General features: G+C 38.0%; 3 protein-coding genes across 3 annotated transcripts; 1 reads left to right on the top strand and 2 right to left on the bottom strand.

Moving 5' to 3' along the window:
- Positions 1-9355: 9355 nt before the first annotated feature.
- On the bottom strand, positions 9356-10642 carry Ubtfl1 (upstream binding transcription factor like 1). Its single transcript, XM_075967645.1, has one exon. It carries the CDS (start codon positions 10640-10642, stop codon positions 9356-9358), a length of 1287 nt encoding a protein of 428 aa, XP_075823760.1.
- Positions 10643-22944: 12302 nt separating this feature from the next.
- On the top strand, positions 22945-70043 carry Naalad2 (N-acetylated alpha-linked acidic dipeptidase 2). Its single transcript, XM_075967995.1, has 19 exons — positions 22945-23343; positions 24190-24301; positions 26712-26898; positions 28760-28861; positions 30017-30142; positions 32411-32597; positions 37618-37711; positions 38589-38687; positions 43324-43409; positions 43716-43835; positions 43938-44020; positions 46424-46487; positions 47535-47602; positions 50948-51039; positions 56416-56506; positions 59167-59431; positions 64436-64517; positions 65619-65711; positions 69018-70043. The coding sequence occupies exons 1-19, from the start codon at positions 23262-23264 to the stop codon at positions 69205-69207; spliced, it is 2223 nt and encodes a 740-aa protein (XP_075824110.1). The 5' UTR covers positions 22945-23261; the 3' UTR covers positions 69208-70043.
- Positions 70044-76620: 6577 nt separating this feature from the next.
- On the bottom strand, positions 76621-97850 carry Chordc1 (cysteine and histidine rich domain containing 1). Its single transcript, XM_075966762.1, has 11 exons — positions 97383-97850; positions 93706-93755; positions 90408-90464; positions 89470-89627; positions 87542-87645; positions 86780-86838; positions 81657-81727; positions 80701-80806; positions 78592-78711; positions 78047-78109; positions 76621-77821 (listed from the first exon to the last, which is right to left on the bottom strand). Exons 1-11 carry the CDS (start codon positions 97444-97446, stop codon positions 77675-77677), a joined length of 999 nt encoding a protein of 332 aa, XP_075822877.1. The 5' UTR covers positions 97447-97850; the 3' UTR covers positions 76621-77674.
- Between the last annotated feature and the right edge of the window lie 46329 nt (positions 97851-144179).

A 144179-nucleotide genomic window follows, 5' to 3' on the forward strand; every position in this document is an offset into this window, starting at 1 on the left:
ATTCTTTCAAGGTCTGTGAAGAATTGTGTGGGGATTTTGATGGGGATTTCATTGAATTTGTAGATTGCTTTTGGGACCTTTTAAAGAGGACTAATATGGGTCAGCCGCAGAATGCATGGCTCCAATTTCCACACTTCATGACAGACACAATGTTAGGAATTTGCTCATCAGGCATATTCCTATGACTAGAAAACAATATTTAGGGGGTGAGTTTCTGGCCCGCGGCGCCAACCTGGGACGGGGAGCTCGGGGGATCCTCGGCCCCCGTCCTTCTTGGGCTCTCTGCAGGGCCTCTACTCCCTGGGTGCTGCCTCTTTCTTCCTGGCCCACCCAGCTTCCGTCCAGAGCCCTCCCCACTTCGGCCCACCACCCTCTTTCAGCGCGTGGCATCGCCTAGCCCAGCCTGTCTGGGCGCTGGGTCCGAGTCCTTGGGGTGCCCGGGCGGGCTGCAGTTCCTTTGTTTCTGTGGCCTGCCTGCACCAAGCGGGGTAGGCGCTTTGTTTGCGAGCTGCCCAACCAGCAAGGAGGCCTGATCTCTCGGCGCCAGGAGAGCCAACATTGGGGAGGCCGCGTTGGGTAGGCAAGGAGACCTGATCCGGTAAAAGAAGATCCATAAGGGAGCATTTGGAAGAAGAGATGGGCAGACGCCAAGGCAAGAATTCGCCCAACAAGCTGAAAAGCAACATGAAGCCACCAGAAACCAGCGACCTCACAACGGAAGGACATGAACACCTTAATCAAGAAGGGGAAAAGATTGACTTCATGAAAGTGATTGACGCCCTTAAACAGCATGTAAAAAATGCCCTTATAGAAATGGATGAGAAATATAACAGAAAGTTTGAAGAATTGAATAAATCAGTGAATGATACCCTAGAAAACCAAGGAAAAACAATCAAACAGATAATGGAAACAGTTCAAGACTTGAAAACTGAAATGGAGGCAAAGAAGAAAACACAAACAGAGGGCCGGCTGGACATGGAAAATCTAGGTAAACGAATAGAGACTACGGAAACAAGCATAACCAGCAGAATACAAGAGATAGAAGAAAGAATCTCAGATTCTGAAGATACCATAGAGAAAATAAACACAATGATCAAAGAAAACAGCAAGTCCAACAAACTCTCATCACAAAACATTCAGGAAATATGGGACACAATAAAAAGACCAAACCTAAGAATAATAGGAGTAGAAGAAGGAGAAGAAGTGCAGCTCAATGGTCCAGAAAATATATTTAATAAAATTATAGAAGAAAACTTTGCCAACCTAAAGAAAGATATACCTATGAAGGTGCAAGAAGCATACAGAACACCGAATAGGCTGGATCAAAAAAAAACATCCCCTCGCCATATAATTATCAAAACACAAAGCATACAGGATAAGGAAAAAATATTAAGAGCGGCAAAGGAAAAAGGCCAAATTACTTACAAAGGTAAACCTATCAGACTTACACCTGACTTCTCCATGGAAACCATGAAAGCCAGAAGGTCCTGGATAGATGTACTGCAGAAACTGAGAGACCGTGGATGCAAGCCCAGATTACTATACCCAGCCAAGCTTTCATTCACTATAAATGGAGAAAATAAAATTTTCCAGGATAAAAACAAATTTAAACAATACACAGCCACAAATCCAGCCTTACAGAAAGTAATTGAAGGAAAATCATTAACCAAGGAGTCCAACAATGACCACAATAACTCAGACATCTAGAGACCCTTCATCAACACAAATCAAAGAAGGGAAACACACAAACTCTACAACTAAAAAAAAAATGACCGGAGTTAACAACCACTGGTCATTAATATCACTTAATGTCAATGGACTCAACTCACCTATAAAAAGGCACAGGCTAAGAGATTGGATAAGAAAACAGGATCCAACATTCTGCTGTCTACAAGAAACACACCTCAACCACAAAGACAGGCACCTACTCAGAGTAAAGGGTTGGGAAAAGGCCTATCAAGCAAATGGACCTAAGAAACAAGCAGGTGTGGCCATACTAATCTCTAACAAAGTTGACTTCAAACTTAAATCAATCAGAAGAGATGGAGAGGGGCATTTTATATTCATAACAGGAACAGTCCATCAGGATGAAGTCTCAATCCTGAACATCTATGCCCCTAATATAAAAGCACCCACGTACATAAAAGAAACATTGCTAAAATTCAAGGCAGCCATCAAACCGCACACACTAATAGTAGGAGACTTCAACACTCCTCTCTCACCAATGGACAGGTCAATCAGACAGAAACCTAACAGAGAACTAAGAGAATTAATGGAGGTAATGAAGCAAATGGACTTAACAGACATCTATAGAACATTCCACCCAAATAGGAAAGAATATACCTTCTTCTCTGCAGCTCATGGAACCTTCTCGAAAATCGACCACATAGTCAGTAACAAAGCAAACATCCATAGTTACAAAAAAATATTAGTAACCACCTGTGTCTTATCAGATCACCATGGATTAAAGTTAGAATTCAACAACAATGCTACCCCCGGAAAGCCTATAAAGTAATGGAAACTGAACAGTCAACTACTGAACCATACCTGGATTAAGGAAGAAATAAAGAAAGAAATTAAAATCTTCCTGGAATTCAATGAAAATAAACAACATACTCAAACTTATGGGACACTATGAAAGCAGTCCTAAGAGGAAAGTTCATAGCACTAAGTGCCCACTTAAAGAAAACAGAGAAAGCTCACATTGGAGACTTAACAGCCCACCTGAAAGCTCTAGAAAAAAAAGAAGCAGACTCACCTAGGAGGAGTAGGAGACTGGAAATAATCAAACTGAGGGCTGAAATCAACAAAATAGAAACACAGAGAGCAATCCAAAGAATCAATGAAACAAAAAGCTGGTTCCTGGAGAAAATCAACAAGATTGACAAACCCCTATACAAACTAATCAAACGGCAGAGAGAGAATTTGCAAATTAATAAGATCAGAAATGAAAAGGGGGACATAACCACAGACACAGAGGAAATTCAGAGAATCATTAGATCTTACTACAAAAGCCTATATGCCACAAAACTGGAAAATGTAAAGGAAATGGATACTTTTTTAGATAAATATCATTTACCAAAGTTAAATCAGGACCAGGTGAACAATCTAAATAGACCTGTTAGTCGCGAAGAATTAGAAGAGGTTATCAAAAACCTCCCTACCAAAAAAAGCCCAGGACCAGATGGTTTCAATGCGGAATTCTACCAGAACTTCCAAGAAGACCTAATACCTATACTCCTTAATGTATTCCACAATATAGAAACATAAGAGGCACTGCCAAATTCCTTTTATGAAGCTCAGTTACTCTGATACCAAAACGGCACAAAGACTCAACCAAGAAAGAGAATTATAGACCAGTCTCACTCATGAACATCGATGCAAAAATCCTCAACAAAATACTGGCAAACCGAATCCAAGAACACATTAGAAAAATTATCCATTATGATCAAGTAGGCTTCATCCCAGGGATGCAGGGCTGGTTCAACATACGAAAATCTATCAATGTAATCCATCATATAAATAAACTGAAAGAAAAAAACCATATGATCATCTCATTAGATGCTGAAAAAGCATTTGACAAAATTCAACACCCCTTTATGATAAAGGTCTTGGAGAGATTAGGGATACAAGGGTCATACCTAAATATAATAAAAGCTATATACAGCAAGCCGACAGCTAACATCAAATTAAATGGAGAGAAACTCAAAGCCATCCCATTAAACTCAGGAACATGACAAGGCTGTCCACTCTCGCCATACCTCTTCAATATAGTGCTTGAAGTTCTAGCAATAGCAATAAGACAACATAAGGGGATCAAGGGGATTCGAATTGGAAAGGAAGAAGTTAAACTTTCGTTATTTGCAGATGATATGATAGTGTACATAAGCGACCCCCAAAACTCCACCAAAGAACTTTTACAGCTGATAAACAGCTTTAGTAATGTGGCAGGATACAAGATCAACTCCAAAAAATCAGTCGCCCTCTTATACACAAAGGATATGGAAGCAGAGAGGGAAATCAGAGAAGCTTCACCATTCACGATAGCCACAAACAGCATAAAATATTTTGGGGTAACTCTAACCAAGGAAGTGAAAGATCTATTTGACAAGAACTTTAAGGCATTGAAGAAAGAAACTGAGGAGTATACCAGAAAATGGAAGGACCTCCCTTGCTCTTGGATTGGGAGGATCAACATAGTAAAAATGGCAATTCTACCAAAGGCAATTTATAGATTCAATGCAATCCCCATCAAGGTCCCATCAAAATTCTTCACAGATCTTGAGAGGACAATAATCAACTTTATATGGAAAAACAAAAAACCCAGGATAGCCAAAACAATCCTATACAATAAAGGATTGTCTGGAGGCATTACCATCCCTGACTTCAAACTCTATTACAGAGCTACAGTGATGAAAACAGTGTGGTACTGGCATAAAAACAGAGAAGTCGACCAATGGAATCGTATAGAAGACCTGAATTTTAACCCACAAACCTATGAACACCTCATTTTTGATAAAGGAGGCAAAAGTATACAATGGAAGAAAGAAAGCATCTTCAACAAATGGTGCTGGCATAACTGGACGTCAACCTGTAGAAGAATGAAAATAGACCCATATCTATCACCATGCACAAAACTCAAGTCCAAATGGATTAAAGACCTCACTATCAGTCAGAACACATTGAACCTGATAGAAGAGAAAGTGGGAAGTACCCTACATCAGATGGACACAGGAGATCGCTTCCTATGTGTAACCCCAACAGCTCAGACAGTAAGGGCAACATTGAATAAATGGGACCTACTAAAACTGAGAAGCTTCTGTAAAGCAAAGGACACTGTCACCAAGACAAAAAGGCAACCTACTGACTGGGAGAAGATCTTCACCAACCCCACAACAGACAAAGGTCTGATCTCCAAAATATATAGAGAACTCAGGAAACTAGACTTTAAAATGCTAATTAACCCAATTAAAAAATGGGGCACTGATCTGAACAGAGAATTCTCAGCAGAGGAAGTTCAAATGGCCAAAAGACACGTAAGGTCATGCTCAACCTCCTTAGCGATCAGGGAAATGCAAATCAAAACAACTTTGAGATATCATCTTACACCTGTCAGAATGGCTAAAATAAAAAACTCCAATGATAGCCTTTGCTGGAGAGGCTGTGGAAGAAGGGGTACCCTCATCCATTGTTGGTGGGAATGCAATCTTGTGCAACCACTTTGGAAATCAGTATTTCGGTTTCTCAGGAAATTTGGGATCAACCTACCCCTGGACCCAACAATACCACTCCTGGGAATATACCCAAGAGATGCCCTATCATATGACAAGAGCATTTGTTCAACTATGTTCATAGCAGTATTATTTGTAATAGCCAGAACCTGGAAACAACCTAGATGCCCTTCAATGGAAGAATGGATGAAGAAAGTGTGGAATATCTACACATTAGAGTACTATGCTGCGGTAAAAAACAATGACTTCTCGAATTTTGCATGCAAATGGATGGAAATAGAAAACACTATCCTGAGTGAGGTAACCCAGACCCAAAAAGATGAATATGGGATGTACTCACTCATAATTGGTTTCTAGCCATAAATAAGGGACACGGAGCCTACAATTGGTGATCCTAAAGAAGCTAAGTAAGAAGGTGAACCAAAGGAAAAACATATAGTTATCCTCTTGGCTATGGGAAGTAGACAAAGTCGACGGGGAGAAAATTGAGATCTTGGGGGTGGGGTGGGATGGGGGTAAGGGGAGATGGGGAGAGAAAAGAGAGAAGGGGAGGAAGGGGGGAACTTGGAGAAAAAGGAGGATTGGGATAAAGGAAGGTTGGATAGGGGAGCACGGAAGCACAATTCTTAGTTAAGGGAGCCACCTTAGGGTTGGCAAGAGATTTGAACCTAGAGTGGCTCCCACGTGCCCAAGCCGAGGTCCCCAGTTAATTCCTTGGGCAGCTGGGGATAGGGAACCTGAAATCACCCTAGCCTATAGCAATACTGACGAATATCCGAATATCTTGCATATCATCATAGAACCTTCATCTGGTGATGGATGGAGATAGAGACAGAGACCCACACTGGAGCACTGGACTGAGCTCCCAAGGTCCCAATGAGGAGCAGAAGGAGGGAGAACAAGAGCAAAGAAGTAGGGACCACGAGGGATGCACCCACCCACTGAGACAGTGGAGCTGATCTATTGGGAGCTCACCAAGGCCAGCTGGACTGTGACTGAAAAAGCATGGGATAAAACTGGACTCTTTGAACATGGCGAACAATGAGAGCTGATGAGACGCCAAGGACAATGACAAGGGGTTTTGATCCTACGTAATGTGCTGGCTTTGTGGAAGCCTACCCAGTTTGGATGTTCACCTTCCTAGATATGGACGGAGTGGGGAGGACCTAGGACTTACCACAGGGCAGGGAACCCTGACTGCTCTTTGGACTAGAGAGGGAGGGGGAAAGGAGTGGGGGGAGGGGGAGAAGGGTGGGAGGAGGGGGAGAAGGATGGGAGGAGGGGGAGGGAAATGGGAGGCTGGGAGGAGGTGGAAACTTGTTTTTTTTTTCTCATTTTCTCAATAAAAAAAAAAAGAAAAAGAAAACAATATTTAAGTCCTAAGGAGGGGAAAGTGATCACCAAGGACATGCCATCTCTTACTAAACTGAAAGTCTCATGTCTTTGACTGCTCTCCAGCTAGGTTACAGTAGTGAAGTCCTATACTTAGGTTCCCTGAGAGGCAAGCATATAGAAAGAGGGACCATGACTAGGTAGTAAAGATGGCAAGCTTCCAAGAAAGCTAGCTTGCTCCTCCTCAGACAAAAAATGGCACCTTGAAACAATCCTGGTGGACTTTTCTGCTTCCTGTAACCTCCCCCACACACACAGACACACACATTTACGGACCAACCGGTGAAGTTCAAGGCCAAAGCAGGGTATGTTTACACCACTGCTCTGGGCCAATCAGCCATCCTGTCATTTAGGGGATGAAAAACCCAGCCCTGCCAGAGCCAGAAGGTTTTTTTTTGTTTTGTTTTGGTTTTTTTGTTGTTGTTGGTTTTTTTTGGTTTTTCGAGACAGGGTTTCTCTGTGGCTTTGGAGCCTGTCTTGGAACTAGCTCTGTAGACCAGGCTGGTCTCAAACTCACAGAGATCCGCCTGCCTCTGCCTCCCGAGTGCTGGGATTAAAGGCGTGCACCACCATCGCCCGGCTAGAGAGCCAGAAGTTTTAAACTTCAGAGGCTTTCCCCTGCTTTCTAGAAGTTCTTTCTGTCTGTATATGTCCCCCTCTCTCTAAAAAAAGCCTTTCTCTAATGACTGACATTGTGTCCTGTATTTGAGATTCTTTTGCTGCCATCTCTTAGGAACATGTTTTCCCCAAGCCTTTTAATTCTTTAACTGACAGAGAAAATGAACCAAACCCAGATTCCCTGATGGTAGCAATAAAGGACAACGTTACCTATGCTTAACTTCAGGGCTCATTCTAGGAGCAAATGACAAGCAGCCTCCTGTAGCCGAAGGAGGCTGGAGCCAGTTGTAGATCACCAGTCAAATCCTTTCAGTTTGAAGTTGCTGAAACTTTTAGCTTCTCCTCTTAGCTTGTCCTTACTGGACTACACATGGCAGGCAATGTTCTTGCATGGACCCTTACAGTATGAGGCCTACCTGGAGGAAAGATTCTCAACAGCCCTGCTTCTAGCTAGAGCTGAAGCCTGGAATATCTTGTGTCATTGTGTCCTCCTCAAACGCCTGCTCCAAAGGAGCCGGGGATGCTCATATTTGCTTTCCGGGCCTTGCTGGGGACTGAGGGTGAGAGTACCATGCATCTGAGTTGTGCATGATCAGTGGCCATTCCTATAAATTTGGATATCCTAAACCAAATCTACAAAACTCTTAAACCATTTTTATGTTTTTCCAATCTTAGGACTATAGGTACCTTAATTCTATTAAGAGATAGTAACTTCCATTTGAGACAACAAAATCTTGTCTCCATATTTTATAGGAATGTCTGCTACAAATGGTTGAATGGACCCCATATACTTTTCATCTCTCCACTTTGGATTTCAGGACTTTTAATTTCCCAGAGTGGGGATGCAAGATCAATCAAAATAAAAGGTGATGACTAAATAGACCACTTTTGTGGCCCTAAAGTAGAAGTAGCAACAGTACTCTCCGTGCAGGTCTAGAGAAGTCTGAGGGTTACACTGTAGAAAATACCATCACTACATGATTAAAGATAGGACAAAATTAATAAACATCATTCATTAAAATTATTTAGTTGTATATGTAGATATTCACTTCTGGCAACATGTTACAACTTAATTCAAATTCATATATCAACACAGTTACACAGCAGCAAATCTTGTAAGTTTCAGCTGAAAATTTTTAAAAAGACACAAATTTATCACAACATGTTTAGAAGCATAAGCAAATCAGAGAGGGGTACAAAATTGTAAATGTTGCAAAATACGCACCCAAATAATTTTTTGGGAGACCACATAAACAATGATTCATTAAGATAATAATGACAATACACTGTAAATTAAAAAAAAACTATTTTGGCAAATTTCACCTTAAGTAAATGATAAATATTTGAACTGATACATTTATTTAACTGGATTTAAACATTATATGCTGTAAATATTTATAAAAAATCCTAGTACTTTATTAATATGTAAAAGTTTTACAATCTATGTGGGAGCTAAAATAAATAAAATGAATTTTATGTACAAATATTAAAATCTCAAAGGTTTTAAACAAATACTATAAAGCTAATATTTATGAAAACAGCTTAGACTATTCAGAAGCAAAATGATAAAAAAGTAACATTAAATATATTTAAAATGCCACTAAGAAAATAATCAGTTGTGTGGTGCTGATGAGTGTATTAAAGACATCAAATAAGGTCAGAGAATAGAATATTTATCTGTATCTATCTGTTCATGTGTCTACTTATCCTGAATATCAAACGTGAGATTCGCTGTTTGAAACAGCAAGGACTAAAAGGCCCTTCCTAGAATTAACTGATACCACTTGTCTACACGGTGCCTAACTTTGTAAAACTGGCTGTTCTTTGTTTGAATAAAATGTAAATAACTTTTGTGCGCTGTCTCAGGATCTTTCTAAACCTATGAACCTGATGAAGACAATACTGTGGCAAACTCCCTTCTCCCCAAACTGTATTCCTTTGTATTTAGTTTGTATTTAGTAAGTAAAGGAAGGATGCAGAATAAAAAAAAAAAAAGTAAGGAAGTACAAAAGCACAGAGAAGACCAGTCCCTCTCTGTCCGGGATGCCCTGGCTTTTAAACTATGATTTAGGGTAGGAAAGTGACTAAAATGAAGTCTAAATCTGAGAAGTCCACTAAGGAACGTGCCCATCATCTTCATCTTCACTGCTAGCGGAGTCCAAGGAGCTGCTAGAGGAGTCCGAGGAGCTGCTAGAAGAGTCCGAGGAGCTGCTAGAGGAGTCCGAGGAGCAGCTACAAGAGTCTGAGGAGCCGATGGGGTCTTCCTCTTTGCCATTTTCCATCATATTCTGCCCGCCTGCCTGGGAGCCACCATCATAGCCCTGAATAGTCTCTGAGGAATCTGTTTCAGGAAGCAGCAGCCCTTGCATTTCTCCAGAACTGGATTGGAGCTCCTCCGTTGCTGAGGTGGACTGCTGCTCTGTTTGTCCAAATTTGGGGCTTCTGCCTCCAGACATGGCCAAGTTCTTTCTCTTACCACAAGTGGCTTTTGCCTCTCGATATGCGGTGGCTTCCTCGGGAGACAATCCCTTGAGCCAGAGGTCCATCTCCACCCAGTACTGTTTCTGTAACTCTTTGACCTGACAGTTATAATGCTCTCTCAGGCTCCCTGGGACTTGATGCCACCGTCTGCTAATCTCAACCCAACGTTCCCTTAAGGGTAGATGCTGCAGCCCCGTACTTGACCATGAATCTTGGTGAAATTTGTGATATGCATTTATAGGGGGTTTCTTGGGTTCTCCCTGAAATTTTATCACTGTAGAAAATGTTTTGGGAAATTCTATTTCTAGAGGAGACTTTAGGTTTTTCATATCTCCTTGTGATTTCTTAGGGACTTTAGTTTGGTGGCTCTTGGGCACTCTATATTTCTTATAATGCTCTATACCAGGGTGAGTTTCCTTGAATTTAGCCAGTTTTTCCGGAAATTCTTGTTTCTCCTTCTGGAACTCCTGAATATATCTGTCCTTGATCTCCTGTGGCAGCTGCTTGTATTTCTCAGCCAGGATTTTGGTCAGCTGTCGGTTGTTGTACTTGGGATACATCTGAGAGTATTTCTCCAGATGCTCCTTGTAGAAGCGCAGATAGGCAGTCAGGGGTCTTTTGGGGAAGTCGGGATGTTTCTCGATTGCCTTACTTCTGCGAGATTGTTTGACATGTTCTGAGGCTTCCAGCAGTAACTCTGACAGTGTGCGGGACTTCCTCAGACTATGGGAGATCTTCGTCCACTTCTGTCTGCACATTTCTCCTGAAAACTGCCCAAAAGCCACTTTGTTCCAGTCTAGGTCTTCCAGGGTTTTTTTGAATCCTCTGGAGTCATCCAAGGGGATAATATTCTTCATGCATTCCAGTAACTTCAGATTGTCTCTTTTCGACCACAGATGTCGATTATCAGGCGATGCCATTACTACTTTAAGTTCTGTGCCCACTAATTTCTTAGTAGTGTGAACACCTCAACAGGAGCTCAAACTGCTCAGTCACATACACACACACACACACACACACACACACACACACAACTTAGGTGGTTTCTGGATCCACAGTTTGGGGAATCTGTATTTATGAGAAGAAATAAAAGAATATTAGACTTGATTATTGGAATTTACCAAAAACACCAGGTATCACTTGTAACATGTTGCTTCTATACACCTATTTTACTGTTAGCAATGTAAATTGAGTTTCTCCTTTTGAAAGAGAAGTTATTTGCCTTATATATAATTCAGTTACATCCTCTGCAGCCTCCTTTTCCAAATATTACTAGAACTTCCCTGAAAAAGGAAGGAAGGAAGTGGGGCATGGTGCTTTGCATCTTTAGTCACAGCACCAGGGAGACAGTTTTCTGTACATTCAGATTCAGGGGTACATATCAAATTCTAGGGCAACCAGGGCTATATAGAGATCCTCAAAGAACACAAGTGAATGAAATGAACACCACGCTGAGGAAGCTTAGATGGTGATAGGAAGGAAGGAGGGAGGGAGGGAGAGAGAGAGGGAAGGAAGGAAGGAAGGAAGGAAAGAAGGAATGAATGAAGGAAGGAAGGAAGGAAGGAAGGAAGGAAGGAAGGAAGGAAGGAAGGAAGGAAACACCTGGTGGGGATGGGAGAACAAGACAAAATAAAGAAATGACTAAATGACTAGAAAGAAAATAACTTTCCTACTCCAGTGCCCTAAATGTGGCTGCTCTCTGGACAGAGCCAAAATGTCCATCACTTACATGCAAATGAGCCAAAAAACAGGAGATGAGCCACTGAACTCCCTAGACATCCAGCTGTGGTTTTGTCATGGTTTGAGCGTGAGTCTGTAATAAAGTATGGTTTTATAGAGTTTTCAAGGACTCTGCACTCAACGGTAAGGGCTTTCCGCTTAATCATCACGCAAGGCTTCAAAGAGGCACGTCATTACCACCTTTGTAGTTTTGTTTGGCCACTCTTTCTAAATGCATAAGCCTCAGTAAAAGTATTGCCTGGCTCATAAAGATTCTTTAAAATATCTGGACCCGAGAGCTTGAACACAGCGCCACAGCCCTGAGGGCTGCTGTTCTCACATCAATGTTGCCCTTTCTCTGGAATGCAGTTCACTAGATCCCTCTGAATATTCTCACTATTTTTTCACAAATGTGCTCTGAATCTCACCTAAGCAGTCTGCTAAGCCGTTTGTTGTGTTTGCGTGTATATAGTTTCAGGGCTGACCCCTCCGGGATGGGCTACCAACAGAAGGGCTCATCCTTGGGAGAGGTTGATTCTCTTGAAGGAGAACTCTTGAGAGTAAACTTCTGAATACTAAAGAATAAAACTGAGAATTATTTTTAAGTGCAATGTAAAAATGATGGACCCATCCATCATTTAAAAATTCTCTGCAAAGAAAACTTATTATAAGAATAGCTGGATCTGGGGAGCTGGAGAGATGGCTCAGAGATTAAAAGCACTAGCTGCTCTTCCAGAGGTCCTGAGTTCAATTCCCAGCAACCACATGGTGGCTCACAACCATCTGTAATGAGATCTGGCACTGTATCCTGGAAAGTGTATATATAATAAATAAATAATTAAAAAAAAAAAAAAGAATAGCTGGATCTGTGTAGAAAACTTACCTCTAACTTCTTAAATTGAGCCAGAATCAACATTATCAATGACAGCGTTTTTTCCTCACAGGCTCCTCCTGTCTGCAGCTCCCAAGCAGCACTGAGTAAAACTGAGTAATTTCAATTATTGTTATTATTTTATTTCCTTAGTGCTAGGGATAGAACAAAACTTGTGCTACGAAAGCTATTAGTGAGCTAGTCCCTACCACTAGGAGCCCATTAAATATATGTTAGTAGATAAATGTGTCCTAATATACAAATAAAATATTATCTTATAAAAAAAGCTTTAAGCTGGGCGGTAGTGGTGCACACCTTTAATCCCAGCACTTGGGAGGCAGAGGCAGGCGGATCTCTGTGAGTTCGAGACCAGCTTGGTCTACAAGAGCTAGTTCCAGGACAGGCTCCAAAGCTACAGAGAAACCCTGCCTTGAAAAACCAATAAATAATAAATAAATAAATAAATATAAAAATAAAAAAGATTTAAAACATATTGAGACACAACACTGTAGCTTCTTATACCGTGGAAAGTTTCATACACATAGCATTTTATGAATTCTATAATGTACACTAAGTTTAGATCCCATGTAAAAACAGAACGATATGATATCATCATACATTCAAAATTTAAATTCACAAGGAACATAAATGGAAAAAATATCATGAATTTTAAATTTTAAAGTCATGATAGATTAAAATTCTGTAGTTCAAGTGAAATTGAAAATAATGGCAATCTCCTTGTTAACTATGACCAATCCATTTATTTGAGAATCTTTGAACTCAGGGAAAAAAATATAAAGTCATGTACTTAGGATTTCAACTCACCTCCAGATCCTCTTGCAGGGAAGTCTGGCCTTTGCTTCAGGGGTGCTGTGTCTTCTGGACTCTCTGGACAGCAGTTGTGACTCTCGAAGGCAACCACGGTGTAACTCCCACCAAGTGTCTCTGAACTAAGCACATCTTGCTCTTCAGACGCCTTTATATTAGAGAGCTGAAAGCCCCACCCTAAGGAGGAGTGTTTAAGAGTTAGCCTGAGGCCGGGCGGTGGTGGTGCACGCCTTTAATCCCAGCACTCGGGAGGCAGAGGCAGGCAGATGTCTGTGAGTTTGAGACCAGCCTGGTCTACAAGAGCTAGTTCCAGGACAGGCTCCAAAATCACAGAGAAACCCTGTCTCGAGAAACCAAAAAAAAAAAAAAAAAAGAGTTAGCCTCAGCCGGGCGGTGATGGCACACGCCTTTAATCCCAGCAGGCGGATCTCTGTGAGTTCGAGGCCAGCCTGGTCTACAAGAGCTAGTTCCAGGACAGGAACCAAAAGCTATGGAGAAACTCTGTCTCGAAAAATAAAATAAAAAAAAAGAGTTAGCCTGTTTTAATTAACTTTCACAATCACCTGGATGCACATCCTGAGTGTTGTTTTAGCCCTCATGGCTATTTTGTTGCTCTACTATGGACCAATCAGGCTTAATCACGAACACTTTCACTGATGACTTGTTAATAAATTGAAAGAAACATATTGTGGTGGCAAATCTTGGTTCATCTAAAATCTAAACTTCTGAGCACTCCTTCAGTCTCTCTCCTCTATCTCTCTCTCCCTTCCCCACTCCCTTTCTTTCTCTCACTTGCTCACTTGCTCTCTTTCTGAAACAGGGGCTTTCTATTTTGTAGGTCTGACTGTCCTAGAGCTTACTATATAGATCAAGATGACCTCCAGTTCACAGAGATCTACCTATCTTTGCCTCCCATGTGTTGGGATCAAAGGCATATGACACCATACCTGGGTAAGTTCGAAATCTTCTCCACCAAGTGACTGTGGCACACACTTTTAATCCCAACACTCAGGGGGCAGTGAGCTCTGTGAGTTCAAGATCACCCTTGTCTTTTTTTTTTTTTTTCTGAGACAAGGTTTCTCTGTAGCTTTGGTTCCTGTCTTGGAACTAGTTCTTGTAAACAAGACTGGCCTTGAATTCGTACAGATCAGCCTGCTTCTGCTTCCCGAGTGCTGGGATTAAAGACACGTGCCACCACCACCCAGCTCACCCTCCTGGTCTTAGAGCAAGTTCTAGGACAGGCTTCATAACAACTGGGAAACCATGATGTAGGTGGGTCTTCTATCTATTTGTTGCTTTTGTTGGTTAATTAATAAAGAACTGTTTAACCTGATAGGTCAGAACATAGGTGGGTGGAGTAGACAGAACAGAATGCTGGGAAGAAGGGAAGTGGGTCAGATGCTATAGCTCTCCTCTCCAAGATGGACGCAGGTTAAGATCCTTTCTGGTAAGCCACCACCTCGTGGTACTACACATATTAATAAATATGGGTTACAGCAAGATGTGAGAATTTGCCAATAAGAGGCTACAGATAACGGGCCAGGCAGTGTTTAAAAGAATACAGTTTCCATATAATTATTTCGGGTGTAAAGCTAGCTGTGTGGCAGGACACAGCCCGCCGCTCCTTACTACAAAACCCTATCTCAAAAAGAAAAGAAAAAGAAAAGAAAGAGAGAGAGAGGAAGGAAGGAAGGAAAGAAGGAAGGAAGAAAGAAAGAAAAAAGAAAAAGAAAATTTCTCAATCAGATAATTTAAAAGAGAAAGATTCACTCTAAATCTGAGCCACACCTTCTGTTGGCTGCCCACATTAAAGGACAAAAACAAAAACAACAAAAAAAAACTTTGCTTTTTTGTTTACTTACCTTCACTTATGCTGGGAATTTTGTCTATCTCATTATTGTGGCCAATATTAAATCTAACTTCATCAGGATTCCCACATAGACTGAAGACAAGCAATTTTGCAGGAATCCTCCTGGACTCCAGGGCCATATTTTGGACTGCAAAGACATCAGCCTCATGGTCTGAATAACTACTGGATACTCAGCCTTCTGGTTGTGAGACAGTCATTGTCGGAGTACTCAGGCCACATCTTATAACACAGCCTAATAAGCTCCCTGCTAACTGTACAGTCATTTAATCAGTTCTGTGTCTTTAAGAACCCTGACTAATCCATGATTTCAAATATCACAAAGACACACAGTGTTCTATAATTAGTATACAATAATTTTTTAAAAAATATAGATGTATTTAATTTTGTTGAAGATAGATTATGTGTTTTGGAGTCTATGATAGATTACCTTGGAACAGATTTGATCCTTTTATTTTCCTTGATAGATTTTTTTATTTGTATTTATTGATCTCTACATTTTTCTCTGCTCCCCTCCCTGCCTCTCTTCTTCCCCATTCAATCCTTCCCCGAGGTCCCCATGCTCCCAATTTACTCAGGAGATCATGTCTTTTTCTACTTTCTACTTCTATGTAGATTAGATCTATGTAAGTCTCTCTTAGTGTCCTCATTGTTGTCTAAGTTCTTTGGGATTGTGGTTTGTAGGCTGGTTTTCTTTTCCTTATTGTTAAAAACTACCTATGAGTGAGTACATGTGATAATTGTCTTTCTGTGTCTGGGTTACCTCACTCAAAATAAATGTTTTTTAGCTCCATCCATTTTCCTGCAAAATTCAAGAAGTCATTATTTTTTTCTGCTGCATAGGACTCCATTGTATAAATGTACAACATTTTCCTTATCCATTCTTTGGTTGAGGAGAATTTAGGTTGTTTCCAGGTTCTGGCTATGACAAACAAAGCTGCTATGAACATAGTTGAGCACACAGATTTGATCTGTGTAAAGGTCAGAAAGCATTGATAGAATAAGCTACACCCTAGTTTTTTGGACTCCACCATGATCCCTCTATGCTTTGTTGCTTCCTTCCCTTAGCCGTCATCTACTTTTCAAGGTCACACAGAGAGTCTGTTATAACTTTATCATCTAATCATCAGAAAAGTTTCTTTATGCATTTGCTGTTAGACAAACTTGTCCAGTTTTGAGAAAAAGGAATTCTTCACAGTAGATAGTACATACTGAAAAGGACTAGCAGGTCTCCAGAAGCCTTCCTTAAGTTTATGACTTATGCATAGAATTAACACTGAATCCTATTATTGACAATGCAATTTAAGAAAATAGGGGATGATTGTGTCTAGGAAAACAAGGTTTATAATCTTATTAAATGAGATAGCCTATTCTCAGCTAGTCAAGTTGGTCATGAAGAGTAACTATTTAATAAAGACTTTTTTAATTCAATGGAATAAAGCACAAAATTATTAAACTTTTCCAACAGTCATCTCCATCTCTGTAATTTAATAATTATAAAATTATTAGTTACTCTCTCTTTGTATTTTGGCTTTTGTTGCAGGATCCCTGGAAAAATCTGCTAAAGAAAGCTGTAGGCTAGCCATTTACCAAGCCACACTGTCTCCTTCACCTGAAGATATGCACACTGATACCATCACAGGAAAGTATGGCAGCACTGGACCTTTACTGTCTTCTTTGTGATGCTAATGATCTGTTGACATGGGGTTGCCTAGTCTTCATGTGTTGGTCTTACATTTATCTCCTTGATGAAGTTTACCCATGAAGGGAGGTGAAGTTTAAAACTAGTTCATGTGGACTTTGTTGTCCACTGTTACAAGTCTGGATTCTTTTCTTCTTTTAAGTTTAAAGGGAGGCTTTGGAATGCTCTGACTTTAGGAAGCTTTAGAAAGAATTTTGTTAAGTCAAAAATCTATTTCTTCAAAACAGTAGTGAGAAGAAAGCTGGTGAAGGTGGGAAGCAGCTGTGTTTGGACTGTGGAATCATTACAGCCTTCTGAAGGTCGGGCTGTGAGATGTGAAAGAAACTGAGAAGTAATATGAACCCTGAGGCCAAAGATGAGGTGAATGCAAAATTGTTGTAGGGCAATGGTCTTGTTCCCTGTAAAGATGAGAATGCCTGACTGATAAAGGTACCAAGCCACATGGCTAACACAGACAAGAATTATGAGTTAATGTAAGATGTAAGAATTAGTTAATAAGAAAGCCTAATCGTATAGGCCAACCTGAGTATAATTAATGTAGGTCTCTGTGTGTTTCTTTGGAACTGAACAGCTGCAGGACTGGGCAGGAGAGAAATCTCTGTCAACAGAATGGCACCAATGTGGACAACTATAACCACATAAAAAATTGGGAAACAATTCTAGACACAAAAGAACAGAGTCAAGCACAGCTTTTTGGTATCAGCATTTTCTTGGATGGGCTCTGTTTGCTAGAGGCAAGTGCATCTTATTTAAGAAAGGCTTCCTTACTCAGCTTTAGCTACAAAAACCTTGGAGCTCTTTTAAGAGGCCCTGCCACCAAACACTTAAATGGTGTTTATGAATAGCCGACAGCATACTTCTTGGTGGTGGCAGGGACCTTAAAACTCCATAGAGTTGTGGCAATAAACATGGCTTCTGTCAGTACCTCCACCATGAGGCTAGACTCTCAGAAAGCTAAGGAATGGGATAGATCAAATGGCCATCAAAGCCACAGCTTTAATCTTAGCCATATTATTTAGCAAATTAAAGATTCATGTGGTCAGAAAAAGAGAGATATACAGTAAAGATAGATTCAGATGAAAAAATCTCCTAAATGGTTTACAGTGTGTTTAAAAAGATATGTACACTTGTGAAAGAAAAGGAAAAGGATAAAGTCCTTAAAAAACAGTAGTTGAGTGTGGTGGCACACACCTTTAATCCCAGCCCTTGGGAGGAAGAGGCAGGCAGATCTTTGTGAAGTCAAGGATGAGTGAGTTTCATAATAGCCAAAAATACACAGAAAAAAAAACTGTCTCAAATAAATAAATAAAAGAAAAGAAACAGGGTTTAAAATAAAGATACATAAAGATGGAAAATATACAGAGAATCTGAATACTGTATGTTACTGTGTTGTCTTTGAATTGTTTGACTGCTGAGGGAGGACCAGCAGCTGATAAAAGACATTTGATTATAAATGGTGCTGGATTAATCAATGCCTTGACTTCAAAATGTAAGTCAAAAGATATGTTACTTTGGAGAAGAGGTTTTGCTTTCGTTTCCACAGGAAATGAGAGGCTGTGGATTCATTCTGAGTTAAGAAAAATCAGGTTTGATCAAGGAAGACCCTCTAAGAAATCTCTGGTAGGAGCAAATGGTCCAGATGATCCAACATTTCAGAGGGTCTCTGTTGGTTTCCTCTGAATCCTACATCTAGAACAGTTTCAAGAGTGCTGGCTGAGATGATCAAGTCTCATAGAATATTCCAATTAGGACTTGACCATGATCCTAAATTTTTTTAGTCCCTATAAGATTATCTATGCCCCAATCAGCAGGAAGTAGCCTAGAAAACTATGCCCACATTCCCACAAAATGGATTATGGATGTTTGTCTTTGTTTAGAGTGTTGTTTACAAGTTACTAGGGATAATGGACAGGAAAAAAAATTTTAAAAAATGGATTAGATTTAGAGTTCTTGCTTTGAAAAAAGAAAAGGAGAGGGAGAGAAAGTGCTGTGGGACAATGGTCTTAATGGTGGGACAAAAACCTCTGTCAACTCAAAATTTAAAGAACAGCTGTTACCACCAGCATAAAGGGTAGTGGGTGCTCATCTAGAAGGAAGGATGCAAACATGAAGCAAAGGTGCAAAAGGGACTTCAAAGGGCAGTGCAGAGCAGAACAAGGCAGCAGACCAAGTCTTTTTCACTTCTGACCTCTGCAGAAGGATGGCAGGAAGAGAAAATGGCTGGTTAGCTAGCTTTCCGGGAAAGAGATCATTAAATGAAAATAGATATCAGGAAAAGAGATGGTTGGAGAGGATGGAGAGGCATTGAATCACAAAGATTACTGACGAAAAGTTGAGAACACAGAAAGAAAAGACACCAGATGCTTAAAGCTGGCAAAGTGTCATGGGTAACAGGCTGAATGTTTATGTTAATAAGAGAGGAACAATGGAAAAGTAAGAGAGGTAGGAAAATCTGGGTTAAAGACCAATGTATGTAACTTACCAGTATTCTGTTTCTATCTGGAATGTCTGCTTGACAGGAGCCATGAGGCAGAGGTCCTTCAACTCCACTGGCAATAGGTGGCTGCTCCCTAATTTCTACATTTATTGTTGAGTAGAGTAATTGTGACATCAGAAGAAAACCATGGTTTCTGCTTTTTCTCCAAATTTCTCCTCCCCTTTGCTAGCCTTTCCTCACTACCTTTATCTCTCATCTGTCCAACAGATTTCTGTATTTTGATCAGCTAACACTATAATATCTAAGTTTATATTTGTAAGAAAAATTGTGCCCAGAATCTTAGAAATGCTCACCTGGAATGCCTCTCTTTTCATGAATCGCAGTACTCAAGATACTCAATGTTTTCTTTCTGGAAAGTAAGCATTGCTGCCTTGATGACAATATCATGTAGCCTACGACCATTTCTGAAGTAGTGACATTTCTATAGTTACCTTGTGGCATCACTAATGACTTAATGCTTATATTTATAAAGAATATTTTATCTGGAATTTATCTAGAATAAAGATAAATCTTTAAAGGATAGAATTTTTGATATAACCATTGTTTAGAATGTTGATATGACAAATATCTAGTCACTAAACCTCTTTTAACATTTAAATATTAAAATATTATTAAGATATTTATAATATATTGCTTTATTTGTATCCATTTCACATTGGGTTTGATTGTTTTTGTTTTAACAAATAGGGCCTATGTATTTCAGTCTAGCTTGAAATTCATTACCTAGTCCAGGATGTTTTCAGATGTTTTGAGGTGAATCTCCTCCTCAGCCTCTTGAGTTTTGGAATTAGAAGCGTGTACCACAATACCTAGCTCTATTTCACCATTTTTCAAAAGATTAGCCATGAATCAGTTGAAGTGGCTTGATTTTAGAGTTATAAGGATGCTTCTAAGATGTGAGAAGAGAAAGAAAAGTATTTGTATAAGAGTCTTCAACTTGAATGGAAAACAGTTTATTTTAGAGGCTCACTGCATAATTAGATCAAATAGTTTTATGGAGAGATTGGTTTCCAGAGAAAATGTTTCTTTTACACAAACTTATCTTTTTTTTTTTTTTTTTTTTTTTGGTTTTTCGAGACAGGGTTTCTCTGTGGTTTTGGAGCCTGTCCTGGAACTAGCTCTTGTAGACCAGGCTGGTCTCGAACTCACAGAGATCCACCTGCCTCTGCCTCCCAAGTGCTGACAAACTTATCTTTAAAGGAAAATTTTAGGAAAAGATTAGCAAAAGATCAATAATATTGTTCTTTTACATGTGCTTTGCAAAATGCAAATATCTGTTACAATGCCAATTATTACAAAGCGTTACTTAAGAGCAGCTTCTGTAACACACTTAATGGAGAAGAAATTCTGAATGCTTACAGATTCCATAGACAGCAAAGGCCAAAGACTCTGGGGCCAGCCAATTCCACTTTTTACAATGGATTTTCAGGACTCAGACTGCAGATGCCGCCTGATAGGGCATCGACGGCGGTCATATTGGAGGTAATTCTGCTTTTTCTTAGAATTTGTTATATGGAATAATTTATTCAATACTTACCTTATCAGTCCATCATAGGTCTTGTAATGGCAAGTATCATATCCTCAAAAGTTTGTACAATGTGTGTCATGCAATAGCTCTTGAGTAAATGCTCATTGAATCAGTATTCTAATTTTAATTTTGGAAGATTAATCAAATGGACAAAGTGTTGAATGATGCATCAATTTCTCTTACTTGTCAAACTTCAATTGGCTGTCAAAATTGAGATAGGATGGAAAAAGTTAAAATTTAAAAATAATTTTAGTTTCTTTAATCTTTAGTTTCCACCTTTTCTCTCATAAACCTTATTGAATTTTTTGTGTATTTTTTTGATAAAGTCAAAGTCCTGGAAACCAGAAAATTATGTAAACAATTCCCAAAATATAGAGGTATGTTATTTGTATTTTAATAAATAAATCTTGCCTGAAGACCAGAGGCAAAGCTAAAGCCACTAGAGATCAGGTAGTGGTGATTTACACCTTTAATCCCAGGATTTGAGAGACAGAGGCAGACAGATCTCTCGAGTTCAAGGCCACTCTGGGCTACACAAGATCAATTCAGAAACAAATCCAGGTGTGGTGCCTGACACCTTTAATCCCAGGATTTGAGAGACAGAGGCAGACTGATCTCTCGAGTTCAAGGCCACTCTGGGCTAAACAAGATCAATTCAGAAACAAATCCAGGTGTGGTGCCTGACACCTTTAATCCCAGTCCTAAGGAGTCACACATTTAATGCCAGCACTAGAGGGAATATAAAATGTAAGGAGGGAGAGGTTTAGATTACTTAGTCTGCAGTTGCCCAGCTTTGGTAGTGATTAGATTTCTCTAGAGGCTTGATTGCTTTGCTTTTCCATTTTTGGGGTTGAACACCAAGATCTGACTCTGGGTTTTTTATTATTGTTGCTACACCAAAATGTTTATGTGGCATACAAGTAACATTTCATACTGTTTGTGAACGGAGGTGATTTTTGTCCCAGCTGTTAGACACTAGATAGTTTTTTAAAGCCCGTATGGTACTGCACGCCTTTAATCCCGGCATTCAGGAGGCAAACTCAGGGAGATCTCTGAGTTCAAGGCCAGCCTAATTTATAGAGTACGAATAGGACAGAGAAAGCCTTTCTTGAAAAGATAAAAAAACAAATGAACAAAGCAAAATTCTTACATTATTTACATAATAGATTGTGGAATCATTTATGTTGTATTTGGGGAGTGTATCTTCTTCATAGTCTGTTGCACCTGTGAAATAATTTTATTCTAATTTCCTATGTATCCATACATGTAGGGGGATTAATTTTGATATGAAAATATATTTGAAAAAGTGTTTATTTCTAAAATGAGAATGACAGAGACACGGGTTTGGACAGTCCAAAGAGCCGCTATTGAAGGAGCTGATGTTATTAGGGTCTTTAAAAGATTACAAACGGTTAGAAGTTGTCAGGGCAGGGGATGTGGCACAGTTGGTAGACGCCACATCTAGCTTGTAAGACGATTCCATTCCCATCATGGGGGCATACTCCTCGGGAGTTCAAGATTGCCTTTGCCTGCCTTTGCCGGTCTACATAGCAAGTTCAAGGCCAGACTGGGAGACTCCTAAATAAAAAATAAACAAAACAAATGTATTTTATTTAAAGCCAGCTTTTAAAGCTTTTGCAAAGTTACAAAAGAAAAGCCATTTGATACAGCAGTCAGTAATGACACCCAAGAAAAACAAAGACATTAGGAGCTTCCAGCAACTTGCTGGTAGTAAGGTGTGTTACCCAAAGCCATTAGGACTACCCAGGACGTGGAGAACTGCTGGGCACATGGAAGACGTTACCGCCTTCATCGTCCCTAGGGAATTTTGATTTGGCTAGAATGACTTGTTAGATGTTCCATTTAGGGGAGATGGATGCAAATCCAGCTGTGTTGTAAACTTTGTTAACATGGTTAAAGGGAAATACTTTTCAAGTTTAACTGAAGGATGAGGACAGAAATGACATTTAGAACTTACTGTGCATGGCCCTTGTAATGGTGAATTTTGTTCACCTGCAGCTATGCAGCCACGTAGTTCCAACAGGGTATGTTAAAACCTCTGCTATAGAAATGCAGAAATGTAGAGGCCTGTTCAGATGTGCCTGTTGTGGGTAGGTGTGGGAGGGATTAGGTCTCAGTCTCTGGGATTTGATGTTACAGGGTTGAGGCTCCGGCTTGTTACAGAAGAAGCCCAGGACGTACGGAGCCTCAGTGTGTTCAAATAGCAATTGGAAGAATATGAAAGCTGAGGAAGGAACCCATCAGTGAGATTTTTCAATGAAAACGTCCTTCTTGGGATGCAGTTGACAAAAGGCTCTGGTTGGTCTCTTCAGTAAATAATCAGAGCTCTATGTAGCAGCTCCTCCCGCTGGCCTGCCTTCCACTGCGGGCAGACTGAGCAGGCGCCATGATGCAGAGTTTCTTTTAGTCTCTGGGTCGTTGCAAAGTCTCCTGTTCACCCTCGCTTTCCACCTGCAGCCCCCCGGCCTGCTGTTGCAGTCCACTGCGCTCCCGGGCCCAGGACGGCATGGTGAGGCCTCGGCAGCTCAGAGGTCTGGGGATTTGCATTGCTGTAGCGCTGGCGTCCTTTCTCGCCGGCTTTACTATGGGTAAGTGTAAAAGTCTGGTGAAGAGATCTCACTGGAGGGAGGAAAAGCCCAGAGTGGCTTAGGGCGTGCTCTGTGGAGTTTCCAAAAGAATACAGCAAAAGTAGAGAGCAAATACAATGCATTTCAGTCGGAATTCAATATTTAGGTTTTTATTGAGTTCAGACCACAGCTGTGGGCTGCTGGGAAGAAAACACCTGTTGCTACTATCTATGTGGCTGGGAAAAAGATGCCTATTTCTAAATAATTATGAATTGGAATAATTTTTTACCTGGATGTTTTTGCAGTGGTTCTTGAGTGTCAGGGACTGTTTATGAACTAGATTTCCTGAGAGAGCCTGAAAGGTTATGCCTCATATATTCATAGTACAAGGGAAGAAAAAGAACAGTTCCTGAAGTGAACCTGTGCTAACCAACTGAGAGTTACATGCCTATGATAATTTTAATAGCTTTCTGCAATTAGCATGTTTCCCCCCAAAAGTGCACAGTGATCTGTTGGTTAGGTCTCACCTTGGTTTTTTGTTTGTTTGTTTTTTATTAAAAATTTCTGCCTCCTCCCCGCCTCCCTTTTCCCTCCCCTCCCCCCACTCCCCACACCCCACTCCCCTCCCCCTCCCTCTGCAGTCCAAAGAGCAGTCAGGATTCCCTGCCCTGTGGGCAGTACAAGGTCCTCCCCGCTCCATCCAGGTCTAGGAGGGTGAGCATCCAAACAGTTGTTGTTGTTTGTTTGTTTTTACTTTATTTGGTTTCTGGTTGTCAGAAGCAACCAGTATGCTTGTTCTGCATCTTTATGAGTGTCTGTGTATTTCTGTGTGTAGAGTGTGTATCTGTGATTTCACTCTACCCCCAGGCTGGCTTATTAAACCTCTGAAAGAAACATCTACTTCAGCTGGTTCTCATCAGAGGCTGCAGTGGACACTGTTATCGGAAATGAAGGCTGAAAACATTAGATCTTTTCTCCGGTAAGTTTGTGTTGCATTCTTATCATAGAAATAGTGTTTGTTGCATGAACAGATGAATTTAAACTTGGCCCGCCTTTATTTATATGTGAAATTATACATTGTTCATCAATTCACTGATTTTTTAAAAAATGTGTCTAAACCACTAAGGATGAAATCCATGCTTGTTACAGAGGTGCCGTTTCTCACTCATAACTTCATCCCGCAGGAAAGGGTCTGATTGGTGTATTTAGAGACCTTTCATCTTCATGTAACCTTGAACTGCAACTGTGTGAGATGTTTTTGTTGCTTGTGCATGGGAATCAGAAGAATCTTATGTCTTCCTTTCTCCCAGCACCCTTTCTTTACTGCATTCTGTTAAGAAGAGTTAGGACACTGGCAGCCGGGTGACTTAGAAAGGAGATCAGCCTTTCTGACTGTGGTTTTCTTATTTTGCAAAATTTTTTTTCTTTTCTTTTCTTTTTCTCAATCACTGAACAAAATGGAAACAGTAAGGACAGTGTAAACTTTTCAACTTCTTTTGCAAGGCAGTTTCTATAACACGTTTTTGTTCTCAGACTCCTTCAAAAAGAGTGCTACAAACAAATCAGCTTTGTTGGATTATAATTTACATAAACTACACAGTTCAAAACCTTGCAGTTTTGTAACTGTTTACTGGCTTGTTTCTTCTGGCTTGCTCAGTTAGCTTTTTTATTGATTCCAGGACTGCCTGCGCAGGGATGGCACTGCCCACAGTGGCTGGGTCCTCGCAAAACAATCATTAATCAAGAAAATGCCCCACAGACGTGCCTAAAAGGCCAGTCTGAAGAAGGCAATTCCTCAATTGAAATTCCCTGTTCTAGAAGACTCTAGGTTGTCAAGTTGAAAACAAAAGAAAACAAACAACCCATAACCAACAAAAGGATGTAAAGTAGAAATCAAATATACCTAGGCTCCATGTATTTCTCTCTAGTTGTAAAATAGCTAGTCTAACCTCATTTGTACTTTGTAAAAGAAATATTTGACATATTAAACATCTATAGCCTGCAGTTTTCACTTAATGGCTTAACTAGAGAGAGAAAGCTTCACAGAGCTTGATAATTGAGTCTTCATGGTTCAGTCATAGTCGGCAGGTGGGAGAGGGTAAGACTCAAGCAGAGGGAAAAATATTTATGTCTGAGAAGAAGGCCTTGTGCAAAGTCTGCAAACGACAACAATGACCATGGAAAGAGCACTGGTGAGCGGAAGCTTTGATTGAGCACAGTAACAGGGAAGGAGGCTGGGGTAGGAGGATTTTAGTCTGAGTATCTTGAGCAATCGTGAAATAAGAGCAGACCAACTACTGAAAAATACTATTTCTCAAAATCAGAAAATTATAATTTCAGGTTCTAGCTATAAAAATATGAACTACTTTTTCAGCTCCCTTATTTGCAAACTAAGGGAAAGGAAGAGCGGTGGCGAGGATGGAGACACACTGTAAAAGTGCTGGTACCAAGTTTCCAATGAAAATGCATCTTCATGTCCATGGAGGGTTTGTTTTTCTTTTTTTGTTTTTGCTAATTTTTTGGTCATCCTTTAGTTAACTTTAAAACTAATTTATGAAAATGTTTATTTTTTCTCTACTATTGCAAGTGGAAAGAAGAAGAAACCTTTAACATAATATTTGTGAAATAAATCTTATGAATAACTCCTTGTGGGGTTATTAAAATGCTATAGTTCATTCCCACCCAGAACTAAGAAAATATCACTCAAGGAAGTTTGACAGATCTGTGCTTCTCAAGTCACAAAAAAGATTTTGGCACTAAAGAATACAAAAATTCATGGACCTTAATTTCAATGAAGTAAATACACTGCTACATACCTGTTACAACTGGTAGAATCATTTAAGCCAAATGCAGAGTACCTGGCTGTCCCTGAGAAATGCTGAGACTTCTCCCTCAAAATGTCCTCCATTTACTCATAAACATTAGGGTGTTGCATTGTCCTAGAGCAGTGACATTCTTAAAGGTGTCTTCTCGCGTTTGGTTCCGTGCTGGTGTATTTACCATGGAATTCGTCGTTTCTGCAGGGAGCATAACATGAAGATTGGTTGGCTGGTTGGTTTTGGTTTTGGTTTTTTCAAGACAGGATCTCATTATGTAGCTCTGACTGTCCTAGAACTCACTGTGTAGACCAGGCTGGACTTGAGCTCTACCTGCTTCTGGCTCCTGCGTACTGGGATTAAAGACATGCACCACTGTGCCCCAGCTATACCATGAAAATTGAAGTTGTGTTGAATTATTTTAAAGAGTCATGTCTAAGAAATTGGTATATCTGACTGAGATTTTTCTATGTCTGATACGTAATTGGCATGGACTGCTTCAAGGGAGAGCGAGCCATGGAGCCTTGTTTGGATGCACGCTCTTACCTTCCAATTCTATTGATCTCATTTCAGGTCCTTTACAATATCTCCCCATCTGGCAGGAACAGAACAAAATTTACTACTTGCCAAAAAAATCCAAACACAATGGAAGAAATTTGGATTAGATTCAGCCAATTTGGTTCATTATGATGTTCTCTTATCTTACCCAAATGAGACAAATGCAAACTATGTATCGATTGTGGATGGCCATGGAACTGAGGTGATGTGGAATTCTCCCTGGTTTGTACTTTGCCCCTGAGACAGGATCTCACTTTTTAGCTTTTGCTGGCCTGGAATCTGTTGTATGAGCCAAACTGTCTTCAAATCTGTGGTAAGGTGCACACAACCAACCTAATTCATTGCTTGTTTCTTGCTCCTTCACTAATTGGAATGCAGAGTCAAGTACCAATATAAATTTGTTGATAGTGTGGTCCCGTTCACATAATTCAGAAACGGTGATGTGCTGCACTCTTCCATGTCTATTTGTGTTAAGCATGGTACTAATTCCTTAGGCCAGAATGAAGACTAGTACATATTTCCTTTGCTTAGGGGGCTGAGGCAGACAAAGGCATATGTCATTTAAAATCAGTAGGCTAAGTGCTGGGAAGAGAAAACTAAGGTTCAGCCATTTAGCCTAAACAAGGAGATAAAAAAGTCTTGCTGGAAGAACTGATACATGAGTCAGAAAAGAGAATAAGAGTTTAACCACATGAAAACTTAAAGCAAGGAAGAGAGTTCTAGTCAGAGGAAGTACTAGACATGCATGGAAGTGTATCCTGGCTCAGTATTATTGGTAGAGTCTAAAGATTTTTTTAATAAATATTTATTTATTTATTATGTATACAATATTCTGTCTGTATGTATTTCTGCAGGCCAGAAGAGGACACCAGACCTCATTACAGATGGTTGTGAGCCACCATGTGGTTGCTGGGAATTGAACTCAGGACCTTTGGAAGAGCAGGCAGTGCTCTTAACCACTGAGCCATCTCTCCAGCCCCGAGTCTAAAGATTTTATGTGTTACAATAATGTGAAAGCAAAGTGGACTACAGAAAGGGGTAGAGGAATAGATAAGCTCTGGAGAAGGGTCATAGGATTATATTGTATCTTAAGGAGTTAGATGGCAAGATTCAATTATGAGACCTTCTGAAAATCATAGGCAAGGAAAAGGTAGGACTGCAAAGCCTGTTAGGGAGGGCTCTTGCACAGCACATATAGACTAGGCAGAGAGTCAAAGTTACAACGGTAACATAATAGTTCAAGTTAAATACGAAGCCCTGAATTAGGCTACTTGCAGAAATAAAGGTGAAGGATGAATCTGATAAGCAATCAGGAGTGGGTTAGCAATATGGTTCACGGCTGACCTGAGCAAGGAAGAAGTGCATGAATAATCAGGATAACTGACTCTCCACACGCAACTGCCTGGTGCAGGTGGCTTACTTAGTAAGACAGTTCACAGGTGGGAGGTATAGAGCTGTAAGCATGGTAGAAGATAAAAGCAAATTTTAATAGGTTGAGTTTGAAGATCAAAGCTAAATAATCACCTGGCTCTTAAATACAGGAATGTAAAAAAGCTGACCCCAGAAGTCTGTTACTCGTTGGCACAATCTCAATAGTGAAATTGCACTGGAAAGAACAGGAAATTACCAAGAAGTGGTATAGGGGTAGAATATGGTAACCATTTCATTGATGGTGAAAGAAAAGGGCTTTGCAAGAGAAGCAAACAGAAAACAAAGGAGGAAATCACAAAAGCACCACCACCGGTGGCATTTCTTTTGCTCGCTTACTCTTAAGCAGTGCTGAGGATGGAATTCAACATGCTACACAAGTATTCTACCACCAAGATACACCCCAGCCCACGAATGCCACCTTTGAAACCTGCTTCTACACTTAATAAGAGAACATTTAATCACTTAGGACTATTACTTTGAAGGTGATGTAAAACTTATTCATTGTTGTCAGCAGGATTTGTCTGTTTAATTATAAAACCTTATCTAAGTATAACTTAGGGGGCAAGGCAGACTATGCCTGATAATGATGTGGGATTATTCTCTGTAACTTGACATGTTTGAATTCTTGCTAGATTTTTAAAACTTCATACCTTGAACCACCACCAGATGGATATGAGAATGTTACAAACATCGTACCGCCCTATAATGCCTTTTCAGCCCAGGGCATGCCAGAGGTAAAAACTGTGCACACCTTTACACCTTTTTTTGTTCTGTGAAAGCCAGTGTAGAGAAACGCCACCCAGGGGACCTCACATGCAGACTACATATTGGTGTAGTCATTGTTTTATGTTCAGTACTATGAGCACCTTCCAAAATTAGAATGATTTTTTAATAACAAAGAAGAACCAAATGAAAGAGCACTAAGAGTCCGCACTCTGCAGAACAGCAAACCTCCAACTGCGCTCTCAGCAGGTGCTTCCAGCAGCTTTCCTCACTCTTTACAATGTGATTTTTAAATTATTTTTATCCACCTGGCTTTGTAGTTCATACTACAGATATTCTTAAAATAGTGCTGTGGTTGGAAATTAAATATATTTGGGATTTCAGAAGCTATTTCCAATTGATAGCTTACAAATGAAAAATTGGTTTTCTCCATGGAAGTCTCACTGGGGAAACAAGCTACTCTTTAGGGTTGGCTCCCATGCCCAGCAGTATATGCTCAACACAAAATAAACCCAACAGCATCTTTGGAGGCTCTTCTCATAATTTTAAGTCAGGTTTTTTTTTTAATCTTACAAGTCTTTTGGATGTATATTATGGCTTCTAGTGTGTGTTTATTGAATTCCGTGTGTATGAATACAAGTGTCTGCATTTATATGCATTTCTTATGATTTTTCTTTTGTTCTTGTTCTCTTTTGATTATTTCATCCTATTCTGATTTGTTTGTTTTTGTTTTATCTCATTTTACTTTATTATCATTCTTTAGATACTTGTTTGTTTTCTAAGGAGAAACAGAAAGGGTGTGGATCCTGATGGGAAAGGTGGTGGGAAAGATCTGGGAGGAATAAGAGGAGAGGAAACCATTATCAGAACATATTGTATTTAAAAAGTATCTTCAATAAAAGAAAAAAGATGGAAAAAGATAGACAATAAAAATTAAACATAGTTGGGTTTATTGAAATTGGATTGACTGTTTCCTACTGATATTTTCTTCTGTAGAATAACTATTTAAAATATGTTTCCGCTCCATAAAGAAGTTTATGAAATGTTAAAATGGTGTTGTTGGGTTCCAAATAAGGAAAGAAAACTGCCAATAAACTTTTGAAAAACAAATTATTTCAATTTTGTCTTGAAGGCAGTAGCATACATATCTTTCCCTTTTCTTGTAGGGAGAGCTTGTCTATGTCAACTATGCTCGCACTGAAGACTTCTTCAAGCTAGAAAGAGAGATGAACATCACCTGTACTGGGAAGATTGTTATTGCAAGATATGGGAAGATCTTTCGAGGAAATAAAGTAGGGTATTCCTTTTTCTAGAGGGAAAGGGGGAGGTTGGATCCTACAAATGTAAATGCTCAATTATATTCACTCTCTAAAATTGCTCTTAACTTTGTTCTCATGGGTACACAGAAAACTTTATTTTATATAACTTTATATGTCTTTTCTTATTTGAGACAGGGTCTCACTATGTAGCTCTGACTATCCTGGAACTCGCTTTGTAGACCAGGCTGACCTGAAACTCACAGAGATCTGCCTGTCTCTACCTCCCATGTGCTGGGATTACAAACATGTCCCACCACTGCCTGGTGTAACATTTTAATTCTGGAAAGGACATTATTTTTGTTACAAAAGTAGCATTTGCTTTTTAAAGATCAATAGAATGAAATTTCTATCAATTAAAAGGAACCTTTCCTCTGTATTACCCAACTTTTTTCTAGACTGTTGGAAGGAGGCTACTTGTTTGTTTCGGCTGCCCAGAACTGAAATAATCACACAGAAAACTGTATTAATTAAATCACTGCTTGGCCCATTAGCTCTTGCTTCTTATTGACTAACACTTTCATATTAATTTAACACATTTCTATTATCTGTGTGTCACCACGTGGCTATGCCTTACCAGCTAAAGTTCCGGCGTTACATGGCTACGGCGGGGCTACATGGCTTCTCGTGACTCTGCCTCCTTTCTCCCAGGATTCAGCTTAGTTTCCCCCACCTAACTCTGTTCCCCTATAGCTCTACTATAGGCCCAAAGCAGTTCCTTTACTTATCAATGGTAATCACAGCATACAGAGGGAAATCTCACAACACTAGACGTATTCAATTTGGGGTCACCCCATCCCAATTTAATTCTTTGAATTCTAAATCTGAGTATATGTACTCTTTATGCAATTATTACGATTAGATTTTAAAGAGGCCATGACACACTGTGTGTCCTGTAACCCTGTTCCCACTCAGCTATTCCTATGCATACCTGAGGTAATACACTAAGAGCTGTACAATATAGTAGCAGTTAAGGGACTGGGACCCTGGCTCTACATACTTGGGTCAGTACTAGTGTCCTCTTGAGCAGAATATGGATGCTAATAGCACCAACATCATAGAGTTCTTCATAAGATCCTAGTCTGTACTGGAGAGAGCATCTCAGTAGCAAACTGATACTAGTAAATTCTATATGACTATTTATTAAGTCCCTCATTCATTTAAATAGGAACATAGTATTTTTTCAGAATTGATAATATATTTAATCATTCTCCTGTTGACAGATACTTTCCTTAGCCAGGCTTCAGTATGTTCCTACTATAAAGAATTCCATTGTTAACATTCCATATATACTTCAAACATTTGCATCCAATTTTTGTGATATACATTTATAAAAATTAAGCGTGCATATATGTATGTGGTGTGTGTGTGTGTGTATAATCAATGTTTTTTTTTAATTTCCTTTCCAGAAAGTTGAGATGTTGACAAAGCTGAGTGCTTTTTTTAACATTGTAATACATACAAAAGAGCCAAAAAAGAGAATTACCTACTTTTTGCTGCAACATTTCTGATGATTAAGAATTCAGTTATCTCAGCCAGGCAGTGGTGGTGCACGCCTTTAATCCCAGCACTTTGGGAGCAGAGGCAGGCCGATCTCTGTGAGTTCGAGGCCAGCCTGGTCTACAAGAGTTAGTTCCAGGACAGATAGGGCTGTTACACAGAGAAACTCTGTCTTGTAAAACAAAAACAAAACAATTCAGTTATTAGTTATCTCACAGAATAAAGTTTTCTATTCTTATCAAATTTAATCCAGATGGTTAGATGCTTACAAAGTTCCTTTTGAAAAAACACACTATGACTATTCTACATAGCATTCACAATTTGTTTGGATATGTAAGTATTTAAGTGCTTACTCGGTGATGTGCAAGATTTTTGAGAGTAGTTGGTTAAGAGTATAGCATCATTCACATTCTCATCAACCCTCTTGTTTTAGTAGGGAAGACAAACACTAGAAAGATATTTTAATTTATCATAAACTGTCCTATGATAGAAATATATAAGATAAGTATAAAGAAAGGAGGCTAATTTTGCAGGTTTGGGCATGACAGAAACAGTTCCTAAAAGAGATAGTTAGGATTTTGTAAGATAAATGACCATTTGTTAAGTTTACCATGAAGGCGATTAGTTTGGAAGCAAAGATAACAAGCACATAACAACAGCATCAAAAAGCAGTTTTTAAACGACTTTTGCAGGAGTAAGCCAGTCCTCTGCATTCCTGCGTCATGTTGCACATTGCTCTTGCAGGTGAAAAACGCCATGCTAGCTGGAGCCTTGGGAATTGTCCTGTACTCTGATCCAGCTGACTACTGTGCCCCCGAGGTACAGCCGTATCCCAAAGGATGGAACCTTCCTGGAACTGCAGCACAGAGAGGAAATGTCTTAAACCTGAATGGGGCAGGTGACCCGCTTACGCCAGGCTATCCAGCTAAAGGTTATGAGCAAATCTGTTAGTTGATCACTTTTGTGAAGTACTCCTTGCTGTTCTAAGTGTATAAAAACAAGCACTGTATGTCTTTTGGGATCCTGACTGCTCAGAAATAAGTACTATCTCTGTTCTGGGTTTTTTTGTTTTTTCCATATGAAGTTGAGAATTGTATTACCAAGGTCTGTAAAGAATCATCTTGGAATTTTGACGAGGATTGTACTGAATCTGTGGATTGCCCTTGATAGGATGGACATCTTCTCTATGTTAATCCTGCTGACCCATGAGTGGGGGATATCTTTCCATCTTCTGATATCTTCAATTTCTTTCTTCAAAGACATGAAGCTTTCACTTGTTTGGTAATATTTTTTATTATTTTAGGCTATTGTTTTTTTTATTATTATTATTTGAGCCTATTGTGAAAGGTATTGTTTCCCCGATTTCTTTCTCAGTTTCTTTGTAGGATCTCAATGGTAGAATTTTTAGGGTCACTGATATATGCTATCATATCATCTTCAAATTATGATTCTTTGATTTCCTGTTTTTCAATTTGTATCCCCTTAATCTTTTTCAGCTGTCTTATTGCTCTAGCTAAAATATTGATGATTATGAGTAGATATGGAGAGACTGGACAGTCTTCTCTTTCAGAAAAAATTTTAGTTGTATTGCTTTGGGGTTAGGGAGTGGAATGTGGTGGTTTAAATAGGAATGGCCCCCATAGATGCATTTGAATGTTTGGCCCTTAGGGAGTGGTGCTATCAGGTGGTGTGGCCTTGTTGGAGTAGGTATGCGTTTATTGGAGGAAATGTGTCCTAGCCCTGTGGAGGCAGGCTTTGAGGTCTCCCGCACTCAAGCTACACCCAGTGTGATACACAGACTCCTTCTGCTGCCTATTGATCAAGATGTCGAACTCTCAGCTCCTTTTCCAACACCATGTCTGCTTGCGTACTGCCACATTCCTGCCATGATGATAATGGACTACACCTCTGAAACTGTGTCTTAATTAAGGTTTTTATTACTGTGAAGAGGCACTCTGACCATGAGAACTCTTATAAAGAAAACATTTAATTGGGGTGACTCTCTTATAGTTTCAGATGTTCAGTTCATTATCATCATGACAGGGAACACGGTGACCTGCAGGTAGATGTGGTGCTGGCTATATCTTTATTAGAATGCAGCAGGAAATCCACTGAGTGTCACACTGAGGTAAGCTTGAGCAAAAGAAACCTCAAAGCCTGCCCCTACAGTGATACACTTCCTCCAACAAGGCCATGTCTCCTAATAGCGCCACTCCCTTTGGGGGTTATTTTCTTTCAAACCACCGTAAACTGTAAGCCAGCCCCAATTTAGTGCTTTTGTTTGTAAGAGTTTTTGTGGTCATGGTGTCTCTTCACTGCTGTGGAGTGTTCCTTCTGTACACTGTGAATATGTGTTGCTTTCACTGGTTAATAAAGAAGTTGCTTTGACCTGTAACAAGGCAGAATAAAGCCAGACAGGAAAGCCAAATGGAGAGACAGGGAAAAAGAAGAGTGGAGAGAGAGAGATGAGCCAGCTGCCGGGGAAGCAAAATGCTAGAAAACAGGTAAAACCACGAAGTCATGTGGCAAAATGTAGATGAACAGAAATGGGTTAATTTAAGTTGTAAGAGTTAATTAGAAATAAGTCTGAACTATAGGCCAAACATTCTGTAATGAATATAAACATCTCTGTGTTTATTTGGGACCAGATGGTTGGGACAAAAGAAAAGCTCCTCTGTTTACACTTCACAGCAATAGAAACCCTAACTAAGGTAACAAGGTAGTGTCCTTCCCTGTCTCTTTTTATTACATTTGGTTTGAAGTCTATTTTCTTAGATATTAAAATGGCTACACCAGCTTTCTTGTTAGATCTATTTGCTTAGAAAATCCTTTTCCAACCCTTTACCCTGATGTACTGTTTATCCTTGTTGTTAATGTGTATTTTATGGATGCAGCAGAAAGATTTGCATCCATTCTGTTAGTCTGTGTCTTTTCATTGGGGAATTGAGACCATTGATATTGAGAAATATCCATGATCAGTGAGTGTTGACTTCTATTACTTTGTTGTTGATTGTGATGGTGATGGTGGTTGTCCTGTGTGTGAGCTTTTCTTCTTTTGTTTTTACTGATATAAGACTATTTCCTACATTTTCATGGGTGTAGTTAACATTGGTGGTTTGGATTTTTCCATCTAGTACCTTCTTTCGTGCTGGATTTGGCTCTATCATGGAATATCTATAATATTTGATTTCTCCATCTATGGTGATTGAAAGTTTTGTTGGTATAGTAGGCAGGACTGGTCTCTTAGAGTCTGCAAGGGTTAGGATCTTCTGGCTTTTAGAGTCTCTACTGAGAACTTGTGTGTAATTCTAATAGGTCTGCCTTTATGTTTTACTTGACTGTTTTCCCTTGTGGTTTTTAATAATTTTTTTGTGTGTGCTGTACGATTAGTGTCTTGATTTTTATGTGGTTGGGGGGACTTTCTTCTTTGGTCCAACTTATTTGGTGTTCTGTAAGCTTCCTGTACCTTTGTATGCATCTCCTTCTTCAGATTAGGGAAATTTATTTTATGATTTTGTTGAAGACATTTTCTGGGCCTTTGAGATAGAGATCTTCTTCTAATCCCTATTATTCTTAGGTTTGGACTATTCGTAGTGTCCTAGATTTTCTGGATGTTTTGTATCAGGAAATTTTTAGATTTAACTTTGTCTTTGACTGATGTATTCATTTTTTTTCTATAGTATCTTCAATGCCTGAAACTCTCTTCCATCTCTTATATTCTCTTGGTGAAGCTTCCCTCTGTAGTTACTGTTTGAATTTCTAAAATTTTTATTTCCAGAATTCCTTCAGCTTAAGTTTTCTATATTGATTCTATTTCCACTTTTATGGTCTTAGTCAGTTTTATTTGTTTCCTTTAACTATGTGCTTTCTTGGATTTCATTAAGTGATCTATTCATTTCCTCACACTGTTTGTTTTCCTGGATTTATTAATTTCTATTTTTAAGGAATTTTATCATTTTTATATAGTTGGTTTTAAGGTATTTTTCTTGTGTTTCAGCTGTATTGGGATATTCAAGTAGGATAGCTGGGCTGTGGTGGAGACATATTGCCCTTGCTGTTATTGATTCTGTTTTAATGCTGCCATCTAAGCATCTGGGTTTGGGTTGATTATAGACCTAGGTGCTGATTTCTGGATTTGTTTTGTTTTGTTTTTAATCCTTGGTTTCAATTTTCTCTCTGGATTTTCAGAGAGTGTGTTGACTGAGTGTTGCCTGTCTTATCCAGCTGATGTGTTCTCAGAGATAGCCTGCTGGTGTTGTAGGCTGGGATACTGGGACAAGGCAGGGGAAGTAAGGTTGGAGGAGAAGGTCTTTGTTATTCCTTGGAGATGGAGTCAAACAGGAAAGGGAGGTCATAGAAGATTTCGCTGTAGAAAGCTTGGGATGAAAATGGGGGAATTAGAACTCAGGAGCAGTAAGAGAGGTGTGAGTCTGCCTGCAGCCTTCTTTTCCTGGTAGGAGGGGTGCCCCTAAGTTAGCAGGGCTGTCTGCTGGGTTGGGATTCGTGGGGGTGGGAGGAGGAATGTTAGAAGGGGAAAGATTTGTGAGATCCACTGGAGATGGGCGTGGGTAGAGTGTTAGGGGTGGGAGGACACTGCCAACTGTGTTCTGCTGTAGAGCTGAGGGTGGAACTGGTGGAACAGAGAAAGATTAGAGATCTGAAGGGAACCTACAGGTATGGCCTGTGAATTAACATGGTCATGTGGACTGGAGCTGTGGGCTGTTCCCTTGCTCTACTAGGTTGCTCTGTTCCCACCAAATGCTTGCTGGTGTTGGAAGTTGGGATACTCGGATTTGCTGGGAGAAGGAGGGTTAGGGATGAAGTGGGGTCAGAGAGGAAAGGAAAACTACAACAGGTTTCCTGCTATGGAACTGGGGATGATACTGGTACTAGGGTGTATCTTGGGAGCAGCAGCACAGATGTGGGCTTGCCTTCAGTCTATTTGTCGCCCTAAGAGAAGAGGGCCATTAGCAGGGAGTGCTCACTGGGGTTGGGGTCTGGGGCAAAACAACAAGTAGGGGGAGGAAGGTTAGAAGATCTGTGGGATCCACGGGAGATGGGAGGAGGGGCTGCCAAGGGTGTTCTATAGAGCTGGTATTCGAACTGGGGGACCAGAGAGAGAAGAGAAGGTCTGCAGGCAGCCTACCTGCTTTTTTGTGAGTTAGCAGAAAATCACTGTTTGGTTTTTAGATACTCAACAACTTTGGAAATATTTTCTTCTATGTTGATTTCTAATTCCAATAAAATTAATCCCACTTTTGTCAAAATATACACTTCGTATGATTTTTGCATTTAGTGGAACAATATGGTTAGACTTTTTGTTTCAATAGGCAATTATAAAAATAAGTAATAAAAAGAGATATTTGAGCTGTTGTTTTATATGTCTTATCATTTTTAAGTTGGTTCAGATATGGCATGAGGGTTTCCATTTTAATCCATCCTGCGTGATAACCAGGCCTGAGGAGATTATCAGTCTGACAGTACTTCCAAATCATGCTTTGAAGAAAACTTTGTCTTATTATTTGGGTAAATGTAATTATTCCTCAATCATTATCTCATAAGTTTTCTATTTTTTATCCATTATATGTGACTTTAGACATATAGACACATTTCCAAGCATATAGTTTGCTGGAGTTTCTATAATAGTAATTCATAATATCTTTTGAGCAAATAAGATATTACAAAGTTTAAGAAAATCATTTTAAGTGTTTAGTTTGAAATCTATAAATTCTATGATTTGATTTTACTTTAAAATATAAATGAATTAACTTTTTACTGCTGACTCAAATAGGCAAGTTTAAATAATACAATTTGACCTTTTGGTAACCTTTAATTTTATTTTAATTGCCAAAATATAGCAAATCTGTAATGATATTACAAGAAATTCCATCATATCATTGTCTTTGCTTGTATTCTTCAATGGTTTTCACTTACATACTTGATCTTTGCAGAGTACACCTTCAGACTTCAAGTTGAAGAAGGAGTAGGAATTCCGAGTATACCCGTACATCCAATAGGATATAATGATGCCGAGATACTATTACGGTATAGTCATTTAGTTGGAGATGAGTGTGTCTTGCCCTATATTGTCCATTTTCTGCTCTATAAGTCAGTTATGTTAAAACTAACATATATCAAAATAAGCCCTGAAGTAGGAACACTATTTTTATGAAAACAATCAGATTAACTAACTACTAAGAAATAATAATAAAACATTTCTCTGCTCAAATGAAGTTCTCAAATATGAAATTCTGTCCAAATAATAAAATCGAGTACTGATTTAAAACCTTTAAATATTTAGGCTTCCTTAGGTATTCATTAGCTGTTCATCTATGTTATAAGCACTCACGCTAGCCACTAGATGTGTGACCTTGCACCAGCTGCGTCCTTGCTGTCTGATTTAGTGTCCTCACCTGTAAAATGAGAACAGTGCAGCTTCTTGTGTCCCAGCTGAGATCTCTGTCTCCAGTACAGCGATCATTGAGCTAATACTTGCTGGTATTGTTTTCTGTATTTTATTCCCTGTTTCCCAACTACCATTTCCTAAATGTTTGTACCACAGTAACTTAATTCCCTTTTATAGGTGCCCCCAATGGGGTCAGTAGTTGCTTTTAAAATTAGTTGTTTCTTAACACAGTCATGAATGTTCCTGCTTTCGAATAGCCTCAGTTTCCTGCTTCTCCAACTATGTCAAATGTGAAGAGGCTGTTGCCACGCATCTGTCCTCCAGATTTTATTTTTTCCCTTCACCTTTAATAGTAACACGTTGCACGTTACTAATTTGTCTAGGCTATGACTCTTTCCAGAGTGAGAGCTCCATGAGGTTAGGCCTCTGTGTAAATAGTTCTACTCTACAGAATCATACCCAGTCTTGTGATTTCCTCAAGATCAATCTTTGTGTTGTTTCATGTGCTCTTGACAGAAACTTGGGAGGAACTGCTGCCCCAGACAACAGCTGGAAGGGAGCTCTAAATGTCAGTTACAATATCGGGCCTGGCTTTACAGGAAGCAAATATTCCAGGTAACGTTGTGAATCTTTAAAAGCCTGAAAAAGTTTGCTTTTAACAGAAAAATGTCAGGCTAATGCTCTGCCAGGTAAAGTATGCTCTTCATGTTTTCCTTGTCACCAGGGAGCAACTGATCATTTTATATCAACTCGGAAGGACTTACAGAATTAACTACTGAATTATTCAGTGGTGACATTGTATTATTAGATGAAATATTACCATGTTTGAGCTTAGGCTTATAACATTTCAAACAGTGTTGTCTTTTTTAGCTTCCATTTTCAACTCAAGTTTTAAATCAGGTTTCCTAGTGACATTTATGATGGTTCAGCTGAGAGACAATAAAGGTCGAGAGGAAGGAGCCCTCGGTTACTTAAACCTTCACTCCATGGCATAAAGGAGTCAAAATGAGGAAACCATGTTGCTCAACAATTCAATAGTCCTCAATAGATGTTTCATTATAAATAGTATTGCTATTTTCTTTTCAAAACAGGGTTTCTTTTTTTTGGAGTAAACAGTATTTATTAAAATAAGAAAATGGTCAGTGTTATATTATTTCTAAGTAAATATTTGAATTAAATTAAAATATTAGATTTTTTCCTGTTTTTTTAAAATTGTTTTTATCGGCCTATATATTTTTCTCCGCATCCCTCCCATCCCCTTCCCTTTTTCCCTCTCCTATGATCCCCTCACTCCGTTTACTCAGGAGCTCTTGTCTTTTTCTACTCAAGACATGGTTTCTTTATGTAGCCCTGTCTGTACTGGAATTTGCTCTGAAGACCAGGTTGACCTTGAACTCAGAGACCCTCTTATGTGCTGGGATTAAAGGCATGTGCCACCACTGCCCAATATAATTAGTGTCGTTTTTTAAACACAGAACTGCTGCAGTGGAGTGATCATATGTGCCTGATGGGTTGAGAAAAAAGTAGGCAAGCAACATAGTTATAGAAACACAGACCATGGTGGGAAATGTAATATACTGGAAAGACTGGGGAAAGGGAAATGTTAGTGTTGATAAACCAGAAAGGCTAAAGATAGCTGTTTATTTTATTAAACCCACATTGCTCAGTCAGTCTTATTTGCTAATAATTTACCTATCTAAGTGAACTTTGATAATCAGAATATGTTAGAATTGGTTTGTTTCAGAAAAGCTAAATTGAAACAAGTTTAGTTTTCTTACTTTTATGGGAATTTTAGAATTTGAGTTATATAAGGGCTTAATAATCACCATAATTCAATCAGAACAGTGTTCCTTCAATTAGAAAATTTATTACCTATTTTACTTATATTCTTCGGAGAGAGAAAGATAGCATAGTTTCACAAGGTAACCTTTATTTGTTTTTAATTTACAAGCAGAATTAGACAGACATGGAGAAAATGCGTTGATAATTTCTGAGTTTACTCAGGGGTGTGGAGAGATGACTTGGCAGTTAAGAGGACTAGTGTTCTGTTCCCAGTGACTATGTTGTCTCACAGAATGTCTGTAACTCCAGCTCTTAAGGGATCTAAAATTCCCTCCTCCCTCCTCTGGCCTCCCTGCCCCTTTCATACACATGCACAAATGCATGAATAAAGCACATATTATAAAAACAGATTAAACTCAGAAGCATAAGAAATAGAGAGTGTAGGTCTGGCTATCCAACACTGCCTGTCATTGTTGTGATTCGAGTTCAAAATGGATTGATACATAGTAAGCAATAACAGCAAAGCTTTGAGAGATTCTTCTCTTTCACCTCACAGAGGTCTTGATAATTATATGTCCATTTAGGAAGACTATCAAATGACAAGACATAAAGATACTTCCTCATATTGCTGGCATCAACGAAGAATAATTTATTCCTAACAAAAATGGAAATAGAAATAAACACAAAGACAATAGAGCAAAATTAAACCTAGATATACAGATAGCTAAAATAATGGAATTTTAACTGTCCACATTGCAAGATGAAGTCATAGCACATATCAGCAGGACCTCCAAAACTGATAAAGAGTAATTTAAAGTGATAATTGTTGGACAGGTATGAAATGAGAATTTATTCTATCATTCACTAGACTTATTAGCTAATAAAGGAACCAGAACTGGTGTTAAAATTGGTTCAAAGAAGCTGGGTGGTGGTGCCACATGCCTTTAATCCCAGCTCTTGCCGGGCGATGGTGGTGCACGCCTTTAATCCCAGCACTCGGGAGGCAGAGGCAGGCGGATCTCTGTGAGTTCGAGACCAGCCTGGTCTACAGACCTAGGGCCAGGACAGGCTCCAAAGCCACAGAGAAACCCTGTCTCGAAAAACCAAAAAGAAAGAAAAAAATCCCAGCTCTTGGGAGGCAGAGGCAGGTGGATCTCTGTGAGTTTGAGGCCAGCCTGGTCTACAGAGCGAGTTCTAGGACAAACTGCAAAGCAAAACAAAGAAACCCTGTCTTGAAGAACAACAGCAAAATTGGTTCAAAGATATGTACAGGGATACATATACACACATATATTTATATACATCAAATCAGCTTATTAGGAATGCTGAGATGAACATAATTGCAGGAAAAATTGCTTTTACAGTAGTGAGCGATCTTAAATGAATGTGTACTAAATATGACTCTACTGTGAACTGTGTTTTGTCATAATTCTGCATGTTTATTCAGACTGTCTTTCCAGAGATGCATAAAGCAGTCTAGTTATATAATGAAATGAAACAAGAGATACAGGTGACCGTGATAAAAGAGCTGAGTCTTTTCTACTCTTCCCGATAGGAGTGTGTTAATGCATTTGACAAATACTCGATGAACATTAGCTGTACACAAAGTACCCCATGACTTTAAGCTCTTAGTTACAGGAAAATGCTGAAAATGTTTCTGCATTGTAGCAGTTGGTGTTTTGTTGCTAAAAGTGAACCTGGGGTTTTCTTTTGTCAGCTAGTGGCTCCACCATTAAGGCTCCTTCTTGTGTTTACTTTGCAGTAGCAAAATACATTTTTTTGCTCAATGCATTTTAAAAACCTCACTTGTTGATTGGTTTTGCTCTTGATGGAACACTTAGCTGAATTATGTATTAATTACTCTTAGGATTACGTATGTATTTAGAAAAATTTTAGGAGGATGACAGAATCTGCATGCACTTCACATTGTTCAAGCTTTGGGAGCTGTTTCCTTCTTTCCATCATGGATAACAAATTATAGATCTTTTTTGATCTAGAGAAAACAAAGGCTCATTTTCTGTTCCCATGAAAAAGCTCACTATTTATTCATGTCCTTCTGGAATTCATAGAGTGTGTATTGCCTTTGAGATGGAGGAAGTCTGGCTGAGTTTGACGGAACTTGCCTTTGCTTTTAAATTGGTTAAAATCATGAAGGAATATTAAAATTTAGCCCAAATCAGAATCAAAATGGATGGATGGCCCAGGGAAGTTTCAGTATGTAGTTGTGCATTTAGCACAACATTCTAAATTCTTTTCTTGGGGGGGTGAGGGGGCTTTTGAGACAGGGTTTCTCTGTAGCTTTGAAGCCAGTCCTGGAACTAGCTCTTGTAGACCAGGCTGGCCTCGAACTCACAGAGATCCACCTGCCTCTGCCTCTGAAGTGCTGGGATTAAAGGCGTGCAACACCATCACCCGGCCTAAGTTCTTATTTAACAATAGAATTCATAATATTTTTCAGTCAGTGCTCAGGTCAGTTTTAAATAATATATTTATAGACCGCTTTCAGTCATGACAAAAGTTAATGAATAGCAAGTATTACTGTAATCATGTGTCCCTTACCAGGAAGATGTGTTTTGAGAAATGTGTCATTGCTGGAATGCCAGAGTGTGCTCACACATACCTCAGTCATTCAATGGGACTTAAAAAAAATCTGTTATAAACAATCCTTTTATTTTACATACCAATCCTAATTCCCTCTCCCTCCCCTCCCCCACCTTCCCTCATGCACTCCTCAGAGAGGGTAAGGTCTCCCTGGGGAGTCAAAAAGTCTGGAATGTGACTTCTTGATGCCATTGGGATTCTGTAAACAAGAAGAATGAGGCTACCATTAGCCTAACAGGGTAGTCTGTCTTAGAGGAAACTCTTTTTTAGTAAGTGTGAGCACACTTTTAATGAATAATGAAAGTGCACTATGCGTTGTACAGAACTGCATTGCTCTCCATTTATGACTGGCAATATAATGTCTGTTCCCATTAGTATCACCACAAATACAGGAGTAATATATTATACGATGGCATCATAGCAGGTGCCATGTTAATAGAGCCTTCTAATTCCTTTCTACTTTTTGGGATACTATCATATGTGTGATCTGTTACTGATTTAGACATCACTGTGCTATGCAGGGATTTATAAAAACAGATGCTCCAGTGTAGTGAGAATACAAAGTTTTAATATTAGTACTTTAAGGCATTTAATAGAATATTTTCAGTTAAAAGTAAGAATGAGTAATACAGCTATGAAGACAAATACAAAACATTGGTATTTAAAGTTGACGTTAAGATACATCCCTAAACACACAGGTATGAATTACAATGACACTTCACAAGTATTTCAAATAATCCAGTTATTGAGGAGTCACTGTCCTAGTGTAGAGTTTTCTGTAGTTTTGAGATTTTTCACAATAAAATGTTAAATAAAAAATCTAAATGCAATGCTTCATTCAACTAACTTATTCTTTTTACAATTCTAGGAAAGTTAGAATGCATGTCAGTAGCATTAACAGAATCACAAGGATTTACAATGTGATTGGAACTATCAGAGGGTCTCTGGAACCTGGTGAGTCGTTAGGAAGATTGGAACTATCAGAGGGTCTCTGGAACCTAGTGAGTCATTAAAAATCTAAAGACATTTTCTTTTAGTGAAGATTAAGGAAAGATGAAATTCTGTTAATAACATTTTTTTCTGGCTAATTTGAAAGTGAAATTCAGGGGAAGGATATTTCCACTTTAAAAGATTTTCCTTTACACTGTTGGTTGTTTTCTGTGAGGTAGCTCAGGCAGGAGAAAGTTTAATTTACTTACATAAATGACTAATGCCTGTAATGTGTGCAAGCTGAAGCTTTCGGAACATATTCTTGTCCAGATAGGTATGTCATTCTGGGAGGTCATCGTGACTCCTGGGTGTTTGGAGGGATTGACCCTACCACGGGGACTGCAGTTTTGCAAGAGATTGCCCAAAGTTTTGGAAAACTGATGGATCGAGGTAACTAGCATTTCTCAGGTAGCTGCTGACAGAAAGTGACTTGCTTAAATTCCTGTCCCTGTAGATGGGTGTGTTTAACCGTGTTTACTAACATGATTACAGGCTGGAGACCTAGGAGAACTATCATTTTTGCCAGCTGGGATGCAGAAGAGTTCGGGCTGCTGGGTTCAACTGAATGGGCTGAAGTAAGTAACAGCAAAGGCACTTGTTGTGATACTGTGTAGATTCTCTTACCTAATAGAGAATGACTCCAGGGAGTATAAGACATAGAATTTGTTTTTACTCTCAAATCTATTTGGCACAGCTGAGTCACTTCTTATGCTAAACCTATTTATTATCAAAAATATTTCATATTTTTGCATTTGTATTGTGAAAACAAAGTCAGTAAACTCAGAATAATCAGAATCTGCAAGCTGTTAATCTTTTTACCTCTCATAGCAGTAATATGCTTTGATTATTAAATATATAAAGTGATAATTCTGTAAATTTAGTAAAGTAGCCTAGCTTATTATTTCACAGGGTTGTCTTTTTTTTTTCTTTCTTACAGGCTCTTACCTCTTAAAGAGCCTCTCCTACACACCGTCTTTCTCCTTTCCAGTTCTCCTCTGTTGGTAATGTCTAAATTCTTACGTGTGAAAAGCGAGCACACATTTTCATACTGCTGATACACTTTGTGGTGCTTGCTTTCTATCATCTGTCACATACAAGCATAAATGTTGTTGGTGTGTTCTATGCATGTCTGTATATAGTTTACAAAACATTTTTCTCCTGACTCATTCCCTTTTATATAACTATAAAATATGAAAATATAAAATATAAAATCACATAGAGCTACTTATCTGATATCACTTAGCTTCGTTGTTTATATTTACATCATAAAGTTTCACTTTGGTACTGGTACCATAAATATGAAATTCGAAGGTAGAGCCTTAATTTAGATTGATTAAGTATTATTGATCAAAGTAATTTCTTTTTAGAATGTTTGACTTTTTATAATATGTGTGTGCATAAATATATATTTTTAATTTCAGAAATTCAAAATAAAAATCAAAGAAATCTAAGATTTGCGATAGTAAATTTGCATTGATAACACAAGTGAGTTTAGAAAGAATTTCAACTTTCTTCCTAGTTTTCTGTACCAGGCTTTTTCTTTTGGGCCATTAACCAGCTCCCAAATCATGACACAGAGACTCATTAGTTTTTAATGCTCAGCCCAGCTTCGGCTCATCTCTGTTGACTGAAATTAACCTGTTTCTCTTTATCTGTCGTTTGCCCTGGACTTTCTATTTTCTCCCTTCTGTATGTCTTGCTTTCCCTGCTTCTTGAGTATGCTAGTTGGCAGCTGCCTGGTTGGCCCTGGGTGTATCCGTGGTTCTCTTCTTCCTCCTCTTTATCCTCTTCTCTCTCGAGCCTAGACTTCTCCTCCTGTTTATTCTCTCTGCCCAGCAGCCTTATCTATCCTTTTCTCTGCCTAGTTATTTCTGTCCAACTCTTTATTAGACCAACCAGATACCTTAGACAGGCAAGGTGAAACAAACATCTTTACATAATTAAACACACATCCTTACATCATTAAACAAACGCAGCATAAATAAATGTAACATCTTGGTCTATTTAAAATTATTTTCCACAACAGTTTTCTACAGGATATGTTGTCATATTAAATACCACATTAACTTCTCTGAAAACGTATAAGGAATTATGTATGATGGTGCAAACCTTAATTCCTGGCACTCAGGTGGCAGAGGCAGGAAGACCTATAGTTTGAGGCCAGCCAGGGGTACACAGTGAGATCCTGCAAATGCTGTAGTAGAGACTTTGACTATAATCAAGGCAATCATATTAGTTACTTTTCTTGTTGGTACAAAATGCCTGAGAAAAGCAACTCAAGGTACAAAAGGTTTATTCTGTTCAAAGGTACCACCCATCATGGCAGGGGAGTAGTGAGGACGTATCTGAGAAGCAACTGACCACATTAAATCCACAGTCAGGAAGATGAACTAGATAAACACTCTGGTGCGTGCTTTCCTTCAACCCAGAACACTAGCATAGAGAAAGGCTTTATCTTTATTTTATTCTTTTACTTCTCTATAGATTTTTATAAATATAGATAAATGGACTTTTATGTGGTTTTCACTCTTATACTATACTTAGGAGTCGACTTAGTGGATCACAAATTTCAGTGGCTATAAGGATCAATTTCTAAGGACACCTGTTAGGAAACAGTTTCAGGCCTCACTTTGAACAGCTTAGATTCAACAGATTTTATGAAAAACTACCAAATTTTGGACCCTCATCTTAGCTTATTTTGATACAGAGAATGAAGGAATTACACCTAAAAATATCTTCCCTGGGCTTTTTGCTTTTAGTACACAGCTTCATAACATTCTCATTTTCTTATTTTAATTTTTATTGCCATCAATTAAGCAGTCATCAGAATTTTCTACAAGTTTGTGGTCACAGGCAGATACTATATTTGACTTATAAACACCAACAGACCATTTTCCAGGAGGTTTTTGTGGTTACTTTTTTTTTTATATTTTCAAAGCAGTAAAAACTGCATGCTAACAACTTTGATTCAACTGCAGGAGAACGCAAAGATCTTACAGGAGAGAAGCATTGCTTACATCAACTCAGATTCATCTATAGAAGGTGCATCTTATTTTATTTTGAAATACGGCATTCAAAAGTAAATTCCGTTTTTAGTAATTTTGTTTCTAGTTAGTATGCTATTCTTTTGTTTGTTCTGACTTTTTTTTTCTGTCTTGAGATAAGTCTCAGTTGTGTTGGTGGTCATGACCTTGAACTCCTCATCTTCCCCCTTCTACCGGCTAAGGACTAGGATTATAGGAGTGCACCTTAGCACCCACAGTGTTTTTTGGCTTATTACTTTCTTAAGTCTATAAATTCTTAGTAGTATCTCAAATCTTATATTTAGATAAGGCTATTCAATAGTAAGTTAGCTTTTGTTTTACTACAAGAAAAAGTAATTAATATCAATCATTATGACTCACAACTGAGCTATATGACTCCTGATTTCTTTTTCTTTTTCTTTTTCTTTTTTTTTGGTCTATCATTGGTTTATCTTTGCTTGCCTTGGATTGTGATTTAAAGGCCTAACATTCACCACATTTTTCTTGTGGATGAATTAGAGAAATTTGGTTGGTATATTTCAGAAGAATGTCTCATACAGAAATATTTTCTTAATAAAACATTTCCTTGAAAAATAAAATAATATTTCCACTATTTATTGAAACTGAATTTTGAATTGACCCATTGTATTTGGCTCTCAGTGGTTTTGATGCATTTTTGTTCATTGTCCCTGAAGCTGTTACAACATGCATATTGCTTTCTAATTCATTGTCCCTGAAGCTGTTACAACATGCATATTGCTTTCTAATACATTGATCTAAAACAATGAAAGAATGAAGAATGAATTCTGTGGTCTTAATGCATTCTTTGACATTGTCCCCTGAGAGATGGTGCTACCAGGAAAACTGGCTGATGACTGTGGGGGCTGCCACATCAGATGCCACAGTCCACCATCTCTTCGTCTGTTTAATCAATGCACTGCAGCCTCTCCACTTCTCAGGAGCATTTTGAATTAGATAGTTACATTATATTTGAAAGTGCAATTAAACATAAATGGACTCATTTGGTAGTATGAAATATGACCTTTGTGTTTGGTTTATCCCTCAGGCAATTACACCCTACGAGTGGACTGTACTCCTCTTCTTTACCAGTTGGTGTATAAAGTGGCAAGAAAGGTAAATGAGGACACCTGGCTGACTATTTTATGAGGAATGGGTAACACATTTCTGGCAAATTAGCTACATTTGTTTTTAAGTTGTTGTCAGAACATTGATGACTCAAATAAGTAGCAGCTACAACAAAATTTATCATATACAGTTGACTATGCAACATAATTGTGAGGATGCTAAGAAATAAAGTATTAAAAATAAGCCAAGGAATTCAGAAATCTGGCAATGCAGAAATTATTGGTCTCCATTGCCTGGCATTTCACTGTATGTCAACTTAGTGGGTAGAGTGGAGAGCAGTCAGTCCAAAGACCAAAGGGGAGGAAGTCTCCAACTGGTGATTACACAGAAACACCATAAATATTAAATGAATATTAATTTATTAATACATGTTAAGTCCTCATGAGAACTAAACCACAGTGAATCCCAAAGTAAAATCAGATAGTGTGCTTCCAATATCTGTACACTCTGAGCAGTCCTCCTTCATAGAATTTCCTTAGAGAAGTGCTGCAGAGGCAGACCAGTGACTGAGAGCACCAGCGGATCTTTCCGATGGTCCAGAGGACCAGAGTTTGGTTCCCAGCACCCAATCAGGTCTCTTAAAACTGCCTGTAATTCCAGCTCAAGGAATCTGACACCATTTTCATCGTCCTTGGGCACCTGGCGCGCGCACACACACACACACACACACACACACACACACACAACCAACAAAAAAATCACATCAATAAAAATAAAATGAATCTTTAAAACCAAAGAATTTGCTTATAGAAGTGATTGCTGCTTTAAGATCAGCCTTAGTGAAAAGTAAGAGGCGAGTATCACTCTAATGCAGGTTTTGTTTCCTAATCTCTGTAAGCTTGGCCTACCTGCCTGTTTACTGCTAGAGTCTCTAAAAACAGGTATTTTTTTTCCAAGCAAAAGTGCTTACTATATTTCTCTTTTCCCATTTGTCGGTGTTCTTACCCTCTTGAATAAACTTATTTCTTTGTTTTTTTTTTTTTTTGTTTGTTTGTTTTTTGGTTTTTTCAGGCACGGTTTCATTGTAGCTATGGAGCCTGTTCTGGAACTAGGGCTTGTAGACCAGGCTGGCCTCAAACTCACAGAGATCAGCCTGCTTCTGCCTCCTGAGTGCTGGGATTAAAGGTGTGCATCACCGTCACGCAGCATCCTTATTCTGTTATTGGAAGGTCTCAAAATAAAAGCAAGTGTAAAGAGAATCTTTATGGGACAATACTACAGAATATGTTTTTATGATCTGTACTGTATTTGAAAAACAGCTACTGTCTTTGATATCAGGGGTGCTAAGACCTTTGAAACCAGTAAGTAGAAGTTATTATTTGTGCATCTTGTGAAAAGACACATACTTATTATTTATGGTCATACAAAGACTGGGTAACTAAAGCGACTCCTTCACCTTCCTGTGGACAGATTATTACAATTTCTTCCATCCTCCACATCTTAGTTACTTTTCTATTGTGATGAAGAGATATCATGACCAAAGAAAATTATAGAATAATGAGTTTACTGAGGACTTACAATTTCAGAGGGTGAGTCTGTGACTATCATGACGGGTAGCAAGGCAGCAGGCAGGCAGGCATGACGTAGAAGCAGTAGCTGAGAACTTAACATACTTACCTCTAAGCAGAAGGCGGAGAGAGATGTAAATAGAAATGCCATAGCCTTTTGAAATCTTAAAGTCCACCCCTAGTGAGATACCTCCTCCATACCTCCCAATCCTTAAACAGTCCCACCTACTGGGGACCAAGCATTCAAATAAATGAGTTGTTCAGGTTTACAGCTACATAAGATTATGCATGGCTCTATCTCCCTAGAACCCTACACAGCACAGTCCAAGAAAACCTAGACAACAAAGAGGGACGAACCTAAGAGAGACATACCTGAATCCAATCTATATGGGAAGTAGAAAAAGACAAGATCTCCTGACTAAATTAGGAGCATGGGGATCATGGAAGAGGGTAGAAGGGAGGGGAGAAGGGAGGGGAGCAGAAAAAAATATATATAGCTCAATAAAAACTATTTAAAAAACATAAAAAAAGAGAAACAAGTGCTTAACTGCTGAGCCACTTCTCAGCTTATAGTCTTAAAAAAGAAATTGTGTGTGTGTGTGTGTGTGTGTGTGTGTGTGTGTGTGTGTGTGTGTGTGTGTGTGTGTGGTTTGTAGGACTCAGTTTTCTCCTACTATGTAGGTCCTGGAAACTCCATTCTACTTTTAGGCATTGGATCAAATACCTGTTGGATCAAATAGCTGTTGAGCCATCTCACCACCCATAAACTCTTTTCATTAAAAAAAAATGGTTTTGGTTAGCTAATCAAACAACAAGCTTCCACATGACTTCTTACATCATTACTAATTCTCCCCACAATCTTATTTAAATTTCACTATCCTGGTATGTCCCCTTCCAGTCTCATACCACATGAGTTCTACCATCCACCCATCTTTACAACTCTTCCCTAACCCCATATTCCCTTTATAATTTTCTACTCTCTATCAACATTCCAAGTTAAATACAAAATTAAATTACAAGGTACGACACATATATAAAAAAGAACACATAGCATTTGAGATATCTCAGTAAATATTACCCCCAATTCTACCCATTTTCCTACAAATTTCATTTTATTTGGTACTAAATAGCATTGCATTGTATAAATGTGACACATTTTACTTACCTACATTTCAGTTGATGGACATCTAGTTTGATTCCATTCCCTAACTATTGTGAAGAATACAGTAATGAGCACGAATGCGCAAATGTCTCTATTGTTAGCTATTTGGGTGTATGTGCAGAAGTGATATAGCTGAGTCATGTGAAGATCTATTTTTATTTTGAAAAAGTGCCACATTGATTTCCATAGTAACTGTACCAGTGTATAAAGGTTTCCATTTCCTCACATTAAGGAAATCCAGCTTTGCTTAAACATAAAATAATAATTTAAAAATATAAATAATTATTCTCACTATTCCTGACTTCTTTTCCAGCAAAAGTAGGATCCATCTGCTTGGATAAAGGCAATTTATTATAGAAACTATCTACATTTTCTCCAGTATCTTTACCTGAAACGATTAAAAACTTTCCTTTAAAATGTTATAAAAAAGGAAATCCCCTTTCTAGGTAGTTGGCAACATTGCCAACATCAGTCATCATAAATGTAGAAGAATTTGTGCTAGTCCTTTCCTCTTCTTAGGAGCTGCAAAATATACTATTTTATGCAAGTGAAAATGGCGTATGCATGCGCAGATAGCAACAGAAGTTGATACTAATGTGCAGAAGCAGTTATATTGGGTTCGCATTTGCTTCCATTCCTGATGCCCACTGTTTGTTTTTCTAGATCTCCAGCCCTGATGATGGTTTTGAAAGCAAATCACTTTATGAAAGCTGGCTGGAAAAAGACCCTTCACCTGAAAATAAAGTTTTTCCTAGGTAAATTAATATATGTAGCTTTTCTACCCTGGGATAAATATAGATTGCTCCTTTTCCTTTGCTCCTCCAAACTTGCAGTTCTTACAGAGCTCATCAATAATGTAAATAAATTCAATAAAGCTGGCCAGTCAGTTGCTGTTTTGCTTACTAGTTAGCTCAGACACATTTTTAGTGTTCAGTGTAACATAGATAGATATATTTTTGAAAATTTTCAACTAAACTGATTTTGTGGGGACTTGAGAAATAACTTGGCAATTAAGAGTGCTTGCTGCTCTACCATTGGACCCAAGTTCAGTTCCCAGCACCCATGTCAGGTGGCTCACAACCATCTGTCACCAGCTCCAGGAGACTCAATAGCCTCTTCTGGATTCTGTGGGCACCTGAACATCCTTGTATATACATGCAAATATATGCATATAAATATATGTAAAATAAATTTTGCAATGATTTTGCTATTTATTAGTCATTATTTGGCATCTTTACAGAAATGTAATTTTAGATATGTAGTACATGCTTTAAATAATAGTATAACTTCATGTGATAATGAAGTAAAATATAAATGTACTGTGGGTGTTCATGAGTGTGGCTGTTTATGGATGTATTGTGTGTTCATGTGTTTGGATGTGTATCGATGTGAGTGTTCATGTGTGTGGACATGATACACATGTGTGTTCATCTGTTATGTATGTGTGGATGTTTGTGCATGTTGATGTGTGTGTGTAGTATATGTGTGTGTGTGTATGTGGATGTGCTATGTATGTGTGTGTGTGCATGTGTCTGTATGTGATATATACGTGTTGGTGGAGGCCAGAGGTTGATGCCAGGATCTTTCTCCATTCATTTTCAACCTTATTTTTTTTTCTTAAAAAAGATTTATTTTATTTTTAATGATGTGTATATTTGCGCATCTGTTTGTGGGTATATGCATGTGTCCTCAGAGGCCAGATGAGTTGGATAAACTGAAATGGAATTTACAGTCAGTTTGAGCCATGTGATATGGGTTCTGGGGAACTGAATTCAAGTCCCTTGGAAGAGCAGTATATATCTTTTAGTCACGGAGCTGTCTCTCCAGCCCCTCTACCTTATTTATTTTTACTTTTTAATGATAGATCATTCATTGAACCTGGAGCACCCAGCAAAACTGGCTGGTTGTGGATTTCCAGAATCTGACTGTCTGCCCCTTGCCCTCAGCCCTGGGGATTGAGATATGAGTGGCCACGACTGGCTTTTATGTGGATTGTGAAAATCTGAACTCTTAAATCCTCATGCTTGCACAGAAAACACTTTGTCCACTGACTCATCTCCCTAACCCCCTCGTTTTATTTTATATTTAATAAAGGGCATTATCAATAATCTTTAAATTGTGTGTTTTTCTGTAATCAATTTAGATTTTTGATTTTTATCATTTTACATTTTCTCATTCATGTTGTAGCGACTTCTTAAGTTTATTATATAGTTATCCATTTTTATTATGATTATAAGACTGGCAGAAGATGATAGTTTATAGCTTCATTCTAGTGTTTAAAGTCATTTAAAATATCATTGTATTTAATTTTTAATTGTAATTTTTTTATTTCTTTAAGACTATAATTATACCACTTACCTCTCTGTTCCTCCTTCCTATCTTTCCTATATACTTTGCTCGCCCCCCCCCCCCCGGCTCTTTCAAATCCATGGCCTCTTTTTCTTTAATTGTTGTTACATGCATGTGTGTCTATATGTGCACATAGAAACATTCATTGTGCATACCCCTAAATTTATAAACAGAATTTACTTGATCCTTGTGCTGGTAGTTGTATGTGTTTTCAGGAATGACCATTTGGTATTGGATAGTCAGTTGGGAGAAGACTATTTCTTCTGTCCTCATCATTCCTTTGCTGATGTAGTTCGTTGTCTAGGTTGAAGCCTCGTGAGCTTTCCTCCATCCCATGGCTGCAAATCTATTGGCATTGTTCTTGTTCAGCTCCTGTTTAGGCAGCCATGTTGGTCAAAGCTCATGGGAGTAGCTTCTCTGGCATTGCCAGGAGACACAATCTTAGAGCAACCTTCTGATTCCTCTGGATCTTACAGTTTTTCTACCTCCTTTGTTACAATGATCCCCGAGCCATAAGTTTCAGAGGTTCTATTGTAGATGTATTAGTTGGGACTAGGCTCCACAACTAGGCATTTTCATCAGTTATGATTTTATGTACTGGTTTATGTCTGTTGTAAAGAGAATTTTCATCGATGTGTAATGAGAATGACATTTTGCGGGATATAATGATACATATTATATTTATAAAAGTTAAAGCTTATGCTGATTTAATAAAGTGACAATTGTGAGTTCTCCTCTAATATCAATGACTTCACTAGTACTGGTTGCTAGTACTGTTGGCTAGGTTTCCAGTATAGAAATGATTTCCCCTTCCTTTGACTGTCCCTAAAGCCTCCAGTTTATTCCCCTTCCCAGGGCGATCCATGTGTCCTTCTTAGAGTCCTCCTTGTTACCTAGTTTCTCTGGAACTGTGGATTGTAGTCTGGTTATCCTTTACTTATATCTAATATCCACTTATAAGTATGAATATGCCATGTTTGTCTCTCTGAGTCTGGGTTACTGCATTCATGTTAGCTTTTTCTAGTTCCACCCATTTGCCTTTAAATTTCATGATGTCACTGATTTTGACAGCTAAGTAAATGTATCATATTTTCTTTAACCATTCTTCAGTTCAACGGCATCTAGATTGTTTCCAGGTTCTGGCTATTACGAATAATGCTGCTATAAACATTGTTGAGGATGTGTCCTTGTGGTATGATTGAGTATTGCTGGGTCTTGAGGTAGACTGATTCCCACATTTCTGAGAAACCACCATACTGATTTCAAAGTGGTTGAACAAGTTTAAACTCCCACCAGCAATGGAGAAGTGTTCCCCTGACTCCACATCCTCTTCAACATCAGGTGTCCTCAGTATTTTTTTTATTTTAGCCATTCTGACAGGTATAAGATGGAATCTCAGAATCATTTTTATTTGCATTTCCCTGATGATTAAGTATGTTGAGCAATTTCTTAAATATCTTTTGGCCATTTGAGATTCTTCTGATGAAAGTTCTCTGTTTAGCTCTGTACTCCAATAAATTGGCGTATTTTATATTTTGATGTCTAGTTTCTTGAATTCTTAATATATTTTGGAGATCAACCATCTGTCAGATGTAGGATTGGTGAAGATCTTTGCCCATTCTGTAGGCTCTCCTTGAAACACAGACAGCAACTCAACAGAGTGGATCAAGAGGTGAATGACCAGCCTCTCAGCTAGATAGCCCAGGCTCTAGACCCTAGTTCCCCTGGGCAAAAATGCAGGCCCCTTCCCTACCTGTTTTAGCTGCATTTTGTATCTTAATCCATTTAGTCAGTTCATGTATTTTGATTTAAGAATTGAGGTTGTTGATATTTAAAGTTATTTTTGAATGTTGATTGCAGTTATTATGTAGTTGATTTTTGGGTTCTTTGTGGATTGTATTTTAGTAATTGTAGCTTTATATTTCTTTTGACTGTTTATTCCTCTTTAGGTTTGCTTTGTTGTGTGTGTGTGTCTATTTAGTATTTGTATCGTTGGAAGTTTTTCATTTTCTGTCAATTATCATGGCTAGTTTTACTGGATATATCAGTCTAGACTGGCCATTGTTGTCTTTTAGTACTTAAAATCCATTGCTCCAGGCTCTTCCAGCTTTAATAATTTCCACTGAGAAATCACCTATTATTCTGATGTGTCTTGTGGTTATTCTCTTATAGCTCTCAATAATCTTTGTTATGCATATTTAGTGTTTTAAGTATAATTTATCATGGGAATTTTTTTCTGATATTGTATATTTGGCATTCTGTGTGCTTCTGGTATCTATATGAGTATGTCTTTTCTTGTTTGAGAAAGTTTTCTTCAATGATTTATATGAAGACCTGGTCTGTGTAATTGACCTGGGACCCCTTTCCCTCATCTATTCTTATAATTTGAAGGTTTGGCTTTTTTTAAACTAGTGTTTCACATTTATTGTATATTCCTTTTTTTTAAGTTTTTTTTTTCATAGAAATCCTCTATTTTGTCTTTGAATTCTGATCTTCTATTTTCTACTTGATTAATTCTTCTTGTAAGCCTTTCTTTCTAGTTGGAGGTATTGGTTTTTTTCAATGCCATCTTATTTCAGTTTGAGTCCCTCTTCAATGTTTCTATGTATTGAATTCTTTTTCTAAATCCTGGATTGTCTCCATAATTCCTATCAGCCTTACATTTGTGTTTTTTGGAGCATTACTGAGGCATTTATTCTCTTTAACTTCATTGAGATATTTCTTTTTGTCTTCCTTAAACCTTTCAAAATTTTTCTTTTAAATTGCATCCTGGGTTTTATCTAGGTAGTGCTCATTGGCACACATTTCCTTAGAACTGATCAATTATTTTTTTTTTTTTGTATGTGGGTGTACTGCCTTGATATTGCTAATATTATTTGTATTTTTGTGGCTAGATCGGGGCAAGTGGACTTCTTTTATTAGCTGGTGTTGGACTATATCTTGGATAAGGATGTTATTTATTTTGATTAGTGTGTGTGTGTGTGTGTGTGTGTGTCCTCATTCATATGACACATATATTTGTGTGGAGGTCAAAGGACAATTTTTCCTTGATTCCCTCCATTTTCATGTGATTTCTAAGATCAAACTCAGGTTATCAGGGTTGTTGGTAAGAGTCATTATCCTTGGGCTGGAGAGATTATTTAGTGGTTAAGAGTACTGGCTGTTCTTCCAAAACTCCTAAATTCCATTCCCAGGAACTACATGATGGTTACCATCATTCATAATGAGATCTGGTGCCCTCTTCTGGTCTGCAGGCATACATGCAGGCAGAACACTGTATACATAATAAATAAATAAATAAATACATGTTATTTTTTTTTAAAAAAAAGAGTCATTATCCTCTAAGCTATCTTGATGGCTCCCAAATTAGTCTTGCAAAAGTTTAAATGGTTTTCTCCCATTATAAAAGTTTCATATGCTTATTCAGCAAAAATAAGAAAAAGCAAGCTCTTCCTATAAACAGCTTGAGATGGCCTATGAAAAATGGTTTATTGAGTGGTTCAAATATTTCTGTTAATTTAAAAAAATTAGACTTCAGTATCCTGTAGTACTGACAAACTCTGGTCATATTCAATGTAGCTTGCCACATTAATATTCTAGCAAATAATAGGAGAATAGCTTGATATTGTTTTAGCTTCTTACAATTCTTATAGCAATTTGGTATGCAAATTCTTAACTACTCTTGGAGCAGGATTCATTTTTCCATCTGTTTGATTTCATATTATTTATTATTCTATCCATGTATTTATTTATTTATTTATTTATTTATATTTTATATCTAGAATCAATAAGCTGGGATCTGGAAGTGATTTTGAAGCTTATTTTCAGAGACTTGGAATTGCTTCAGCCAGAGCTCGCTACACTAAGAACAGGGTACGCCATCTAGTAATTATTAATAAGTAGTATATCGGTTCACTCTTCATTATTCTAACAAGATACCTGGAATGATCACCTCACAAAGAAGTTTGTTTTGTTCGTGGTTTCGGAGGTCTCGGCCTGAAGTGTTTGTACCAGCTCTTGTGGGGTTGTGGTGAGTCAGTACATCATGGTGGGAAGAAAGCTGCTTACCTTAAGGGAGCCAGGCAGCAAAGAGGGATTAGAAGGAGCTGTATTGCCACTTCCTTCTTCTAGGGCATTTCCCAGTACCTTTTCTGGGGACGTTTCTTTTTAGTTATGAAATAGTGTGTTTCATTACGACTTTTTCATATATGCATACAATGAATTTTACCAATGCTCATATTGTCCCTTGTACTGTCTACACCCTGTAGTTTTTGTTTTGTTGCAAGTAATACTCCATCTACTCTCATGTATTTTGTTTTAAATTTAGATATGTAGATTCTGTAAATTGGGAAAATATACCATATTTTTTATTCTCTGTATGACTTTGTTTAAATGGAACTCAAGCTCCATCCATTTTTCTATAGCACTTCTTAAAATTGTTCTACTCCACTGGGAGGATATGCTTGAACTTACAAGTCCTTTTTTTTTTAACTTAAATTACCTGTTTATTTTTTTTTATTAAATTTATTTATTTATTAAGGATTTTTGCCTCCTCCCCGCCACCGCCTCCCATTTCCCTCCCCCTCCCCCGATCAAGTCCCTCTCCCTCATCACCTCGAAGAGCAATCAGGGTTCCCTGACCTGTGGGAAGTCCAAGGTCATCCTTGGCTACATAGAGAGCTCGAGATCAGCCTGGGCTATACTCTCACTCAAACTAAATAAAAACAAAAGTAAATAAATAAAATTTTATTTTGTAGTCCAGTTATATATGCTCTATATGCTTTTTCCTCAGAAGAAATGTTTTTGTTGAGGGGCATGCTGGGCTAGGGTTGTATGTTATCAGTTCCCCTTCTACATATTTTTGTCTGTCATTTTTTTACTACACCTGAACATCAAGCAACATGAGTTTAAATGGTATGAGTCCATTTAGGTGTAAATATTCTTGAGATTTTTCTGCAATTTGAAAAAGATTACAAAGTACAGACTCTAGAAATGTCAAAAAACTTTAAGAGCTAGGTATGTCCTACATAAAATATATGCAGATGAGTCTACTCTCACCTCTTGCTGCTATGAAATATATACAAAATAATGCAAAAAATAAATTTATCAAAGTTATTTATTGAATTATGCATGGCACCATTTGCAATACAACAAAATATAAGTAAATATGAAGATATTACATTAAATTATAGCTGTGTAAAGTGAACTACAAAATGTAATATACTACTAAAGTCATTCTACAGTTCTGTGTATAGCTCTGTGGTATGATTGTTTTGAGTATTTACTTAAAGTGCCATGTGACACTAATCATGTGGGGCTTGAGCTCTTTACCTCTCTAGTAAGTTGCATACTATAGTAAAAAATAATGTGTGATGGGTCTCACATATTTTGATCATACAGAATACACAGAGTATACACAATATGTGTTGTTTATATTAGTAGTAGTTTAGTTGATATATGTACTAATGTGGAAATTAGATAGGCTCTTGCTAATTTCTGTGTGATTTAGGGGTCAACTGCATGTGTAAAGTGTGACTTAGCTGTATCACTTTATTCACTATTACACTATGTCACAAGTTTGAAGAAAGTTGTATAATATTCAAAAAACACACAATTAGAAGAAAGGGAACTAATACCGAATTGTTTTTTATGATCCAGAGTAGTAAGAATGGTAGTCCTATAAGAATATAGAAGGCCAAGTGGTGGTGGCTCATGCCTTTAATCCCAGCACTTGGGAGGCAGAGGCAGGAGGATCTCTGTGAGTTCAAGGCCAGCCTGTTCTACAAGAGCTAGTTCCAGGACAGGCTCCAAAGCTACAGAGAAACCCTGTCTCGAAAAACAAACAAACAAACAAAACAAAACAAAAAAGTTATGGGCTAGAGAGATGGCTCAGTGGTTAAGAGCACTAACTGCTCATCCGGAGGTCCTGAGTTCAATTCCCAGCACCCACATGGTTGTTCGCAACCATCTGTAATGCGATCTGGTGTTCTCTTCTGGCCTGCAGACATGCATGCAGACAGAACATTGTACACATAATAAGAAAAAAAAGAATATAGCAGATAGTAAAAAATAAAATTAGGATATGCAAACCGAAGATCTCAAACTATGTCCACAAACTATGTAGTAACATGTTCACTACATATACTCCCAGATTATTATCAAGGGTTGATAGCCTTTGTTTGAACACTGCTTGGTTAGGGAAAGAATACATTACCTTTCTGTAGACATTAAGCTACCCAGAACATTTCATACACTTGATCAGTTCATAGTTTTGAACTGTGCTGATTTGAATAAGTATTTCTTCAGTTATAAAAACCAAAGGTTGGATGAAGGTTACATGAATTACACAATGATGAAGACAGGCATATAAAAATTTAAGTTAGTGAGCATTTTGGCTGTAGTGTTTTAATTATATTTTTAACTTACTCAGTTGATGAAATCAGGACTTCCGTCTATTTTTCTTTAATCATGTCTATGATTAAAATATAAATTGAAAATATAATTCTTATTTTTCAATTCTCTCTCTATTTTAGAAAACAGATAAATACAGTAGCTATCCTGTATATCATACCATCTATGAGACATTTGAATTAGTAGAGAAGTTTTATGACCCGACATTTAAAAAACAGCTTTCTGTGGCTCAGTTGCGAGGAGCATTGGTATATGAGCTTGCAGACTCTGTAATCATTCCTTTCAACGTTCAAGACTATGCAAAAGCCTTGAAAACCTATGCAGCAAGTATCTTCAATTTGTCCAGGAAACATGACCAGCAACTGAGAAAACATGCGGTGTCATTTGGTAAGATTTTATAGACTTTGTTGTAAACTTTTTTAGTTCCTATCATGGTCAGTGCATTCAAGAAGAAATACCTTCTCATTTACTAATTATTTCTGACAAGAACTTTAAATGAATGCTGAATTAGGGGTCTGATTTAATCTGAAATGTCTATAATGAAACCATTACTTATGAAGTAGTGCTACAAAAATTAAATTAGGTAAATATTTTTCTATGTTACTATTCTTATTAATTTTTTCCAAATATTAAAAATTATAGTCACAAATTATTGTATATAAACTATTATTGCTGAATATATTCATCAATATTTGTGTAGATGAAGGCTATTTTGCATAGATATGGTCAGCCTTTCATTTTATGACTGGCTCTTCACGTCATGTGTCTTCTATAAACTAGGGGTGAAATACAGCACAATGCGGTGACATTAACACTGGATCTGGAAGCATTGGATCTTGGCCTGACTCAGATATTCCCCTTCCACTTGTACCTGTGACATTAAGAACACTTAACTTCTGGGCTCCCAACTTCTTGAGCCATGAACCAGTAAAACACACTTCACTGTTGGGGAGGTTATTAGGGAATCTGTAGATCAGTAGCTATCAGTGCTGAGCGTTCAGTGAATGTTGCCTACTGGCACTAATTATAAATATTTTCTTTCCTGACTCCCAGATATATATTCTTTGTATATACCAAAATAATTTTGTATTTCATGTCTGTTGCTTACCAAGTATATTATTAATGTTAAAGTTCTATTTATTAACTTTTCAAAGAGCTTGAAGTTTAATGTGAGAAAGGGGAAGGCAAATACAGATGACAAGTTCTTAGAGGGGCAAAAAGAATAACTAACTGCATAGAGAATAGGGATGGAGTTGGTCATTAGCGACAGGTGAATGTTATTTTGAATATTACATAAGGATTAGTAACCTTTATGAAATTATGAAGAACAGCAAATATTTTATTCATTTTAAATTAAAAATTACATTTCTAGAGTCATTGTGGGGCCAGATGTTGTGTGCTACCATGTAGACATGGAGGTCAGAGTACAATTTGTGGGAGCTGGTTCTCTCCTATTGTGTGGGTCTCAGGCATTTATACCCCCATCCAGTCCTCTTCTGTCTCCACATAGATGGTACAATCAACAAAGCATGGCAAACCAAGCTGAGACAGGACCAAGCTTCCCCCTGCCCCCACTGCTTCAATAAGTGTGAACAAGGCATCCACCAATGGGATTAGGTTCCAAAACGCCAACTCATGCATCAGAACAGGTTCTGGTCCCACTGCTAGGGGCCCCACAAAAGACCACACTACACAATTGTCACTCAAATGCAGAGGGCCTAGTCCAGTCCCAGACTGGCTCCCGAGCTGTTTGTCCAGAGTCTGTGAGCTCCCCCAAGCTCAGGTCAGCGGTCTCTGCAGGTTTCCTCATCACCATCTTGATGCCTCTCTACCCTCTCTTCAACTAGACTCCTAGAGTTCAGCTCACTGGTAGGCTGTGGATCTTTGTATCTGCTTCCATCAGGTACTAGATGAAGGCTCTATGATGACAACTAGGGTAGTCTCCAATTTGATTACAGGGAAAGGCCAGTCCAGGCACCCTCTCCACTATTGCTGGGAGTCCGAGATGGGGTCATCCTTATGGGTTGCCAGGAGCCTTTCTGGCACCAGGTTTCTCCAGGACTCCACAATAGCCCTGTCTATCAAGCTATCTCCCCCATCACTCTCCTGCTCCATCCTGCTCACAACTCAACCATCCTGATCCCTCATGTTCCCATCCTCCATCCTCTCTCCTCTATTCTCTCCCACTCTCAGTTTCCCCAGAACATCCCATTTACTTCCTCTTCCCTGGAAGATCCATGCATCCCTCTTGGAGTCCTAGCTTCTCTGGGGCTGAGGATTATAGCCTGGTTACCCTTTGCTTTACATCTAATATGCACCGTGAGTACACACCGTGTTTATCTTTCTGGGTTACCTCACTTAGGATGATTTTTTTCTAGTTTCTAGTTTGCCTCCACATTTCATAATGTGGTATTGTGTAAGTATTACTCCATTGTGTAAATATACCATATTTTCTTCATCCACTCTTCAATTGAGGGGCATGTAGGTTGTTTCTACATTCTGGCTTTTACAAATAATGCTGCTATGAACATAGTTGAGCAAGTGTCATTGGGATATGGTTGAACATCCTTTGAGTATATCACAAGAATGATATTGCTGGGACTTGAGGTAGATTGATTCCCAAATTCCTGAGAAACTGCCATACTGATTTCCAAAGTGGCTGCACAAGTGCAAACAAGTGCACTCCCACCCAGCAATGGAGGAGGGTTCCCTTTACCCTGTTGTAGGAGGCTGCTTGTTCATTTCTCAGCCCCCCAGATCTGAAATAACCACACAGAAACTATATTAATCAAATCACTGCTTGGCCTATTAGATCTAACTTCTTATTGGCTAGCTCTTACATATTAATTTAACTCATCTCTATTAATCTGTGGCTTACCAGGTAAAGTTCTGGTGTCTGTCTCCTGTGGGGCTACATGGTTTTTCTGACTCTGCTTCTTTCTCCCAGCATTCAGTTTAGTTTTCCCTGCCTAGTTCTACTCTACCCTATCAGGCAAAGCCAGTTTCTTAATTAATCATTGGTATTAACAGCATACAGAGGGGAATCTTACATCATTATCCCACATCCTCTCCAGCATAAACTGCCATTAGCATTTTTGATTTTAGCCATTCTGACAGATTTGAGATGGTATCTCAGAGTCGTTTTAATTTGCTTTTCCTTGATAGCCAAGGATGTTGAACTTTTCCTTAAGTGTATCTCAGCCATTCCAGATTCTTCTGTTGAGAATTCTCTGTTTAAATCTGTACCCCATTTTTTTTAATGGGATTATTTGATATTTTGATGCCTAGTTTCTATAGTGCATTATATATTTTGGAGATGTCCTTTGTCAGAGTGGAGTAGGTGAAGATCTTTTCCCATTCCATAGGCTGCCGTTTTGTCTTGTTGACTGTGTCCTTTGCCTTACAGCAGTTTCTGTTTCAGATGTCCCGTTTATTAATTGTCAATCTCAGTGTCTGTATTGCTGGTGTTATATCCAGGAAGTAGTCTCCTGTGCCAGTGCATTCAAGGTTATTTCCCACTTTCTCTTCTATCAGCCTCAGTGTAACTGAATTTATATTGAGGTCTTTGATAGCATATGTGTCTCTGTTAGTGAATACCCATCAGATGGCATATTGTCATATCTCTTCCATTTTAACAATAGCATTTGTCTCTGCTATGTCCCACCTTCACAATCAAAATTCTCTGTTAGTATCAGGAAGCAATGATTATTCAGAAGATGTATTAGTGAAGAATGTGGGTCAGATGAGTGAATGAATCAATCAATCAATGAATACATAATTTATACTCCTAGTTCTTTCTCCTCCACTAAACAACTCACTATGCTCCTATACTACTACTACTACTGCACTGTAAATGTTATTTCTGATGAATCCTAATGACATATTTCAGTTTATCTTGATTTCTGTACTGTATGTGAAATTTAGATCTCCTTCTTCAACATCCTGTTTCCTTTGCTTCCATCATATCCATTATTAGATTACTTGCTTTGATTACATTTTAAACAAAGCTTGGAAAAGTTGAGGTTGAAAGGACTTTTTTGAAAATACCAAATGTATTTATATTGAAAACCTGACCCCATTGGCAGCTGATGTATCAGAGTCATGTGATCTGAGTATTAAGCACTTGATCTGCAAAACAGACTCAAATGCAAGCAGTATATCAGTCATGCATGTCAATTCCTGCTTAGAACATATACAACATGGCAAATAGGTTGTTGTAATAAAAAGTATGTTCTGAAAGTCTAATTATATTTTTAAAACTTTATGAAATAAATAAAAATATGTCCAGACCAAACCTCATACTGTTTCTCCATTTAGATATATTAATTTGTCACAAGTCACCATTTGAAAAAGATATTAATATACCATTATTTTGTTGTGAGGAGCGGCAGGCTGCGTCCCGCCACCCGCTAGCTTTACCCGAAATAATTACACAAAAATTGTATTCTTTTAAACACTGGTTGGCCCATTAGTTTTAACCTCTTATTGGCTAGCTCTTACATATTGATTTAACCCATTTCTAATATTCTGTGTAGCACCACGAGCTGGCTTACCAGGAAAGATCTTAACCTGCGTCTGTCTGGAGTGGGAGAATCATGGCGACTGCTTGACTCAGCTTCTTTCTCCCAGCATTCTGTTCTGTCTACTCTGCCTACCTAATTTTCTGTCCTATTAAAGGGCCAAGGCAGTTTCTTTATTTAACCAATGAAATCAACACAAAACAGAAGACTCCCACATCATTATTTGAAAAATAAGAATTGGTATTGTTTTAATCCTGTAATAATGACAGTTAATATCATATATATATAATACATATATATGTATTATATATATATATATATATATATATATCCAGTTGCTAACATATCATAATTGATAATTGTTCCAATAAATATATTCAATTAAAGAATGCTGGAGTTTGGGTAACTGATTGCGGTATTATTTGTTTCCTGTACTTGTGAAAGGAATTCTCTTAAGAACCAAATTAGGAGAGTGATGTAGAGATGACACAGTGATTAAAAGCACTTTATGGTCTGTCATGAGAACAGGAGTTCAGTTCTCAAGACTCACCATGTCATGAGGATCATAAATACCTGTGATTCTAGCTCCAAAAGTGATCTCACCCCCTCTTGACCTTCGTGGATACCAGGACACAAGTACACACACACACACACACTAAAAACAAACAAAAAAAAAAACCAACAAAATAACTCAATTTGACTACATTTAAAATTCCCATCTTTTTGCTTATTCCTTTTCATGAGTCCACAAGAAGGGTCCCTAGAACAAAGGTTTTCCATTGTTTGGTTCTATCAGGGAGAGGGCGGAAACGTGAACCTCTGAAATGTGAACTACTAACTAAATTCTTTTATTTTTCTATTTTTAAAAAAGATTCCTTATTTTCTGCTGTGACAAACTTTTCAGAGGCTGCTTCAGACTTTCATAGAAGACTCACAAAAGTTGATCTTACTAAGTAAGTTTCAGCTGCCTACTCTCAAAAGGGCAGACTGTCTTCGTGTGTGTAGAATGCGAAGTCATCGCTGCTTAAGCCGTGGTCTGCAAGACAACAGCATCAGCAAGATTCACCAGCTTCTTAGAACCCAGAAAGACATGCTTAGAGTTGTCTTTTCTCTAATATGGTTTTTCCAACCACTTAAGCCCTCTGTTGTTCCCTTCCCTAGCTTCATTCTCATGTTCATGGCCTCTTCTTTGTAATAACTAGGGCTCTCAGTTGTTTTTTTTTTAATTTACACTAATGCAAAGTTGAATTTCTGTGATGAGAGTTACATCACAGAATTTATAACTATAAACTCGGGTGCTTTGAATATATTTCTGTATAGTTCTTCTCAACACCTAGTCACCCATCAACCACTTCTTTTGTATAGATTTTTTTCTGGAATTTTTTTGTTATTGCCACTTTTAGGTAGAAAATAATTTTTATATTATATTAAAACATTATACAATAAATATGAATTGCACCAAGTATAGTTTATTTTTTCATACTTAAACAGCAAGCTGCATCAGTCATTTTGAGGAGGCTCCCTTGACCCTTGGATTGTGGGAGAGCCCAAAGATGTACGTAGGTCAACTGTGCAGAAGCAGTGTAAGGATTGTGAATGGGAAAGGACTGCCTGCTCACCATGGCAAGCTGTCCTCCCTTTCTCGCAGATTTCAGAAACCTTTACTCTGTGTTGTTGCTCATCTTTATTCTATTTCTTTCCTCCAGAGTAGGACTGTGTGAGTCATTAGGAATGACTTGGCAGTTTCCTCCATCTTTCTGGGGGGTCTGGTTAGCCTACAGAGAAATAAAGAATAGCTTTCATTTCTTTTTGACCACTTTGTGGCCTTGAAAAACAAAACAATCCACTTCTCAATAGCATTCTGTGTCTGTTGTAAATGCTAAGATGACCCTGCTGTTACATGTTGCTTGCTGTGTGACATGTTACCATGTCAACATTATTTCTCCTAATGGTCTACTGATTATTTTATCTTCCCATGCATTATCTTTATTTAATATTAGTTTAATTATGGCCTGCTAGTAGAGATTTTAATGATGTGTTTCTTATTCTCCAAGTCCTATTGCAGTGAGAATTGTGAATGACCAACTGATGCTTCTGGAAAGAGCATTCATAGATCCTCTTGGTTTACCTGGGAGGCGGTTCTACAGGTAAGAGGAAGGCGTGTGTTCTACAGAGGGCACCAAACACCTCGCTATAGTCAAAGAAGTATATCAAAGATGATTTAAATAAATGCCATCATAGTAGTATGAAACATATTAATGTAATATAAATGCTAAATGTAATATGAGTACAATTATGTATCCAGTAATGGTATAATGTGTAGTATTGGAGAAATACTTCTCATATCAATTCACTGTGGGCCAAACTGAGAAAGAACTTTAACACAATATTCCAGCCACAGAGTTCGAAAGGAACCTTAGCGCACATGCAGTCCAAGTCTAGTGAATCCTTCCTGTATGCTTTCAGGTACTTAAATATTCAGTCTGCTTCAGACTCGTGATGGAGACTTTCCTGGTCCCTAAAAAAGGCCATTGTATTATTTGAAGGAGTAATTATTAGAAAATTTCTTTCATAAAGATCTCAAATCTTTTATCCTGTATAATGTTTTCATCTAACCTGATCTTTTTTCCCAAGTAAAACAAGTTTACTTTATTTCGTTTATATTACATTTATTATATTTAGTCTCATTCCATACAATGATTTAAGTTGTGAAGATAGTTGTCATGTCTCTTGAAAGAAATATTGTTTTGTTTCAGGTAACTTTTTTGTTTTGTATCTATAGCATATTTTCTTTTAGTATCTTAAAGCTATCACCTCCCCCTCCCCCAGTTTATTTTCTTAAGGTCCTTATGACTGGAGAGATGGCTTAGTGGTTAAGGGCACTTGATTCTTGGGCACCTATGTGGTGGCTCACAACCATCTGCAACTCAGTCTCTTCTGAACTCTGCAGGCACTAGGCATGCATGCGGTACACATACATACACCCAGGCAAAGCTTTATGCACATAACAATGTAAATAAATTTAAAAACTACTTAAAATGCTGCATTAGTGGAAATTAAGATGGATCTAACATTTAAAGTTCGAAAAATCTTCACTCATGGTCATGCAAAGTAGGAATGGGTGCAGTTTGGGGGTTTCAGTGCTCTTCCATAGCATGCCTCTAGGATTTGCCTGTCTGAATTAACATAATAAATGCTACTTTTCAAAGCTAGTGATCGCCTTTCTAAATGTTAGTTGTTAGGACTAACAGCCAAATGATATAAATAGAACTTTTAGATCTGGGACCTTCCACTGTGACCTGGGAGATTATTTCTCTAAACCTTTGGTTTCTCAGCTGCAAATGGAGATTTTAGCTGTTTACCATTGAGGCCTGTAGATTTAAGGCTTCTGAAGATTGAGCTAGGAGACGGAGGCACTCTGCGGTGTGAGCTGTATTTATAAATGTCTCTTTATTCATAGATATAAATTGGAGATAGTAGTTATGAATATGTATGCATATATAACAAGAAACATCCACTATTTTAGTATTTTCTTGAAAGTTATTGTTAGGAAGATTTCCTAACGCAAGCTCCCTGCTGATGCAAAATTCCCAATCAAGCTTAATGAAAACAAGCCAAATTAAGAAATATCCAGGTTTAATGGGAGGTCTGTGCTCTGGGTGGCCCCCGAGGGGGAACCTGAGAGCTGCACAAATGCGACCTCCAGGAGGAAGAAAGGCAGACCACGTGTTCCTATTTCAGGAGATCACTTAAATACCCTGGGGAAAAGTGATCCTGACTCCACCCCCAGGGAGAGGTTAGGACCTGGCTGCTGGGATTTGGAGTCCAGACCAGGCCTGGCCGGCTGGGATAGATGCAAGGGGCTGGGGCCTATGCTCCCAACTTGACAATTACTAGTCTATTGATCCTTTAGAACCACTTTTTATAATGAAAACATCTGCACTTTTTCAGACTGTGAAGTATGGAATCTAGAGACAGTTCTATTTTACCAGTTTCCTCCTCACTTGTACATACAGTTCCGCTAATCTTTTCAGGGGAACTCAACATCATGTGAACTGTAGTAATAGGAGCAGCAGGGCTGCAGCCCTGGCACCCAGCCGCCCACATGGCTAGCTTAGCTTATGCCCCGAAATAATTACACGGAAACTGTATTCTTTTAAACACCGCTTGGCCCATTTCTATCTAGCCTCTTCTAGGCTAGCTCTCGCACCTGGACTAGCCCATTTCTTATCATCTGTATAGCACCGGTCTTACCGGGAAGATTCTAGCCTAAGTCCATCCTGGGTCGGAGCTTTATAGCGTGCATCTTCCCTGGAGCGGGGAGCATGGCGTCTCTCTGAGGCGTCTGCTCCCGAGAGGAGAGCTGTCGAGTCTGACCTCACTTCCTCTTCCTCCCAGCGTTTTGTTCTGTCTACTCCTCCCACCTATCTTCTAACCAATGAAATGGGCCAAGGCAGTTCCTTTATTAGCCAATGACCTTCCTCCATCAGTGAACTGATATCACACTTATGTAATGTATATTTATGTATATATAAATATGTACTTTATATGCATGTTTAAATGTAACTGTGCACACACATATTTATGGGTAAGTCTGCTTACCATATTCATGTACTATATTTGCATGTAAATGTGTGTATTTATATATACATATAGTTTTTTCAATATATAAATGGACCCATACATTATTTTACGTTTTTTTTTATCAAGAATTCATTTGTTGATGTCAGCAAGGAAGATTTTTTCCATTTTTTTTAATTTTATTTATTTATTTATTATGTATACAATATTCTGTCTGTGTCTATGCTCAAAGGCCAGAAGAGGGCACCAGACCCCATTACAGATGGTTGTGAGCCACCATGTGGTTGCTGGGAATTGAACTCAGGACCTTTGGAAGAGCAGGCAATGCTCTTAACCTCTGAGCCATCTCTCCAGCCCAGCAAGGAAGATTTTAGCACTTTAATCCCCCACATAGTATTTCAGTGTTTGGCTTTCATTTATAGAATTAATGAGTTATTATTGAGATTTGTTAGATGAGCTTCTCCCCACCCATTATGAAATACACTTCTGTAAGATGTACTTGTGTTCTATTTGAGCATTTATAAATATTAGTATCTCTATAATCAGGACCTAGTATTTAGGGCCAAAAAAGACAACACATTTTAAAATTTGATGAAAATATGTCAAAACGTCCTCCAAAGCTACCATGCTATATGTTAAGAATATATTTTTAAACTGTTAATTGAATATGTAGATACCAAAGTAGTTCATATTGTTGTTTTAGCCAGCTGCAGTATTCTAGAATAATGTTACTGTGCTATTGTAAAGATCTTGTAGAAGGACTGTATAACATATTGTATATTTATACTTTGCCCAACAACTTCTTAGATAAATGTAGCTGTGGCACCTGTAATTTTTCATTTATTATAAAAATAATCAATTTTTTTGTTTAGGCACATCATCTTCGCACCAAGTAGCCACAACAAATATGCTGGAGAATCATTCCCTGGGATTTATGATGCCATGTTTGATATTGAAAATAGAGCAGACCCTTACTTGGCCTGGGCAGAAGTGAAGAAACATATTTCTATTGCAGCTTTCACAGTTCAAGCAGCAGCAGGGACCCTGACAGATGTGTTATGAAGTTTTTGTCAAGTAGCTTCATCACTAGAAGTACTGCAGTGTTTGAGAGTCAAACCATCAGAGGGAGTCTTGCTCATATGGACTCACTGGTAGAGGCTGCTGAGAGTCTAAAGACAATATGTCTTTTTCTCTGGTGATTCAAGAGGCCAGGACACTCTAAAACCATGATTCTCAGATCATGTTTTGTACTTCCACCGTACTTATCTGTCGTGTTTTTTTCTTTTTAAACTCTTGCATGCATATTCGGTGAAACTGAAACTGGAAGCAACCCAAATGTTCATGGACATCCAGGTGATACACACAAAGAACTGATAAACATCCAGTATTATTGGCAGATCCTGCTGAGTAAGAAGTTGGGCATGAATGAGCCCATAAGACCAAACTAATCTCCAGTACTATTTACCTGAGGCTTTGGAGATAAATGGAATTTTCCATACTTCCAGCTTAATGTTAGTTACACAGTGTATGCATTTACCAAAGCTCATCAAACTGTCATTGAAATGTCTACATTTTGTTGAAAATTATGCTGAAGTAAATTTGATTATAAAGGGGAAACCCTACCAAAGGAAAAAAGTCAGGTAAAAAAAAAAAAGAAATAGCACATCATTGCTTGTAAAATGAACAAGGAATACATGAAGTACAAATGGTACTTTGATAATTCGGTTCTATTGAATAAACATGTAAGTCTAAAGAATGAGGAAATGACCGTTCCAACTCGCCACCCTAATTCCATTAAGAAAAGCTCAACAGTATTACAGGGTTTCTGACAGAGTCTTAGGATTACAAGCAAATGCTACTGAAGTTTCATTTAGTAAAAAAAGATGCAGACTTGGCTCAATGGTAGGACTCTTGCCTCATTTTTTCAAGAACCAAGTTTTTTCCCTCAGTACTACACACACAAGCATAAATATGTATGTATATACAAGTACATATACACTCACACATTAAGTAAACTTGATTATTTAACCACTTCGCCAAATAATTGAAAATAAAAATTTAGAACAGTCCTTTCCCTTAACCTTCGGGAGCATCAAAGGTGAGGGTGTGGACAGAATATGAGCTGAGGATGGGAAGGCATGCTAGGAAATGGTCTTTTGGACATTACTGGTGTACACATGAATGTGTAGCAAGGGTACGTTATCTACACAGATCAAGCACAGAAGTCCAGAACAGATAGGGGAGGGACTCATGAGGTCCCATCTGTAAAGAAAAAACTACTGGCAGTTAATACTTAATAGAGGGGAAGCTGGTTTTTCAGGCTGTAGCCACTGGTAAGTTGCCCATGGCCCAGTAAACAGACCCATAGGCACTCATATGCAAGTGAATCTAATTAAACTGAGTATATTGGGGAAAAAAAGACACAAAAATAGTAGGTTTCTGTGCTTATGCTCTTGTACACTATAATGACTTGTCATTTGTATTGGTTTAATAAAACTATGATTGGCTAGTAGCCAGGTGGGGTGACCAGACTAGAAGGCTGGGAAGAAGAAAGGCAGAGACACAGTTGGAAGTAAATGCAGAGGAAGCAAGATAAGAATGCCTTATTGAGAAAAGGTACCAAGCCACTTGGATAAACATAGATAACAATTATTAGTTAATTTAAGTTGTAAGAGCTACTTAGTAATAAGCCTGAGTAATAGGCCAAAATATAAGCCTGTGTGTGTTTATTTGGGACTGAATGGCTGCGGAAGTAGGCGGAAAGAAACTTCTGTTTACAGAAGGTATTGGGAAGATAGTTCTGAAGGGAAAGTGATAAGGAATTTAGGGTGAATATGTTCAAAATATATTATATATATAAATTATCAAGGCGTAAAAAGTTATTTTTTAAAAATTAACATTATAAGCACACTAAAATAGTAAGCCAAAGCCCAGTTTGACCACAGGAGAGCAGTAGATCCCACTACCCTTCCATCCTGGCCAACAAGATTGTTTAATTCAACGAGTGGGGTGTTAGACAACCCCAAGCTATATTTGTGAGGCACAGAGGAGGGAGTCCCTTACATAAGAGTGTGGTTGAAGTTTTTTTAATTAATTTTTAATTGTTTTTTACTGAGGTATACATTTTTCTCCACTCCCCTCCCTTTCTCCCTTCTCCCCTTTTACCTTCTCTTGTGACCCCCACAATCCCAATTAACTCAGATCTTGGCAAGACACTGGGTAAAGTTTTGAAGAATTATTTTCAACAATACACTTAAAATTTGCTGTGAAGATTGCTTACATGGATATTTTTCTATAGAAATATTTTAATTAAGAATTTTAAAATGATAATGAGTTATGCTTCAGTTTAGGCTGAGAATAAATGACTTTAGAGTCTGGATCTGTTACTCTCCCACTTACAAGCCTACAATATTCCAATGATCTCACAAGACTATCATAAACTTTGTTTACAGTAAAAACATTTAAACCTTAGTGTGATTTCTAAAATCCTGGTGACTTCTGGTTTTGTTATATTAGCCTATAATCTTGTTTAGCACATCCTTAGGACCACCTAGTATTCGCTACAGAAATTGAAAGGAAAAAAGAAGAACACAGGTTTCTTGAGTTTATACAATGTAACTTCAGAAGCCACTAAAACCTAACAGGCTGTTAAGATGCTAAGCACCACTTAGCTAACGCTGTGGAGCCCTCACCCACGCTTGGGTGTGTTCCATCCTTTCTTCCAGTTTGTAGTTCAAGACAGACACTGAAGCAGACTACTGTCCTTTTGGGTAAGAGAGTTATTAATGCCATCGAACAGATACCTGGCTGGGGATTCAATGAGTTCAGGCCTGCACGACAAAGCAGAGCTCTTCTATGTCTTGGAGTTGATAAGAAGCCCATAGGCTCTGATTTTCTAGTGGTCAAAGAAGGGGGAAGGGCATGATTTTTATCCTTAAGGTAGCCCTTCAAGGAGGGCCGTGTCACCAGTAGCCTGATAAACTTTCTTTGGGGAAGCGAGAATTAGAGTCAGGGAGTAGTTGTCAGTTTCCTAGTCTGGTGATGTGGGCAGAGTGGTAAACTCCTTAGACGTGAAAACTATAAAACTCAGTCAGCTTTAAGTGGAGAGACACCTCTAGATGGGTGTGACCTGAGCAGCGACCACTTATGTTTAAATCTGTGTTAAGATCTCACCTTAATAAATCCCAGTTTTGCCTCACGATGGCTTCTCCTCAAATCCTTGTGTTTGGAAGGTTATAAAAAAAATGAGACTTCACCTAAGCAGAGGTCTCTGCAACTACTCCAGCTAAAGCAGGATGCAGTGAGCTGTTTTCAGCCCTACTTTTGTGGCTCATTCTTCCCGACTACCCAAGTGAATGAAACATGTATTTCTAAACTCACGGCCATAGTATACATTATTTCTAAATCACTTCTAAAGGTGATACAGGATTTCTAAGAATTACTCCTGCTAGTTGCTTTTTTTAAAACTATGGCCGCCAAATAGCACCTATGATTAACAATGCGAATTTGGGATAAATAGGAAAATTTCCAGCTTATTATTCCTAATTGGCCATTTTGCTTATCACTGAAGAGAGAATAGGACACTACGCTGTATGCACTGTGCTCTGCATGTTGACTCTGGGGAATATGTGAAACTGTTAGTAAACTAGTTTAAAGTTAAGGTCGTGGCCTGACCGTCAATCCAAATGGACCACTTCATCATAATCAGCTTTGGACAAATGAGAAACAGTAATTGCAAAGGAGAGGTATCACACGGCTTCTCTCCTGAAGTTTAAAATACAATATGAAAAGGAAGAATTAAGGGAAAGATAAGGATTTCTCCTGGTAACCCATGACTATTTTCTAAGTTTAAATTTTGGTTACGTAAATGGATGTTTTGCACGCAGGTGTGCACTACATGTGTGCCTCCTGCCCACTGAGGTCAGAAGAGAGCTCTGGATCGCCTGCAGCTGGATTAGAGGGTTCTGAGTTGCTATATGATGTTTGGGATCAAGTGATCAAATCATGGTTCTTTGGAAGAGCAGTGCACTCTTAACATCTGAGACAACTTTCTAGGATCCCAAATAGGGTTCTCTTTACATATTTTTTAAAAATTCTGTAATTTTTAGTCAGCTCTTAAATTTTCCCCCCAAAAGAATAAGATCCAACAAGAAGCCCCATGTTAGTTGAGAAGCTATTGGCAACTGATGACCGCGGAAGGGAGGTGAGGGGTGAGGGCAGTTTTCTTTAATACAAGAGGCTACCCATCTCCAGTAGATGGCCCTATACACACACACACAGTACACCGCAACAGTATTAAGTGAGCTTGGTGGGTTTAAAAAAAACACACAAATGAAAGAGTTTAACCAATGACATGAATCCTTTTCCTTACCTGTAGTACAAAACAACATCCCTCACAGAGTAGCCGTGAGCAGTTAAGTTTTCGTGCACCGATGTTCTTAAAACAATGCCAGTCCATTACTGGTGTATGCGAGTCACTTACAGCTACCCAAATATGCCAAATAGTGAGTGCAGTAGAAGATAGGTTCCCATTAGTTGGCCAAAACAGAAGCAGCTAAAGCAACATGCAGGCAGCAAAAAGATTAACAAATAAAACATTAAAACAGGAATACATTTATCCAACATCTTTGTTGTTTATTTGGTGCTTCAAGCTTTGGGAGGTTTTCATTTTCATGTTTAATCATTAGACTAATTAGGAAAATCTTTTTTAAAAAGATAATTATATAATTTAATTACTTCAATAGGATATCTGCTTAGTGGAAAAGGAGTAACAACTAAAGCTATTTTGATACAAAATCTTTAAGTGACCTAAAAATGTCTAAAGACCATCCATGAAAATAGTCTTTGTAAACCTATTCTTAAAGAAATTCCATACATCTAAGAATGACACAAAAAATCAAAAACAAAGCACAAAGTTCATACAGAGAAACTTGGCAAGCTAGGTGTTTTAGGGATAATGAATGCTACACGTCCAAGGGCATAGGCATCTATCATTGATTAAAAGGCCCATGCAGGCGGGATGAAATGTAGTTGTAAGATCAAGAGACAAGCAACCAGGGAAAAACATGACCTTCTACCGACGAAAGAAATCAGACATGCCAATAAAAACCTCAAAATAACAAGCTGAACTTAATAGCTCATATTTTAGAATAAAGCCATGGAGCATTACTGGATAAATTACTATAGATTAAAGTCAAATAAGATAATCTGCAACAAAACCCTAGAGTTAAAAAAACAAAAGCAAAAAAAAAAAACCCAAAAAACTAAAACAATATATACTCAAGTATCTTTAAGAGTTTTTAAAGTTTACTATGGGTGTATACAACACGCAATTTTCAGAGTAATCTTATTCATTCTTTCATTCTGCGTGTTTGTGGGTGCTCATCACAGATGCCAGAAGAGGGCAACGGATCCACTGGAGTTGAAATTACAGGTTATAAGCTACCCACAATGGATGCTGGCAAGTGAACTCAGCTCCTCCGGAGTTGAAGTGCTCTTAACCACCGCACACTATTTCTCCCGTTCCCAGAGAATCATTTTAAGAAAAGCGTTAGAAGCAGTAACTCAGAACTCAAAATATCTGCAAGAATCTTTTAATAGTTTTCTTCATTCTGATGAACTGATAAGAAAATCAAACAAGATCTATGTAAAGACAAAGTCCCTAGCACAAGATACAATGGCAAAGCTCAACCAGTGCACTGACTATAGTTCTGTAAATGTACAGTCAGCCTATAAACAGCTGATTTCAATTCATATTTTAATTGTTTACATTACTGGCTTACATTATAAGACAGGCTCCAAAAATTTCCCTTTAAGAATTCCACTAGAAAGGTTAAAATTAATCATTCTATTTTAAATTATGTAAAGGTTAATGTCTTACTTCTGTAAACTGTTTTTTATGTAAATTTTAACATGGGGAGATGACATACTAACCATAAAGAACTCCTGTACTAGTTTCATAAGCCTGGCAACCTAAAGTTATTTCAAAATAAGCGGTTAGAAAAGACAGGCCAATTTAGGATATTAATTCCTTTGTGCAAGCAAAACTAGGCAAGAAAAACAACATTTACGTTCCCATGCTACAATGAGTTACAACATGTATAAAATATATCTAGGTTTGGCTGCTTTGATGCCGTAATAAAAATGCATGTATATAACATAAATAATATCTTTGAGCTAACAAGCATTTCATTAATCTTTCTTAATAAACTGACATTCTTCTTTAAAAATACTGTTACTTTAACATAGAGTTTATAATGTGATTTCATTTAATTTTTATCTGAGTGACACACAGAGGTTCTGGAAGGAAATAACAATTAAATGGTCACAAATGTAACCACCGCACAATGTACTAAAAATGAAAACAGTGCTGTGCAACCAGGTCTGAGGTCAGTAAACATCTTTTGCTTCAACAGTACCACCTCAACAGACAAGCTACTATTCAAGGGAAAACAGGCTCAGTAAGAAAGCGGTAAGTGTAATTAATATTTTGAATCAAACCGATTCAACCTCTTCCCTCAGGCAGAAAGTAAGATCACTTTTCTAAATGAATTCATGTCTAACTAAAAACTTAGAGACAATATTTGGATCCCAGTTTTTCTTTTCTTTTTTTTTTTTTTTTTTTTGAGACGGGGTTTCTCTGTGGCTTTGGAGCCTGTCCTGGAACTAGCTCTGTAGACCAGGCTGGTCTCGAACTCACAGAGGTCCGCCTGCTTCTGCCTCCCGAGTGCTGGGATTAAAGGCGTGCGCCACCACTGCCCGGCCTGGATCCCAGTTTTTCATTGCCAAAAAATGTGAGCATGCCCTTGTATCAGTAGAGCTTAAAGACTAGATTTGTGTCTTTACACTTGTTGACAGAACTAGATAGACAGAATTATGCATACAGTTGGCTATATCTAATGTGAACAACATACTTGCCTGGTGCCCAGAGTCCGGAAGAGGGACCAGTAACTGAAGTAGAGTTCCTTGAGTATATAAGTTGCCATATGGGTGCAGGGAATAAACCCAACAGCTAGTGCTGTTATGGGAGCTCTCTCCAGTGCCCACCCAGATTCTTTATTAACTAAGATAATATTTTGACTATACTCATACTTTCTTTGTAAGAATTCCATTAATACCAACGTAAACACCTTTAACTTTCATTTTGATTTATACTAGTTTAAGGCACCAATTTACTAGAGTTCTAACCTTCACATAACAGGTTTCCCCTTGAGCTGTGCCTCAAAAAGTAACCTATTCATTAACGGCTGTAATTGGCACAAATATAAATGTTCTGTGTCATATACAATTAATAGAAATGAGGTATAACATAAAATCAGTATTGTACTGGTAAACTTGTCAACCTCTTCGTGACACCATTAGAAAAATTGCAAAGAATCAAGCAGCTACACTAACACAGAACACGCAGCTGTCCTACTTGTTCAGTATTGCATACTTTGTTCTTGTCGCCTTGACCACAGCACACAACACAAACAATCAAGGGAGCAAAGGTTTATTTTGGCTCGCAGTTTCAGAGGATACAGTTTACATACAATGGCTGGGAGGCAGCACTGAGAGCGCAGGACAGAGGTGGCTCCATGCCCTGACAGCAGGGGTGTATAATCCTTAAAGACTCACTCCTAGAGAACCCAACCAGGCCCAACATCCAAAAAGTTCCACAGCCTTCAAAACAGAGCTGTAAATTGGGGACTCAAAACAAGCTCTCAGAGGCATTCCAGAGTCAAGCCTCACACATACCTTAACACATCTCAACAAAGCTACACAGTCACAATTTTACAGATACAGTTTTCATCTGGGAGACAGAGATAATCTCTAAGAGATTTAGACTAGAAATTTAATAAAATTTAGTCAAAACATCATAAAAACACCTTTAAATAATTAAAAAGATTTTCAAAACATTATTGCTTACTCTTATGAAATGATAAATTTTAACCAAATTGATGCTTCTATAAACTTAATTTCATTTCCTATAGTCTTAAATTATATTGCTTGACAAGAACTATAGATATCGGTGTAACTCTGAAATTAAACGAACTGCAAACGAATTCTGTGAGCAGTAGAGACAGTGACTACACTGCTTTAGGGTTAGCACTACCGAAGTAACCACCTCATAGGGGAAATAAAACTTTATTACAGTAACAAAGTTCATGAAAAGGCCAATTAAATTTTTTATATTACACCTTTCTACCGTTCTAAGTGTAACGGTAATATAAGGAAAAAAAATCCTTTTATTTCTCTGCTTATAATAATTTTTACTAAGAAATACTACAATTATACTTATGAGTTTTTTTCCTCCCTTTGTGTGTGGGGTAACAACTATGTTTTTACTATTGAGGAGACTTGGAGTCTTAATATGGAACTCGAAAGATAGAGGCACAAAAAAATCAAGAGACTTTGGCTTTAAAGAAACTCATGATAACCCTAAAATGGCAGATTAAAAAACAACAAAAAGGTTACAGCAGCAAGCTACTACTTCACCACACACATTGAGAACTCTAAATCAGACAAGAGTTTTCTGCTTCTCTTCCAATCAATCTGCAATTTCTTCTTTTTGTTTCTCCTGCTTTTTGGCTGTGGGCAGTTCGAGACTAGCCCACTGCATGGGCTCCGCCTTTCTCATGGTGATCTCAATCTTGGTTGCAGTCATGGTTACATAGCTTCGTTTAACATCAATCACCTACAACACATCAAGAGTAAACATTAACTTGGTGCTTTTATTGGTCTCAGAAAAACACATCTTGCTTATTCTAATGTCAAAAATCAAGCCTCTGGAGCCATTTTTTATGCAATTTAAGTATCTTAAAAGACACATTAAGGTTTTATTCATCAACTTTCCATGAGTATTCATTCTAATTTTTTTTCATTATCAGGGAAAATAAATAAGTGGATTCATAATACTTACGCCCCACAGTTTCACATTTTGATGAAATTCCTTCTCTCCTTCAAATACAATGTGAACATTTAACTGAAATAGATAAATTGTTATTTTTTGGTGGTAGATATTGAAAACCAGGCCTTAATACACACTAAGCCTGCAGTAAAACAGTGAATCACATTCAGTCAAGAGTGATAACTGATCAGAGTGAAGGTTTGTGAAACAAAGACAAGACGGACATTACTTAAGCCATGAGAAAATATCAATGGTGGCTCCCCAACTTCCTGCTTCCTTTAAGAAAATGAGTATGAGAATAAAAAAAATTAACTGAAAGGTTCATACTGAAAAACCTGTATTTTATGATTCTTCTAAGATACTACATATTTTAGAAAACTTCAGCACACAGTGTTCTGAAGAACAAACTTTAGAAACACACAGAAACACTTGATTTTTCACTTAAAATACTGTTTCTATAAAAGTCATTAGTTTTCTGATCAGAGCTAAGAACTCTGAGAAAATATAAACAAATAATGCGTTAAGGGTAATTTTACTCAGTCAGTTCATAGACTCACCAGTGTACTGTTTGCCTCCACCTGGCTGAGCTCTGGCAGTGAATTCTTAGCATACACTGAGATGGTAACCTCACCGCCAGTCTGATGCCAGTCATGTCTACATGGAACAACTTTCTTCCCCTGTAATGTAATACAAACCTTGTGATCTTAAGACACAACACAACTTTTTAAAAAGAACTCGCTCAGCTAATAGAGGAAAATTCACTATGCACAATGAAGCACTTGATGCTTCGGGGTAACACATCTAAAGATTCCACCAAGAGGTTTAAACAATAAACTATGATACAAATATCTTAACAAGTTTACGATGTGAGAACACCCTCATTTCTCCAGTTTGGCTTTTCTCCTTTAGGGCTATATAGTTACTGTTCACTTAGGAGACAATTTCACAAGCCTTACTAAACTTTATTCCATTCACATCCTATTGTCCATTAAGTTCTGTCACAGAATCATTCTTTGAAGAATGAGAAAGGAATTTGTTTGGTAAGATAAACAAGACAACACAAGACTTGAAAGTCTGAGAACCTTGAGTTTATTTTGTACAAATGAAGAAGTTTGGGTGTTATTAGGGCTGGGGACTTAGCTCAGTACCATGCCTGCTTTGCAAGTATGAGGGGCTGAGTTTGGAACATCAACATAAAAAAAAATCATATATGGTAGCATGATTCTGTAATCCTAGTGCCAGAAGGTTAATCACAAGATTCCACAGCTGGAATGATGAGCTCTAGGCTAAGACAGAACCCCGTATTTCATCAAACACAATGGTGACACAGGAAGACACCAAACACAGAACCATCATACCATGTATGCATGAACACACACAGTCAACTAATAACTATATCTATGATTATTAAATTATCTTGTCCTTTCATATTAGCATGCAGAAAATGTCACAGTTTGCAGAAATCATCTGCTGACTGCGAGTCTGGAAATGACCATTATTCCTAGTGCTTTACTATAGTATCAATTCATTTAAAAAACAAATCAAACACTTTTATTTAAAAGAAAAAATAGTTACATTTCACCTAGAAATACACTCTTAACTTTTAAACAAAACGTGAAGCATAAAATTTATTTTTTGAAAGTATTTAAGGTTTTGATTTCAGAGAAAATATACAAGCATACCCCATTTTCTGCTAATAAAATATTTCTGCAAGTTTTATGGTAAGTAATCTATGATTCAAAATGACAAAAATGACATACCAAAGACTGAACACATGTCTAGCCTGAAAGTTCATCCTTGAGTTAAAACATATAAGTTTTATGAACCAGAAAGGTTCCTAAAGTTACCAATGTCAGCACCGCACAAAAATTTGTTTGGATTAATCATGCTATTAAAATAATAAGATCTGGCATACAAACCTTTATGTAGCAACAAACTGGTTTTATTTTCTCAACTTAAAGAGATTAAGGGAATTATGTTCATAGCCCTAAAGTATTTTGATAGGAACTGATGCACTCTTTCCTCCTTGATAAATTTCTCCAGAGCAAGCAGAGGCATTCAAAAAAATCCCACTGTGAACACTAGATGGAGGGACCGTATGTATGGTGGAATTGATTTTGTGAGCAAAAAAAGAAGTAGAGGGCTAACTATTGGTTTAGTAACATTAAATTAATAAAGTGCTTTTATGAGACAATTTTCAAAGTAGGAAAGGCTGTGAACCTAATTTTTTCTAATACATTTTTAGATTTACTTTGTGTGTGTGAAGGCTTTCCTTGCATGTATGTCTGTGTACCACATGCATGTATGGTGTCTAATGGTGAGTCTCTGGATGATGGGATGGGAACTGAATCTCAATCCTTTGAAAGAACAACAAGTGCTCTTACCCACGGAGCCAACTCTCTAGGCCCTGTAAAACTAATTTTAATAAGACGAGCATTTTCCAATTTTAGTAGGTTTAAAGTATTTCTGAAAACTCACATACCTGCATCAATACACACAGGGTTATTTTGTTGGGAGATTGAGATGCACTACTTTGTACATATGCCAATGCTTTACTTACCTTGTAAGAAAGCTAGTTTTATGCTATAAACACATGTTAATTTCAGACCTTTTAAACACGGCTTGGATGATCACAGGTCAGTATGTGAGCCTGAAAGGTGACTTACCGCATCTTTTTTAGTCCACACATGTTTCCCTTTTGTGCAGCCCTCCTGGGCTAAGAATGTATTAAAATCTGAGGTTTTTCTTCTACAACAGCTCCAATATTTCATCCTTTAAATCAGACAATGGATTAAAGTTATCATTAAAACAGATGTAATTAAGAAATAAATACTCCAACTTTAAATATATTGCAAGTATTTATTAATGAATAGTTAAAATGGATACATACTAGGAAAACTATTTAAAAACCAGGGTGCCATTTATTTTATTAACTTAGCTTTTGAATAATCTATAATCACAAATTCCAAGTCTAGTTTCTGAGAATGTCCACCCTAATTCCTTCAGGAAGCTACCCAAAGTGATATGAATGAATACTGTAATAGCCACACTTCAACAGCCCACTAAAGACCAAGGAACAAAGTAGAAACCAGTGCTTCCACACATGATGAACAATCTCAAAGAAGGGAAAACCACTACTACTAACTTGAGATAAAACCCTGCACAGGTAACTGAAAATTACATATCTCCAGGCATCCGAAGCATTTGGAAACACAGTATAGAGACAAACTCAAAATTGAGAGTTATGGAAAAGCATGGGCTTTCCACGCCCCATGGCCAAAAATTCCAATGTCCTAAAAATGAATGACAGTCTTTTAAGAAAAGCAATTCAGGCCACTCGGTAGGAAATGCCTCTAAGTGCTCTCTGCAGGAGGCTAAGGCCTGAGTACCTTGAGGTAGAGGCAATGCACACAACCAAAGTCTAAATAAGAACACACTGAAAAATTACAATGATTACTTAAAAATTATGAAGGCAACTGCCTCTGCCCTTTTCTTAGATTATGAGGATTAAATGGCAATGTAGGTAAAATTTTTCCAAAAACTGCATGGCAATGTTTAAAGATATAAAAGTTTAATATTTTGAATTACTACTATAAATTTTTATTAGGAATACATAAGTTACCCCTCATGGAAAATAGGTACTCCAGAATGATACACACAGACTTCGTCTAGACTCTGTAGACCCTGGTATGTCTAAAAAACAAAGACAGAGAGAAAAAATTAGCTGTTCATCTCACACTTGCATCTTACACCTATCTGTAGTACTCGTTACCTATAAGGCCTTTAGAAAATACTTAAGTAACAGCAGCTATAAGAATACTGGTAAATTCATCAAGAAATGGAAAATGCCTCTCTTTTGAACATAAATAAACTATAGATTCCTGCAAAGAAAGAAATCAGAAAGGTAGCCAACTTACTAAATAAGAGGCTTTAAGGCTTTTAGGCATGAGATTACAATGAACTAAGTTCAAATATTTAAATTTACAGAAATGTGTTGGAATCAGGGGACTTACACTCTTCCCAAAACAGAGTATGATTTATGTGTTTAGTATACTCTGTGTGGGCATCACTAATTAATATGGAAAATCTAAAAAGCAATTTTGGAAGTTTCAGGAAATGGTGATATCTTATCCCTACAAATGGTAAAATGAGCTGCAGACCTATATAAACATCCATGGTTTGTCTGGAAGATCCGGGCCCCACTGCTGCTGTACATGAAGGCTCTACAGATGAATTCACAAAAAGTTATGTTAATAAAACATGGATGTAGCTGATAGTATGTTCTCTAATTTTATAATCATAGAAGACCAAGATTTTGTGTTTCTTTTCTGTGGGTCCAAAGTACTAGGTGTTTATCACCTTAAGTACATAAATCCCAGTATATTAGAATCTGAACTTATCATTACTGCCACCTAAATGTCTCTTTTCTTATCTTATCCAATGGCACCAAATGCATCCAGTCCTCCAAATCTGAATCAGTACATCTGTCCTTTCTACCTCTGAAGTTATTGCAAAATCTGGTCAAACTCAAAAGACTAACTCGTTTAAATGATCCTTGAATGTCCTTTATTTAAAAAAAACTCTCGTATTTTCCACCATACTCTGTGTTTCACATAAAGTACCCCTGCATGAGAAAATGTAGTTCAGAACAAGTGGTGCGGGAGAATTGTCTGTATTCTGTCAATCATGTTTTAAATAAACGGTGATTGGCCAGGCAGGAAGTATAGGTGGGTCAACCAGACAGGAAATAGAGGCGGGGCAATGAGAACAGGAGAATTCTGGGAAGGAGGAAGCCCATTTTAGCCCAGACCATCGAAGAAACAACATGTGACATGCCCCACTGAAAAAGGTACTGAGCCACATGGCTAACATAGATAAGAATAATGGGTTAATATAAGGTACCAGAGCTAATAAGAAGACTGAGCTAATGGGCCAATCAGTTTATAACCTAATGTAGACTTTGTGTGATTTCTTTAGGGCTTGCCAGCTGTGGGGTACCGGGTGGGACATTAACCCCAACAAGCCGGCCCACCATGTTACAAACAAGTACTTCTTAAATAAAGTAGAACACTGTCAACAAAGGAAAAAAAACCAGGAAAACTTCTATTTCATGAAAACTGAAAGTCTCTTTGTTTATCAATGGTATCATCAGCCCAGTAGAAATCAAATGAAATGCCTCTGACAAGAGACCTGGAGCTAAAAGATATGAATAGTTCCTACAAGACTGCTAGGGAAAGGATGACAAGAAAGGCTAGCGGAGAGATCACGGGCATGTTGTCAGAGAGGAAAGACCTGAGCAGTAGGCACATCAGTGGGCACGCAACACCGCTGAGGTCAAGGAAACACAAAGTAAGAAGACTGTATGCTCTATCAGAAGAGCTGAACTATAAAACACTGATACGACAAAGGGAGCCAATGTGGATCCAATTCATCAGTACTGACAAGCATATAAAATATGCAACCTTTTGAAATCTCCTATGTCTACGTATCTGCTGAAAATGAACACATACATCTAATCCCATTTCTAGTATGTCACACACTGAAGTGTTTAAGGTCAGTGTTATTAAAAAAAAAGTGGGAAGGAAAAATCAATTATCACAATTATCAATTGTAGCACATGCTCAACAATGACATTCACAAAGCACCAAAAAGGGCAAGATTATGGTTATATTCCCAAAAACAAACCTAACAAACCCAAATGAAAGATTAAGAAAGAGGACAAAGAGAGCAAGATACGTGCTGACAAATAAAGATAATCTTTTCAGGGGAGCGTGTGAAAAAGCTGAAGATACTGCTGGCTTCATTTTGAAAGTCATCAAGTTTAAGTTTGTTCGTGAACAAGTTCTAACAAATTTCATTATTTCAATGAAATAGATTAAAAATTTCTTAAATCCTCTATAACCTAAAATTTTCTCACCACTAAAGGCACTTAAATTTGGTTATCTCTTAATTTCAACCTATATAAGGAAACAGTATTATGACATTCCCATTATTTTCTCTGTATTACTGCAATCAGTTTTGTTAGATATACCTCCCTCACCCCACTGTTGATACTTTTATTGAGTTGAATTTCCGCTCGGACTCTGCCACCTGTACTGCCTCTCCTACTCTCTCCCAACAGCACCCGACTATGAACCCTGTGACCTCTGACGGCAAACTGCCAGTGAGACTGGAGACTGGTGCAATGGTAGCATGGATATGAGGGCATAACAAATTGCCCTTGACTGGATTCAAGGCCCACTCCAGAAGGTTCAATCCACACCTCAAACTATTAATGAGGCCAGAACCCGAGGCTAGACAGGTAGACCATGTGCTCTGGGGGAAAACTACTACTTCTCTGCTAAATGAACAACACTGGGAAATACATATTGCTAACCATAGATCAGAGAAGCTTCTTGTGGTTGATGGTAACTAACAGACAATTTGACAGTAGGTAGACAATGCGAAAGCTTGGAGCACTCAGCCATAAATGGGATGTCTGAATATTCGAGGCTCAGGAATCTACGAAGTAGATTCTATGAGCCAGAAGTGGTGGGCGACTCCAGTGAAACAGCGTGCTCCAGATAGAACAGAGACCGCGACAGCATGCACAAGACTTGAAGGGGGGGGGGGGGATAAAAAAAACTCCAGCACGGAGAAGGGAAAGTGGGCATACCTAACCAAGAAGCAGTTTGCAACTGGCACCTGATGAGAAAGGGGGGAAAAATCTAACCATGCTCCAGGACAGGCTTCACGCTCATGAGGAGCTGACCAAAACAAAACAGATTTCAGTTTTTATATGTGTGCACTTTCAGTTATGTTTCGGTGATTTACTTATTTCTTGAGAGAGAGAGGAAGAACATGAAGTTGGGTGAGTAGGGAGGATTTGGAAAGGCTTGGGAATATGAAAATACTACCAAATTAAATTGAATGAAATTTAAAAAAAGTAATAAAATTGAAAATGAAAAAAAATTACCCCCTCTTACTTACAACTTCTACCTTATACATATGAGGTTCTACTTCTGTTTCCATTCCACTTTTAGTAAGCAAGGGAATCTCAAACATCATAGAAGGAAAACAAACCTGCTGACATCCCATCTTCACTCTTAACTATAACTGGTCCGGCAACAATAAAGATACCACTTTTATTGTTATTTCATTATTTTATCAGCATGAGTATTTTGCCCAATCATGTTTATGCACCAAATGTGTGCCTGGAGCCCAGGGAGGACAAAAGAGGTAATGGACCCCCTTGACCTAGAGTTGCACATGGCTGTGAACTGCCATATAGATGGTTAGAATCAAGCCTAGGCTGTATGAAGGAGCAGTTACTGCTCTTAATTGTTTCAGACACTTGTGTCCCTTATTTTAACTAATAGACTACTTAAACAATGGACCCCAAAAAAGAAATTACCCACAGGAATATCATGCTGGAAGAGAAGGCCTAAATTCTGTGCCAGTCAAATGGAAAAGCTACAACATGATGAGTTTATGGTTGGTGGAACCAGACCTTGATTGGGACCTGGTGTAGGAAGTCCTTCTGTCTATGTGTAGCTTTTATTGATTAATGAATAAACCTGTTTCGGCCAGTGACTTAGCAGAATATGGCAAGGCAGGAGTTCCAAGCAGATAGAGGAAGACAGAGTAGGGGGAATCACGGAGACGCCATGTAGCCACCACAGGGGAAAGATGCGACCTGCCATCTGGAACCTTGCTGGTAGGCCACGACCCTCGCGGTTAAATATAAAATAATGGAAATGGGTTAATTCTAGATGTAGGAGCTAACTAGCAATACGCTTAAGCTATTGGCCAAGCAGTACTGCAAATAATATGGTTTCTGAGTGATTATTTTGGGTCTGAGTAGCCAGAATGAACAAAGGGCTGCTCCCAACAGGGACCACTTAGTTATACATACCTCTAGGCCTCTATTTAAGCAACCTCTTACACAAAATGGACTGGTGGCGGTGTGTGTGTGTGTGTGTGTGTGTGTGTGTGTGTGTGTGTGCTGGATCTTTGTCCCTCTTCCCAATGTGATCCCATGTATTAGAAAAAAGCCTTTCCTGTTTTTCTCAGTTTAATTTATCTATTTAAAAATTGGTTTATCAAAGATGGGTGTCTGAACTTGGCTTCTTGGGGCTTAGGCTGTGACCCTAAATTCACTAATTACCCATATTCTTGAAGATACAAGTATTCAAAGTATACTACTTCCTTAACCACGGCTTTCAATTATTGCCCAAGCCCTGGGATCTTGCATGCACTGAGTAGCACAGATCTAAAGCCTCTCGACCTGCTCCCTCTACTCCCAGGTTTAGTCCTCCTCCCAATTCCAACCTAGTACCGCATCAGAAAGATCTTCACCAACAAATCTTATTTAAGTAGCCCCTGACTGGAACCTCTGTAGTTGCTCTGTTTATTAAATTTACTTCAGGTGTGTCTGAATTAATTATTCAATGGTCTAGTCTGTTCTCTTGCTCACATAATATATTCATTCCTCAGGTTTTTGTGTGATACTATTGTCTCCAGACCCTGAACCAATGTCTAGCATATATCAAGTGCTTAGTAATTGTCAATTAAATTAGACTTATTCCCATAATTCTACCAGATGTTCCTCTTAGAAAATCTCTACTGTATTTATAGTCCTAGTGTTCAACAAAGTACCCAACATTTAACTAGCATCCAGGTGTTTGCTACCTTTAGAGTGATTCAGAGCCCTTTGCGTCCATGTTAAAACTTTACTCCATAAATCCAAAGTTTTATAATATATACCTTTGAACACCCTCCATTTTTACAAGAAGTCCCAATCTTAATTTCATCACTGTCTTCTTCTGCAATGGAAAAAAAGGTAACACAAAGTTTCATAACTATGTTCTTTTAAAACAGAGGAATAAAATCTAAAACTACAATATTAAAATAGAACCCCACAGTTGTATTAGTATTAAAAAATAATCTTTCTATAAAATAAGTAAGATTTAAAGAAAAAGAAATAGAGAAAAAGAAACCCACAGCCCAGCTGATCTGGTGCTGTACATTCTAGCACTTTGAAGGCTGAGGCAAGAGGGCTATGAGTTCTAAGATACCCTCAATCACAAAGCAATATCCAACACAGCTACCGGACAATTCTCTCCAAACTAAAGAAACAAAAAGCCGGACATCTAGTTTTGCGTATATGCCCCCAAATGATATGTTTTCATTCTATAATGCAGAGCTTATCCAATTTTAAAGCTCTTTTTTTTTCGAGATAGGGTTTCTCTGTGGCTTTTAAAGCTCTTATACAGCAGAAATCACGGAAGGATGCGCAAAAACCATTTCATTTATTGAAGAAATTTCGTTGATAAAGGAATTAAGGGGTGCTAAGCTTGCACACGGACATAATCGATGAACTGAATGCTCTTTCATGGTGCCATCAGCATCTGGGAATGAAGTAAGTTCTTCCCTACAGTGTGCTACACTTCCACACACTCAGTGCTCTACAGCTACCTTACTTACACAGAAGAACATTGTGAAAAACAAAAAAAAACAGGGACTTACCTTTCTTATCTTCTTCATTCCCTGACGACAGTTTAAGTTTATCAAGTGCTTGTTTTAGGGAAGCAGATATTTTTAATTCCAAGTTTGTCATTGGCTCATCTGGGCTGGAGAATTTTGAAGGTATATTATCATCAATAGACCAAAGTATTTCTTTGTACTTAATATTGACGACCTTAAAAATCTTCCATGAGTCATTAAATTTTTGTTAAGTTATTCCTTAAAAAGTATCTTATAAACATTTATCAATATTTTAACTTTTAATAAAATGATTCTTCTATTAAGAAATTAAGTTTCGAATATTAAAGACACTGCTAGCATTAAAAGACACTACTACACAGCGGAGCTATAGGGAGTAAAGACTAGGAACTAGGAATGTAAACTCTGAGCACAAATTCTTAAGCACTAAGTGAAAGCATACTTATCTGTATTAGAGTCAATTAACTTTATGTGGAGAAATGACATACAGACTTCCAAATTTAGATACAATTTTATGACAGTGTAAATCACAACCATCTTTTAATATTTCATAACGGTTAAGATTTTTATATATATTTTCCAAGTCTGACAATAAGTGAATATTAAGACTATTAATAAATATAGCAATAAAATATATCATAGGTAATTTGCTCTGCATCCACAATGATAAACTGGGAAACATTAATAAAGTACAGTGAAACAATTTAACTCATGTATCAAATGGATTTAAATAAAACGTTTAAGTGATGGACAGCTACCTCACTGATTAGGAGAACATAGTGTTCTTTCAAAAGATTGGGATCAAGAGGTCTAACTCTGGTTCCAGGAGAATCAGATGTTCTCTATAGGTACCAGGAATGGAAGTGCTCAGATACACATGCAGGCAAAACATACCCATACAGACTAAAAAAAAAATACATTTAATTTTTTTCATAGCCTCCTAAGTAGAACATAAATCTGAAGTGCATCATTTAAAAAATGGTATTAACTCATACTATTATTACATTCTAGGAAGCTCTACTGTGATGTAACAGATTAAAACACAACCTATAGTATAACAGAATGCTTGTCTTTTTCCAGTACTTTTTTTAATGGCCTAGGCTTGTGTTTGACAGTCTACTAAGACTGAATTAATAATGCAGGTGGAATAAAAGCATTCAGATCTTGAACTATAGCCTATACTTCAAAATATTAATGAGCAAACAAACATTGAAACTTAGGACTCTTGTGCTATATACGTAAGTCTATAAATTTATTTAAGTATAATAAAGAAAAAGGAAGATTGTAAATTTATAGCGTGAATAAAAGCTTCAATTGATTTCAATGATTTCTCAGGCTTATATTGAAAAAGAACTCATCTGAGAGACATATCTGGAGGCCAAATCCTGAGTTTACATTTTGTAGTTCAAGTTCTAAAACAACCACTATTTAAGTGCAGTTTGAGGCTCTTGTGTTACACAAGTAAACCCATTAATGTCTTTCAGAATATAGTCTTGTTTGAACAGAAGGAGATTGATTATAAACAATCTAATTCTACTTCAAACTGAGGCAAAAGCTATTCTTAAAGTATTTTGACAGGCAGGCTCTCACAAATCAAATAAAATAAAACTCTCCAAGTACTAATGAGAGTAACTAATTCATATTCAACCTAAAGCACAAGTAAGTGGCCTTTACTTTAGGCCTCTGTGGCCCTTCAATTTAAACTAACTGTATAAACGGACAATTCTTTTACTGAATTCCACCATGCCACATGGGAAAGATACACCAGAAAATGAAGACATACAACTTCCCAATTGTGGGCATGCCCTCAAAAATGACAGGATTATTGCCAAAAGAAAAACACATACAGTGGCCTCATTAGAAAAGCCTTTATATACAATGTTAGAAAGAATTACCACTGGTAAATGCCATTATCATAGTCTTACAAATACAAACAGCTGTATAGAGTATACCTTGGCCTTTTTATTGCTTCTACTGGTTTAGGGGCTTGAATGATGTGTTCCTGAAATTTGGGTTTTAATTCAGACAGCTCTTTCTTCTCTGTAGTCTTGACTTCAGGCTTGACTGGTTCAGGTGGCTTCTCACTATTATGTCTACCTTTTGTACATCCCTGTCAGTAAAAGATACAAACGAACAGTTATGCTTTCACCTACTTTATGTATTATGCATGCTTGTATTTTGGGTGCTTTAAGAAGCAAATTAGGTATATATGCCAAAGCCTATTCAAAAAGGTGGCAGTCTGCAGTCTCAGTCAGTAGAGTGCTTGTCTAGCATGTAGCTGAGTGTGACCTCCAATACCGCTAAGCCTGGTGTAGTTTCAGCTGTAATCTCAGCATTTGGATTCGGAAGCTGGAAGTTCAGGAGTTCAAGGTCATCCTCATTTATAGCTGGGTTTTGTGAGACCCTGCCTTAAAACAAGACTCTCAATCTAACATCTCAATCTAAGCTTCAACTTTCCTATTAAACTGAAATGTCTTAGCTTGAATAATCTTTTACAACTCATTTTTCTCATCTATAATATAGAAACAGCTTTCTTCCTTGGTGCCATATAAAACAATGAACCATCCCGTTGGTTTCTTTTTACTGCCTCTAATTAAAAATATGCTTTATCATTGCCTGCCTGTGACTTCCTCCTTTTCAGGACTACCAAAATCAAGAATGTAAAATATATTTATGTATATATGGTATGCATGGTTTGTAGTTAACATAAAATCCTATTCTCCAAGGCAAACAAAAGATTTTTAGAGGCTATGGAAGAGATGAATCCCCTTTGTAAAGTTTGGTGTGACCTGATAGCTGAGTTAGTGGATAGCAGTGATCGGACTGCTCCATCTGGAGTTTCTAGGAGGACGTCCTTTGAGAAATATAAAAAGAATAAATTAGTACTTACTACAATGCTTAAGAAGTCAGAAAAATCCGTCGTTCTTCTCTTACAGCAGGACCAACCCTATGAAACAGGGAAAAATAAGCAAGCAGACCCTTAAAACTGTGCTGTTCTTCTTCCTTGAATCCTGACACATACACATACAAACATACATGAGTTCAGTTTTCTTTTTGGATTTTCGAGACAGGGTTTCTCCGTAGCTTTTGGTTCCTTTCCTGGAACTAGCTCTTATAGACCAGCCTGGCCTCAAACTCAGAAATCCGCCTGCCTCTGCCTCCAGAGTGCCGGGATTAAAGGCTTGCGCTACCACCGCCCAAGCATGAGTTCAGTTTTCTTAAGGTGCTTCCTAATCACATGACTTTTTAAATAATCACTTAACTATTTAAAACAGAAAATCAGAAGCTTTTGATTTGTTTATGAATACTATTTGACCTTTAGAAAAAAGTTTTTAAACATCATCTACTGGATTACGGATTAACTCACTGGAATTCTTGTCTGGTGCCAAATTCAATTCCAACAACCACTCTTTAATTCACGTATTTAAAGGATCTGACGAATAAGGTCATTAACATGAGGGGAGCCTATTAAGTAACAATTATAGCACTGTCGTTTCTAAACAGTTAAACTAACCTTTCAGCGAGAAGCGGAGCAGACAAAAGCAACTGAAGTAAGGTTTTAATCAACTGTCAAATGACTCTTTGGGATTCAAGCAGGGAGTTTATAAAACCTGGAAAGGAGACAGATGTCACCTGTTATAATGCCCTCTTCTGCCCACCAGGTTAAAAATGAGCCAGGGCAGAATTAATCAGGGGGGTAGCTTTTATCTTACCCAGAGTTAAACATGCTCATAGTGATAAATGATTTTATTGGTCTACCATCTCAAACAGACATCTTGGGTTTTGGGTAATAAGAGCAGTCCTTACGTGACTAGAAAGTTAAACCAATGACAATAAGGCTCAACAATTCCTCCTTGGCTAGCCAGAAAATTGACTGCTTTGGTCTTTAGAAGCCTTTATCATCCTGATTCTTTTTCAACCCTCAATAAAAGCCAACAGGAACAAAGAACAGAGGCCCCGGTTCTGATACTCTCTCCTTCCACTGCTTGCCTCACCACCACCTATAAGATGTACTATTGATTCTTTCATTGTACTCTGGTTTCATTAAAAGCTTGTCTGGCTTTTCTGCTGGCCTCCATCTTTTTTTTTTTGTCTGGTGTTATACCACTGAGGAAGGGGTCTAATTTTAATCATTTTACCCAAAAACCAGGTACTTTACCATAAACAGCTTACTGAAGGTGGCTTTTAGTTATTGATTTTAATTCTAATGTAGTAGGAAATAAGGAAATAGAAATACAATATCCTTGTGGCCCCAAATTCATATTAAGTTCATGTGGGACAGCTTAATTCATAGAAGTTTTAGTAGTGAATTTTGTTTTTTATAACATTATACGCACTATCAGGTTATCTTTCCTGGTTCTTAAAAAGAAAAATTAAATATTCTATAATTTACTGTTTTTCCTTTTCTTGTGAACTTTAGATTAAGATGCACATGAACCAATTACCATACTCTTACAGCATTTAAAGAGCACTGATACTATTCAACAAATTTAATCGTGTGTGTGTGTGCATGAGAGAGAGAGAGAGTGAGTGAGTGACGGAAACTTAGCATTTAACTGGTACATGGAAAAATGTAAACAAGGTGCAAGCAGCTAAGTTTGTGTTATCTGCTCAGTTCTGTGTGAGGAAAACACTGTTGGAGAGGGTCCTTTGTCCAGCTCCTGCGCTGATCTTTTTAGCTTCGTTAACAGTCTTTGTGTTGTTGAAACCGATTATGAAGATGTATTTCTCTTTCTTGGAAAAGGACTGTTTCTTGATTGCTGTTCCTTATCCTCTTACTACTTTCTCCTGTTTCCTAACCATAGGGATGTTTCTCATTTTTGTTCCTGAAGTACATCTGTTTGTGTCCTCAAATTGTCAACTCTAGTCTAGTGATTCTTTGGCATATTCTGTATGTATGTGCTCTACAGACAGCATCAAACCATTCCTAAACTGAAGTGTTTGTATTACTTTCATTTCTATAGTTGTGTTGGTTTTTATTAGCTCTGTTCATTGTATGAATGTGTAAGGGGGGGGGGTAGAGGCCAGAAGTCAACATCTAGGGTCCTCTGCTCTCCACCTAACTTTTTGAGACAAGGTCTCTTACAAAACCTGGAGCTTGATAATTCATCTAGACTACCTAGACAGAAAGGCCAAGGACCTGCTTTTCCCTGACCTGGGTTAAAGACAAGCCCTTCACTTGATTTTATGTATGTGTTGGGGATCCAAATTTAGGTGTCATGCTTGGATGAGTGATAGCACTGTCAATCATTCTCCAGACTCTCGTTGTCTGTCTGTATTCTACACTACGTATTATAAATCTTGGATTGTAAGACCCAATAAACTTCAGGTAATACAAGGACTGATATAAAGCCACTAGTTTTCTACTTAATGAAATGAGTAGTTAAATTTATATTAACAACAATAAGAGGAACATTGAGAGAAAAGTTCTGTAATGTTAATATTCAAGGAAAGATTATAAGTAGCCTTATGCTTACAAAATTAAGTTTATCTTTCTCTAAAAATGTATGTTACTGAGAACTTGCACACCTCATATTAGTCATGAACTTTTAAAAAGACATCAAAAACCTTGTCAAAACAAAGCAAATACAAACAAAAAAACCACCACTATACTATTTCTCTGATTCTTCAGCTCACCAAGGAAATAAAGGAGAAAATACAGTATGACTTTTCCAGTAAAACACTTGTAGAAGCATTAAACATCTGAAACAACCAATAGAATACTCAAAGGAGAGCCAGGAGGTGGTGGCACACGCCTTTAATCCCCTTACTTGGGAGGCAGAGGCAGGCGGATCTGTGTGAGTTCAAGGCTAGCCTGGTCTACAAGATCTAGTTCCAGAATAGGCTCCAAAGCTATGAGAAACCTTGTTTCGGAAAAAATCAAAACCAAACCATTCAGACGAAGCCTTTCTTATTAGCCAACACTGACAGACTAAAGACCAAGCAGTATAACTGCTTTTATTTAACTTGGAACTTAGGAAGGGAATAAATCATTAGGAAAAAAAGTCGGAATGTAAATAACTTTATAATGAGGAAATATGTCTACTCTCTTCTGTCTTTAAAGACTATGCTTAAAGCACCCTCAAATGGTCATTAAGAAAAACTGACAAGCTGAAGCAGGAAAAAAAAATTCTATCTTTAATTTTATCTTCCAAGTATAAAGAAACTGAAAAGTAACTTGTTCCTACCTTCAGGGCATCATGAAATACAGGTACACCTGGGTGGTACGTGCAAGCATCTGGTCAAAACAGAGAAAGGAAACAACAGCTGTTTATCAATTACAAGTTTATGTATCCCTCCTTAGGGTGCTTAAGGGTTCGATCGTTTTTTCCAAAAGCAAGCAAATTACTCTTAGCACGTCATTAAGGGACAAAATACAGAACTGTTCAAGAATAACATACGTGAATACTCTGTGGCAGTGGTTCAACCTTCCTTATGCTGTGAACATAAGGAATACAGTTCCTCATACTGTGGTGACTCCCCCAACCATTAAATTATTTCATTGCTACTTCATAACATAATGTAAATATCTGTTTTCCAATGGTCTTAGGAGACTTCTGTTAAAGGACCATTTGATCCTTAAAGGGGTTGTGACCCACAGGCTGAGAACCACTACTCTGCATTCTTCCATCTTTGTAATAAAACTTCTTTACTACTAAACTTGAAGTCCTAATGATTCTGGCAATCTCTCTTTTTTATTCTCTAAGAATTTCATACATGTGCGCAAATTATCTCAGTCGTATCCACCCTCCTCACTTGCTACCCCCACCTACTCACCTCCCTCTTTCCCCAGAACTTCACACACTGAGTCCAACCAGTGCCGTCTATAGCCGCTCCCCTGAAGAAAAGTCATTCCTGTCCCAGCTGCCATCACCTGCCAACAGCTTCCCAGCTTAGCTTGGCGGAAGCACAGACTTTCCTTCTCCCTGCGGGCTGGAATATTTGAACTAGAGGATGTTGTATTGGGCAGTCTTGTGCAGGCAACCACATGTACAACTACATGTACGAAACAGTCACGTTATATCGAGAGCACAGAATTTCACAGCTCTCCTTCCCATCTTTTCTTCTCAATTATCTTTTCAAAAGAATACCTTTCTTTCTTTCTTTCTTTCTTTTTTTTTTGGTTTTTCGAGACAGGGTTTCTCTGTGGCTTTAGAGCCTGTCCTGGAACTAGCTCTTGTAGACCAAGCTGGTCTCGAACTCACAAAAATCTGCCTGCCTCTGCCTCCCAAGTGCTGGGATTAAAGGTGTGTGACACCACCACCGGGCAACAACATCAAATTTAAGTATACTTATAAACTGATCCATAAAAATTGCCCAAGCTTCTCTAAAAAGATATTATGAAAAAAATTAACTCAACATTTTAATCACTGCAGAAATACCTAATTGCTACATTAGCATTCTTAATAAGTAATTCCTAAATACAAGCCAGAGTTCAGTTCTATAATATATTTCATGGTTGCTATTGATCATTTTATATTTCTGGACTCTTTTCCATATTACAGAAATTTTAACTTATTTAACTCATATACAAAATACGTTTATTACCTCTATCAATGTGGAGTATTTTATTCGTAATAAACACACATTACCTGAGAATGCAGTACACCATGATGTTAGAGAAAGACACTTATATTCCTCTGTAATTTTCTTACTTGACTCAAACTTCTAAGTTGAATTCCCCCATCCTGCCCCGGCTTCCCAACAATCTGATTCCCTGTATTGCCCTTAAATCTCTCTACCCTCTACTATTCTGTCCTATTACTTCTTTACTAAGTGCTGGTTATGCATACAAAGTACTAGCTAATGGAATGGAACACCGAGAACCCACAGATTAGGAAGAGGCTACTAGTTCATACTGCAGAGTTAGAAGAAGGAAGCTGGGCATGGAAATGTGCATGCACAAAGATATGAAGTTGAGAGGGAATAGCAGATCATTTAATTTAATGTGCAATCACTACCATAAAGTATACAATGTATAAACACAGCTGGACAACAGGTTACAGCATTGAATTAACTGTAAAAATCACTGCTTTCAAAGGAAATGACATTAGATGGGCAGAAGAACCTCCTCTAGCATTTCTCAGGCTTACCAGCATTGCTGAAATTCATACTTACAGCAGACTAGTGACTATATTGAAGGCCTTTTTACACTAGGCTTAGCTGAAATCTTCACTTGTCACTCGTAGCTGCTGTGCTGTTTGCAAAGGCGTGTCTCCTTTAGAGTACTTAACACATGTAAGCTATGATTCATATTTCTTTTTAACATGTACTTGAATCACAAACTAAAACGTCCTATCATCTTGAAAAGAGGCTAATTTTTGCATGCGAGGCAAAACAAAAGAAACAAAAATAAAACTAAAGGGATGAAATAAGTCAATAAACATGGAAATTATACTACACTATTATAAACGGGAAGACTGCGTTCAGACTTACAGCTTCTTACAAATATGACCTCATCACTGCACTCCCTGAGAACACAAACCACATGGGCACCTTCAACATAAACAGTTTAATTTTATAATTTCAACGTATCAACGTAAAAGATCAAATTATTCCCATTCCAAAAAACGTTCTCTTAAATCCAGTGTTATCAACTGCCATTCATTCAACCAATTTACTTGACATTTATCCCTAGTTTCTAAAACAATTTCCACTTTGCTAAAGTGAACACATTTCTCTCCAGGTGACTGGAGTTCCCTGCTGTAGGTAGGTGATGCTGTTAATAGCCCGAAATTGATGATATACTCGTGTGGCTTTCCTAGCCTGGCTTTTGTGTTTGTTTGTTTGCTTTTTTTACCTTTTCTATGTAATACACCATTCCACACATGGATAGACTAACTTTCAGTAACAAGTTGGCACCACTCCTGAACTTTGGACCAGAATCTAGTACCCTAAAAATATTGCCCCATGCTACCTATAAAGCAGCAGTGTATTCAGTATTAAAGTAAAACGTGCACATAACCACGGCAGTTTAACAAGTGCTTGTAGCGTGGCTTCATCTTTCCTTTTAAACCCTGTACCACTCCTATTTACAAAGAACTCATCAGTTTACATGGAAACCAAGATAAATATTTCAAACACCGCAAACGTGAAAAAGACCTCTAATTAAGGTACTGGTTTTAAACTCTTCTCACAACGCGGAACTCCGGTCTGAAGCGAGACACTTCACAGGGTAGTTAAATTACGTAACGAAGTGTCAGTTCAATACCATGCACATAAAAAGCATACTATACATGCCAGGTAAATCTGAGACAAGTGTTGCCACTTTCCACAACAGTCTAGTAATCTGCATAATTCTGCCACTCAATAACGAGACTCACACCTCTGGGTTCACGCACGATAGGTGCTTTGCTTTCACTGCACATTCTTAATTAGAGCACACCGGCTTTTGGAGCACCACTGGGGCTCGTCTAATGCTGGTCGGCGTGCTTTAAAACTGCAGGCCCCAGCAAAACTATACCGAAAACGTTCCTACTGTGAGACGGATGTGTTGAGAGTCATTTCCGCAACCAAGCACAGTTCTTCAGAAGACAAGTAAATAGGAGAGGTGGGCTGAACGAGCGACGATAACGCTTCTTACTAGCACTCAAAATGCGACCAGAAGTCCAATGCGAGACCGGTCTATTGCCCACTTCCCCGGCCCTCCCGCGCCCAGGAATGAAGGCAGTGACAAAGCGTAAACCGGGTCACGTTAGCCCTGGAGCTGAGGAGGTGCAGGGGGTCCCCGGTGAGGGATGAGGGGCACCCGAGACAGCAGCGGCCAGCCCTAGGCGTGGGAGACACGTGGAGGCTCCCAGAGCCGCGGGAGGTCGAGACCGGGCAGGCGAGCGGCGGGCAGGCTCGGGGCCAGGGTCCTCCTTACCGTCCGCATTAGTCTCCGGGTCGAAACGCTGGCCGCAGCCGCGGTTGTAACACAGAAGCGCCATTCCGTCTCCCAGGTGAAACCCACACGGCTGGGACTAAGAGGAAACCACCACGCCAATCGCCGGCACTACAGCTGAGGACGGCGCTGGCTTCCGGTAGCCGCCGGGGCCGCTTCAGGAATTTTCGCGAACGTTCGGGTTGCACAGGCGCAGAAGAGTCGAGAAGCTGGGCCCGAGCCAAACCCTGGTCGGTAGATTCCCCGCCGGACTCCAGCGGGAGAGCGCAGTGGGGGTGGAATCGGACAGTTATAGATGAGACACCCGGGGCCGGAAGCGGAAGTCCCGGCCAGCCTCGCTCCCTTTGTGCCCCGCATCCTCCCGGCGGCGGTGGTGTGTGCTGCGGAGTTCGTTGCCTGAGGCGGCGGCGTGCCCGATCCTCCCTGCAGACGCTCTCTCGGCAGAGGGTGAATGAGGAGGGAGAGGACCGCCACCTTAACCGGTCTCTGGTCCGGATCTGCGCAGCCGCAGTCCATCACAATTCTAAGTTGCTATTTCACATTAGCTGCCACTTAGCGGTCCATCAGTCGGTCTCATACAGTAAAATTTCAAGTCCATTGTACAAAGCACAATCATTAATAGATAACATGCAAGCAATGTCATCCTGAGCAGATACTTTCAATAGGGCACTTATGAAATAGCAAACACCGTTGATGAGATACAGCAAAAGGATGTATGTGTACTTTCCCGACGAGCCCAATTTTATTATTAATGGAGACCTGCTTACATCCCAATAAGACTTCTCATTTTCCACAGCCTTTTAATACCTAGAGATATCAAGCTTATGTATTACTTCAACGTAAATAAAGTTATGTACTCCTTTAACCTAAGATGATTTCCATTTTATGTCATTGCTAAGTCATTCTCAGGAATGATGGATGTTTGCTGAATTCTGTCATTTACACGTTCTATAATCTCACTCTTATGCCCAAATCCCCGAAGTCCCTCAAAAACCAACAAGGAGACCAAGTCCTATATGTAAAAGCAAGGAGCCTTTATTTTACGCAAGTTTACAAACTCAGTCTCTCTGTATTGGAATATCCGGAGAGAGCTCAGTTAAAGTTGGGTTTTTATAGTAGGAAAGGTGAGGTGAGGGGTTTCTGAGGTTCAAGTCCCCTGATTGGCTGACGGGATGTCCTGGTGAGTCTGCTGGAATGTTAGGCATTTCCGTTGGATGGTCTGTTCTTGGGTGGTGCTCGGGTAATCTCAGTTTGTGGTTCTTCTTGCAACCAGGTTTTGCTTCAGGGTAAACTACTGAGACTCAGGCCTCTATTAAACTTATCAATGTCTGAGTCCTACTCTGGAAGGTGATAATGGTTGGAAGTAAAGAACTTCCTTTGGGTGGTCTGTTTCTTTTCTTTCTTTCTTTCTTTCTTTCTTTCTTTTTTTTTTTTTTTTGGTTTTTTTGAGACAGGGTTTCTCTGTGGTTTTGGAGCCTGTCCTGGAACTAGCTCTCGTAGACCAGGCTGGTCTCGAACTCACAGAGATCCGCCTGCCTCTGCCTCCCGAGTGCTGGGATTAAAGGCAAGCGCCACCACCGCCCGGCGGGTGGTCTGTTTCTACTTAGCTTATTATGGCTGGCTCCTACACTCACCAATTTAATTATGCCCATCAATAAGGAACTTATTGTTTGTTGTTTTTTTTCTATTCCGCTAGGAAGTAATTAATACTGTGTAAAGGGCATAAGCCTTTTAAATGCTTCTAAGTTTTTAAAACTATATATTGCCAATTGATTTCTAAAAGGTGGTACCATATTTTATTTTAGCCACAGATATCTGCTATAGTAGATCATAGAAATTAATCATAAATAATAAGAAATGGATGAGAAGCTCTAAAGATTTTATTTTGGCCAGCTCCAGTGTTGCGTATCATAGGGTTACAGCATCAGTAATGGGGTTGTTAGACAAATCGTTTAAGTAGGCTTAATATTTAATGTTAGTTGTTTTTCACTGATACAAATTTACATTAAGAAAATAATTGATTATAGTATATTGTAGGAGCCAGCCATGATAGGCTTAATAGAAACAGACCACTCAAAGAAAGTTCTTCCCACCACTATCATCTGCCAGTGTTGGGCCTAGCCATGATAAGCTTAATGGAGACCTGAGTCTCAGTAGTTTACCCTGAAGCAATTGCCTGGTTGCAGGGTGGACCACAAACTGAGATTACCTGAGCACCACCCAAAAACAGACCATCCAAAGGAAATACTTAACATTCCAACAGATGTAGATAGGATCACCTGCCAGCACACTCCACAGGACACCCCTAGACAAATGTCAGCCAATCAGGGGTCCTGAACCTCAGAAATCTCTCACCCCAAACCTTTACTACTATAATAATTGAGCTCGGGGCTCTCTGATTCCAATACTTTGGACACATGGAGAGACCGAGTTTGCAAACTTGCATAAAATAAAGGCTCTTTGCTTTTACATATGGGACTCAGTCTCCTTGCTGGTTTTGGGGGGACTTCGTGGATCTGGGCATAACAATATAAATTTAAAAATATAAAAACAAGATAAAAAATGACCATCTGGGAGAGTTCAGAATGGACAGGACCAGATTGAGCTGGTTCATATGGTGAGGGGAAGGGAACCAGGAACCAGGTGCCACAACCTGGAAGGCATAGGTCCAAAGGGGCAGGTAACCAAAATGTCTGGATTATGGAGGGAAGAGGCTAGGGCAGCCTAGCCTTTGGGCTGAATTGTTCAGGATAGAGGGCACAAGGTACGCCAGCCCTCTCTTATAACAAGTAGGGACTGGGATTCTGGAAGAGCCTGAAGGCCAGGTCTGCTTTGGTATTTTAAGAGGCACCCTAGCCTTTTTTCCAGGAATGGAAACTTAGTATCTTAACAGATCATTCAAAATTGCTAAGCATCTTTAAATATGTGACAATTTGAATTGCTACAAAACCTCAAACATTTGAAGTTTTATAAAATTGGGGGGGATTTTGTTGTTTACTTTTTTCCTTTTGGACACGGGGTCTCAATTGTTCACACTGGGCTCAGTGAAGTTTTATAAAATTGGGGGGGATTTTGTTGTTTACTTTTTTCCTTTTGGACACGGGGTCTCAATTGTTCACACTTGGCTCAGTCTCACTACTTAGCATAGAATGACCTTGCACTCCTGACCTTTTGTCTCTACCTCCCACTTGCAAGGAGTGTAGGTACTACCATTTACTCCTTTACTCAGTTTCCTGTGCTGCTAGAGATTGAATTTAGGATTCCGTGTGTGCGAGGACAACACCTACAACTGAACTAACAAAGAGTCGTTTTAAAAGGGGAGCATAAATTGAAAATTTTTTTAAAAAATCTTTTTCTGCCTTCTTTTTGTGGGGGAGGGGTCCATTGGTGGAGAGGGCAGATCTGGAAGGACTGGGAAGTAAGTGTGCTCGCGTTCATGATGTGAAATTCCTAAATTATCAATGAAAAGATTATGAAAACAAAATAAAAAGTACAAGATGGGTATGGCATGCCTGTGATTCCATCAGTCAGGATAAGACCAGAGGATTGTGAGTTTAAGATCATGATGAAATACATAGTACTATTAGTGTCTGAAACTCTCTGAAGAAAGGCCCCAGACTCAAATAGTATGCAAACACAGAGCCTTTATTCTGCAGCAATAGCTAGCATGCAGGGGTCAATCATCCACACAACAAGGCAATGACAACCCAGGACAAAGACATCCATGCCCTTTTAAAGGGAATTTGGGGAATTGTAAGTATGGTGAGCTAATCTTTGTTCTAATTGGACAGTCGAGGAACTGTTACATGGGACATGTGTTGATTGGATGAGGCTAGTAACAGTTTGACCCATTATGGGCTTTTTAGTTATAGATGGTCAGTGACAGCCTTATCCTGCACCTTTGCGTCTCCCAGACTTATAAGGTCAGCTTTCAAACTGTGTAACTGGTTAGCTAAACTTGGCTGGAGTCCTTCCTGTACTCAGGCTTAGGGTCATTATCTACAAATGGAGTTGCTCCATGTCTGAATTGGAGTTACATTCCGACCCCTTCAATATAACTTATCAAATAAATAAACAAGCAAATAAACAATAGATGTTAAAAACAAGAATACACTGAAATTCATTTTCTAAAGAATAGGAGTAATTAGAATCTAAACAAAATGACTAGAAGTAGCATATAAAAAGTTGTATTTTCCCTTTCTGTCTTGTGCCCATTGACACTCACAGGTGATCATGTACATGAATATTTGTAGATTACAGGTTTTCCTATTATCCATATTTGAATTTTTATACAGCAGTTTTGATGAAAACACATTATTAAACTGTCATATCAAAACTGTGGAAATACTTCTTTATAGTAATCTTGATGACTGGGTGTGATGTACAAATGTAATCCCAGGACTCAGGATATTGAAGCAGGAAGATCAAGTATTCAAGGCCTGCTGGGCTCCATAATGAGCTGCTATCTTTGAAAAACGAGTAAACAAAAACCAAGAAAACTCATTCATGTTTTTTATTTATTGAAGATACTGTTATTATTAACTTTAGTAGTTTCACAAAAGACATCAGAATCATACCTTGTGATACCTTGTCAAAAGCCTATGGATAGGCTCATAGATCCTAACAGGGAAGCAGCTACTCATGTTTTGCTATTTAGAGATGTTGTCAAACTGTCTTCTATGCTTATACCGGTACATGACTGTTGCTCCCAAGCTTGGTCAGAGGAATTTCTTTTTCATAATGGAAGTCATGTCTCCTTGTAGAGACTCAATGCATAAAAGTGCTGAGAATATGTGACTGTTGAGTTCCCAGCCCTAAATGGGGCATCTGTATCAGTGCTTCCAGCAGCTTTGGCACAGTGAATTTCACACTGTCTTCCTGTCAGCAGTACAGTATGGGTGATGAAGGGGCCATGAGGACCCACCCCTAGCTGAGGAGACACTGGTGATTAGTGACTGTTGAAGACGGGCCCCTGATAGGTGCTCCATGTCCCAGTGGATAGTCCCATATCATTGAAGGAGTAGACAATGAGTTATAAAATAAGAGGACACAAAAGTGAGAAAGGATTGTGTTGGTGGCAGGATTAGGTGATGTGTTTGGGACTACAGAGGAGTGGGTTGCAGGGCTGGATGTGGTCAAGATATATTGTATATATGGATGAAATTGTGAAAGAATAAATAGAATACTACTGAAAAAAATAAAATAAAAACTAACTAGTCAGTTAAGTCATGTAGAGAAACACTATGATCACAAACCCGGAAGTACAAGAGTTAAAATAAAACGGTGCAACCCTTGACCAACCTAGGGTTGCTGCCTAGTGAGTAAGCACTCTATATTCCAGCCCTGAAGATAACAGTAGGCATAAGTGGGTGTCCATAGGTTTGATAAGTCATAAAATGACTTCTGTAAGGTTTAGGATTGAGCTCTAGAAAAACCATAGCAATTAGAGTGATATAATAAGATTCATTTTGCCTTTCTTTTTCAGTCCAGTGTTCTATGTCTCTTCTTGGTAATTTCTTTTTTTAATTGTTTTTATTGAGCTATATATTTTTCTCTGCTCCCCTCTTTTCCTCCCCTCTCTTCTTCTACCCTCTCCCATGATTCCCACACTCCCTATTTACTCAGGAGATCTTGTCTTTTTCTACTTCCCATGTAGAATTAGATCCATAGCTCGCTCTTTCTTTCTTTCTTTCTTTCTTTCTTTCTTTCTTTCTTTCTTTCTTTCTTCTTTTTTTTTTGTTTTATGTCTAAAAGTCACTTATGAGCAAGTAAGTACATATGATATTTGTCTTTTTGGGTCTGGGTTATGTCACTCAATATGATGTCTTCTAGATCCATCTGTAATGGAAAAATTAAAAATTGCTGCAGATCCCTGAGTAGCGGCAGACAGGGGACAGCGGGTTCCTAGAGCAGGGACTGTACATGAGACCATGCCGCAGGTCATTGAAGGTGGCTGATCCTGGGCAGCGAGCCACGTGGCAGGGGGTGAGAGACAGACAGGCATGCCATACATAGTGAGGTTGGATCTTGATTTAGTGGTTATACAAGGGATAGGAGAGCAGGAGAAGGGGAGAAGAGCAGAGTTGGGGGGAAGGTAGACAAGGGGTGGGGAAGAGTGAACTCAGGCTAGAAGCTGAAGATCAGCTTGCCTCAGAGGACATGGGAGGAGTGGGCGTGGCTTGTCTCTTAAAGAGACAGAACAATCATTACATCATCCATTTGCCTGCAAATTTCAAGATGTCATTATTTTTTTCTGCTGTGTAGTGCTCCATTGTATAAATGTACCATATCTTCTTTACCCATTCTTTGGTCGAGGAGCATTTAGGTTGTTTCTAGGTTCTGACTGGTAATTTCTTAAAATGCATTATTTGCTTAAAACTTTTGTTTTTAGCTATGCTATTGGAGAGGACCCAGACTCAAACAAATTAAAATGTTTAAATATATGTATTTTACCAAACATCTCTTTTAAAATCAAAGCTTCAAAAATAAAATTTATCATAGCTTATTTTTATGGATGAAAAGTTCTACAGAAATGGGGACAACTTTACATACAGCTCTTGTCAATTAGGAATGACTTCCTTATGCAATAATGGCCAGCATTTTCTAAAACTTACATTTTTTTTATCTAAAATATTAGCTTTTTATTTTTTTAATTTTTTTTTATTTCATTTGTATTGATGTTTTGTCTGTGCGAGGGTGTCAGGTTCACTGGAACTGGAGTTACAGATAGTTGTGAGCCACCAGATGGGTGCTGGGAATTGAACCCGAGTCCTCTGGAAAAGCAACCAGTGTTCTTAACCACTGAACCATCTCTCCAGCCCTAAAATATTAGGTTTTAAAAACTACTTCAGTTTTTTATTTTTGGAGCCCACAAGACCATACAGTAAATGCACAGCTGACAGATTCTAAAGGCAGACCCACAAGTGGACAACTTATGGGGCACCCATTTTGCAGAGCTGCGGGAACACTTGTCTTTTGGAAAAGTCACTGTTATATCTGTGGAAACCTTGTGAAGCCATGACATTTTCCTTCAAACTGGGAATCACTCCCAGAACACCTCAGTGTGTAACCTCTGCACAGGCAACAGAATGACCTTTCTTCATCCCCCGCCCACCGTCCACCCCTCACCACCTGGAGGCCTTAGAGTGATAACATTCACTCTTCTTTCTAATGGTCAAATTTACATAGAGTCAATCCCACAAAAATACCACATTAGATTTCTATAGAAGACAGGCACTGAGCAGGAAGGCCTCATGCCCCACCTTTGCTTACAAACAGATCTGGGCATTCCCAAAACTGATTATCACAGACGACATTAGATAAGGAGAACAGATGAATCCAGGATTCAGGGTTGTTTAATAACTTTATTTGATGGTTTAGAATGTCAGGTACTTCCCCTTGAATACTGGCTCTTTCCTGGGTCAGGTCACGTGTTTTGAAGTACAGCTTTGACAGGTTCTACCTGCCTCTTTTTGTGATTTTGATATGTACATTATCACTGTCCTTGACTAGAAATGTCCTGGAGATCAGCCCTTACTCTTATTTTTCTCCTCCTTGCTAACTCTTCTTGTTCTTCCCCTTACTCTTCTGCTCCTCAGCACTCCTTTACTTCATTTTTTCCCCTTGCACAAAAAAAGAAGATACAGAGGTAACATTCTTGAGTTATTTTTTTTTTTTACCCTCAGATCATCTCCTGTCATAGACATCCAATTCTGAGCCCTGAGGGAGTACTAAGGCTGGTACTCAGTGTCCCCAGTGTTTTATCAAAATTTAGCTCTGATGATATACATAAATGTTAGACAAATTGTCTTGTTGAGATTGCCAAAATTTAAATTTTTACTCCTTTATTTGTGTTAAATTCTTCTGAAATCCCATCTATGCAGGAAATTACTAAATCTTCAAGTTTCTACATTTTCTATTCCTTACTCTAATTTTGAAGTATTTCGAGTTATACTTTCTCAAGAAAGAAATGGTGTGTCTTTTGTTTTCCTTCCTTCTAAACTAGGAAGGTGTTCTGCTATTTGCTATGTGACATAAACACATTTTAGGAGACAATGAGAACATTCAAGGGTACTTTATATGTCTCACTAAAATGTAACTTGTGGAAAACGGGGATTTATATTTTTATTATTATGTTATTACAGCAATGATTAACATGTATGTTGAGCATGTGAATATATATATATATGTATATATATATATATATGTATACACACATATACACTTACACACACACACACAAAATATGTGTAAATGTATATGTGGTGGCTTGAAAGAACATAGCCTCCCAAGGGAGTGGCACTATTAGGAGGTGTTGCTTTGTTGGAGTAGGTATTGCCTTGTTGAAGGAAGTGTGTCACTGTGGAGGTGGGCTTTAAGGTCTTGTATATGCTCAAGTCATGCCCAGTATCTCAGTTCCCGTCCTGTTGTTTGCATATCAAGATGTAAAACTCTCAGCTCCTTCGCCAGCACCATGTCTTCCTGCTTTCTGCACTGTCCCACCATAATGATATTGGATTGAACTTCTGAACTGTAAGCCACCCAATTAATGTTTTCCTTTGTAAGAGTTGCAGTGGTCGTGGTGTCTCTTCACAGCAATTAAAATCCTAAGTGTGTGTGTATGTACATATATACATGCACATAATATTTAAATAGATATATTTGCACACATTATGAAAACAACTCAATAAGTAAATTTACAGTCATCATGAAAATTTTTCTTAGTATATTTGGAGCAAAATAAAAACAAAATACAATAAAGAAATTAGATAAGAAATAAAATTACTGTAACAATATTAGGTCAGAAAAGCATATAGATAAGAAAGTGATAGTTTTTCATGAATGCAACAGAAAGACTACTTGTTGATATTCAACGGTTAATTTGAAGTTTCCCTTTAGAAAATGAAGAATATAAGTAGAGATATATTGCAAACCTTGCCAAACTCAATTACATAGAAATGTAAGAATTGTTTTATTCCACAAGATGGCAGCAAAGGTTTATTTTGGCACTACTAACAGTCAGTCATTACTCCAAAAGATGCTCAACTATAAACATTAATGTATAATTAGCATGGAGAATTTTGTTGTTTTGCTTTCCCTTTTGCTGTTCCTTACAGGACATCTAATTAGGAAATTTCTGTGTTCAGCCTTACGGTTTTGATGTCCTTTAATACCTTCGTATTCATACTGTCCTCTTGTATTTAATTTTTAAAATATAGTCTACACAATGACAATTCTGTCAGTGACAGGCAGCAACACCACAGTAAGCCTATGACGTCATGATAGAACTAAACATTTCCCTACTGATAGCACTGAATCTCAGTGAGTGTTCATGTGTTGCTGGTGATGCCGATAAAAACAAGTGAATGCTGCCAATTTTATTAGTGTAGCACAAGCAAGTCTTTACAGTACAAGGAACTTGACAATGATAGTGAATGACCGTTACTAGCTCATGTATTTCCTGTCTTGTGATTTTAGAGTTTACTTTCACTCATCCAGTTTTACTCACCACAAAAGGCTGTTTTATGTTTCCAACAGTTCCCTATATCTTGTGCCTATTATGTCTCTTTTTTGTTCCAAGAGGCCATGGCAGGCGGTTGAACTAAACTGTCTATAATGTGGCTTCCGTAAAAACACATTATTGTCTTCACGTAACAATGAAACTGTCTAATGTCACATTTCTCAAGATGTGACCCCAATGTTAAGCCACAGATGATGAAACATTTAAAATTAATCTAAATCTAAATATACTCCTAAAAATAATCAATAATTCCCCAAACCATGAAGAATGATTCCTTTTTTTTTGTTGTTGTTTCTTTTTTTTTTTAAATTTATTTATTTATTAAGGATTTCTGCCTCCTCCCCAACACCGCCTCCCATTTCCGTTCCCCTCCCCCGATCAAGTCACCCTCCCTCATCTGCTCAAAGAGCAATCAGGGTTCCCTGACCTGTGGGAAGCCCAAGGACCGCCCACCTCTATCCAGGTCTCCTAAGGTGAGCATCCAAACTGCCTAGGCTCCCCCAAAGCCAGTACGTGCAGTAGAACCAAAAACCCACTGCGATTGTTCTTGAGTTCTCAGTATTCCTCATTGTCCGCTATGTTCAGCTAGTCCGGATTTATCCCATGCTTTTTCAGACCCAGGCCAGCTGGCCTTGGTGAGTTCCCGATAGAACATCCCCATTGTCTCAGTGTGTGGGTGCGCCCCTCGCGGTCCTGAGTTCCTTGCTCGTGCTCTGTCTCCTTCTGCTCCTGAATTGGACCTTGAGATTTCTGTCCGGTGCTCCAATGTGAGTCTCTGTCTCTGTCTCCTTTCATCGCCTGATGAAGGTTAATATTCAGGAGGATGCCTATGTGTTTATCTTTTGATTCACCTTCTTATTTAGCTTCTCTAGGAACGTGAATTATAAGCTCAATGTCCTTTATTTATGGCTAGAAACCAAATATGAGTGAGTACATCCCATGTTCCTCTTTTTGGGTCTGGCTTACCTCACTCAGGATAGTGTTTTCTATTTCCATCCATTTGTATGCAAAATTCAAGAAGTCCTTGTTTTTTACTGCTGAGTAATACTCTAATATGTATATATTCCATACTTTCTTCATCCATTCTTCCATTGAAGGACATCTAGGTTGTTTCCAGGTTCTGGCTATTACAAATAATACTGCTATGAACATAGTTGAACAAATGCTCCTGTCATATGATAGGGCATCTCTTGGTTATATTCCCAAGAGTGGTATTGCTGGATCCAGGGGTAGGTTGATCCCGAATTTCCTGAGAAACCGAAACACTGCTTTCCAGAGTGGTTGCACAAGTTTGCATTCCCACCAGCAATGGATGAGTGCATCCCTTTCTCCACAACCTCTCCACCAAAGGCTATCATTGGTGTTTTTTATTTTAGGCATTCTGACAGGTGTAAGATGGTATCTTAACGTTGTCTTGATTTGCATTTCCCTGATCACTAAGGAAGTTGAGCATGACCTTAAGTGTCTTTTGGCCATTTGAACGTCTTCTGTTGAGAATTCTCTGTTCAGCTCATTGCCCCATTTTATAATTGGGTTGATTAGCCTTTTACGGTCTAGTTTCTTGAGTTCTTTATATATTTTGGAGATCAGACTTTTGTCAGTTGCGGGGTTGGTGAAGATCTTCTCCCAGTCAGTGGGTTGCTTTTTTGTAGGTAGACAAGGAAGATGGAACTGAATGCTGGGAGAACGAAGGCAGAGAGGGAGACGCCATGGATCCGCTGCCTGAGTAAGACATATGGAAACTTTGAGGGTAAACCACTGCCATGTGGCGATTTAGAATCTTTGTCCATTTTGAGAAGTTGTTATGCATATTTGGGTTATTGAGTCATTTGAGTTTCTTACCTATTTGGGGCATTAATTTTTTTAATTGTTTTATTAAATACATTTGTGGTTTGACATTTTCATTCATGCAAAAAATTCACTCTAATTATCCTGACCTTCCTTCCCTGGTAGTCCCCATTCTTCTTACAAATCTGTCTTACATTATGTGTGTGTGTATGTATATATATATATATATATATATATATATATATATATATATATTGCTTTGTGGCCCACTGAGTTTTACCAATGTCATGTGTTAATTCTTTATAGCTATAAAGCAATTGTCTTCAGATGATGCTAAATGTCAAGGGCTGGTTCATTTATAGTTGATTTACCCTCAACCCTGTGCTAGGAACTGAGTCCAAGACCTCGCTTATACTAGAAGAACACTCTACCACTGAGTTATAACCTTAGTTTCTACTACTAATTATTCCTAATAGATTGAGTAACTTTGTGACCTAGCAATTTTTCCAACTCGGTTTTTAAATTTTGCTTTATTTATATTGTACTCATCTTTTAAAACAATGCAAATGTCACCTCGGTAAATATTCAATTAGATATTAACAAATCTTATATTTGGACAGTTGTCTGTGATTCTGAGAACTTATGTGCTTAGGGCTTTTTCATTTCTTGAATAGATTTGCTATAAATTGTTTATGAAAAATAGTAGCAACAAAATGCTCGTTAGTTGACCACATGATAGCTGAGTGAAAAATTTCATCAGGGCAAATGTGCAGTCTATTTAAAGGACTGAAGAGATATAGTATTCTGAGAAAATTTTCAATAAATGTTAGTTTTAGGAACAGTGTTCTACTGCTAAAACCAGTTCATGAAATCTAGTCCCATGGGAAGTATGAAAATTCAGTTATTCAAGACCAGCCATGGAAATATCATTAATAACTCAACTCTTGGGAGTGGTATTATTTGGTGGGTGAGTTGCCTAGGAGTCTAACAGCCGTTGCCACGTCTACTTTGTATAGTGAAAGTAAAATAGCAGTTTTTACATAGTATTTGCCATTGTAAAATAGAAATTTAAAAATAATGTGGTTAGTAGAGGTAACATGAGTCTTTTAATAAAATTTACCAACACTTTACTAACCTATCAAATTATAGGAGTGTTGATTAACTTCAAAGAATTTTGAAAATAAAATGTGTTATGAAGTATTGGCATGCTTTAATACAAGTTTTTATTCACATGTATTATTTACCTGGAAAACTAATTATATAAAATGAAACATAGGAAAGGAAGAGTGCTAGTACAATAAAAAGAAAAATATAAATAAAAGAAGGCAGAAAACATCTGTTAACCACTTTAAAAGGCACTAGATTTTAATAGGAGTGGGTCTGAAGAATTTGTTCACATTAAAACAAAAATGAATTCCAGGTGTTCTGTTCCACATATGTTAAAGAAGAAACCATTTAATTCCCCCTTTATAGATGGGTTTTTGTAGCATTGCATGTTTCAAAATCTCATATAACAAATATGTCATTAGTTGAACATTTAATATTATTTTTGTTTTTCTGGAAGACAGTGCTGTAAATTATAATGCAAACACTGAGTTCAACAAGCATATATATCTATAATATGATGGTATTTCATGCTTCGAAAAGGTAAAAGCAGAAAATACTTTTTCAAAACAAAACTCAGTCCAAATGTCTAAATATATACATTTGACCTATTTGTGTAACAGAAAATTATTTCTCAATACATATATTTTCATGGAATGCATGATTTGGGATTGACCTAACTGTGGAGACTGGGAGTTAAGGAAGACAGTTACCCAGAAATGCTGGATCAAGTGGGCTGTGCTGTGAGATGGAGATTCAGGAGTATGTTTATTTTATACATCTGAACTAAGGAGTAGGGCATTGTGTACGACTGAACAAGGAGGCAGGCATAGCTAATCATGCTAGGAAATCTCTATATGGGAGCAGTCTCAGGCTGTAAACTTGTGGGAGAAGGAAGTGGTGGTGGACATTTTACACATACACTGTCAACATCCACACATGGACCAGGGAGATTTTGTTATTTTCCTGAGCTGACTTGGGGAAGCTTTTATCATTCATATAAATTTGAAGAACGAGGGCCCTTGACATGGCTCATGACTTCATCTTCTGTCCAGATATATTACTAATGTTGTACTCTCTATCTCATACATAACAATAATATCAAACCCCTGCTTTTGTTGTATGTTATTGCTAATGATAGCTGAGAAAACAAAATCATTCTGTTTATTTTTGATAATTATATTTGACAAAATTTCAGTGCTTATTCTCTTCCAGGCTTTCCTTCTAATTTCCATCTACAACCTAACACAAACACTTAATTATCTAGATTATTTTAGGTTAGAAAAATGGAGTATAAATAACTCACTCAATTTAATTAAGTTGTCATAGTGGGTGGATTGCAATGATGTAATTCAACCCAGGCATTGGGAATACAGAACTCAAGTACTCAATTACTAATAACTAAATTACTTTAAGTTTACTTCTTATAAAGTATTTGAGGTTATACAATGAGTACAACAGAGTTGTAATATATGTTGTAGTATGCTGTGTAAGTAATTTGAAGACATTTTTGGTAGAAATTGTAGCTAATGTTTAATCTCTCATTTTATGTACCTATTATAATATTATTGTGTAATCCTGTAGATGCCTAAAACATGCACATGAATAATATATGTTTTAAACATTCTCAAAGATCAAGATGCAGTATTTGAAAACTGCTTTTTTCTATGTATTAAATTTTCAAAAACTTTATTTTATTTTTCCTTATGTGTACATGTGGGGGTGGATATGTGTGCATGTGTATACCAGTGTCCTGAGAGTCCAGAAGAGGGCATTGGGTCTCCTGACTCTGGAGTCATAAGGGGTTATAAATCACTCCACATAATGGCTGGGACCTGAAACAGGTCCTCTGTAAAACAAGTACATGTTCTTAACCACTGAGCCAGCTCTCCCTCCCCCTATGAATTAATTTTTTAAAGAAACTTTTATTCTGGGGATGATTGAAGATACACACAGTGTTATAAAATAACAATTGCAATAGTCACAACAATCCTGTCTGTCTTCTCCTGCTTCTTCTTATGGCAGCACCTTGTAACACTGTCATACACATATTGTAAGAAGGAGGATGACATTCTTAGTCCAACGTCAGCTTTGCACATACAGCCAAATGTCGCCTAATAATGTCAAGATGAAAAGTATGTTTTTAAATAATTTTGTTATTGTGTGACATAGAGTATTCTTACATAATAGAGATAATTTAGCCTATTGTACACCTTAGCTATATCATAAACACACACCTCAGATATGTATACTTCTGGATTATGTATGTTTCAGGAGCTATAATGAGCAAAACAGTATTAGAAAACTTTATTTTTTCCTCTAATAACCAAAAGAAAAATAATGCATTCAAAAATTATGGTGAACATAAGATGTATTAGACCACTTATGGACGAAGATGGCATAGTATTAAATATTTAAAAAGCAGATATATACACTAAAATAGTGATTTTTGAAAAATAACAATATTTTAAATACACAAACCAGAAACATATTTATTATCATTATTAATTGGATATATTGTGCTTTTTTTTCAGGGGTAGGTTTGTTATAGCAGCTTCTCTATAAAAGTATATTGTTAAGCTTTATCACTGAGACTATAGCATCACCACAAAGTAGACATTTCTCAACCCCATTATAATCTTATATAACTGATGAGTTTATCTATTCTTTATCAATAAAAAATTAGGAGTCAGATATCAGGGTAAGAACCTGAATGATCAGAGAAGCAGAGAAGCCACCATTTACCTTCTCTCTTTTCTGTTTCTCAACCCAAAAAGCTTGAGGTCCTCACTTGTTGCAGGGAGGCTGCTTGTTCGTTCCTGGCTCCTCAGTCCCAAAAATAACCACACAGAAACTGTATTAATTAAATCACTGCTTGGCCCATTAGTTCTAGCTTCTTATTGGCTAACTCTTATATTAATTTAACCCATTTCTATTAATCTGTATATTGCCACGTGGCAGTGGCTTACCAGCAAAGATTCGGCATATCTGACTCTGGTGGTTCCCTCTCACCCTGCCTTCCTCCAAACAGCATTCTGTAGGAGAGAGGCTGCTTGTTTGTCCCAGTTGCCTGGCTAGCATAGCCCCAAAATAATCACACAGAAACTGTGTTAATTAAAACACTGCTTGGCCCATTAGCTTTAACTTATTATTGGCTAACTCTTATATTAATTTAATCCATTTCTATTAATTTGTATATCGCTACATAACAGTGGCTTACCAGCAAAGATTCTAACAGGCGTCTGTCTCAGGTGGAAGATCCGTGGTGTTTTTTTGACTTTGCTTTCTTCCTCCCAGAATTCAGTTCTGTCCTTTCTGCCCACCTCAGTTCTGTCCTATTAATTAGGTCAAGGCAGTTTCTTTATTAACCAATGAAAGCAGCACAAAGACAGAAGGGCCTCCTATACCATTTCCCCTTTTTTGTTTAAACAAAAAGGAAGGCTTTAACTTTAACATAGTAAAATTACATATAATAAAACAGTTATCCAGCAAGAATCATAGTTACAATATTTATATCTACTTTATCTTTTATCATAACTAAGGAAAATTATAATAATAACTATCTATTCTTTCACTCCATCAGAGACTCCAGAAGGATGCAGTATTACCTAAGTAAACAGGAAGTACATTGTAAGAAACTTCTAAAACTCTAGAATTGACAGAAACATCTTGCTGCCTAGATAATCACCCAAAGTTCTTCTGTACCACTGGGGTATCTATCTTCAGCCTACAGGCCCATAGTATCCAGCAGTCTTTTCCATGAAGCAGGAAATTTCAAATACAATTCAGTCACTTTCTTCTCTGTCCTGCAGAATGTTTATCAGACTCTTTCATGAAGCAGGAACCCCAAAGGACCATCTCATTCATCTTTCTGTGGCTACTGTATGTCTAGGGAAGCAGTCTAGGCAAGAGCAGTTTCTTGCCCAAATCGCTAATAAACTCCATACAAAGACTCTTCAGTGCTCATCTTTCTCTTGAAGTAACTGGTGCCGCAAGGAGCAGACTGTTGTGGGAGCTGTGGGTTGCATTCCGCCACCCAGCTCCCGCCACCAGCTAGCTTTACTCAAAATAACAGCACACAAATTGTATTCTTTTAAACACTGCTTGGCCCATTATATCTAGCCTCTTCTTGGCTAACTCTTGCACCTGGACTAGCCCATTTCTAATAATGTGTGTAACACCCCAAGGTGTGCTTACCGGGAAGATTCTAGACTATGTCCATCCTGGGTCGGAGTTTCATTGTATCTGCCCGGGAGAGGGGAGCATGGCCTCTAAGCTCACTTCCTCTTCCTCCCAGCATTCTGTTCTGTTTACTCCTCCCACCTATGTTTTAACCTATGAGGGTCAAGCAGTTTCTTTATTTTTTAACCAGTGACCTTCCTCCATTATTTCCCCTTTTTCTGTTTAAACAAAAAAAAAGGAAGGCTTTAACTTTAATATAGCAAAATTACATATAACAAAACAGTTATCAAGTAAAAATTACAACATGTACATCTATTTTATCTTTATCATAACTAAGGAAAACTATAACTATAACTAACTATTCTTCAACTCCATCAAAGTCAAAGACTGCAGAAAGATATAATATTTTATATCAGGGACCCATGCAAGTAACTTTGTAAAGTAATCAATATATTTTCTACTTTTTAAATAGAAAAGTAACTAATTCAAAGTTTTAAAAAATTGCCCAACATCCCATAGATAATAAGTGGTACCATTTGAACCCACCACCCTTGTCCAGCAGCCCATGTCTGCCATTTACCCTTTACGCAATATTACTGCTTCCAGAAGGAAAACAAGATCATTATTAGTTTGGGTTATTAATGGTCACATTTTAGTCACTTGGGTTTATGAGTTACATTTTAATGTCATATAATACAGGTGGACACAATTTTTGATACACTATTTAAGTAGAACAAATATTGGATTATTATACTAAAAAGTAATTGTATATTTAGGAAATGGCTCTACTACCTAAACACCTTCAACTTTATTTAGGGATGCTTTTTCAGAATGTCAGGCTCATTTGTTGACTTCACAGGGTTGAGCTAGTGAGGTTATAGTATTTAATATGGAGATTATATTTCCCTTAGGTTGTGTAGACACTTAAGACTTGAGAAGTCAATGTACTATAAGCCTATAAAAGTTAGGAGAAATATGGCTCATACTAATGTACTTTAGAGTTCTCTATATGAGAAAAAATTGGTTTTTCATATTTTGAACATTCAAGAATTAGCCCACTTAAGGATAATGTTTTTCTGTTGGCTTACTGACTGCACATAAAGTTACTGATATTTTAACTATTGTCTGCTGGTGTGGAAGGTCCTTCTGTCTCTGTGTTGCTTTTATTGGTTAATGAATAAAGAAACTGCTTTGAGCCCATGGCAGGGAAGAACAGAACTAGGCGGGAAAAGCTAGGCTGTATGCTGGGAGCAAGATGGCAGAGTCAGAGAGCCGCCATGGAGCCACCACTGGCGATAGATGTGCTGAAACTTTGCTAGTAGGTGATACACAGATTAATGGGGATGATTTAAATTAATATGTAAGGGTTAGCCAATAAGAAGCTAGAACTAATGATTTAATTAATACAGTTTCTGTGTGATTATTTTGGGTCTAAGCTAGCTGGATGGCCAGGAACCAAACAAGTGGTTCCTTCCTTACAACAGTCTGCAGCTACTCGGGCCACACTACCTTGTGGGACTTCAGGTCCCACAATCCCATTTTTGCCACAGCTGCATTATGTAGATTTAAATTAAGTCTCTATTGTTCCATTTATCAGTAAGACTTGGGACTAAAAGGTAAGCTCAGAGAGGTTGAGTAGCACCTATCCAACTTTGATGTTTGCCCAGAGACACTCCAACAGACATGTCTCTTCTCTTTTCTCAGAACCAGAAGGCAGCTCAAACTCTATCCTAGCCATTTCCTTCCGATGCATCTTCTTAGTCCAAATTGTGGGCTACTCTATGGCTAGTTCTGATCAGCCAGTTGGTAGCTCTGTCCCCTGATTCAGGATAAACTTTATTGGCAGTCTGAAATATCACAGTGTGACCAAAATATATCAGAACATAAGGAGGGGAATTTTTTCAGAAACTTCAATAATAATATTAACAGGACTTAAATTGTAGGTCAGTGTTTTCAATAAAAATTTGCTTACTTATTGAGTATAGATTTTCTAAGTAAATACATTTTTTCTCAGTTATAGCTTAGTAATTTAGGCTCTTTCTTCTTCTAATTCTTTTCCAGTTAATGAACAACATGCCACTTATAACATAATTCTTAACATAATTGTATGTTATATAAAAACTAAGGCTATAAGTTCAAATGCTTATGGCTTGATATCGTTTTAAATTTTAATTTATTTTTTAAATTTCATTTTACATTCTATTCACAGTTCTTTCTCCCCTGCCTCCTCCTAACACTCCTCCACTTCCTCCCCACCATCACTCCTTCCAATGGGCAACAAAGTCTGGCACATGAAGTTGGGTCAGGACCAAGCCCCTCCTCCCTGCATTAAGGCTGAGAATGGCATCCCACCAATGGACTCCAATAAGCTAGCTCATGATGGAGGAAGGTCATCTTTCTATCTGTTGCTTTCATTGGTTAATTAATAAAGAAACTGCTTGGCCTTTAATAGGACAGAAAATTAGGTAGGCAGAGTAAACAGAACAGAATGCTGGGAGAAAGAAGCCGAGTCAGGCAGTCACCATGATTCTCCCATCTGACACAGACGCAGGTTAGGATCTTTTCTGGTAAGCCACACCTCGTGGTGCTACAAAGATTATTAGAAATGGGTTAATCAAGATGTGAGAATTAGCCAATAAGAGGCTGGAACTAACGGGCCAGGCAGTGTTTAAAAGAATACAGTTTCCGTGTAATTATTTCAGGTAAAGCTAGCCGGTGCGGGAGCCAGGTGGCAGGAAGTGGCCCACCACTAATATTACTACAAGCTCACACACCAGGGATAGATCCTGGTTTTACTGCCAGGTGTCTCACAGATTGTCCAAGCTTCACCACTGTCCCCCACATGTGGAGGGCCTAATTTGATTCCATGGCAGCTCTGCAGCTATCAGTCTAGAGTTCATGAGTTTCCAAGAGCTTGGTTCAGCTTACTCTGTAGATTTTTCCATTATGATCTTGACCTTTCTTATTTATATGTTCCCTCCTTGATTAAATTCCTGAAGCTTGACCTGGTGTTTGGCTGTGGATCTCTGCATCTGATTCCATCTGTTGCTAGATGAAGGCTCTATGATGACAGTTGGGTTATTCACCAATCTGATTGTAGGGGAAGGCCAGTTTGGGTTCCCTGTCCACTATTGCTAGGAATAGTTTGATATTTTACCCCAATAAAAATTTATGGTCTTGTTGATTTTTGTGTCTCTTTTTACTATTATTGTAATGGTAAAAGAATACAAATATGATTAATTTTAAATAATTCTCAAGGACAAAATGATAAAGAATACATTTAAAGGAATAAACCATTGTTTTGAGATTTTATTTTATATTTGTAAGTATTTTTATGGAAACAGTGCCTCCAGAAGCCAGAAGAGGGCGTCAGACCCCTGTAGTTGGAGTTAAAAATGGTTATGAGCCACCATGTGAATGATGAGACTCGGAGAGATTCTTCTGGAGGAGCAGGCAGTGCTCTTAACCATGGATTAATCTCTCCAACCCCCGAATCATGTATGTTAATCATCTTAAAATCAACACCAAGGTATTCTGGGGACAGTAGGAATAATCAGAGTGATGAAATTATAGAAAAAAATGGAGTGGCTTTCTATTACACACGAACATTATTAACTTTCATTTTTATGATTGCTGCATACATAGATTGTGTCAAACTTTAATGACATATCCTAATAGTAAATGAATTTATGCCACATGGAATGTATACAAAAAACAAAATTACTATAATCCTTACAAGTTCCTCATAATTTTAATTTTCTTAAAGAATTTTATGAGGTCCTATTAATATTTTTATTTGCTTCTGAGATGTATAGTCTTTACATTTTTAACATTTTGAAGTACACTGTTTAATTAAACTTAAATTTCCAGTCTTATTGCCAAAACTTTGATAAAGCCATGAATAGGTATGTGGCCCTCATTGAATGCAGACTTCACTGCGAATATGTATAGTTATCTAGTCAACTGAGATAGATAATTCACAAATGGATAACTAAAGAAATTTCATGTTAATTTAATTTAGGATATTAACTCAAAATTAATAAAATTATTAATTGTGGGTACAATATTAAAAGGAAAATTATTGGGTGCAAATAAGCATGAGATAGATGTGAAAAGTGGGAAGTTATAAATGGAGGGAGTAGTTCTCACTGGAACATTCTGTGTTGGGGTCACAGAAGTCCTTGTGCTTACAGAGAAGCACCAAGAGAGAACCAAGAATGCTAACCACCCTGTGGTTTCTCCTCAGTGGTGGAGATACAAATCAAATACTTTAATTCCACCCAGAAAGCTGAGAGTGGATTTTGCTAATAACCTTCTGACTTTTTGCTATCTTGGGAGGCAGATCTCATCCACCTTGTGCTATAGAAGCAGACTTCATCTAAAGGCCCCAGAAAGATTATTCCAGGCTTCCCCCCTCCCTCGATCATTACCCATCCTTATGAGAGATGTCACATGTGCTGTGTGGCCTGCTGACCTTTATGCTACCAGTCAGGGACGACACCAGGTTCTAGGTCTTTCATCTATAGAACCCTCCCTCATGGTCACATGTACTTTGTAAAGGAGTCTTTATGTACTCAGACCTTAAACTTTATTGTGCACCTGGAATTCAACTAACTGGACTGATTGTTGCCTGGAAACCTTTAGACAAATTATGCTGTGGTTTAAATATGCTGACAAGGAACCACCTGGCATTAGACTTCCTGAAGTCTCATCCACGTTGACAAAGTCAGTCTGCACTGGGTTTTCATTCTCATCTCCTGAGGATCACTGCCTGCAATGCCACCAGCCAGTATCGCCACAATATGAATATGCTTAAAGTAGTAACTAAGTGATTTACAGTACTTATAGAAAAAAACACATGATGAATATGCTGAATTTCATATTGTTATTTAGATATTTGGAAAAGAGTTCTTCATTGTATTTTAGGCAATTCAATTAAAGATGAAAGAATTTGCCAAAACCTTTGGAATAGATCATAGTACTTCAAAGCAAAAAAGATTGGTATGATGACTCATAGCTCATAAAAATCTACCCTTCTGGTGCTAAGCATGTCACCTTCAACGACTTTTAGCTGACTTCTAAGTGAAACTTAATCTGCAGGCACATGCAAACTTTATACAGAAAAAAATAAAATTTGAATTTAATAACAGAATTTTGCATAGAGTCTTGTTACAGTTTGATATCAAAATAGTTATATTTGATGCCAAAAGTTATCATCAACCCTAAATGAAGCAAGAGTGGTCAGACTCAGAAGCATACAAGCAGAGTGTGTGAGAAGTATGTTTGTTGTAGAACCATGAAAACCTGGAAATGGTTCAGAAGACACTTTTGAAGTTCTATATTATTGGGACCATTCCTGCATTCTTCTGGGGTGTGTGTGTTTAATACATAGCCAAGTCCAAAACCTCTAGTTTTTAGATCTTATATTTTTGCTAAAACGATTTGATTATAAGAATGAACAAGTGACTAGAGTGAGAGCTCAACTAAGGATGGGAATGGGATGCTGAGAGAGAAGGACAAGATACACAGGTGTTATTCAGTGTTGTAAATCTCCAGAAAAGGGGGGACTGAAGAATGGCAGGCAGAGAAGGAAGAACCCATGAAGTACATTGTGTCATGAAACCGAAACAAATAGTTTCATCTCTGCCAAACTTTGCTACAAAGTAACTAAGTAGGATGATGCTGCCCCATGCTTTTCAATTTATCAGAGGGAGCAGAGACACACAGAAAGGGTAGTGGGTGTGAGACAGATCCCTGGTCTAAGAACTTAATGGGATAACAAAAAACTAATATTAACTTTCTGGTAAGTCTAAACATGTAAAAAACATGAGATGATGTTCTTTGTCATGAGAGATTTTGTTTTCCGTACTTTGTTTAAAGTAATTCTAGTTTTCAAGAAATAATCAGTATTTTAAATTGCAAGAGAAATAAAGATAAGAAGATACTAATTGTTCATGCCTAGTGAGGTAATTTTGTATTGTGAAGTCTTTACTTTCATTATTTATATAAATTGTTAATTAAAAAACAGAAAAGTTTGTAATGTTTTTATACATAATGTATAGAAAATATAAGAATGATGGTGATAATGTGTACATTGAGTTGAAAATGATATGTCACAAATATTATATATATATTTTATTATTTATACATGGGTCATAGTAAAGAATACTCCTTGAAGTACAAGGATTACATATCAACTTAGACGGTGGAGACTGGAGTAAAGGGCTGTGTGTCAGATAGCATGCAAAGAAACTGCGTTTGAAAAAAAATCAGAAACATATGATTAAAAACTGAAACCTAAACAAATTACTGACAGATTTGACAGCAGAGTACTTAAGGAATTTCTATTTGATGGCTATCCTATTGCATTAATAAGCAAAACTAAATTTTCTGTAGAGAATGAAGAGTAATAGAGACAATTTCAATGGATCTAATAATGGAAGGTGTTTTAGAATGCGTTTTATATAAGTTAAATCAAGATAATCATAGAATAATATTGAGATTTCGGTTAAGTCAGGCTATTTATTGATAGAATTATAAATGACATTTTGGTTAGGCATATTCATTTTTGTGAGTGTAGACCAGAAATAGTACAAATGAACTTTTGAATTCTAGTTGGAGATGCTGAACAAACTAACTAGGAAGACTCATGATAATGATAACAGAAAATTTTAAACAAAAGATTGTATGATAAGTTGAAAGTATTCAGAATCCAAAGTCTGTAACTCTGCAGAAAATAGAGAGGGTGATGTACCTGTAGCCTCAAAGAGCTCAACTGAGCTAGTAAGTGGAAAATTTCATGGAGACAGAATGCGCATGGTTTTATAAAGGAAAATGTTCAGTGTGTTATACATAATAAATCTTGAGGACTACTGAGAATCATCAAATATGATATTGCATAGGTTTTCCATGTGGGTACTCAAGTGAATGAGATGGATTTCTCATGATTTAGGTAAACCCAAGAAAAGAATTTTCAGAAAATTAAAGAAGATCAGAGATATATCTTTGTGGTAGCATGTTTATCTAGGATGTTCATGGCCCTGGGTTTAATAGCTACCACTACAACAAATAAACAAAGCAAAACAACAGGTAACTAGAAAGCCTGTTGTGAAGCAATGCATTAATGAGAATATTTAGCCTCAACTTAATCCATGAGTCACCTAAGACAAGGACATTACTTAGGAATACCGGCCCTGGGTTCAAATTGCCTAGATTCCATATCTTTACGGATTCTATATATATCTCTATGTTTGAGAAATGCTTAATATCATTATGATCCAGTTTCATGTGTATACAACATGGATAAAATTATGCAATTTGAGGTATTGCTATGATGATTAAATGAAATAAATTCATGAAATTGATTTATAAAATAAAATTGTATATAGCTCATTAGAGTTCTTGTATATTGGAAGCACACCATAAATGAAGGCTACTGTCTTAATCAGTGTTCTACTGCTGGGAGGAGATACCATGACCACAGCGACTCTTATAACAGAAATCATTTAAGCGGGTTGGTTTATCATCATGACCAGCAGGAATCATGGTGGGAAGGATGGCAGCATGCAGGCAGATAAGGTACTGGAGAAGTAGCTGAGAGTTCTGCATCCAGCCAAACCACAGTAACACAGAGAGGGAAAGGGGGTATTGGAAAAACCAAAACAATGGCTACAATTTATTTTTGTCCCATATTAAGGTCCAAATTGTGTCCCTGATTCATGTTAAAACCAAGACCCCCAGTATGGGATAGCATTTACAGATAGAGACTTAGATAAAAATATGAAGAGAGCGGAGCCATCATGATGAGTTAGTCCCCAAATAGGAGTAGTCTTCCTCCATTTCAAGAGGATTCAGGAAAACAGTGAGAAGACAGGAGAATGCTCATCCTTATAAGGGCTTTATCATCTAGATAGTATCATCACCTTGAACTTCTAAATAAAAAAATGAAAGATAAATGTCTAATGCTTAAGTTATTCTATCTATGATGATTTGTTACAACAATCCATGCAGATAAAGTCACATCACACAATAGAGTCTGCACACCCCAGACAGTATGACTGTTTTTAAAAATTCAAGTAATATCATTACTACTGAAAATTACATAGTAAGATATTTAGTATTTAAGTTATGTTTTAAAGACATTTTGTTTGCCACATGGTTACATGTAAACTGAAACCTGCCTGCCTGCCATTTCTTGCCAGTTTCTTCCTCATATATCACTCTTTTCGATTATATGAAGGTGATGTGCATGCATGCATGTTATGAATTAAATCCAGGACGTTGATCTTAGTAGTTGAACCCTCTACTAACAGAGTTATATTTTCCGCATTGTGAGTGGTATTTTATGAAAGGTTCTTTTCTAACATTAGAATGTGTGCTTTCTGTAGTCACTACCTGGTCATTTTCTGCTTTTCCTTCTTACTATTTATTTATTATTTATTTATTTAAGCTCAATCTCCTCCTTGAGGGGTGCTCTCTGCCTACTTCTACACTCATAACTTTTTACACAGCATTATTTTTCTGGCTTGTTCTTTTTATAAGATCTGAACATTAGGTAATATTTTTATGCAAAGTAGAAAACCATAATCTCTAGGTCATTTTTCTGTAAGGAGTTATTACTGCCTTTCAGAGATCCAGTTAAAGAAATGAACTCAAAAAATATCTTCATAATAATAGACACATGTTTTGAGTAAGCATTGCATTTTTAGAAGAAATCTTTTATTGTGGGTGCTAGTGAAATGGGAAGAGTGGCCAGTCATAGTCCCCAGCACACATTCTGATGTCTTTCAGGCCTCAGAAGCTGGTTAAAAGATTTGGTGGATTGAGTTCACTTTATCAATATACCTGCCTTTTAATCATGGAAGAAAAAACACTACGTTTTTACTACACATTAAAAGTAGTAGCTCTAGGCTATTGGAATAAGATTATTTCCCCTAATTTCCCATTGTTTTATTTGCTTATAAAAGCATTTGTATATTTTCATTATTATGAGAACATCTTATGTACTGTATAGTTTCCTTATAATATATCTCCACATTCATCTTTGGCTACCAGGTGTTTATCGTTTTGGTTTTGTATCACTAACCTCTTTAGTTTTCCATGTTAAGGTAATAATCAAGGATATAACTGAGTAGAGAAAGCCAGGAAATGAAAGAACATGGGTTTACAGTGATCCTCTCCTCAAATTCATTCTTCCATCCCTTATAACCAGATGTCTAAATGACTTTTCATTATAAAGCAGGGTTGCTATAACAACATATGTCATTTATCACTGTCATTTTGTATGCCATAGTTCTTTTATGGAATTGGTAAATTGACACCTCTTAAAAGCTGGGATTCTGACACAGACAGGAGTTTTTTTTTTTTATAATCTAAGACTTTGTTCTCAGACTTTCAATTTTCCCACCGCCTCAAGGGTCCTGGAAGGTGGAGAGTGTATGATTTTACATTTTGTCACAAATCTGCATTGCCAGCTGAATACTTAAGTGATATTTTTATTTGAATTTTAAAAACCGGAAGAAGACTAAATATGCACATTACCTTTCTAGTGGCCTTGTGACTATTGCTGTCATCTGAAAAGCTTGACGTGTGTTAAGTGCCCATTTTAAACAACCAGTTGTCCTACACAGATCACTATTTGGTTGTCCATTATATTTTAATAGAATTTCAACAAAGCACACATTTCAATAAGTTTCACGAAGTACAATGTTTCAAAATGCAGATGAAGTAACAAGAGAGATAGCAGTTTAATCGGTGTCTGTAACTTGAGAGTTCTAAACTGTTGTGACAGTCTTTAAAATACATGAATGAGATGTCCCTACCTTTATATTACTGATGGAAAGAGTTAAAGGATTTATGTTCATTACAGAAACATAAAATACAAACTGTTATTAAAATGTACACAAATCCTGAGATGCTAGTTCTAGGGAAGTCACAACGGGGTGGGCTGTGGTGTGGGAGGCAATTGAACTGCATGTGTACCACCACTGAGTACCCATTTGTGGTTTAACGCTAAAGCAACAGGTACCCTATTACCTCTGTTTCAGACATCATGTTCTCTACAAGTGTGTATGTTTAAAGAGATGACAGTTGGTCAGGCACTGCTCAATGGAAAGCCCTTACCTGGCATCACATATGAGGCCTGGACTTTGAGCTCAGTACTATTAAACAACAACACATAGAAATGTCAAACAGATTCCATAAGAAAACATGAGAGAAAATTTGTATGCTTCTGAGCTTGTCTTTATGGCAACTAATCAACTATCACCAAAGTCATAGATCATAAAGAATCACATGGTTACATTGTCTTCCAACATCATTTTACTAACAAAGGTTACAGCTGTATTTGGCCAGTAGTCTGTTGTTTTCTGTTCTAGTGCTTAGATGAACACTTTCCAGGTCACACACTCAGATCTTGCTTGATTAATTGCTATAAAAAATCTGTGAAAAGTGTGTTTATGTCATCAGTCAAGAAATTTATGTAATGTCTAGGAGGCATTAGACCCTGTCAAACTTCACAGACACAGAGGTGGAAGACACAAGACTCTTTTTTCTTTTGTCAGAGTCACAGGAGGTAACTGCATAAAGAAACAAGTACATGACAAAATAACATTTAAAGTATAAGAAGCATTTCCCTGAAGGTTAAGGATGCTCAACAATTTTTAAAGTGTTTCTCTGCTATTTGAAATTCTTCTGTTGAGAATTCTTTGTTTAGATCTGTACCTCATTTTTAAACTGGATTATTTGGTTTACTGATGTCTTGTTTTTTTCTTGTGTTCTTTATGTATTTTGGAGTTCAGCCCTCTATCAAATGTGAGGTTGGTGAAGATCTTTTCCCATTCTGTAGGCTGCCGTTTTGTCCTATTGATGGTGTCCTTTTCTTTAAAGAAGCTTTTCAGTTTCACAAAGTCCTATTTATTAATTGTTGATCTTAGTGCCTGTGATACTGGCGTTATATTCAGGAATTTGACTCCTGTACCAGTGCATTTAAACCTTTTTCCCACTTTCTCTTCTATTAGGTTCATTTAATTGGATTTATGTGAGGTCTTTGATCCATTTGTGGTGTGGGACAATGGTCTGTATTCTGTCATTTATATTTTAAAGAAACGCTGATTGTTCAGTAGCCAGGCAGGAAGTATAGGCAGGACAACCAGACAGGAAGTAGAGGTGGGACAATGAAAACAGGATAATTCTGGGAAGAGGAAAGCTTTGTCTGCAGTCCTGACCCAGACACAAAAGAAGCAAGATGTGACTGCCTCACTGAAAAAGGTACTGAGCCACGTGGCTGACACAGATAAGAATAATGGGCTAATATAAGTTATAAGAGTTAATAAGAAGCCTGAGCTAATGGGCCAATCAGTTTATAACTAATGTAGACCTCTGTGTGATTTCTTTGGGAATTAACGACTGCCGGAACTGGGCAGCACAAGGACGGGTAGGACAGAAACTTCAGACAACACATTTGGACTTGATTTTTGTGCAGGGTAACATATATGAATCTATTTGCGGTCTTTACGTGCTGACATCCAGTTAGTCACAATCCACAGACCCAGAGAGGGTAGGTTGCAAGGAAGGCAAAATAAGGGATACAAGGACCTGTCTGGGAAGGGGAAATAGAATAGATCTCCTGAGTGGACTGGGGGTGGATGGGGTTGAGAACTTGAGAATTCAGATTGTGGGGTGAATGGAGGGGGAGAGTACTGAAAGGGATGATTACAAAGGGAGTGCAGTTAGAGGTCAGGTAGAAACCTGATGCAAGGGAAACTCCCAGGAATCTACAAGGATGACCACAGCTAAGACTCCTAGCAAAAGTGGTTACATAGCCTGAATTGGACGTCTGCTGTTATCAGAATGGTGACTATTGTCACCAATTAATTGTCTTCAGGAAGCCTTCATCCAGAAATTGATGGAAACAGATGCAGAAACCCATGGCCAGACATTAGGTTGAGCTTGGGGGAATCCTGCTGAAGAGAGGGAGGAAGGACTGTAGGAACAAGAGAGGTCAGGATATCACAAAAAATCCCACAGAAACAGTTAACCCTGCTCATAGGAACTCACAGAATCTGAACCAACAACCAGGGAGTCTCCATGATACAAACTTAGGCCCTCTACATATATTTAACAGTTGTGTAGATTGTTCTACCTGAGGGACTCCAAGCAATGGGAGCAGGGGCTGTCCCTAATGCTTTGGCTGGCTCTTGGTAAGCTATTCCTCAAACAGTATTGCTTTGCCCATCCTTAAAAAAAGGGGAGTTTCTTAGTCTTACTGTAACTTGATATGCTATGCTTTGTTGGTACTCATGGGATGCCTGCCTCTTCTGAACAGAAAAAAAGGAGAAGTGGATTGGGGGTGGTGATGGTAAGATTGGAGTGGGGGAGGGAATTAGAGGAGAGGAGGGAGGGGAAACTGGTCAGGATGTAAAATAAATAAATAAATACAATAAAAAATGCATGGCATAGGTATTGTTTTGTGATAAAATTCCAGTGTTTAAATATATTTTCTGTGTTGAAATATAGTTTCATATATATATTGTAATATATTATCTAATATATATCTAACACAATCTAATATATAATTAATTAAATATCAAATTTCAACCTTAAGATATAATATTATACTTAAATATTAATGGTATCTCTTTTATTTGTATGGCTTTTGTTCATCTATCAATTAAACAATAAAATTTATAACACAATTTGAACAAAAAGTAAGAAGCAAATGCAGTTGTGTAAAAGAGTATAATACAAGGTGCAAGCTAAGCTTAAAATGGGCGCACAAGAAATGCATCGCAGAAGTGGTATAAATTAGAGCAAAGTATAGTCCCGTATTCATGAAAATACCGTGATGAAACATGCTGCTTTGTGTATTTACTCAAAATAAGAAGAAAAATGACTTAAATGATATTCAAATTAAAACTTGAGTCCAAAGAAAATCTTAACTGTACAATGAGTTTTGGCTGAGGGGCAGCATCATATAGCTTTGCTTAACTTTGCAAGCCTATTGATTACCAATGCCTCACTTTCTCTTCTCCGCATCTTTGATTGGACCAATTTGATGACATAGAAGCCGTGCATCTGTATTTAAGAAAGGTTTTATGTTTTATTTCGCCAGCTGAGAAGTTTCTGTGTGGATGTGGTCAGTAGTGTAGGTGTGATAGGAAGACAGCCGAAGTCCTAGAGTGCGCTAACCATTCCTGATGTGCCTCGGTACTAGAGTGGTGAAACCAGCACGTGTGATGTGGAAACCACATCCAGGATTCCTATTCTGTGGCTCCTGCTCCCGTTAAGAAGCCAACTCACCAGAGCTACACTTCTGTCCTTACTTCATTCTTGGCAAATGGTGAGATTTAAAGAGGTCATTAGCTACACTGAAATAGGTGTTCTGAGTTTTGAAAGAGAAGACACGAGGAATTTATGAGATTTGTGTGCTTTTGGCATGCTCCCTTGGAAGTTTTGCCAGTGGCCTAGCCTGTAAATATTTAATCATTTCTAGTAGTTGTCTTCAGAGTCTTAATCCATTTACTCAAGTTCATGTTACAAAGACATATTTGTGTACTATTGACAACACTCAAGAAGAGAGGGAAATGATTTTTACTAAGTGCTATAGATTTAGTGAACCTTGCATTCTAGAGGGTTAGCTTCGTTCTTAGTGGTACTGGGCTGGTTCAGATTTGATTATTCAATATTATATTATTGAAACAAGTGAAACAAATTATTATATTAATTAGGGCTTCATTTTTAGAATTTAGTCACCACTTTTGTCTGGGGAATGCACTCCAGCGAGTCATTTTAACACTTCGTAGTGTTTAGGCATGCTTCCTGTACACCAGTAGATGGCAGGCCCTCATCACTTAACTGTTCTCCTTTAAAACAAATACACAAGAAAGAGATTGAAAAAGGTGAAAATGGAAAGAGATAGAGATAGATCTTTGAGTTTATTGCATTGTATTTATTTAAATTGTATAAATGGATTTTTAAAAATGAACCGTTAAATAGTAGGGAAAACTAAACCTGTCTTAATTGGAAATAATCATCAAACACAATTGACTTTGTGCCAGTTGATCATGTTTTAAACCAGTGAGTTATATTTTGAGTAAATGACATTGTATTCCGTTTTGAAAATAAGCTCAGTAATGGCTACATAGGATGTTTGATTTCCACTGTGAATGTTAGCCTTAGTAGTCAAACTGTGTACTTGGGTGAGGGAGACTTCAGATTTTGAGGTTTGGGGCTTATTCTGTTCTTAGTCTGATGCCTTGGAGACTATTTATAGAAAACTGCAAATTATTTTTATCTCTAAAATATTTAAATTTTGTTGAGCATCTTGGCACACTGCAGCCATCCAAACAATAAATGCATTTACCAGCATTAAAAGCATATTACAAATACCTCCCCACCAGGAGCTCACTATCCATCGCCACAGAGATTTCAATATGGGAAACACGTTGATGCATTCACATTGCATCTCCACTGCAGGAGCTGACTCTAGGAATTGCTAGGGAGCAAACCGAGACCACCAATTTCCTTTCCTTTAGAGAAAGAAAGATACTTTAGAGAGTATCTTTATTTGAAACCAAAATAATGTGTTCCAGAATAATTTCTTCAGCCTGTCCTCTCATTACATTTACCATTCTACTTCAGACCTTTTTTACTGACCCTACTGCAGCAGGGGAAAATGACTAATCTCAGAAATAACCCCATGCTTCAAGTATTGGATCCAGCTTCCAGTAGAATTTTTGGTGTCTTCTTATTTTGTCTTTTCTACAGTTCATCATATCTAAAAGAACAGCTGTCTTTAATATTCTAATGTACTATTGTTATTAACTAAATAGTACTGATAATTATAAAAATGTTTTTTGTTTATGCAATGATAGTTTTACATGTATTTCTCAAAAAAATTTATTTCTCTGAAAACAAACTGCTATGTAGTCATTGTTTTTCTTGCTTCTGTGAGAGGATACCTGACAAAATCAGCTTAAGCAATGAGCATTTATCTTGCGTTATGGTTGGAGGGTACCGTCCATCATGGACAGGAAGCCGCGATGCAGACAACACAGGTGGCTGGCTATCTTGGCATATGCAGTTCAAAAGCAGGAACAGAAGAATGATGCTGCTTCACTTGCTTCCTCCATTTGATTCAATCAAGGACCCCACCCATGGAATGTTGTCATCCGCCTAAGTTAAACCCTTCTCCAAATGTCCTCATAGACAAGTCTAGAGTTATGTTTCCTTGAAGATGAATTATCACATGCCATATGGCCAGACTGACTTATTATTGTATCCAGCTTTTTATTTTTGGTTATTAATATTTGGGGTTTATAAAACAAAATATATAGTTACTTCGAAACGAAAAATGTATGGATGACATAAATAATTACAAGACACAGAAAGGCATTTCATATTTACTCTAAATGTCCTCAAATACACCTATTTATTTCATTTATTATTTTTATTTATAGACCAAGTCTCACTTATAGCCTAAATTGGCCTCAAATCTTCCTGCTCTCACCTCCAAAACGCTGAGATCATAACTGTGTGCCACTACTCCTGATTTCTTTTAATCCTTTTTGATGTTTGGTAAGACAGTTCCAGTTAAGAAAGTTCTCACAGTCTTTATTCAACCATTCATATCAGTCATTTATATTAACATATTACTGTTTACTTGATATATGACAGCTAAAAATATATTAGGAGTAAGGTGTAGTTGCAGCAGTTTAGAAATTTAAGATAATAAAATATTCATGTGGAAATAAGGAAACTAGAACACTGCCCCATTGCAGACTACATGGCTACAGAGGAGTCAACACGTCAAGAATCAAGTTTTTCTTTCTACTGGTGTTAGAAAAAAAATGCAAACTTTACTGAAGAACATTTGAACTATTCTGAAAAGTACATAGAGATTAACTATCCCAGCTGTCAGGAAGAAGATTGTTCATAGAAAGACAGAGGTGAAAATTTCCAAAGGTCATATGTAGTACGGTTTATTTGGAAACTGAAGTAATTCATGTGGATAGTGTAAAATTCATATCTGCCTATTGAGTAAACAAAAATAAAATTATACAACCTTGTGGGTTTTTTTTTACAATCAGGTAAACTCTGATTCTCTTGCAATTCTCACTGTGTGAGATAATAGCTCCCGTGGTTGTTAGAGATATCAGCTGCACTTACACTGATACTAGCATCCAATATTTTTTTGTATATTGCTTTGGTTGACCTCTCCAGAGAATCTTAGAATCATACATATTTTTATCTTTAATAAATAGTAGGCATGTTTTAAAAATAGGTAAGTTTTGAATCTTAAGACTCCTCAAATAAACTTTCAATATTGCAAAACCTCTTATATTTATCTATTTCTATGAATAATAATTAAGACTATTATAGAGAATCTGCTACATATATTACAAAGCATGAAGTACTTTGGAGTCTAAATTTAACTTAGTAGATGCTTCCTTTAAGTCTTTTAGTGACTAACAAAAAGATGAGCAAAGGCACATGTTGAAGGAGCTGCGGGCTGTGTTCCTGCCACCCGGCTCCCAGCCACCTGGCTAGCTTATGCCTCAAAATAACAACACACAAACTGTATTCTTTTAAACACTTCTTGGCCCATTAGCTCTAGTCCTTACTGGCTAATTCTCATATCCCGATCAACCCATCTCTAATAATCTGTGTAGCACCAGTCTTACCAGGAAAGATTCAGCATGTCTGACCTGGTGGCTTACTTCATCGTTGTTCCTTTGCGGAACTACAGCTCCCAGCATTCTCCTGGACTACGGACATATTCCCAGAAGCCTTTGCATTCCTCCTTAAAAAGCGAGGGTCCTACGACCTTGCTCTCTCTCTTTCCCCGCCTCTCCTGTCGTGTCTGCACACCTGTACCTGCCCGTTGTTACCCCTCCCCCATTAAAAGTGCACCCACGTGGGACTTCCGTGTGTCTGTGTTTTCTTCCCCGTGTAATGTCTTTACCCCTTAACCCACAGACAAGAAAGCCAGCCAGAAATTAGGAACAACAATCATGTCTGGCTCTGAGAGGAGCTGCATGACGTCTGAGCTTACTTCCTCTTCCTCCCAGCATTTTGTTCTGATTACTCCACCCACCTATGTTCTAACCTATCAGGGCCAAGGCAGTTTCTTTATTTAACCAATGACCTTCCTCCATCAGGCACAAGCTCTATTCTTGAGAAATAAACATAAAAAAAAGAATATTAAACTCCTAGAAGTAAAAGCAGTGAAACACAAGATGTGGATGGACAGTTCTGTCAGCAACACACAGGCTCAAGTAGGGAAACAAAAGGAAAGGCTGTTTTTGCTTATGCATCGTAGAGAAGATTTATGTGCAACATTGTGGACGAGATAACATGCAATATTGTGAAGGTTCACAAAGGTGGAACAAATGCTAAGGTTGATAATAAACGATTTGTGTACCTGATTGTAAATATCTCCCACCATTATATGTCAGTTGCTGAATCAATAAGCCAGCAACTGTTGTGAAGTAACCATAAAAATCATACAATGATATTTTTACTGTATTGTCTATTATTCAGTTACGCGTCCAAGATATGGACAAATGGAAATACTCAAGCATTGACTAACATGTACTCAGTATTCCAGGGTTAAGACAAAGTACCGAGAAAGAGACTTAAAGGATGAAAGGTTATTTTGGCTCACAGTTTTAGAGGTGGTCACCCATGTTTGTCTTCCTCCATTGCTTTGGTGTTGTGGTGAAGCAGAACAGCGTGGTGCTACAGGCATGTGACAAAAGAGATGATTTATTCAGTGATGGTCAACAGACAAAACAAAACAAAATGCCATGCAGGAAGGGAGGGGAAGATATTGTTCTCCTTTTATTTCCTTTTATTTCTTTTGCTGTGAAGAAACATCCTAACAAAAAGTAAATTAGGGGAGGAAGGGGCTTATCTGGCGTACAGTTCCAGGTTACATTCCGTCCTTCCAGGAAAGTCAGAGAAGAGCTTGTGACCAGTGGTCACAGCCAAGAACAGACAGAAACACGAGGCCTACTTCCTTCCTTCCTAGATTTCTTTACTCTTATACAGTTCAGAACCTAGCCTAGACACCAGTGCTTCCCACAATGGGCTTGGTCTTCTTATGTCAGCTAACAACCAAGGCAATCTCCCACAGACATGTCCATCTGCAAACCTCATTTGGATAATTCCTCAACAGAAACTCTCTTGCTGAGTGATCCTGTCAGGTGGAGGGTTAAGTCTAATGAGCACATATATCTCTCGGTGGCATGTAGCCATGACACACTTCTTCCAACTAGGCCCTATCATCCATGGTTTCGGCCACCTCCTCACAGTCCATTCGAATTTGAATACTTTGAGGATTGATCCATGGTGAAATCTTTCCCAAATTCCATCATATTGTGGTTTACAAGTTTAGATTTGAATCATAGCTAATTTGGAGTTAGATACAGTGCCTTAGCATGGTAGCAATTTGCTCTGTACATAAGCAGCATCATAGTGCTGAATGAAAGCATGAAGCAGGTATCATAGGACAAGCTTTATATCTAATTGCTTATTTATAATAAAATTTGATGCAATAAGTATGATAGGAATCCATGAACTCTGCTTTCATGGTTTATACAAAAGCAGAAGAGCAACAGGCGAACTTTTGAGTTATAACATGTGTTCAGAGGTAATAATAGCCTAAAGTGGAAACACATCAGATAGTCAACACTGGATCAATGAATAAATAAGCTGTGATATCATATATGATAGAATATTTATATGTGAAGTAGTAAAATAGCCGATTCACAACCAGAAAGTAAAGTTGCCATGGGCAAGAAGTAGAAATGAGGTTTTAATGAGTATAGAGTTTCAATTTTACAAAATGAAAATGGTTTGGAGCTTGCTACAAAAACAATTTTCTGAGCTTAACCTTTAGTGGCTGAGCCATCTCTCTATCCCTGATTCAGCACGCCACACTATAGTTTCCATGATAAGATTCTTCTTCTTCTTCTTCTTCTTCTTCTTCTTCTTCTTCTTCTTCTTCTTCTTCTTCTTCTTCTTCTTCTTCTTCTTTTCTCTTTCTCTCTGTGTCTTTCTCGCACCCTTTCCTCCCTCCTTCCCTCTCTCCCCCCTCTATTGTTTGATTGTTTCCTTTGTTTTTTGACTTTTAAATATTGTTTTGTTTCAGTGGGGAGGCTGCACATGAGGGGATGGGGAGATAAGTGGATTCAGGATGCATGTTGTGAAATCCACAAAGAATCAATAAAAGTTAAGTAAAAGAAAAAAGACAATTTGAATATACTTAACATTACTAAAGTGACACTAAATTCTTTATTATAAATGTATTTTTAATTAAATAAAAATTATTTAAAATCAAACATTAAAATTCATGAAATCTGCAGCCTTGCTGCAGCAAAGTGCAAAAGCAATTGTTTGTTCCAGCACCTCTGCAAGATCAACACCCTCTTTTCGTTGACCCTAAGTTTCTCTCTTTTTGTTTCCTAAGAACAACACAATTCAAGACTTTTATTTATTTAACTATGTATTTGGGGGTTAGTATCCTAGAAACATAATATTTGTATGTGGTTTTTAATGATTTGCTCATTTTTGCTTGTAGGGACAGGATTTCTTTGTATAGTCCTACTTGTCCTGGAACTTGTGCTTTAGACCAGGCTGGTCTTGAATTCAGGTATCTGCCTGCTTCTGCCTCCCGAATGCTGGGCTTAAAGCTGTGCATTGCCACCTGTCTATGGCTTATGAATCTTATCAATTATGTTTACCACAGTTATTTGTTCATCCATTTTATTAGCTATTTTTCTTGTTCTGTAACAAACACCAGATAGAAAGCTATTTAAGGGATGAAAACCCTACACTGCCTTATAATCTGAGGGCATCATTCCACTATGGTGGAGGAGATACGGCTCCAGGCAGAGAAGGCATGACAACAGGAGCAGAGGGCCACCTGATCAGGTTGCATCTCCGGTGAGGAAGCAGACATAAGCAGAAAGTGGGGCTGTCCTATAAAGCCTAGAGACTTAGCATAGTGACTCATTTCCTCCAGTGAGGCTCCATCCACCTCCTAAAAGTCTCATAACCTTCTAAAACACCACCACCATCCGAAAACCATGTATTCATGGTTATATCCATGTATATATATACATGGATATAACTATGAGGGACATTTCACATTCAAACCACAACATTCATAAGAAAATTGGCATATTTCTCTATGAACTCCATAATCATGTAATTAATGCATGTGAGTTATAAGATAGATAATATTTTATTTATTTATTTGTTTGTTTGTTTTTGTTTGTTTGTTTTGGTTTACTGAAACAGGGTTTCTCTGTGTAGCTTTGGTGCCTGTCCAGGAACTAGCTCTTGTAGACCAAACTGGTATCAAACTCAAAGAGATCCACCTGCCTCTGCCTCCCGTATGCTGGGATTAAAGGCATGCACCACTACTGCCCGGCAATAGATGACATTTTAGCAAAATGTATTGAACAAATACAATTCATATAATACTTGAAATTTGGAGTCTTTACATATTTGTCAACAACTTAAAATATAAGATTTTCAGTTAGAAAACCTAACTCTTAGGTACCACTCCCCTAAAAATAAGAGACCATGAAGCAGGTTGGGTACAATGATCTGATTGCAGCTGCTCAGGAGATCATGTTGGGAGGTTTGTGATCTGAAGTCATCCAAGGTAATTTAGCAAGGACCTGCTTTAAATACAGGAAACTGTGTATAATACTAACTTATTTGTCTGGAGTAATTCTTCCAAACTTAAACTACTCTTGATATAAAATGCTATCTAATGTTATAGGCTTAAAGATGAATTAGTTCAAGGATATTTTAGTCAAATTAATGAAGGATAAAGTAAGAGTGTTTGAGCAACATCATTACACTTTGAACTTTTTTCTTTCTAAATGGCTATGTATTTGAAGAAACATCAGCCCGATTCAAAAAACCTGGCACTTACTTTAACTATGGATATAATACAATGTTCTATAAAGTATGATATTTTACTTCAAAGTTGTGCTTTGTTTTCAGATGGTAATCCTGACAAGCCTAAATTATCCTGTCTATGTATCCATGTTCTTTCCAAAATTGAACATTTCAGAAAGCTTGGAAGCCTGTATTGAATATCTCAGTTTTTTATGTTAGATAGGTTTCTTATCAAACCAGCCATGGAACTTTTTTACATAATCATTAAAATAAACTTGGGTTATATCCTATGTTCTGTTCCAGCACTATATATCTCCTGTTTTTTAATACACAGTTATTGATATCTCCTGTTTTTTTTAATACACCGTAATTTGGGTTTTCTTTTTTTTTTTTTTTTTGTTTTGGTTAGGACTCATGCATACATTGTGCTAACTTTTGTTTCCTTTCCTTTGGTTTCTTTTTATATCTTCTTAAATATTTATTGAATATCCACTAGACACTAGGGTCTAGCGGCTAGACAATGATTGATTCAGACAACATTCCCTGATTTCATAAGTCTCATGGTGTGCTGATCAACTTGGTACAAGCCACTGTCAGATGGGAAGAGTGAACATCCATCGAGGAGTTGCCTCTCATGATGGCTTGTCGCCATGTCTGTGGGAGCATTTTTATTTAACAAATGAATCATTCTGGTTATTATTGGAAATTTTTGTACGTGTATAACTTACTACATATTCATAATTATAATGTTAATATTAATATTAAAGAAAAACCTAGACAATATATTAAATAAAACCAATATTAATAAAAATTGTGAACAATCACTTTTCTTTTAATGGTCCCCTAGGAATCCCATAATTTCCTTTGAAATTGGTATAGTTCAACTAATATAATCTGAACAACATGATTTGTATTCTTTCCTCTGCACAATAGTGGTTGTAACAACAACAGCTTCTTTATGTAGGTGTTTAGGGCTATAAACTTTTCTCTTAACACTGCTTTCATTGTGTCCCATAAATTTGGGTATGTTGTGTGGTCATTTTTTATTGAATTTTAGGAAGTCTTTTATTTCTTCCTTGACCCACTGATGATTCAGGTGAGCACTGTTTATTTTCCCTGTGTTTGTGGGCTTTCTGGAATTAGTGTTGCTGTTTAATTCTAGTTTTTCTCTATGGTGATCTGATAAGAAACATGGGGTTATTTCAATCTTTTTTTTATCTATTGGGGTTTGTTTTGTTACTGAGTATGTGATCAATTTTTGAGAAGTTTCCATGAGGTGCTGAGAAGAAGATATATTCTTTTATCTTTGGATGGAATGTTCTATACATGTCTGTTAAGTCCATTTGAGTCATAACATCTGTTAGTTCCCTTATTTCTCTGTTAATTTTTGTCTGACTGACCTGTCCAGTGGTGAGAGTAGGGTATTGAGGTCTTCCACTATTATAATGTGTAGTTTAATGTATGATTTAAGCTTTGGAACGGTTTCTTTTACATATGAGGCTGCCCTTGTGTTTGGGGAAAAGATGTTCAGTATTGAGATTTCCTCATGATGGATTTTTCCCGTGACTAATATGAAATGTCCTTTTTTTGTCTCTTTTGATTGATTTTAGATTGAAGTCTATTTTGTTAGATATTAGGATAGCTACACCAGAATATTATTACTATTATTAAAAATTTCCACCTCCTCCCCTCCTCTCGTTTCCCTCCCCCATTCCCCCACTTCCCTTCCCCCTCTCTCTCCAGTCCAAAGAGCAGTCAGGGTTCCCTGCCCTGTGGGAAGTCCAAGGTCCTCCCCCATCTATCCAGGTCTAGGAAGGTTGAACATCCAAACAGACTAGGCTCCCACAAAGCCAGTACATGCAGTAGGATCAAAACCCAGTGCCATTGTCCTTGGCTTCTCAGTCAGCACTCATTGTCCGCCATGTTCAGGCAGTCCGGTTTGATCACATGCTCCATCAGTCCCAGTTCAGCTGGCCTTGGTGAGCTCCCATTAGATCAGCCCCAACGTCTCAGTGGTTGGGTGCACCCCGTGCGGTCCTGACTTCCCCAAAGAAAAACATATAGTTATCCTCCTGGATATTGGAAGTAGACAAGATGGCCAGGCAAAAATTGGGAACTTGGGAGCGGGGGTGGGGTAGAAGTAAGTGGATATGGGGAGAGAAAAGTGAGAAGGGGAGGATGGGGAGAGCTTGGGGGAATGGGAGTGTTGGGATGGAGGAAGGGTGGATATGGGAGCAAGGAAGTATATATCTTAATTAAGGGAGCCATTTTAGGCTTGGCAAGAGACTTGACTCTAGAGGGATTCTCAGGTGTCCAAGGAGATGTCTCTAGCTAGTTGCTTGGGCAGTTGATGAGAGGGAGCCTGAAATGGCCCTATCCTGTTGCCATACTGATGAATATCTTGCATGTCACCATAGAACCTTCATCTGGCGATGGATGGAGATAGAGACAGAGCCCATATTGGAGCAATGGACTGAGCTCCCAAGGTCCAAATGAGGAGCAGAAGGAAGGAGAACATGAGCAAGGAATAGAGCACCAGCATTTTTTTAGGTCCATTTGGTTGGAATTTTTTTCCCCAGCCTTTTACTCTAAGGCAATGTCTGTCTTTGAGGTTGAGGTGTGTTTCTCATTGATATTTTGTATTTTAATAATTATGGCTTCTCATTTTTTCACAGACTTTCTTTTGTGTTCATTTCTCTCTTTAGCCTCAAATATCAATTCTTATATTTTTTCTGTTATATAAATTGTTTTAAGCTATTTACAGTTTGTTTGTTTCCTTGTTTTTCTTTTTATCCTTCAATTATAATGGATAATTTTGCTGATTTTATTAGTCTAGACTGGCTGTCACAGTCTTTTTGAACTTGGAATGCATTGCTTTATGTTCTACTGCTTTCACAGTTTTCCCTGAGAAACCACCTGTAATTTTGATGGGTTTTCCTTTATATATATGAGTTGTATTTCTTCTCTTACATCTTTTAATACCCTTTCTTTGTTATATACTTAATGTTTTAACTATATGTTGTGCCTTAGGATTTCTGCTGCTGTGAAAAGACACTATGACCACAGCAATTCTTAAAAAGGAAAACATTTAATTGAAGTGGTGTCTTACAGTTCAGAGGTTCAGCCCATTATCATCATGGTGGGAAGCTTGGTAGCTACATCTTGATCAGAAAGCAATAGGAAATGGACTGTCTCGCTGGGAGTAGTTTGGGCATAGGCAGCCTCAAAGCCCACCCTTACAGTGACATAATTCCTCCAACAAGGCCACACCTACTCCAAAAAAAAAACCATACCCCCTAACAGTAATACTCCCTTTGAGGGCCATTTTCTTTCAAATAACCACATAGTGTGAGAATTTTCTTTTCTGATCTTGTCTAATTGGTGTTTACTGTGCTTCTTGGATCTGTATGGATATTTTGTTCTTTAGTTGGCAGAAGTTTTCTTCTATGATATTGTTGAAGACCTGGTTTGTATCATTGATTTGGGTCCCCCCTTTCTCATCTATACTTGCAATCTGAAGATCTGATTTTCTCTTGTTGTCCCATATTTCCTGTAAGTTCCTCTTGTGTATGTGTGTGTATATGTATGTGTGTGTGTGTGTGCATTACTTTTCATATTCCTTGATTATTTGTTCTAAATCTTTATCTTTGAGTCCCGATATTCTACCTTACCCCTGATTCATTCTACTCATAAGACTCTCCTCTGAGTTCTCTCATTGAGTTGTTTAATTCCATTGCCATTTAACCTTAAATCCCCCTGTTCAGTGTTTCATTCTCACGTCGTTGGTTTTCTTTGTCATTCTCATCAGCCATTTGGTCGTGTTCTCTTGAGCATCATTCAGGTGTTTATTTTCCTAAATTTTATTGAACTGGTGTGTGTGTTCTTTAAATTCCTTGAGTTCTTTGATGAAGTTTGTGGTTATTCTTTTAAATTCTATATTCTGGAGTTCACACAGATGAAGGCAAACATTTCTAGATGACTGGTAGGTTGTAGCAAGAACATATTGGGTCAATCTTTTACATTGTTTGTATTTTGCAGTAAGATGTGGGCATGTAGACTTCTATTGTTAGTTCGAAGTCTGAATTGAGCAGACTAGGTTTGAGCAGAAGAGAGAATCTGTAGGCAGGTTGGGCCTAGGTATTGGAAATTACTTGCATAGAATGAAGTCTGGTCACAGAGGGAACTAGGCTGGTATACAGAATATACTTCTTAGTCTCTGTCTGGAGTGTGGGTGTAGATATGGCTGGGTAGAATAGTTAGATGTGCCATGCTGGTGGCTTATGGGTTAGGGAATAGGTAGGTAGGGCTCTCGGAAGGGCCTAGATATTGTTTGCCGTGAAAACAGAGATGGCCATAGTAGACTGGGATGTGGACATAATTAGGTCTGTGGGACTGGATGTGAATGGGGAAAGTCCAGGAGCTCACCAAGTTTGTTCCTGGAGAAAGATATGGAAAATATGGTCTGGCGAAAAGATTGGATATGGAACAACAGGAATCTGTGGGTGGTGGCAAGAAGAGCTGGTTGTGGAGAATTCCTAAAAGTAGGTTGTGGCACAGGCAGTTATGGCTAACCTAGACTGTCCCTTTGGATGTGCAATCTGGGTTAGATCGAGTGGGTTGGGGAGAAGGTGTGGGTAAGAAAGGGTTAGGGAGATGCGCCAGAGATAGACCCTGGATAAGAATGTGACTGATATCTCTGGGCAGAGATTGAATGCAGTGCAGAAGGGTTCTGTCGGTGGGTGGTGGCAGGTTTTAATCAATTGTTTTTCTTTTTTCGTTACTGTTTAATCTTTTCTAGTGGTATCATCTAGCTATCATTTTTACTTCCAAACATAAGGATGTGGCAGATTTGGAATGGATTAAACAGGAATAACCCTTAAAATATAATCAGACAACTTGAATAGTAAGTAAAGACGAAAGGCCAAATGGGAGATGTTGTTACTTTCACTGTGGAAACATGCTTATTCTCCAGGCCAAACTGCAATTTACACTCAACAAAATGTTGCTTTTTGTCCCCTCACTTAGGTTTGTATGGTACAGAGCACAAGTTTGTACAAATTGATGCTATAGAGGCTCTAGCAGGAGTATTCTTGTCTCTAAATCTATAGCATCTCTAGCAGGTGCAGTATAGGATAGTCACAGTTTAAGCAAACATTGAATTTTTTATTAATATTATAATATGCCCTGATTAAACAGTTCAATAGTTTAGTCTTTGGAATGCTCCTCCTGGGTGTGTGTGGTGTACATACTTGCTAGGATAGGTATGTGCACATGTGAATGTCGGTACACGTGTGTGTGCATGAATGTGCAGCCCTAAGATCAATGTCAGGTATCCTCCTCTAAAAGCTTTCCGCCTTTAAACAATTTTGTTCTCAGATGGGATCTTTCAGTGAATCAGCTCATGCATTCAACTAGACTGACTGGCCAATGGGTTCTACGAACTCCCCTGTTCCTGCCTCCCCACTGTGTTCAGCTTTTTTTTTAACTTCTTGTTTATTCTTTGTGGTCTTCATATGATGCATCTCAATCCCATTTATTTCCCTGTCCCTTTATATCAGCTGTTTGCCCTTGCAATCTTTCCCCCAAATAAAATAAAATTTAAGAGAAAAGAAAAAGAGAGGAAAAAGAGAAAAAGAAAAACTGTGACATGGGAGCTTTAGTGTGAGACAGCGAGTCACATAGTAACAACTTCAGTCCATATCTTTACTCGCAAGTGCTCATTGCAGAGTCATTGATCTTGTTCTAGGCCTCTTGTTTCTTCTACACTGTCGACACTGGGCCCTTCCAGGTCTCTTCTTGTAAATCCTGCTGTGGTCCTGTATCATGGAGATCCTGCAGCTTTGGGTCTGCAGGACCAGCCCCTTCATGTGCACCAGCAGATCATAGATGGGGTGGACCAACTCAGTCCTGGTTCTGGGCCTGGGTGGTTGCAGGGTTTGCCAGCTCTTCCCAGTCTTCACCACCAGGGTGAGCTCTCCAGTTCACCCTATACAGCAAGAAGCAAGGGGCGGGGCGGTTTTTCCTGTTTTCACACTCTCAGAGCTGGTTCAATTTCGCCTATACCACTAGGGTAAGCTCTACTGTGCTGCCCAGTCAAGAAGGCGCAATAGCCGCTCTCCTATTGCTGCAGCTGGTGAGAGTCAGAGACAGTGCTCCTTTTATCATGACCTCAATCCAACTCTTAAACCCACCACAGGCAGTGAGGAGCAAGTGTGGGGTGAGGGGAATCCAGATAAGTGGACCTCCTGTGTTGACATATCATTATTGATTGCTAAAGAAATATGTTAGTGTTTTGTGGAGCTCATTGTGCTTCTTCATAAAACATCAACTCGTTTCCTTTATGTTTGATATATTTTCTATTTCCCTTGAGGACTAAAAAACAAATGTTTATAAAATCATGTATTAATTATATAATCAGATAAAAATTTTGTTATGAATAACTGTAATACAATCAGAAAGAAGGTTTCCTTGTGTTCATAAACAATTACTAAATCCTACCCTCACAACATAGCTACCCAAACTATTGGATGACTCAAAGTATTGAACTACTTGAAGCTGCTTTCCTATTAAATTCAATTGAAATGATATATATGATATTTTCTTTTTCTTAGTGATTATTTTTAATCTTGTGAAGAGATAATCAGTGTCTTTACACAGGCACCCCAAACAGAAGCAAGATAGAACCCCTGAGGGGAAAGAAATAGAAGATTGAAGGACTTCTATTGATTGACTCCGATCAATTGTTAGTTTGACAAAGAGTTGTAGCTCCTTCTCTCACAAGGCTCTTAGGGAGGATCCACTTGAGAAATTTGGTCCTTTCTAGCAGAAGTGCTGAAAGGGGTTGACAAAAGGCTTACTACAGGGGTCCAGATTTCAGCAAACAGACCATTTCTAGATCTTATGGCAGTAGAAGTCTTTTTATAACTGGGCAAAGAACCAAAGAAGACCTAAATATTCTGCTATAGCTGGGGCAGAATGGTGGTAATCAAAGGCCACAGAGGTGGAGATCTATATATGGAGCAAAAATAGGAAATGTATAGAAACCTAAGTGTTTAGTTGGCTTTTGGTATATATGTGAAATCATGAGAAAAATATGAGAACAATCATGTGGACTATAAAATACCTACTGCATGATATTATGTTCTAGTTTTTTTTGCTTTTATATTTATTTATTTATTTAAGATTTCTGCCTCCTCCCCTCCACAGCCTCCCATATCCCTCCCCCTCCCCCAATCAAGTCCCCCTCCCTCATCAGCCCCAAGAGCAGTCCGGGTTCCCTGCCTTGTGGGAAGTCCAAGGACCACCCACCTACATCCAGGTCTAGTAAGGTGAACATCCAAACAGCCTAGGCTCCCACAAAGCCAGTACGCGCAGTAGGATCAAAACTCAGTGTCCTTGTTCTTGACTTCTCAGCAGTCCTCATTGTCCGCTATGTTCAGCGAGTCCGGTTTTATCCCAGGCTTTTTCAGACCCAGTCCAGCTGGCCTTGTTGAGTTCCCGATAGATCATCCCCAATGTCTCAGTATGTGGGTGCACCCCTTGCAGTCCTGAGTTCCTTGCTCGTGCTCTCTCTCCTTCTGCTCCTGAATTGGACCTTGAGATTTCAGTCCGGCGTTCCAATTTGGTTCTCTGTCTCTGTCTGCTTTCATCGCCTGATGAAAGTTAATCTCCAGGAGGATGACTATATGTCTTTCTTTGGGTTCACCTTCTTATTTAGCTTCTCTAGGATCACGAATTATAGGCTCAATATCCTTTATTTATGGCTAGAAACCATATATGAGTGAGTTTTATTTATGGATTTTTAAGACATTTATTTTAATTGATTTTTTATGTTTCCTAGACTTTTCCTTATAATTTCTTCTTGCCAAATATTTACCTAACATGAAGTGAGATGATGTAATCTGCACGTTTCGAAAGAAAATGTTAAATTAACAAGAAAATGTGGCACATTTAGAGGATACCAGATTTGCTCTTGTTAAGGGGGCTGGTGAAAGCATGATAAAATCATAGAGAAGACGATGCTGGAAACACATTTTAAAGAAATTAGACTCATAAGCATGAAACATAGAGGAAGGATTGCACCATTATAGCAGGAAACTAATTGACTAATAATATATTGAAGGAACAATGAGCTGAGCAAGTTGTAGTAGTAGCAACATAGGCAAGAGCAGAGGCTGATGGTCAGAGTTAGTGCTAAGTTGCTCTTTCACTAGCCGACTTCTTGGAAAGGAAAATATGAACTTACAACATGTGTTATTTCTTATGAACATTGATTGATCTGTGTAAAAAATTAATGTTGGGAGCCATGTGGCCTAGTTTTTGCATCAGCATGTGAATGTTTGTCCAAACTCTGTGAGGCAAAGCCCATGGAGACGGTTTCTCACTTGGCAAGAAGCAGTGGACATCAGGACATCTGAGAATACTGCTGGAATCAAGCATCCTTCCCACACTTTTCTCTCTTATAATTTTGATGATTCCCTTGGTGGTTTTTAGTGTCACTTTGTCAGTCATGTATGGCATAACCCCCAAAATTGTTTAGGACCTCAACAGATACTTCGCTGAAGAAGAGAAAAAGGTTAGAGAAGAGCACATAAAAAGACAATGCCAGTCATATGATGGTTACACACATAGTTTAAATGATGTTATCCCATTTGGGCTGACAGTCTTCTTACCAAGAGCCATCACCAACAAAAACACCAAAACATTTATAGTCATGTACGTAATATTCTTCTCATTCTTGACTGAGGCTTGTGGATAGATACTCAGTAAAATAATGACTTTCCCATTTTCTACTAAAGCACATGATTTTCCATCTTCTACCTCAGTTCAAATTATTTTTCACTGAGTGAATTTCTAGTAGGTTAAGTTTTTATGAAAAACTTTAGAGACATACACAGAAAAAACACCCACGTGAGCACACACATGTATACATGTGCAATAGTCAAGTAAACACAAGGGATTAAAAGTTTTATGGAAGATAAATGAAAAAGGTACGATCCAGAAAGGCTGAGGGAATGGATGATATTCTGACATTTTGCATAGAAAACTACAGAATGCAGTCTTGAAGTTTAGAATTAAGAAGTTTACAAAATGGGGCAATCTTTTCATCTTCTACTAGGCCAAAGCATGAAATCACAAATTCAGGGGATGAAAAAGAGCTTATTTCAGGTAATTTACATGCCCAAACATAAATGCATTCAAATATAGTGCTATTGAAACTAAACTGTAATTCTTCAAAGGGTCAAATAAGATGCAGTTTCTATTATGAG

The sequence above is a fragment of the Microtus pennsylvanicus genome, chromosome 3 (assembly GCF_037038515.1).
Source record: "Microtus pennsylvanicus isolate mMicPen1 chromosome 3, mMicPen1.hap1, whole genome shotgun sequence".
NCBI lineage: Eukaryota > Metazoa > Chordata > Mammalia > Rodentia > Cricetidae > Microtus > Microtus pennsylvanicus.

What these genes read in the sequence shown, in the direction of transcription:
- Ubtfl1 (XM_075967645.1), bottom strand. Translation starts at nt 10,642, where the DNA reads ATGGCATCGCCTGATAATCGACATCTGTGGTCGAAAAGAGACAATCTG.
- Naalad2 (XM_075967995.1), top strand. Translation starts at nt 23,262, where the DNA reads ATGGTGAGGCCTCGGCAGCTCAGAGGTCTGGGGATTTGCATTGCTGTA. An exon ending in AGATCTTTCGAGGAAATAAA is followed by an intron (nt 30,143 to 32,410) that starts GTAGGGTATTCC and finishes TTGCTCTTGCAG; the next exon opens with GTGAAAAACGCCATGCTAGC. An exon ending in CTCAGATTCATCTATAGAAG is followed by an intron (nt 46,488 to 47,534) that starts GTGCATCTTATT and finishes TTTATCCCTCAG; the next exon opens with GCAATTACACCCTACGAGTG.
- Chordc1 (XM_075966762.1), bottom strand. Translation starts at nt 97,446, where the DNA reads ATGGCGCTTCTGTGTTACAACCGCGGCTGCGGCCAGCGTTTCGACCCG. An exon ending in TATTTCATGATGCCCTGAAG is followed by an intron (nt 90,465 to 93,705) that starts GTAGGAACAAGT and finishes CCTGTTTCATAG; the next exon opens with GGTTGGTCCTGCTGTAAGAG. An exon ending in GTACCTATTTTCCATGAGGG is followed by an intron (nt 80,807 to 81,656) that starts GTAACTTATGTA and finishes TCTGATTTAAAG; the next exon opens with GATGAAATATTGGAGCTGTT.